The sequence below is a fragment of the Dipteris shenzhenensis genome, chromosome 20 (genome assembly GCF_047967505.1).
Source record: "Dipteris shenzhenensis isolate YYH24624 ecotype China chromosome 20, Dip_SZ_1.0, whole genome shotgun sequence".
NCBI lineage: Eukaryota > Viridiplantae > Streptophyta > Polypodiopsida > Gleicheniales > Dipteridaceae > Dipteris > Dipteris shenzhenensis.
The window spans coordinates 49,137,401-49,281,579 of NC_141615.1; the positions used below are offsets into that span (position 1 = coordinate 49,137,401).

At 43.0% G+C, this 144,179-nt stretch overlaps 2 protein-coding genes across 2 annotated transcripts in view; both read right to left on the reverse strand.

The window, feature by feature from the left end:
* Positions 1-6,615, reverse strand: part of LOC147889782 (DNA topoisomerase, type IA, core) — a 139,670-nt gene extending 133,055 nt beyond the window's left edge. Inside the window, exons 1-3 of the mRNA XM_087391462.1 lie at positions 6,418-6,615; positions 6,274-6,330; positions 1,976-2,079 (exon numbers count right to left, since the gene is read on the reverse strand). Coding sequence (XP_087247588.1) covers positions 1,976-2,079; positions 6,274-6,330; positions 6,418-6,438 — 182 coding nt within the window. The 5' untranslated portion in view covers positions 6,439-6,615. The remainder of the gene's footprint in view (positions 1-1,975; positions 2,080-6,273; positions 6,331-6,417) is intronic.
* A 35,534-nt stretch (positions 6,616-42,149) lies between these two features.
* LOC147889785 (uncharacterized) lies at positions 42,150-104,174 on the reverse strand. The gene is made up of 22 exons (XM_087392101.1): positions 103,868-104,174; positions 102,631-103,296; positions 84,073-84,320; positions 77,315-77,386; positions 65,112-65,246; positions 64,829-64,947; positions 64,277-64,558; positions 60,192-60,279; positions 59,961-60,066; positions 59,699-59,812; positions 59,288-59,451; positions 59,049-59,166; positions 58,674-58,898; positions 56,991-57,181; positions 55,997-56,164; positions 54,629-54,734; positions 44,346-44,483; positions 44,096-44,260; positions 43,743-43,949; positions 43,374-43,568; positions 42,631-42,702; positions 42,150-42,511 (listed from the first exon to the last, which is right to left on the reverse strand). Exons 1-22 carry the CDS (start codon positions 103,913-103,915, stop codon positions 42,353-42,355), a joined length of 3,786 nt encoding a protein of 1,261 aa, XP_087248227.1. The 5' UTR covers positions 103,916-104,174; the 3' UTR covers positions 42,150-42,352.
* Between the last annotated feature and the right edge of the window lie 40,005 nt (positions 104,175-144,179).

The window sequence follows — 144,179 nt, forward strand, 5'->3', positions numbered from 1 at the left end:
ACAGTGCGCCTCCATGTCCTAGATCCTTCGCAATCTGTCCCAAACTGTCTTGCTTCTGCTCCGGGCTTGTTCCAGCTCTAAGGCTCCTGCCTGAGCTCCGTATGCCAGCCGTACAGCAGGCATCTGTATTCTGCCATCCATCCGTACTTTCCTGGCCCTCTATCCTGCACATAACAGTCCTAGATGTGCTGCCCACATGACAGCCATGATGCTGTCTATGTGGCAGCCCCTTTCTCTCTTTTCCTGTTGGGTACTGCCCTAGGTCTCCCTCCCCCATGCTCTCCTCATATGGGGGCTTACAGATGGGGAGGTGACCTTTCCAACAGAGTGCAGGTGAGGGGGCTGTTGATGGCGAGGATGAGAGTGTATGAAGGCGGGTGAGGGGGTGTCTCAAGCGGATGAGGGACGAATGAGGCGCAGAAGGGGGGCAAGTGGACGCGCAATGGGGGCGAAGGAGGCGTAGAAGGCTGTGGAGGCACAGCCAACGGGCTGCAAGTGCTGGAGGTGAACAGCGAGCAGGGGGCGGAGCAGCCCGGTCGGGGTACGCGCAGGAAGGCGAAGCGCTGAGGGCGGAGCAGCGGCTGAGTGTGGAGCAACGGCCAAGGGCAAATATCCACCATAAAACACCCACAAGAAGAGGAAAAACACACACGCTCACTCACTATAATGCTGACACAAGGGAACAAAGATAAACTAATGTACGTACAAGAAAATACATGAAACACCAATGCAAACACAAGGATATAGTTATTATATATATATATATATATACCTTTGTAAGACTAGAATAAGTCCAATCATACAAATTTAGAATTTTTTGTTGTTCTAAAGATCAAAAATCTACAAAGAAAATAAAAGAGAAAACGAAAGAGAAGAAAAATAATGATAATACAAATTTATTATCATTATTTTTGAACTAGTTATTTATTTATTTATTTTGAATTTAAAAATAATATATACCTTTATAAGACTAGAATATATCCATTCACACAAATTTAGATTTTTTGTTGTTCTAAAGGCCAAAAATCTACACAGAAAATAAAAGAGAAAACGAAAGAGAAGAAAAAAGGAAATAAATAATAAAATAAGGGAGCAAGGAAATTTTTTCAAAACTAAATAGGTATGAGTAGATGACCTCCTAAAATAGAAATCTAAGACAGAAAATGGGCTTTGAAGCTCCCAACTTGGGATTTCGATTCTATGTTCAAGGATCCTAAACATGCCTAAATCTGAAATTCCAAAGATATAGCGACTACAACGTAGGACAGAGCAGAGTTTCTTCGTTCCTTTTCTTTTATTATAGCCCTTTATGAGAAATAAGAGGATTATTACTAAATTCAGATATGAATGCACTCTTACTTGTGCAAAGATGAGAGAACCTATAGAAATGGAAAGCAGTCACTCCATACTTAGCCATATCAGAGATGTATAAGTCGATATGGGGCATTTGTATGATATCCAGCACACCACACTCAGGTTTTTTTGTCATTTATCAACTTCCAAACTAAAAGAAGATTGAGTTATGCTAAGATTGGAAATCATATTAAAGATTATGTTTTGCACCCAACAAGCCATCCATTGTTTAATAATTTGTAGTTCAGATGCGCCCACTGGTTTGCCATTCATAGATGACTTCAATCTCTTGTCTTTGCAAAAATTGCAAGAATTTTGCTGTATAAAAGACTTGAATCATGCATCAAGTCCATCATGATGGCCTATAGAGCATCTGACACTCCAAGATATTAATACCCTTAAGTGCACTTTTATAACATGCTGCTAATTAACATGCCAATTCGTTAGTTATTATGGCATGCATCTTGAAGTTACAAAGAAAATTTGTCAATGGTCTCATTTATGTGAAATGGTTACTGAGTATAATTAGCTAATGTAAGCAATTTAGCTCTTATTTTTACTCTTTATGGTAGCATTTGCTTGGATTTGAAATATGAATTATGGTTGGCAATTGTGGACCTACCTAAGAACATGTCCAATAACTGAAGTAACCTTGTAATGTACTTGCATGCCCTTGAAATTTCCATTAAACTCATGGACATCTAAGAAAGATCGCCTTTGTGTGCTCTGCCACAAAAAAAATGTAGTAAGAGATTGGTTATAATATTCCTAAGAAACAAAATACAAAAACACGTATATCTTGTAATCAATAAGAGTAATTGCAAACAAAGCTAGTAAATACTCACACAACCACGCAGATATACTAGATCATTATAGACACAAAACCAAAACCTGATGCATGACCTTGTAGCTATTGTAGATATGCATGCCACTTCTTGCTTTTCAACTGAAATCTTGCATGTAATTAAAGTAAAAGTCTAAAGGAATTCTATTTGAGTGCCATACGATTTTATCCACATGCAAAAGTAAAGAGGACAAATAAAAAATTTTCATTTTAAGCGTTTTCAAGACAATCAGAATAAAACTAGAAGATAAGAAGCAATTGGTAAGATGAGACAATTTTATAGAGTTTTTCATTTATTACAATATCCTAATGACTTCCACATAAGAAAATGGCAATGCCAATTGTAGTTTTCGACCTACTTGGCCTTGCCTATGATTCAATTTATGCCAATACCAAAAACATCGTTGAAACATTACAAGCAAAACTCTCATGAAGCAGGGGATCCCATAAGCCCATAAACTACACGACCGTTTGGGCGTGTCACGTCCAAAATTTATGCCTCAACACTCGCCATGAGGTTAGTCAGTTTGTGGAGCCCAAAGATTTAGAGCTATTGGGCTGGCAAGGTTTTTTTTTTGCAAAGAAAGGAACCTTCTATTAATGCTTGAAAGACTTCATACAAAACAACAGTCCCGAAGGTGCTGAGTATGGAAAAAACAAGGAAAAGGCTGAAAGAAAAAACCGGCCTGTTCCAGAGAAACCCAGCTCACTGCCTAGGGGATCTCAAGTACAGGTACAGGAACTAACAGCCAGGTGGGGGGACTATACAACCAGCGAATCCCTCATGGAATGAAGATGTAGAAAACTCCTGCAGGCCAAGCCTTGCAGAATCAAGCACACCTCTCGATAGTCGCTCTAGAGCCTAGAGTCCCATGCTCCCAGGTGGAGCGTAGAGTGTAGATGATATCTTGCCAGATCACGATCACAGTAGCTGAAGATGGAACCGGATGCTCACCCATCACGAGACTGCAGCGAGCCACCCAAATGTTCCACGCAATGATACTGGCTACCACCTCCCAAATGCTGTCCTCCAGAGGAGAAGGGAGAGCTAGGCTATCAGGAGGGACTGCCTAATGGAGTGCTATCCTCTGAATGCTCTAACCTTGTATCCGGTATGCTAGGGAGATCTCATCAATCTGGAACGCGTGTCCTCCCTCAGTCAACCAGGCCACCATCCCCCAGGTGTAGTCCCTCTGAAGACTCTGCATATAGGTCATGATCCTAAGGGCTCCCATCCAGATCCTCGCTGCTCTACAACAGCTCCAAAGGCAGTGCGGGATCGTCTCTAGGAAACTAGCAGAGCAACAATGGCACTACCCCTCCACTCGCATCTGCTCCAACCACGGTCCGATGGGCAAGCCTCCATGGGCAGCTAGACAAAAGAACTAGGATATCTTCCTCGGCCGCAAACTGGACCATCAAGTGTGGTAGACACAACCTGTGAGTGCAGTACAATCTCATCAACATTGATGAGCTGCTCTCTGAAGTCTTTGACCTGTGTCAAATAGGCATCCATGCTGCACCCTTCATTCATCTTAACATTGTCAAGTTGCCTGCACAAATAAGCAACTTTGGCCTCGTTGCGTATTTGATATAGACTATCCCATGCAACCTTGGTTGTTTTGCAAGAACGAATGTGAGGTATAACAACTCTCTTGCAATTCATGGCAATCACTGCATGTGCCTGTGCATCTCGTTGATCCCAACAAATATGTTCTTGTGTTGAAGAGTCAACAGTAGACACTGAGGGAGTAGTGGTAGATGAACCAGAAGTGGCAAAAGTTGCTGCGATGCAGCAGGTGCCTATGGTGAAGAGGCAAGTCTAGTCTACGATCCAGATACAATTCCCCAAAAGTTCCTGGACACCAACAGATGGCACACCAAGTACAATGAGGGAGAAAATCCCAACCAAATGGTGCTAGAGCAGGTTAGAGCAGTTGGAGGAAGGCTCGAATGACTTAAAAGAATCCAGATCTGAGCAAAAGACCTCAAAAAACAGCCCAAAATTGCCCGAAATCAACTTTTGACAAATCTATACCTTTGTAAGACTAGAATAAGTCCAATCATACAATTGTTGTTCTAAAGATCAAAAATCTACATAGAAAATAAAAGAGAATATGAAAGAGAAGAAAAAAGAGGTAAACGAAAACTTTTATGAAAAACAAAAGGAAGACATACTTAGCAAGCAAAGCAACACTTATGTCGTCATCTTTTGACAAATCGTACGGATTCCTAGCAGGGTCGCGCAAGCGCCCTACAGGTCTGTATGGCCATATGGACAAAAGCAAAATTTACAAAGGGGTAGCCTATATGGCCCCAAAGTCAACCATAGGTTGACCAGTGAAATCAACATAAGGGTTGATTGAGTTCTAAGACTAGCCTACAAGGCCATACCACGGCTAAGTGCTAATAGTGCCTAGGGCTTGCCTATGTGCAGAAACTCAAGATATCCCTGCCTCAGCCAAATCAACCTCTAGCAATCAAATCGAGTCATCGTGAAAATCCGAAAGTGATACCTGACGTGTGTTCGTCCTCATGTTGAAGTCCCCAACAAGGAGAATTTCCCTGCAACTCGAGAAATCCATTATGTCTGGATATAGAGCTGTGTATGGTGAAGTCTCAACATCCTCTCAAGCAAAGTGTGAGGTCTCAGGGGAGAGTAAAATACAACGATGAAGAGGACTTGTCGAATGGGCATCGAGTTCGAATCCACAAAAACCTAGCATGTGTCACGCCTCTCGACAAACATCGTCCCAAAGAGAGATGATCTATACAGTATTGCCACTCCTTATCCACACACTCCACTTGTCTCCAAAGTCTCATCCTGGTATGTGGCCTCCCACGTCCTCTTGGTACAACTCTTGGTCTTCCTCATTGAACAGGGCTTGTAGAGGGCTTGTCTCAATCCCCACTAGAGGACTATCCGAGGCCATGAGGCTATCCATGACTGAGGCCATGCTGTAGAGGCTATGGGAGAATTGCTTCCATAAGAGGAGGGGTACTATAAAGGCAAGGCAATATACTGTTGAAGGGGCTGCTGCGTCTATTTCGAGTGGAGCTGCGTAGACTTTTGGAAACTGTTATTCAAATTATCACTACACAGATGAAGTCAATAAAAGGAGAGATGTACACCGAAGTCGATATATGAAGCGATGGCGGACCACAAGGCAAGATCTAACAAAGCTCTAATGCTTGGAATCGGTGAGCTATCAGCAATGGAGAGGCCGACCCATAGCAAAATTTCAGAAAGGAAAGAGTGCCAAACATCAATGGGATTTTGTTGACGTGAGCAGAATTTTCCCAATACTAGCAAAGCAGCAAGGACAAAGATTCGAATACAAACTTAAGGGCACAAAGACTTAGATGGCAAAGGAACATACCTTGACCCCACTAAAGCCATGCCGCAGACTCACTAAAGTTAAGGAGGCTAGGAAGGAGGGAAAATGGGCAGTATACAAAAGGGAGAGCAATCATCGAGAACTTCAAGTCTTAGCCTAAGGCCCTTTAGTCTTGAACTGATGAAGCAAAGATTTATTTCATGTGGTTTTGACTACAATCTGTCAGCAGCACAAACTAGATATGCTTGTAATAACTTCATGCACTCATCATGGGGATATGAGGTATTGACTATCTTACTTGTCCCAAAGATCCATCTTTCTCTTCTTGAGGTCGTTAGTAGAACTCTCTCTCTCTCTCTCTCTCTCTTGCCCGCTGTGTGTGTGGGAACGCGTGAGAGAGAGAGAATGACAGCTTCTAAAGTTGTAGCTGGTCGTCCTTGTAATTTAATGACAAATGGATTTCACCAAAAAAAGTGTGTGAGTAGTAGCTGTCTCACTTTGGGACAGCTGTGAATGTACACCACCTTAATGAAAGGTTCTTTTACACACACAAAAGTGTGTGTACCAAAAATATTTCAGCACTTCCAAAAGTTTACCCGGTCACACAAAGTGATCGTTGAGCGAAAAAGGGCGTCGCACACCGTTCATTGAAAAAGAAAAAAAAAAGGCTTAGACCTAGACCTGGCCAAACAAAAGAGATTTAAGTAAAGCATAATCAGGTTTGGATAGACCACAAACCCGGCCTAAGGACAGAAAGGACGCAATGGAAGCAGCAATGCTGGGCTTCTCTGCCACCTGCTCAAGAACCGGGAGTAAATTTTTAATATCTTGGAAAGCTGAGGTTGCTGACTTCAGAGAACGCTAAGGTCGAAAGGCGCGTACCATAAGGACGGTCGGAGCCATTGCACCTTCTGATTGTGATAATGCATCGACATGAAAGCTAAAACTTCATTAGAAGGAGTGGACACAGATTAGCATGTCGCAACATGGAAGACCGCCAGCCATGGCTGTTATTCTGAATATATGCCATATGGGCGTGCTCAAATGGTTTGGGATTCGAAATTTCAAGGGACATAATGTAGGTGGTTCACACCAGGTCCCGCCGCCATTGAGAAGGAAATAGAATTGAAGGATGGCCTTGGCTGTACATCAGGGTGCTTTAATTTGTGTAGCAGTTGGAGGAGATGGAATGAGCCAATCATGTAGCAGTTGGAGGAGTTGGCCATGGAGTGGGCGGCCGTCATGGATCGAACACAACGGGCCCATCCCACCTATTAGACCAACTAGGAGAGCTTTTCGAGAATGGCGGGTGAACCTGACCTTATTTGCACTCCCTCCTCAAATGAGATTATCAATACCTCCTTAGCACTAGTTTGGTAGCAAAAGAGGACATAAAAGTGTCCTTTTATGTTTTGGCAAACAATTCAAGACTTTATATGGATACATTTTTTGAGGTTACCCTCTCTTGAGCTGACAGAGATGACATGCCGATCACAGAGTCCGCTTGGTGGGGAGCTTTCTCAAGGACGGGCATTCCGTTATAGATTATTGCCCTGCAGGATGCACATGAGGATACCCTAGTCTTTGATGTTCAATCGGGAGGCAGACTTACCAGATCTTGTGATGATATTCTTTTGGAGGTTGCCTTTCAGCCTATCGGGATTGCAGGTTTCATGGAGTGGGGCAAGGACTCACAGTGGTATCTTGACCCCGATCCTCTTCTCCTTGTGCTTGGGTCTTGGAGACGCAAAACTGATTGCAGAAGTGAGGCCCTCTTCTTTTGATGTGTTTTTGTCTCTGCTTTTGGAAAATAATCGTGCTACTTCTCATATTTCTAGAAGGTGATCACTTGGCTTGGGTGCCACTGAATTTTAGGTAAACGTTAAGCTACAATCTTGTTGCAAACTTTCTATCTTTTTTTGGTTTTAGAAGTTGAATTCTATGATAAAGAGAGTAGCCTACATTGAATAGCATAAGAATGCCTTGCATTACATATTCCTGATATGGTGAAATATGGATTAATTACCTCCCAGTTTTATAGGTTCCGCCGCCTTTGTACAATTCTTATATCAATGGTTACACCCATAAGGTGTACAATATAGTTGTGGTATGATATGAGTCTCGGACAGCTTTCATGTTTGAGGCGTAGCATTTGTATTTCGTATGTTTTTTAATAGAAGCAAGGGAAAGGATCATGGAATTGTAGAAAACATTAACATGATAAAATATGACCCCTTAAAAACAATTAAAACACAGTGTGGAGAATATCATGGCATCAAACATCAAACAATGAACATTATAGCATTCAAATCACAAAGCTAATGGTTTTTTGTACAATGTATCCAACATTCTCATCGAGTCCTTTGTTCTCTTCTAATCAAGGATGTTGAAAGCCACTGATGCTACTAAACATAGTCATATCGTTCCTATTGCCTTTGTGTTAAGAATCTCTTAGTTTTCAGCTGGCATACTTGCATGCTTCTTTACGATCTTGCCTAATGGTAAGAAAAGGTCCCTCTAGTATGGATACTCCTCAATCTGCATCTTCCAATGCTACTAGTTCTTGCCATTGAACTTCTCGATTTTGAACTAGCCTTCTTCCTTCATTGCTCCCACTCAAACCAAGAACCTCATTCCAAATGAGTCAAATGGGCATTGCTCAAACAAACACTCTGATACCAATTGTTAGGGGCACTGCGACAACAGAGCAACAATGTGAGAAGTGGCACAATACAGAAAGTGCACAGAATGGAAGAGAAAGAGAGACACCAAAATACGTAGTTCACCTAGTGTGGGCTATGTCCATAGAGAAATAGCCATAGCCCTGTGTTTTTATTATCCAGTGTTATAAGGAAAAAATTACCAAGAAAATGTTTTATGTAAGGATTGTAAATGTGGATGTGGAATTAGGAGTATAGTATATTATGTGCTTAGGGCCTAAGATTGAGGTGACAAGGCATGTCCATGTGCCATCCTTCCAAGTAAGAGGACCTTGTGTGCATAGTCCATGGAAATAACAGTATCGTATGCAAAATGTGGTTGAGGTGACAAGGCATCTTTGTGTGCCACCCTCCACCTAGGCGGTCCCATGCAAGCATTAAGTAAGATATGGCCAAGGTCAATGGGATATATAGTATAAAAGAGGTGTGAGAGGTGGAGGTAGAGAAGAATCTCCTCCACAAGGGCTAGTCCCATGTACAATGGTTGTGTATAGTCTAAGAGAGAATATTTCAATAAGGGGAAGAGTAGGATGAGGTGGCAAGAATCTTTGTGCCAACCCTCCACTTGTCCTCCTACATATTATAAAACTGAGAGCCATGGGGCATCTTAGACTTAGGATAGGGAGGTTTGACTTTTGTGAGGGCAAGTATTGTCACATGCTATTGAGAGTGTGCATCCTCCTTGCACACATGGAAGATGCCTTCACACTCACGCTATGCATGCAGGAGGATGAATTTATTGGGACACACCCTCCTCTTCCCTCTCCTTCCCATTTCTCCTATACCCATATCGCTACCTTTACCCCATTTTCACTCACTCCTATGGTTGTGCATAATGAAGATGGGTTTCATTTGTCGCCTTGTGGTGGTTTCAAAATCCCACTACAGTTTTAGTGTGACTGCTGGGATTTGAATCTCCATAGCACCCACAATGGATTTGGAGCAATTAATCTTCCTACTCGTTTACTTTCGAGTCACTTTTGTACAATTTTCCATCCCTTATTTCCTTCCATGTGTAAATTGAAACCATCAAAGGAGTCTCTTCGTTTTATGAAAGGGACTAAGCCCTTTGTACATTTTCATTTAGTGTACTTCCTAGCCTTGTATAACTCCGTCCCCTCATTCTCATTATTTCCCCCCTTTGATTTTCTCTTTTCTTCACACCCACCGATCGTGAGTTATAGTTTCCAACTTTGGAGTTGTGGGATCGGTGGGTTTTACATCATCATATTTGTGGACAATTTAATGCATTGATGGGCCCCTAATCCTATCACTCTCTTTCTTGTTCCTTTCACTCTCACCTCTTCCTTATTCATGGCAGACATTTTGATATTTATTAGATGCATGGATGAAAAGCTGCGAGAATACTTAGTTTCTTTCAAACGCCAATGTGTGTCTCTAATTTTCCTCACCGAGGATCAATGGTTATTGGTGCTTCCTATATTCTTAGATGGTTTCGCTAAGATTTGGTATGAGAGGCAAACTCTTGTAGTTTGACAAAGCTGGCCACATTTGACTATAGCACTGGTCGTGTATTTTGGCAAGGGTAAGGAGCCCCAAAATGTCCATCTATTGATAGCACGGTTGAGGCAAGAAGAAGGGGAGACAATGCATCGATATGTGGATCGAGCAGCTGAGCTCCTAGATTGAATTGTTGAAAAGAAGTGTTGCAACAAATTTAAAACACCTCCACCCCCACCTAAAATTGCTTGTGCATTTTGTGGGAAGGACAATCATGAGAAAGAGAGATGCTGGTATATCCAAGTTATAGGGGAAGAGTTCCTCCTCATGTTCAAATTCAAACAATCAAGCCCCACATGTGGCAGCGAATCAGGTTACAGTAGGCAGGCAAGGACAACAAAGATTCCACAATGTAGCACCAAGAAGACCCAATTAGAAAAATTGGGGAATTCAACAAGGGCAAAACCAAGATCAAGCATGTACATACTGTGCCATGGAAGGCCACAGGCAAGGACCTCAATGTGAGCTTTGGTGCAAACACAGAGGAGAAAGAGGAATACCTATAATCAATTATAATGCAAGAGGTAACCAAAATCAGCAGCAACCACCACCACAAGGTGTTCATATGGTGTACTTGGCTCCTATCAATGAGGATTACAATTAACAAAATCAAAGAAATCAGAGGAACATACAAGCACTAGCAGTCACAAGATCCATAGGTACAAAGCCAATGCCCAGCCTTGGAGATGCACCAAGAGAGATGACAAAGCCAATGAACTGGCCCAATCAAGCACAAGTTTGAAATAAATCTCTACAGCTCCAGTACTTGAGAGTAATGCACTGATTGCAATAACATCACAACTACAAAACAAGGGTAAGGCTAAGATTGACCTCAGACAACTCGGGACACAATCCAACAGTCTTCTGACTGAAATCATCCGACATCAAAATACAGATCACACACTTAAGCATTACTGATGGTTTGATCCCTAAAACATTAACTAGGGATCAGAGAAAGAAACTTATTTTACAGAGCAGACCTTTCCTAGTAATTACTGGTGTTTTGTATAGAATAGGAATTGACCAGGTGATCAGAAGATGTGTACAAGATCATGAGCAAAAGGCTATCCTAGCTGAAGCCCATGGAGGACTGGCAGGAGGACACTTCTCTAGAGATATTACAAGTAAAAATATTTTGCAAGCTAGTTTGTGGTGGCCTACTGTGTTAAAAGATGCTCACAATTATGCAAAGGCATGTTTGCCATGCCAAAGGGATGATAGACCACTTGATACTGATAGAATGCCTCATCAACCCATTCTCCCTTTGGGACCATTTCAGAAATGGGGACTAGATTTTATTGGACCCATCAAACCTCCAACAAAGTTTTCAGGTAATCAATATATTTTGGGTGCCACTGACTATTGTACGAAATGGGTTGAAGCTGTAGCACTCAAAACATGCAAGTCTAGGACTATGGGCACATTTCCTTATCACAACATTGTCACTAGATTTGGTGTTCCTATTGAAATAGTGTCTAACAAAGGGACCCATTTCATCAACAAAACAATTAGGAAGATGACTAAAATGGACATGATGTTGCATAAAAAGTCTACAGCCTATTACCCAGAAGCCAATGGGTAGGCTGAGAGCTCCAACAAATTGATGAAAAAAGTGTATAGAAGAACAGTAGTAGCTGATCACCCAGAGGATTGGGATCAGCACTTGGATTTAGTGCTATGGGCACTTAGAACAACACACAAGGTTGCAACTGGATTAACACCTTTCAGATTAGTGTATGGCTATGACGCAGTTAATGCTTATGGAATTTCTTGCCCAGGTAGCTTGAGAGTGACAATAGATAATAGACTATCCCCAGAAGACTATATCAATGCCAAATTAGAACAACTTCTATAATTGGATGAGGATAGGTTCACAAGCTCACATACTGCTGATATAATTTAGAAAAGGAGGGCAGCATGGATTAATAGAAACACAAAGTTCAAGTTGTTCAAGAAGGTTGATTTAGTGTTGATGTTCAACACAAAGTTGGGAAAAATGCTAAGGAAGTTTAAGCTGAGATATGATGGCCCATTGAAGGTACTTGAGGCTTTTGATCAAGGCACCTTCCAATTGGCTGACCTTCATGGCAATGCATTTGACAAACCAGTGAAGGTTTCAAGCTAAAACTGGCTTGACCCCACTCAAGAAAAGATAAATACAATCTCTCTGCAGCTCACTACTGACATGAATCAAGATGATGTTTGTGTTTCAGCTATTCAGGTTGAAGGATTTGTGTATAATAGACTTCGATAGAAGTTTGACTCTACTACAGAAAACCTTACTCTAGCCATTGAAATATCAGGGCTCAGGCAACATACAATTCTACTTCAACAAAAACAGCAAAGAATGACTCCAAAGAATACAACCACCAACCACTTCTGCGGGTTGCATCTTATTTCCACAAATTACAATGATACTATATCAGGTCACCAGGTTTTACACAAGGTGGCAGTGCATACACAATCTCCACTACAATTCTTAAAGGCAAGCTTAATGCCAATCCTTGAATGAAGAGTTGATTATTGTAGTTCTTAATAATATATCACGACTATAAGGAAAAGCAAGCATATACATTTATCTATTAAAAATGCCATATCAATATCCAATTTTAGCTAAGCAGAAATAAAGTTTACCACTAGAAATTGCAAATAATTATTCAAAATGATAGTAAATGGTAGCAAATGTTTGACTAGTCATAAAATGAATGAGTAGTGGGATTATTAGAATAATCATCCTCCCAACCTCTTGGTCATCCCTACAAGGTCTCTTGACAAAAGATGCCTACACCAATGGTAACACATCTATCAACCACAAGTATATCCACATCAAATGAATAACAACATCAACATTATGAGAGGGTTTGTGCCTCAACCAATCTCCAACATTAGTCCTCTGGGTATGCACAACAAATTCAAAAGCATCAAAACAACTATTGTAGAGCGCTCTAGACCACCCCTAACACCTTGAGTTGGTGCACTTGTAGATGAAAGTGCATGCATCTATTGAGCCTGTGGCATGTAGTGGGTCCACATGTCATCACTCACTTGCAGAGCTGATGAATATCAAAGAAAAGATTGCTCTCGACTATGAACATATGTGGCATGGGGCTCCATTGCAACATGCAAATGCTAACATAGAAGTACGAAGCTGCAAAATAGTAGATACTTCATGTAACACTTATACCTATTTTGATAGCATTTATTATCAATAATAGACATGAAATACCAGCATATCCTCCCCATAATGTTTAATGAAGCCATACTCATTCTTATCCAGCCCCACCACTCTTTTTACCACGTCTTGGAATCTAACATATCTCTCCATCTGGTAAGGGCCTGGCAAAGTATTATATAAGTTTAAACAATCATTTGAATCAAGGTTGAAAGGCATACATTTATCAAGTAACATATTGATACCTTACATTACTTGGAATGGGACATAACATGGCATACACTTATCAAGCTCACTCAAGCGGCCTTCGGATTGTTGCAATGTGTTTCCACAAGAGAAAGAGGGAAGGGGGAGAGGGGAGAGGAGAGGGGGGAAGGGAGGGAGATGGAGAAGGAGAAGGAGAAGGGAAGAGGAGAGTGAAGGGGGATGGAGTGGCAAACACAAGGGCACTACAATGGAAACAAGGGAACACCCAAAGCACTCTCTTGGAAGAGAAGAGGCGGCTTATATTCAAACTTGTGCAAACAACAATGAAGACCAAAGTCAACACTTTGGCCTTTTATACATGTCACCTTTTGAAGGCAGGGCCAACCCTTTTCCTTTTAGCACTCTCCTTCTCTTTACAATTAAAGGCTCTTGGGCCCATAGGGTGCCAAAGCATATTGCTTTTCTTTCCATCTCTCCCTACTAGCAGAAATAGCACTTGTGTTAACCATATTAGAGTGCTTGGGACAACATGGCATTAGGGGGTGGTCCTAACCGATTCCCAAATAGTGCTTGTGTTAGCCTCATGCCTCCAAGACTTAAGGGATTTGGGGCTCAAACTTCTTGAGTGCCCTCATGCCTTAAGTCATTTGGGATTCAAACCTTGATGTGCACATTGCCTATAATCTTTGGCCTTGGGGTGTTAGTTGGAACCTACAATCTGTGCACATTGCTTGGAATCTTTGGCCTTGGGATATTTGGGGATCAAACTCCCTGAGCTTGTCATGTACTTCTTCCATGTGCACGTTGCCTGCAATCATTGGCCTTGGGGTATTTGGGTATCAACATCTAATCATCACTGACCACCTTGCATTCGACGATTGTACTCTATGGGTGTTAACATGCCCCCCTTCCTGTTGTGTGGATTGGTCCTCGAGTCAACCGTGCTGGAGGAGGTTTTGGTGAGGGCTATCTGTAGGAATGCATAGCGGTCCAACTATCATGGAGTGAGGCGATTGAGGTACGAGCGATACTTCCAAAAATGGTTGGCGTGCATATCCTCATACGTGCGGATGTGATGTCCATGGAGATTGTGGACACGGAGGTAGAAGTGGAAGTTCTAGAATTGCATAGGACTGACATCGGGATTGAAGACAATCTGGTTGTTTAGATTGTGGAGGCAGTCATTGATGGGGTGACTGTGGGCGGGGAGATTGTGGAGGAGTAAGAGGAGGAGGCGGTTGAAGTGGACCGTTGCTCCTATGATGATGAGATCTGGAACTGAGTTGTACATGTTGTTGAATGACTGGAGGCAAAAGGAAAATCCCTCTTGAGTCATTTCTTTGGGGAAGTTGTATTTTGGAAAGTTGTACAACATATTGGGGTCCTTTGTCTGGAGTTCTCTGAATTGGGGGCCCAAGTTCATTGTCATTCCATTGGCATCTACAGGGTATGGAGCTGGCGATCGATGTGGGAACTATAGTAGTAGTGCCAAAATTTCTCCAAATTCAAGAAGGGGAGTCGCCATCATGGCTGTAGACTGGCATCTACATTAGTCATTGGGACTAGAGCATTGGGGGTGAGGCTATGTCCTCTCGTGTGCTTTGGGTGCATGCATCGCCAATCATTGAAGGACTGTGTGATGAATTGTGTGAGGAGGCACACCTCTAGGATTTCGTATACCCTCAAGTTGGTGCTTCCAATGATGCATAAGCGCACTGTCGGGCAGCTCTTGAAATGACTGCAAGTCAGGGCGCCATTTCACATCTTCAGGGGGGAAGCATGAGGAGCTGGCAGAGCTTCATCATCTACAATGGGCATGGGTTCCAACTTTGCTATGCCTGTTGGTGTTGTTGCTTTGGCTGCCTGTACAAAATGGGCTGCCTTGACCAGTGTGTTAAAGGCTACATGAGGAAGGTTGACCGGCGCGGTAGAGGAGATGGACGGGGAGGTCCTGTGCTATGCTGTGGTGGTGTTAGAGACGTTAGATGAATACTTGAGCAGTGTTGTTCGAGGGAGTGGAGGTTGTGTGGCTTGTTGTGGATCCAGAGGAGGTGGTGGTGGAATTTCGGGAGGAGGGGCAGTAGCATTAAAGAGGGTGATGGGTTCTTGGCCATCTTCCTTGGGGTATGCTACACGAATTGTTTCAAAATTGCTCACCAAGGACTCAAGTGAGTCTTGGAGAGCTTGTAGCATCCGATTGAAGAGGATTATTATGCTGAGGGGGTTGTAGGTTGTGGACTAGAATGCCACAAGGTGCCCTTGAGATTGGATTGCAGAGGCTCGGCCGTAGGTCGCATCCAATTAATGTCTGCTTGCAAACTTTCAAGTGTGCAGACCCATGGCATGAGTTCCTCGGGCTTTGTAATTTGCATCACATCATCGTCCATAGGATAATTAAGGAACTTTGTGATGATGCAACACGAGGCTTGAAAATTGAGGAGGATGGGATGGGTGGCTAGAGTCTGGACATCGGAGGGGAAGAGGAGAGAGAGAGAAGTGGGTTGGAGATCTAAGGAGAAGTATGACATGGCTAGGATGGGGCGACAATGGTTGGGGTTACGATTAGAGGATGGATTAGAGGGCGTTAGGTGGAAGTGGAGCTGTGGGGTCTAAGTGAAAGATAAGGTTTTGTGCATGGAGTGCGTGGAAGTGCATTTGGAGGGTTTGGGGGATTGTGCATGGTGCAAAAGTGTGTGTGGCAAATTGTGCGGAGACCTCCTTGTACATTCAAAACTCCTGTTGCTCCCGATCTTCCAATCCTGAATCCTCTGACTGGTCAGGGGCATGTTGTTGTTTGTTCTTTGCTTAGAGGGACATCGTGAGTTCCCTTTCTTGTGCCAGGATATCTTGTAGAGTTTGGATCTGTCGTTCTTGGTGCTCTTATGTTTTGATATATTGCGCCTCTGCTTGCACCTTTTGCTCCAGCGTTGTTCGCATGCCAAATTTTGCCTTGTCAGCCTGGTCCATGAGAGTTTGGACCAGGGATTCGCTTGTGGTGGCGAGGTTATCTTTGAGCTTTGTAAGTGCTAGCTTGAGCTCTTCAGCTTTCTCATGGTACTCCTCTGCTCTTTGTATTGCTGCTTGACCTGTGGCTTAGGTTGCAACCAATACGGATTGGCTATCGTGCGCAGAGAGCTGTGCCTGAAGGAGACTAGCTGAGAGTTGTGAGGCTTCTTCCTATTTCCTCTACAAAATTGTGTGTGTGACCTGTGGAAGCTATGCCATGGCCTCAAATAGGTGTTGTTCCATCAGGTCTGCACTCGATAATTGCTTGGTCGACATGTGGCTATAGCCACATGGTGTCCTATATTGGGGCATGCTGCAAAACTGTAAGGCCTCTGTTAGGCCTACCCATGGAGAGGAAGAGGTGCCAGTGGCGAAGGATGTGGTCTCCTAGGGGGTTGTGGAGACCGAGACAGAGGGCACAGCAAGAGTGGTTGCTATGGCTCCTGGGTGGAGGCCAATGGAGACTATTTCATCACCTTGGAGGTCTTTCATGAGGATTGAACCTGTTTGCCTTTGCTTTGGAGTCGTGCATGAATTCTTGCATCTGGCGGTCCTCATATTGTGCAAGCAGCTGACTTGGGGCCGGTTGCACATGCCTGACTGGAGTGGCATTGGGCGTTGTCCTCGCTTACTTAGGCTTGACCTCTGTCTCTTCGAGTTCTGTTGTTGCTAGCCCTATAGCAGATTTTTCGACTCGATTGGTGGATGTTGCTACTGTAGCAAGTAGTAGAGAACCAGCATGTACAACATGGGGTTGTCGATTACTTCCTCATGTCTTGAGGTTGTCCCTCATCTGGGTGCAGAAGTACTCTGTCCAATTTGTGTGAAGAGAGTGGGAGAGAAAGAAGGAGTCTCACTTGTGACTTTCTCACATACACAATGGGGGAATACACACAAAGGTGGAGGCTGAAAACACTTTTCCTCTTCTTAGTTGTGAAAGCCAAAAGAACTCTCTTAGCACAAAAGAATAGGTGAACCCGATGTGGGTCTCAAACCAAACTCAGTTAACTAAGGTGGCATACTAACTGAGCCACTAACTAGAGTACATAAAGATAGTTGTCATCCAGCTATTATTCATGGGCGGTGTACCAACCGCATCTATAGCTAATAAGTCGATGACATAAATGCACAACGGTCACCTTGGCATATCACGAGGGGAGCTCGATATCTCAACACTCCCCCTCGAGTTCAATCCCAATTCCTGTATACCAAGCAGGTCTCTGAACTTGTGTAGCTTCTCTGCACCCAATGCCTTTGTGAATATGTCAGCTACTTGATCCTCTGTGCTGACATAAACTAGATCAATAAAAACTACTAGAACCTTCTCCTGCACATAGTGATAATGAACCTCAATGTGCTTTGTTCTAGCATGATAGACTGGGTTATTTGCTAAGTATATACTGCTCATGTTGTCACAATAAATGACAACTGGCCCATCTGTAGCTTGATGCATATCATAAAGTAGCTTATGCAACCAAGCTACCTCACATGCAGCCATTGCTGCACCCCTATACTCAGCCTCTGTGCTTGATAAGTCAACTGTAGGCATTTCTTGCTACTCCAAGTGACTGCAGCACTCCCAAAAGAGAACATATATCCACTTGTAGATCGCCTATTAGAAATACTACGAGCCCAATCAGCATCAGTGTATCCATGCAATTGTATATGAACCCCAGTCTCTTAAAATAGTCCATACTACAATGTGGACTTCACATACCTCAGTATGCGTCTAGCCGCATCCAAATGCGGTTTCCTTGGAGCCTGCATAAACTGACTTACCAACCCAACAACATAGCTCAAATCTGGCCTGGTAATAGTCATATAAATCAAACTTCCTACTATGCGTTTGTACATAGTAGGGTCTTTTAGAAGCTCACCTGCATCTGCGTTCAGCTTCACATTCTGCTCCAAAGGAACTGAAATAGGCTTACAGCCTGTCATCCCAAATTTGGACAACATGTCCAATCCATACTGCCTCTGCAAGAGCCATATCCCACTTGTGGATCTAATCACCTCAATGCCCAAGAAGTAACGCAGCTCTCCCAAATCCTTCATCTCAAACTTCTGCTTCAATAACATTTTTATATGAAGGATATCTTCATCACTATCACCTATGATGATCAAATCATCAACATAAATGACAAGCAGCATAATGCCGCCTTTCTCTATTTTTCTCACATAAAGTGAGAAATCTGCCTTGGAAATCTAAAAGCCAATAGTGACAAGATACTGTCCTATCTTCTCAGACCATGCTCTGGGTGCTTGCTTCAAGCCATACAAGGCTTTCTTCAACCTCAAACTGAACAGCATGAACATAACCTGGTGGCTGCTCCATATAGACCTCTTCTTGCAAATCACCATCCAAGAAGGCATTCTTTACATCGATCTAATGTAAAGACCATCCCTTTGATGCAACCATAGCAATGACTGCTCTTACGAGACTGCCATCCTTGTAATCGGACTGAATGTTTCTTCATAATCAATGCCATATGTCTGTGCATACCCCTTAACAACTAATCTTGCCTTGTATCTGTTCGCAGAACCATCTGCATTGTGCTTCACCTTATAAACCCACTTGTAGCCAATTGCATTCTTGTCTTTAGGCAAAGGCACCAGTTCCCATGTAGCATTTGCTTCCAAGGCATCCATTTCTTCATCCATGGCTTTCTCCCATATTTCTTTTCCCATGGCTTGCTCAAAAGAAGTGGGTTCTGGTTTATGTATCACTTTGACCATATAGGCATAGTGAATGGCTGTAAATCCATTATATTTTAGCCTATCCACAGGATACCTAGCTCTAGTAGACCTGCACAAAATAGGCTCACTACCAGGTGCTCCAAAACATCCCTTGTCTTCCTTACTCCAGGTGTAACAACAGAAGGAATACCCAACTCATCATCAAGGCTATGTTCTGAGCCACTGGATTCACCATCCACATAAGAGTGACCTGCATTCACATCAACCATGGGCTGATCTACTTTCTCTTTTCCTTTTTGTGATACTTGCATACCACTATCTGCATTGCTTTGAGGAGATTCTCCTGATCTCAATCTGCCTGTCCATGGCGAAGTATGTGAACCATTGCTAACACTACAGGTCCACTAATATTTTGTGATTGCTGCTGTGAATTCTGTGTAGCATTACCATTTTGTGCATCTACATCATCAATCACATTTACTGGTTTATACCAGCTGCTCATCTCATCAAAAACAACATCTCTGCTCACTGTAAACTTACGATAGAAGGGTTATAGCATCTCTACCCTTTCTGCTGTAGAGAATAACCAATTAAGATGCACTTCTTAGATTTTGGATCCAACTTGGATCTCAACTCATCTGGCACATGAACATAGGCAATGCAACAAAAAACTTTCAAATGAGAAATATTTGGTTTCCTACCAGTATACCTCTCCTATGGCATCATGCCATGTATTGTTGTAGACTGCTGTAGCAACTGCTTCAACCTAATAATAATCTGGCAGGTCTTTTTCGTTGAGCATGGCATGAGATACCTCTCTAATATGCATGTTTTTCCTTTCTGCAAGTCCATTTTGCTGTGGGGTATGACTGCATGAATATTGCTTCTTTATGCCATGCTCCTGTAGGAAACTTGTAAACTCATTTGAGAGGTACTCTCCCCCTCCATCTGACTCTAGGCATTTTAGTTGCAGGCCTGTTTCTTTTTCAACCATAGCTTGAAAAGCTTTGAAATGCCAAACACTTCACTTTTCTTTTTCATAAAATACACCCAAACTTTTCTGCTGTAGTCATCAATAAAAGTGACAAAATAATGACAGCCTCCAATAGATGTAGCTTTAGTAGTCCACACATCAGAGTGGATTAATTCCAATGGCCTCTTACTCTCTTGAACATGTCTAGGAAATGGTTTCCTTGCCTGTTTTCCAAATTGGTAGGCTTCACATACCTTATGCATTTCTGCAACCTTGAACTTAGGCAATCCTGCAATAATATTTTGGGCCTGCATTAATTTAATTGCTGTACATTAACATGACCAATGCGTTTATGCCAAATATCAATATCTGCAACTACACTGGTCCGATGTGCAAACATTGCTGCACTCAATTCAGGCATGTCCGCATCCAACATAAACATCCTGCCCTTCTTCTTCCCTTTTGCTATCAAGTGACCTTTATTTTTCATATTCTCAACAAAGCATCCATGAGGATTAAATCTGACCTGCAAGCCCTGCTCAACCATTTGACCAATAGAAACCAGGTTCTTGGTGATATTTGGGACATGAAATACATCCAAAAAAAGGTATTTCTTTTTTCCATCCTGCATAGACAAAGGAATTTTACCAATCTGCACAATAGGATGTGCAGTATCATCACCAGTCTCCACAAATCCTAGTCTTTCCATTCTTCTTGCATCTTGCATCCATTCTGCATGACCTATCATGTGGTTTGACGCACCTGAGTAACATACCATACATCATTGCTTTCTTCTGCACTTGTTACAGAATTGGTCATGTGCTGCACCATAAACAAATGCTCATTTCTGTCATCACCCTGTCTACTAGAGGATGCACAATTACCTTGATGCAATTTTCTAGTCATGATGTCATTCTACTTTTTATAGTAGTCTTTAACCATATGACCCATTTTACCACAGTAGTAGCATTCAACATTGCTATTTGCATTTTGACCTCTCTGCCATCCACCACGACCTCTTTGGCTACCCCTGCCTCTAAGGTTACCACGTCCTCCTCCATAGGACTGGTTTTCTTGAATTTGCTGCATAATCTGATTTCTGCCATGGCCTCCAAATCGGCCTGCTCTACCTCTGCCTCTACCTCTTCCAGCATTTGAGTAGAAGATATCTTCTTTTGAAGTTCCTCCTGAAGAAGATGCACCGCCATTTCTCTGCTCTTTAGAAATTAGAAGAGCAATCAACTCCTCAAAATCAGGAAATTTTTCACGGATGGCAATGGATGTCTGAAATTGTGCATAATCCTTTCCTAGACCGTTCAAGGTCACAGAAACTAAATCATCATCTTCCATTGGCAACCCAATGGAAGCAAGTGCATCTGCAATCTTGTTCACCTTCATGTGGTAGTCATTGATGCTCATATTTTCTCTCTGCACATTATGCAACTCCTGCTTGAGCTGCATTTTCCTGGCTTGTGTATTTTAGCTATACATTTTTGTCAAAGTATCCCACGCCTCCTTCAGCATGCTTGCATCCTGAATATGCACAATCATAGAATCTGAAATACTGATAGACAGCCAGTACATAACTTTTCTAGCTCTCTCATGCTAGCCTTTAAATGCCAGCAACTCCTGTTGATTGGGAACATTAGGAATAACTGGTTCTTGTTCAGCTCCAGTAATGAACTCCCAATAGCCTTTTCCCTTAAGGAAATTCGTCATTCTAAACTTCCATGCTTGGAAGTCGTTCTTGTCAAGCTTTTCAATGACAATCTATGAAAGAGCATCATATGCCATTACAGAACAGTACAAAATATTCTATCACTATAAAAATACACAACTTCTGCCTCACAAGGGCAAATCTGCAAAACTGACGAGAGTGGTATTTGACCACACAGTCACTTCCTAGTGACGATTATGCATCAACAGGCAATAAGAATGATTTTGTCACTCCCAATATCTATGCGCATAGGCATATGATGTAATTTCTATGATAACTTTTCTCAGACCTGCAGAATAGTGGTCGCACAACAAAAACGCGGCACTTTCCTGAGTGCATGCAAAAAACTTCCGCCACTAAATCGAGCCCCGAAATGGCCTCGATTCAAAAAAATAATTTCACCCATGGCTTCGCCCTTTCCCGTAGCATATACTACCCTCTCGCCACACTGCGAAAGGCATCCCAATCTGAGACAGTGTACTTTTGCACTTTCCAGCTGTGCTACCTGCAGAGATTTGCTCCCAAACTCGAAAAAAAGGAAAGCAACACTGATCCTCTTACTAGGACACCGTGAAATTGGTTTGCTTTCTTGAGCTCCTTACCACGAACTGAGCTATGATACCATGTGAAGAGAGTGGGAGAGAAGGAAGGAGTCTCACTTGTAGCTTTCTCACATACACAATGGGGGAATATACACAAAGGTGGAGGCTAAAAACAGTTTTCCTCTTCTTAGTTGTGAAAGCCAAAAGAACTCTCTTAGTACAAAAGAATAGGTGAACCCTATATGTGGGTCTCAAACCAAACTCAGCTAACTAAGGTGGCATACTAACTGAGCCACTGACTAGAGTACATAAAGATAGCTGTCACCAACCGCATTTGCAGCTAACAAGTCGATGATATAAATGCACAATGGTCACCCTGGCATATCACGAGTGGAGCTCGATATCTCAATAGTATTTTGATGGGGCTTTTAGTCCTTCACGTCAACAAGGAGCCAGGGGGATAGTCTTGATGAATTCTGAAGGTCAAGAGGTGTGGGCAAGAGGACAAGAGCTTCCAGGTATCACAACTAACAATGCAGTTGAGTATACTGCTTTGATTCTTGGTTTGGAGGGTTGTATTCAAAGTCAAGTTAAAGAATTGGAAGTAAGAGGAGATTCTCAGCTTATTATAAAGCAAATGCAAGGGCATTACAAGACAAGAAGTGCTCATTTGAAGGAGCTTAATCAAAAGGCTATGGCACTATGTACTCAATTTGATTTTTGCAAGTTTATTCATATAAATAGAGAAGAAAATCAAAGGGCAGATGAGTTAGCTACTCAAGCCATTGTATTACAAGACTGGGGGGTGGTTTCTTTGGTAGACACTAGATGGCCAGAACTGCAAGATGTTCAATATGTGGAAGAAGACATGTTTCCTCGAGGGTTAACTCCACAACAGAAGCAGAGATTGGTAAGAAAGGCTTGTCCCTATACTATTGTTGATGACATTCTTTCTAAATTGGGAAAAGACAAGGTGCTCCGTTAGGTGGTCCATCCCATGGAGACTAGGAGAATCCTAGAAATGTGTCATGAATGCTCTGGTCATTTTGCTTCAGTGAGCACAGCTAGGAGAATTCTTAATGCAGGTTACTTTTGGCCACGCCTCCATAAGGATGTATATGAATGGTGTCGAAGTTGTAAAGTATGCCAAAAGTTTGGAAGGCGATAGTTGATTCCTGGGCCCTTGAAGCCTATTCCAGCATATGGACCATTTGAGAGGTGGGGGTTGGAATTTGTGGGACCACTCCCTCGCTCATCTCAAGGTAAGCATTTTTTATTAGTGGCCACAGATTATGTGACTCGGTGGGTAGAGGCCAAGGCCACAGTCAATAGCAAGGCAAGCACAGTTGCAAAATTTCTCTTTAATGAAATTTATTCACACTTTGGTTGTCCTTTGGAAATTCTCACTGATGGAGGAACCTCTTTTAGAAATGAACTAATTGAAGATGTGGTGCATAAGCTAAAGATAAATCATAGCATGTCCACGCCATACTGTCCCCAATGTAATGGCTTGGATGAGAAAACAAATGGATTGTTGTGCAATTCAATGGGAAATCTTGTAGACACCAAGAAAAGGCATTGGGATAGGCACTTGGCAGAAGTTTTATGGGATTATAGAACCACAAACAAGCTAGCTATTGGGTTTACACCATTCCAACTAGTGTATGGAATAGAAGCCATTTTGCCCATTGAATTGGAGATACATAGTCTTTGCACTGCTGTTGCAAGAAAAGAAGGACAGGAGGATGCCTATGCTCAATGCTTGGTACAGCTAGAAGCCTTGGATGAATGCAGATTACAAGCCTTACAAAACTTGGAAGGTTCTCAAAAAAGGCGCAAGGCCTGTTTTGACGCCAAATTACGCAAGAAGAAAGATATTGCAGGAGATTTGCTAATGAGATTTGATAGCCATCTAGACAAGCGGCTAGACAAAAAGTTTATCGGTTTATGGGAGGAACCATATCAAGTCAAAAAGAAGTTCATGAATGGAACCTATCAGCTTGAGGATGTTGATGGCATGGTGATACCTGGACACACCAATGAGTATCGCCTTAAATTCTTCCATGCTCGACCACCTTAAGGGCCAATAGACCCTCTCTGTCATTAGAGAGGATCTGCTGGAGGGGGAAAGATGTGACGCCAAAAATTGATATTTTTTAATTTGGCATTGGTATTGTTTTCTTCTATGTTTGATAAGAGTTTGAGTATCAAGTGATAGCCTAGCGGCTCTCACTTATTTCTATTTTCGAAGATATTGTATGGGATTGAGAGGATGAGTGGAATGGGTCATTGTAAATACCGTAGGTATGAATTATAAATACCTTGATGTGGGGTGAGAGTTATTTGTGTATGGGATATGATGGAGCTCTTAGAAAATAGGAAGAGTGAGTCATATAAAGAGGTGGGCTCATGTCCATGTGTTCCAATAATATAAGAGAGGCCACATGCCAAGCATGTGGAAGGCATGTGGAGGAGTGTGGAGTAAAGAGGAATCCTTCTAGAATTCCCATGTGGAATAAGGAGGATGTGGACATATGGAAAAGAGAGGGTCCCTATGGGCTCCATGTGGGGAGACTCGACTTTCTCAATATTTTAAGAGTCTTGAGCATCTTTTGACGGGACACATGGCAAGAGTGGCCAAAAAGGACATGGATGGTGACATATGAGCTTATGTGATTGATGGGGAAAGGAATCTATAGGCAGCAATTGTAAATGGGTGAAGGAGGGTGATAAAATCTTTATAAAAGGAGCCCTCCTCTCCCTTGTTCATCATCTCTTCCACCATTAGGCCTCATGTTGCTGTAGCTCTAGTCTCCTCAAGCCTCTTCCATGAGCCTTCTCTCCCTCTTGTAGATATTCTCTTATGTAGATTCTTGAGTCCATCTCTCTCTAGTTTATTCTCTCTCTATGGGTAGTCTTGCCCGTCTTGGCCTCGAATCAAAAAAATAATTTCACCCAGGGCTTCACCCTATCCTGTAGCATATAATGCCCTCTTGCCAGACCGCGAAGGGCATCCCAATCTAAGACAGTGCACTCTTGCAATTTTCGGCTGTGCTACCTGCAGAGATTTGCTCCCAAACTCGAAAAAAAGGAAAGCAACACTGATCCTCTTACTAGGACACTGCGAACTTGGTTTGCCTTCTTGAGCTCCTTACCACGAACCGAGCTCTAATACCATGTGAAGAGAGTGGGAGAGAAGGAAGGAGTCTCACTTGCGGCTTTCTCACATACACAATGGGGGAATACACACAAAGGTGGAGGTTGAAAACAGTTTTCCTCTTCTTAGTGGTGAAAGCCAAAAGAACTCTAGGTACAAAAGAATAGGTGAACCCTATATGTGGGTCTCAAACCAAACTCAGCTAACTAAGGTGGCATACTAACTGAGCCACTAACTAGAGTACACAAAGATAGCTGTCATCCCGCTATTATTCATGGGCGGTCTACCAATCGCATCTGCAGCTAACAAGTCGGTGACATAAATGCACAATGATCACCCTAGCATATCACGAGTGGAGCTTGATATCTCAACAATTTGTATCCTGGGGCTCCACCAAGCGCAACAGGATATTGGGCATGACAAACTGATCGTGGTCCGTGTGCTTGACTTGTGTGAGCCATTGCAAGGCTCTTGCTAGCCTTTCAACCTCTGGCTTGTGAATGGTAGTGAATTGTAGTCGGCCCTTGCTCTTCTGGTGGTCATAATGGCAAAACTTGCTTAGGGCATCTAGCTTCTTCTTTGTGGAGTACTTCTCGCTGACGATCGATAGGCCGAAGGCTGCACGTACCACATCTTGATTTATCTGGTAGTGGTGGCATTGCCTCCTGCATCTCATAGGATGCCAACGTTGGTGTTGCTGTTGTACGCCTAGAGGAATTCTACCACCAGTAGCTTCATGTCCAAGTGTCATGGGAGACGGTCTGCCACTTTGATCAGGCCAGTGACTCTGAGTGCATCCTCCACTGCTGGTTCCTTTAGTGCCACATATGCTGCTACTGTATGGTAGTGGAGGGTGTAGTCATGGCCCTCGTAAGTGAAGCGTGAGTGCACAACGCATGTGTCCAATTCTTGGAGCCATGCTTCTCCTAGCGGTGAGTACAACTGGGATCGCACAACCTTATACTCACCTACTGTTGGAGTCAAGGTGCACTTTCTTGATCTCAAGGGGGGTGTACCAGCTGTGCTCTTGTACCCTCCTGGGTGGCCTCTCTAATGGACACTTCTTCGTCCCCTTGCAAATCTTCTATGGGGATCTCAAAAGGCATGCAGATCGTTGCAGAATGAGTGCTTTGGGAATCTAAGGGGCCAGTGGCCAGTTGGATAGGGTGGAGGTGGAGGCCCAAGTCCATTTCAAAATCGAAGAACTCATGTTCAGGATCCATCAAAAAGAGTGATGGGAGTTGAGAGTGATGAGGGAGTCGGTGGAAGAAGAAGAGCGGGAGGACATAAACAGGCTCTCTAGATGGCAGTGGAAGAGGGCAGGAGGTTGTGAGAATTCTGGGCAAATTTTGCAAGAGTTTGGGGGAAACTGCTATGCCGACGAGATAGGGCTTGTTTATATAGATTTTGTATTTCCACGGCCGATGAGATCTTTCTATGGCAACGATCGGCAGGGTAAGTCGTCGGTGGGATACTCAATTGGTGACGATGGATGGGATCTGGGATATGAAAAAGACCACGATCTACGTGATATGGGATGGCGACGATCGGTGTGATCTGAGGATGGCAACAGTTGGTGGGATCCTAAATCGTTGACGGTCAGTGTGATCCTTCTTTGGTGATGACCGGCATCATCTGGCATTGGTGATGGTCGGTGGGATCATTCTTTGGCAAACGATCGGTGTGATCTGGTGTTGGTGACTATCGGCGTGATCTGGGATCATGACGGTGGGTGTGATCATTCTTTGGCAATGAACAATAGGATACTTGATGGCACTGCTCGACGGGATACGGGATGGAGATGGTTGGCGGGATACATCTATAGCGATGATCGACGGGATCCTGACTATGTAGAGAAGTAAAAGAAAGAGAGGGGGGGATGGGTGGGTGGGAGAGGGAGTGACTGAATGCATTTGTGCGGTGCAGGACTGATTGTGAGGCCAGCATGCAGGATGGTGACCAAATACAAAAATAAACATACTGACCTTAATCACCTAGTGGTGACCATGGATGTGTGTGTGTGCATGCGTGTTTGGCAGTGGCTACAGGTGCATCAGGTGAGATGCCTACCGTACAGACTCACCTAGACCTAGACTTGATGATTATGAGGAATGCGATGTGGGCGGACGTCGTGTGGCCGCATAGCATGTTAGCAGCCATGTAGAGTAAGAGTCCAGCTTGTGCTTTACCTTGGATGCTAGAGGCACATTGGCATTGGGCTTCGTTGTTGCAACATGGTCCATTTTCTTGGGGGGTGCAGGTTCTTGTGAGACCGCCCTGTTGAGATATCGAGCTCCACTCGTGATATGCTAGGGTGACCGTTGTGCATTTATGTCATCGACTTGTTAGCTGCAAATGTGGTTGGTACACTGCCCATGAATAATAACTGGATGACAGCTATCTTTATGTACTCTAGTTTGGCTCAGTTAGTATGCCACCTTAGTTAGCTGAGTTTGGTTTGAGACCAACATATAGGGTTCACCTATTCTTTTGTACTTAGAGACTTCTTTTGGCTTTCACAACTAAGAAGAGGAAAACTGTTTTCAGCCTCCACGTTTGTGTGTATTCCCCCATTGTGTATGTGAGAAAGCCACAAGTGAGACTCCTTCCTTCTTTCCCACTCTCTTCACATGGTATCAGAGCTCGGTTCATGGTAAGGAGCTCAAGAAAGCAAACTAAGTTCGTGGTGTCCTAGTAAGAGGATCAATGTTGCTTTCCTTTTTTGAGTTTGGGAGCAAATCTCTGCAAGTAGCACAGCCAAAAAGTGCAAGAGTGCACTATCTCAGATTGGGACACCCTTCGCGGTGTGGCGAGAGGGCCCGTTTTGGTGGCAGAAGTTTTCCGCAGGCACTCAAAAAAGTGCCTTGTTTTTGCTGTGCGACCACTGTTCTGCAAGTTGGTGAAAAGTGGCTGTAGAATTTGCATCATATCCTGTGCACAGAGATATTGGGAGTGACAGAATCATCCTTATTGCATGTTGATGCAAAATCATCACTAGGAAGTGATTGTGTGGTCAAATACCACTTTCGTCAGTTTTGGAAATTTGCCCTTGTGAGGCAGAAGTTGTGTTTTTTGCAGTGTTCTGTAATGGCGTCTGATGCTCTTTCATAGATTGTCACTGAAAATCTTGACAAGAACAACTTCCAAGCATGGAAGTTTAGAATGACGAATTTCCTTACGAGAAAAGGTTATTGGGAGTTCATTACTGGAGTTGAACAAGAACCAGTTATCCCCAATGTTCCCAATCAACAGGAGTTGTAGGCATTTAAAGGCTGGCATGAGAGAGCCATAAAAGTTATGTATTGGCTGTCTATCAGTATTTTAGATTCTATGATTGTGCATATTCAGGATGCAGGCGTGGGATACTTTGACAAAGATGTATAGCACAAATACGCAAGCCAGGAAAATGCAACTCAAGCAAGAGTTGCATAATGTGCAGAGAGAAAATATGAGCATCAATGACTACCACATGAAGGTGAACAAGATTGCAGATGCACTTGCTTCCATTGGGTTTCCAATGGAAGATGATGATTTAGTTTCTGTGACCTTGAATGGTCTAGGAAAGGATTATGCACAATTCCGGACATCCATTTTTGTCCGTGAAAAATTTCCTGATTTTGAGGAGTTGATTGCTCTTCTAATTTCTGAAGAGCACATAAATGGTGGTGCATCTTCTTCAGGAGGAACTTCAAAAGAAGATGTCTTCTACTCAAATGTTGGAAGAGGTAGAGGCAGAGGTAGAACATGCCAATCTGGAGGCCGTGGAAAAAATCAGAATATGCAATAAATTTAAGAAAACCAATCCTATGGAGGAGGATGTGGTAACCTTCGAGGTAGGGGTAGCCAAAGAGGTCATGGTGGATGGCAGAGAGGTCAAAATGCAAACAGCAATGTTGAATGCTACTACTGTGGTAAAATGGGTCATATGGTTAAAGACTACTATAAAAAGCAGAATGACATCATGACTGGAAAGCAATGATGTATGGTATGTTGACTCAGGTGCATCAAACCACATGACAGGTCATGCAGAATGGATGCAGGACTTTATGTGAGAAAAATAGAGAAAGGCATTATGCTGCTTGTCATTTATGTTGATGATTTGATCATCACAGGTGATAGTGATGAAGATATCCTTCATGTGAAAATGCTATTGAAGCAGAAGTTTGAGATGAAGGATTTGGGAGAGCTGCATTACTTCTTGGGCATTGAGGTGATTAGATCCACAAGTGGGATATGGCTCTTGCAGAGGCAATATGGATTGGACATGCTGTCCAAATATGGGATGACAAGCTGTAAGCCTATTTCAGTTGGAGCAGAATGTGAAGTTGAGCGCAGATGCAGGTGAGCTTTTGGAAGACCCTACTATGTACAAACGCATAGTAGAAAGTTTGATTTATATGACTATTACCAGGCCAGATTTGGGCTATGCTGTTGGGTGGGTAAGTTAGTTTATGCAGGCTCCAAGGAAACCGCATTTGGATGCGGCTAGACGCATACTCAGGTATATGAAGTCCACATTGCAGTATGGACTATTTTATGAGAATGGGGTTCAGATACAGTTGCATGGATACACTGATGCTGATTGGGTTGGTAGTATTTCTGATAGACGATCTACCAGTGGATATGTGTTCTCTTTTGGGAGTGCTGCAGTCACTTGGAGCAGCAAGAAACAACCTACAGTTGACTAGTCGAGCACAGAGGTTGAGTACAGGGGTGCAGCAATGGTTGCATATGAGGTAGCTTGGTTGCGTCAGCTACTTTATGATATGCATCAGTCTACAGATGGGCTAGTTATCATTTATTGTGACAATATGAGCAATATACACTTGGCAAATAACCCAGTCTGTCATGCTAGAACAAAGCACATTGAGGTGCATTATCACTATGTGCGGGAGAAGGTTCTAGTAGGTTTTATTGAACTAGTTTATGTTAGCATAGAGGATTAGGTAGCTGACATATTCACGTAGGAATTAGGATTGAGCTCGAGGGGGAGTGTTGAGATATCGAGCTCCACTGGTGATGTCCCAGGGTGACTGTTGTGCATTTCTGTCACTGACATGTTAGCTGCAGATGCGGTTGGTACATCGCCCATGAATAATAGCTGGATGACAGCTATCTTTATGTACTCTAGTTAGTGGCTCAGTTAGTATGCCACCTAGGTTAGTTGAGGTTGGTTTGAGACCCACATATAGGATTCACCTATTTCTTTTGTACTTAGAGAGTTCTTTTGGCTTTCACAACTAAGAAGAAGAGGAAAACTGTTTTCAGCCTCCACCTTTGTGTGTATTCCCCGATTGCATATATGAGAAAGCTGCAAGTGAGACTCCTTACTTCTCTCCCACTCTCGTTAGAGTTTATGTCAGCATAGAGGATCAGGTAGCTGACATATTCACTTGTACCCTCGACTTTGGGACCCACACAACCTTCCTGCATTGGCCACCCAAGTATTGGGATCTAAAAGAGCTATTGGGGGGATGTAGCGGTGGATGAGGTGGATTGGAGCTTGAGGTTTGAAGCACGAGTTGGCAGTGTGGTCTTCTTCTTATAGTGGATGGTTTCGAAAGAGATGTCCCTGAGGTGATTGGGGTCTTCTTTGCTTCTTGGACTTCCTCTGGGTGTCAGGTCCGATTGAAATAACGTTGGGCATAGAGGATAGCCTCTTGTACTTGTTGTTCACGAATTGCCTAAGTGGACGACGATAGTGATGGCGGAGCAGGCAATGGCATCGGTTTACCACTATGGCTGGCTTTCTCCCCCCTTTGGGGTGGGACTTTTGTTGGGGTGTTGGAGGTGGCTGGGGCTTCCAGTCCGCCCTCTTGTGTAGCTTCGTTGTCATGAACTAGCAAGGGTGGAACTGAAGGAGCAGGACTCGGTCCACACAGCGGGACTACCATCATTTTGCTAGCATTTTTGAGTGAAGCAGTCTGGGCACGCCAGTCGATTTGATAGTTCACGGTGTAGCACCAAGTTCTTCCCAATATAATTTGTTCATTAGTTGCTTCTTGTAGAAGAGTGTGGGATAGAATAGATGCATCATGGCACAAAGGGAGAGAGCTCAAGTGAGGCAAAATCCATTGTATTAGAATGAAGGAGCATCCTCCATTATATAGAGTGAGAGGATGGTGTAGGCACCTCCCCTATATCAGTGGCAATCAGCCCCTGCATCAGTGGGACTAGCCTAAATCAAAGGAACCTCCCATGTGGGGGCCTTTGTGCTTACATCATCACTTAGGTCACACAGTAGACACCTCATAGCACTAGGTGTGCTTCTACAACACACACACACACACATGTGACTCCCCTAAATGCACACATGCACCTTAGAGCAAACCCTTGATCACACTTATCCCAACATACCCCCCCTCAAGGGTTTGCCTCTTGCTATGTCAAGAATACATCTAGTCTCATAGTTTCTCATGCCATCTCATGGTGGTCACACATGCCATCTCATGGTGGTCAAGGATAAATCTATGGCTAGGATCTCATGCTAGCAAAGGTGCCCAAGGATCAAGGTTTACAAAAATGGGATAGACCAAATGCACATATCACATGGCCTACATCATATGGTGACCAGAGGTGATTTACAAAAGACAAAACACATAGCATTCTTTTTGGAGTACTACTCCAGGCAGAGAACCTCAAAATTTGACCAAGTGATGATAAACAAAAAATTCAAAGACAAATTTCTCAAAAGGCAGTCCTTGTCTTCTACCACAAACTTTGATGCTTCATTTGTTGATGGAGTTCTCTCTTTAAACAAATTTGTCATACTTCTCTTTTTCTCATTGCAAAACTTCTCAGAGTGATTATTCTTGCCACAATAAGAGCAAGGGTTGATTTTATAACAATCCTTCTCAAGATAATTGTTTTTCCCACAATGTTTGCATGCCTTGTACCTGCTCTTTGAAAACTTCACTGCAAGTTCTTCCGTGTGCATTTTGCCCATTCTTAAAGTGTTCTTTCTTTCCTCTTCTTGTAAGGAACTGATGATGCCCTTTAATGTGGGTTGAGGAAGATCTTCAAAGCAGTAACCACATAGTCAAAGTCTTGAGGCATACTCTTTAAGAGCACTGCCATAGCATCATCCTTAGTGAGATGAGAGTTAATTGAGGCTAGTTGTGTCATAAGACTCCTCATAGTGTTGACATGAGCAGCATCAACATTGTCTCCCTCCATTTTAAGTTCAAAGAACTTAGTTTTTAAATTTAATTTGGTAGTATGAGAGCTAGCACCAAATAATATGTCTAACTTATGCCATGCTTCAAAAGGGGATTCCAAATGTGAAATGTGGTGTACATAATAATCTCCCTAACCTAATGCGATTATTGCATAGGCTTTCTCTATCCTTTTTGCATCTGCAGGTGTAGAAGTAGAGTTAGTGGCCTTTCCTTTACCTTTGGTTGTAGTTGATTCACCTTCCTAAGAGGATTGAGTTCCTGCCTTAACTAAGTCAAATAAATTTTCTTTCATAATCATAAACTTTATCTTCATTTGCCAACTATGAAAGCCTTGGCCATTGAACTTGTCAATTTAAGTAGCCATGAGAGGGTCTTACCTTTTTCAGGTAGTGTCTACTCTCTTACAAAATGACTAATCTTGTTGACTAAAAAAATCTCCTTCACCATACAAAAGTAGATTGCTAGGGATAAATTCAAAAAAGCCTAATTGTTTAGCATATTCATACCCAATTGGCTTCTCCCAAAGTTTCTTGGCCGGGGTTTTCTTTACTTTGAACTTTGTCCTTCTTGTAGTCTTTTTCAAGTGCTTAGCATTGGAAGAACCTTCAAACTTGGCATCTTGACAAGAGATTAGTACCAATTGAACTTCAATCCAAAATTTCATTCTACTATGTGTACCTTAGCATCCCTTCATTCCTCAAACATTTACTCTAGCATCAAATTTCCAAAAATTGCCAAAAAATGCTTGCAAGGAAACAGTGTATCTTGGAGACTTGAATTCTCACTCCACATATCTTTAGATTTGGGGCTTTGTAGGATGAAATGAAACCTTTATGCCAGAGAGTAAGCACAGTAGAGGAGAGGCAAAATGGTGCACCTCATTGTTTGGGAGAGCTTCACCAAAGTCAACTATCTTTTTGTTGATTTCTTTGCAACCAGTGGACCATCTGAGCTCAAATTTCACCAACAGCAAGCTCAAGGCATAGCCTAACTTGGGCTTGATGGATTTTAGCAATGAGTGAGCACAGATGTGGAATTGCACGATTAGTTATCATCAGCCTTTGTTTCATCGCGGGTGATATAAACCATCTCTAGAGGAATGCTCTGAGCCAAAGGTGCACCACATAGGGTAGAGTCTTCAGCTAGGAGGGCGTGGAAAAAGACGCAAGGGATGGGGAGAACAGAGCTAAGCCATTTTTGAAGAGGAAGGAAGAAGAAAGCTTCAAAAAGAGGTGATGGAGTAGATAATGAGGTGGCACTACCAAAATGAGTTCTCCAAAGCCTACCAGCTCTGATACCAAATGTAGAAAAGTGTGGGATGTTAAATTACATGGCGCAGTGGAACAAAAATTGAACAAAGAATGGAGAGTACACAGAAAACTGGAGAGGAACAAAATTTTCCTTCAATACTGATGTAGTACAGATGATGGCTCCATCCACCCGTGCGCTCCCACAGTGGAGCTTAGATGGCGATCTAGACAAATACTAGGTGAAGAGCTACTAGTTGGAAGATCTGATCTGATCTGATACAATGGACTGAAGAGCTCGCCTCTTTATAGCTATGAGGACAGTAGTCAGATCAGCGTAGTCGGTGGAACCGACCAGTCAACCTAGTCGGTGGAGCCGACTAGTCGTCCATGGAATATTTAAGGAATATTCCCTATACCATCGCCTTGGGGGCTCATGCCCCTGAACCCCCACCAGGGGGGCCACTGGCCCCCAGGCCCCAACAAGAATAAGGGGCTCCCACACAATCACCTTTCTACCATCAACGGTCTCATTTTGATAGACCTCATCTGACATGCAAGTCAGGATCCCATCTAGTGTCCCGGGTTCACACATGACTTCTCCTCATATGGGGGCCTTACAACTTAAGCACCTTGGACCACTGCTGGTTACCAAGAGGGTGGGGCATTGAGCATATCTAACATGGGATAGAATAGATGCATCATGGCACAAAGGGAGAGAGCTCAAGTGAGGCAAAATCCATTGTATTAGAATGAAGGAACATCCTCCATTATATAGAGTGAGAGGATGGTATAGGCACCTCCCCTATATCAATGGCAATCAACACCTACACCAGTGGGACTGGCCTAAATCAAAGGAGCGCACACACACACACACACACACACACACACACACACACACACACATGTGACTCCCCTAGATGCACACATGCACCTTAGAGCAAGCCTTTGATCACACTTATCCCAACACTTCAGTAGGGAGAACATAAAAGCATATATCCACTACCTGGTCAACAACCATTAGACTTAAATTCACAGAACCCAAGGTTTGTGAGAGTTGGCAGTTTATAGCTCTTACTAAAGCGACGGTGAGGGTTAGGGGTACTTGTAGCTTTTCCCATACCTTGTGGGATATGAAGTTGTGGATCGGCTCCTGGATCTACGAGTGCTTTGATGCGTATGCACAAAACCTATAGTTGAACAAGCAACTTAGTTGGCTCTACTATTGGCTCATCCGTTAGTTCCACCTGTTCAGTCGTTGCCTTCAGTAGTGCCATTTGCTTATGCTATTGGAGCTTAGCGTTATAGATTCTGGCTTCCTCGATGGCTTGGCATTTCATTCTGGCCACGTCGGCCTTGTGTCTTTTTCTCTATGCACGGCTTGAAGGGTGGAGAGAGTGAGTGGTCCATAGTATCTTTTTAATTTGCTCCCATTAAGGTAGCCATCCATTTCTGTCCCATCAAGTGTGGCTATTTGGCACGACCCTTGGGGAGTGATCTCAACCATGTGGTAGGGACCCATACCTCGGTACTTTATCTTGCGTTTGGTATTACAGACATTGTATAGGAGTGCCAAATCTCCCTCTGCTAGGTCCTTGTTCATGAGATTGTGGTCGAACCACTTTTTATGCCGGACCTTTTCTACCCAGAGAGAGTAGGCTGCATGCAACCTTGTCTCTTCTAACCTTTTGAGGTCAGCTAGCCATTTTGCTAACGCATTCTCTGTTAGCCTTTCCTTAATGGTAAGACAAAGGCTAGGCACTACATACTCCATTAGCATCACCGCCTCTACACCAAAGGCTAGGCTGAAGGGGGTAGAGTGCGTGGCCACTTTGTAGGAGGTTCTATAGGCCCATAATGCTGCTATGAGCTTATGCTCCCAATCGATACGACTAGCTTCTATTGTATAGGTGATGATCTTACAAAACGTTTTATTGGAGCTCTCAGCCAAGCCATTTTTCCTAGGGTAGTATGGCATTGACTTCCTGTGTATGATCATAGACTCACTAGTCAAGATTGCTATCATTTCGTTGATGAAGTGGGTTCCTCGATCGTCGCTCATTGAGACTAGCTCCAATGGACATTCGAACCACGTGATGACTTATTCATATAAGAATTTGGAGGTGGATCTCGCATCGGCCTTCATCGTGGCTCTCCCTTCTACCCACTTGGTGAAGCAATCGGTAACCAGAATGATGTATCTAACTCCGGTTCCCTTAGCTGCTGGGCTTATGGGTTGAATAAAATCGATGCCCTATTTTTCAAAGGGTTTTGATCTCGATCAGGATTCCAATCAAGGGCATGGTGTCCACTTTGTGTGGGATTTGGATACACTGGGAGGGGTCACAATGTTAGATAAATTAGACCGAAACTCCGAGGAGTCTTGGCCACCAAAGACTAGCTTGCAACACTTTACGTGTTGTAACATCAGTAGTGGCAAAATGACCTCCTGTGATGCTCGAGTGGGCTTCTTCCAGCACATCAATGTATTCATGTTCACACACACATCTTCACAGGATGCCATCCTTGCCCTTATGGTATAGCTGGCCTGCTATCAGTTGGTATGGCACTACATGCTTAATGAGTTTACGGGCTTGATTCTTCTTAAGGGCCTAGCCTAGGGGTAATCCGTTGGCTAAGTAGTGACCGATTTTTACAGCCCATTCAAGGATGATGTCGAGGAAGAAGAGAGAAGCGTATGGGAGATCATGTTCTACTCCTGTTGGGGCTTCACCATTTGGGATTCTCAACAGGTGGTCGGCTAGGACGTGGGTTTTCCCTTTGCATATAGCGAGACTATGAAGTCAAACTCTAAAAGGATTAACATCTACCTGGTAATGCATCCAATCATGCAAGGCTTGTTGACCAGGTATAGCAATGCTTGGTGGTCCATGAAGAATACAAACTTGTTAGCTAACAAGTAATGTTTGAACTTCTTGACTACATAGACCATGGCCAGCAGGCCTTGCCTGTCAGTTGTGGTGTAGTTAACCTTGGCCTCGTTTAGTTGGAAACTCTCAAAATGAAGCGATCAACATTTTTACCTCTGTTGATAGGAAGGCAACCAATCTGGTGCTATAATAGGGTTCTTGTGAAACATCTTCTTCCATGTACAACAGGTCCTCGAAGCCATACAGATCTCCTTCCCCCTCAAGATTTTACAGTACTAGGTCTTCCTAGAATCCTCTTGTATGTATGAAACCTCTTCTTCTCCCTTGTGTTTGTAATATTTTGAGTGTATTTGAGTGGAGTCTTACTCTCATGGCAATGAAAGTCACTTCTTATCATTTTCCTTGAGTCTCCATTCCTTTTCTCCATTCCTCTGTTCTTTTCTCTCTCTATTCAAGTCTCTAAAGTAGTTCTTGTTCGGCCGCTCACTGTGCACACATGGTCCATCCATTTCCCGAGCCACCATGCAACCTTCTTCCTCTATTTTAGGTGAATTCTAGGGGTATTGGATCGTTGATAATTGTGGAGCATTGAGGGAGTAGTTTGCTTAGGCGAAATTTGCATGGGTAGATGGCAGTTAATATAGTAGTTAGACCCTCTGTCAGTATTTGGCCTATAACTTTCTCCTCAATGGTCCGATTTCAATGAAACTTATATCAAAGCTAAGCTCTCTTTAAGAATATCCCTCCCATGTAATTAGATTCTTGCATTGTGTCCAAGACAAGAAGTTATGAGACTCTATGTATGACTATTTATTTCTATGGCAGTTTTTACCCCCTTTTAGTAAACTGTGCATATCTCTTCAATCGGTTATCTGTTTTCAATGAATCTTATATCATGCAAAGATATCTTTAAGCTCTCCCTCCCATGTAATTAGTTCCTTGCATTGGGTCTAGGACAAGAAGTTACGAGTCTCTGTGTATGACTGTTTATTTCTATGGCAGTTTTTACCCCCTTTTAGTAAACTGTCCATATCTCTTCAACCGATTATCTGTTTTCAACGAAACTTATATCAATACGAAGCTCACTTCAAGGTCCATACTTGTGTGTAATTGCATTTTTAATATCAAATTTTTATGGAAGTTATAGACCTCTATGTTTTCTAGCAGTTTGTAGAATGATTTTGAGCCATTTCTAGAGGCTTCTGTGAAGGAGGTGCCATGCTTCCCTGGAATTTACCCATCCAGCCAAATCAGCCCCTTCAAGCCCCTAGATATATATCAGTTTATGTCATGTTGAGCCGAAAGATCTTCTTCCAACAATGCATCACTCTTCTCTTTGGCGTCGATCGACTTGGTGAGATAATGGCCTCTGCGGATCCTTTTCTTCTCCCGATGCTGGACTACAACGTCACTTGGGATGTTACCATATTCATTATCCTCTAAGGGAAGCAAGGAGAAAGATTTGTTGTGGTTTTCTTTGCATGAAAATATTTTCTTCATCTCTCTTTGCAAGTGATAAGGGTCTCTATTATTAAGATTGGGAAGAGAGGAAGCTAAGAGGTGCGTGAAGTTTCATTACCCCCAACTTCATGTCACATCTTTTTGGTGGAGACGCCGAGTACGTTATGTATTGGATTCATCCCACATTACTAAAGGGTCTCGGGTGTACTTGATTGCATGTTATGCCTATAGTATAGGCATGTGTTTTCTGATGTGATAAAGAAGATGCCTCGAAGAACTCCGTTAGAAGAGATTGCAACCCGTTTAAGAGAACTAGAAGATTGTGAAGGTGATGCTCAAGCTATTCGCATGGTCATTATGATCATATCCTTTATGTTTGCACTCTTGAATATGTTGGTGAATCGACAACGCTGGTAGCAGACACAATGATAGATTGGGGATTGTTTCATGCATTAGCAGCTTGGTGTGAAGAAGAGTTAAGTCTTTGTGTAGTTTTTGACTATAACAATGGAGTGGTGATTCTCAATGCTTTCAACTTCTTTTGATATGAAAATGATGAAGAGTACAATATCTTGAAGCTGTTATGTGCACATCCAATTGTGAGAAGGGTAATTCTTGAATGCATGTATACACAATGTTTTCATGGTGCTAGTTGGTCACTTATTTTTGAAGATTTTGTTGAGGATCACATTGTGGAGGGTTTTCAACAAGTGGTTATGCATAATAAGTTGGTCTTGGTATACTAAGGCTCTGTGGGATCTTGTTTGGTGGGATATTATTTGGATCTTGGTGTTTCCTTTTTGTGTTTCATCATGGTGAAGATTCCAATGGACCCAAGGGGAAGACCCAGAGTCGTATCTTCAGGATTTTGTTCGAGGATGCCGGCTTTCTGGATGGTCCATGAAGGATCAGGCGGAGATTTTGCCTGATTTTCTTGAAGGTTTAGCCTTGAGTTGGCATGAGGCCTTGCCAGACTCTACCAAGGAGGACTGGGACGAAGTGGTGGCTACAATGAAGTAGAGATTTGGAGGAGTGGAGTCACCAAATGCTTTGATGTTGCAGTTGGACCGGTTCTATCAAGGAGAGGGTGAGATGGTCTCTCCGTTGGCAATCGGATATGAAACTTTATGGACAAAGTATGAAAGGTCAGCTTTGCGAGTTGTGGCATCTGCATCATTGGCCCCTCAAAGTCTCGTAGGGATGGAGCACTTAAAGATGAGCAAATTTGTTATGGCTTTGGAGCCTCGTCTTTGCTCAAAAGTAATGAGTAAAGATCCAACAACATATGTGGAGGCACTTTGCATTGCAACCAAGAAAGAAGCTTCTCTAAAGATTGAATCCTCTTTTTGTCTTCAACAGCTTCAACTTCTAAGGTGGAGGTAATGGGCACTCCTCAAGTACCAAAGTCCTCTGAGTTAGATCATAATATCTCCCAATTGATGGCAGAGTTTGCTGATTTAAAATTGCATTTGGTTAATGCACGACAACCTAGAGCACCAAAGAGTGAAGATAGGCCTCGAGATAAGAGTGGGGTCACTTGCTATGAATGTAATGAAAAAGGTCACTATCGCCTGAAGTGTCCTAGATTGAGGAAGAAAGGAGAAAAACAAGTATCCTTGTTAGAAGCTTCTTCAGGGGATGAGGAAAGAGAGGTAATGATGGCTACACGGAGGTGTGGTAAAGTAGATGAGGAACATCAGGAAGAGGAATGCCGTCGAGGACCCACTTACTATTACATGGCTTGGTGCAGAACATCTAATCGTAGAACCAACACAAGAACTCAACTTGGGAAGTGAGGAAGACCCTTGGGTGTTAGCATGCATTTACATGGCAACCAGCTCCACTTGTGCTTAAGGATTTATTATTTGTAATACAAAGATGTGTTTGAATGGAGTAATATAGATATGCTCTATCATCATAGAATACCATTGATTCTAGATGCCAAACCCATTCAACAACAAGGGTATCGTATGAATCCAAATTATGCCAAGCAAGTCAAAGCTAAACTGGATAAATTGATTCAAGCAGGATTCATCTATGCCATTGGTCAAAGTGATTGGTTATTTTCAAAAGTTGTACTACCAAATTATTGGAAGCTCTAAGTCTATGTGGAGTACCAAAGGCTTAATTCTCAAGTAGTGTCAGATCCATTTCGAATTCCTTTCATAGATGGAATTCTTGACCAAGCTAAAGAACGTGAGATGTACTCATTCATGGATGGTTACAATGGATACAACTAGATCTCAATCACACCTAAAGACCAGTATAAGACAACATTAATTACAGAGTGGGGTGCTTATGCCACAAAAGTGATGCCTTTTGGATTATCAAATGCTCCTTCTACTTTCCAAAGGTTCATGGTGGACACATTCTAGGACTATGTCAACAACTTCATTGCTGTATACTTGGATGATTTTTGTTTCTATTAAAAATCTAGGCAAGGTTTTTGCTAGGTGTAGACAAGAAGGTATAATGCTTAGCCCAACTAAAAGTGACTTCTATGAATTTGTTGACATATGCTCACCCCCTAAGACAGGAGCAACAGGAGTCTCAAACCCCCTAGGTGACCCCCTCACAAGGGGACTGGACCCAAGTTAAAAAGAAAAACAAACCAAGCAAATAGGCTTGGAAGCACCGTAGGGAGAGGGCCAGACGTAGAGAGAGACAGGGTTATTTGTGAGGCATTTGAGGAGGAGCAGGAGTAGCAGGAGCCCTTACGTGGAGATCCACCTCCCCTAGAGGGAGGGGCCACCGCGGATCCTCCTGTGATGGAGGTTCAGCGACCGCATCCACCCTTGCATCAGCAGCAGTAGCGAGCCCCAAGAGTTCCTGATGAGGTGATGGGGGATGCTAGCCAGGCAGCAACAGAGGAGGAGTAGATGTAGAGCCCCAACAAGCTAGATGGGGGACGTTAGCCAGGTAGTGGTAGAGGAGGAGAAGATCTAGAGCCCTGGCAAGCTAGATGAACAATGGGGGCCTTTGGTCACCCCTATTCCCCTTCCTAACCCTCCTCTTCCCCTGATTAATCCAGTGTGCCATGGAGGGTAATGATACCATATTTAACAACTAGATGGAGAATAGAAGATGAAATAGAAATGAAAGTCCCTCATCTAATGCTTGTTGCACTAGACCAAAATAAGTTTTGTGGTTTCTTGCAAAGAGGAGCATTAGTTTGTGTTCATGGAAAAAAAGAATTTCAATAGGGATTCATGGAACTCTTGGATGAGGAACTCTACCAAGACCCTCAATCAGATGCCTTCAATAGCTACAATGATAGCAACACTGCCAATCTTTCAGCTAATAATTCTATGAAGCCAATGGTACACAAAAATTAAAAGGGAAAATGAAAGAGAAGAAAAAAGAGGTAAACAAAAACTTTCATGAAAAACAAAAGGAAGACATACTTAGCAAGCAAAGCAACACTTATGTCGTCATCAATGCCCAAGCATAAGCAACTATACTGGGTTTCTAATGACCTGCAAATATGCTTTATTAGTCTCGACCTTAATTCATATTTCCCTTGTTATAGTTTATGAAAGAATCCCCTTCTATGAAGCTAGCCATTTTTATAAGCTTGTTGCAATGGACACATAGCAACTCCTTGCTCTAGCCACTCTCAATGTTCCCCATCCACCCTGATTCACACTCAACTCCCAACCCTAGTGGCTCTTTCCTTCCACTTTGCTTCCTTACTGGCTCAATTTACAACTTGTTTCATATATGGTTTTAAGCCTCTTCCTTGTCATTCATTTAAATTACACATTCGATTTGGTTTTATGTGCACTTTTGCAACTCTATTCATAAGTCTTTTGATGTTACATTGTCGAAGCTACCAAGACCTTCGAATTTGCCTATATTTGGTGCTTTGTTGGTGCCCAGATGCTTTCAATGCACCATAGGCGGCCTTAATATCTTCACAGAAAGGTTTACTATTTATAGCTTCTTATGGCCAAGAAAAATAATGGCTCTTTGCATTACCAATTGGATTATTTGAAGTCTCAGATAAATGTGAACTGACGCAACATGCTACTTCGCCATTGCAACATCAATCATCTGCCTTTAAAGGTACAAGGAAAGTTAATGTACAGAATAAGCATAATTTGGCAAAGAAATTTGTTGCTTGTATTATATGATGTACAGTTGTCTCCCCCTCCACATTTCAAATGAAAGGGGTGTTTCTCTCTCCAACTTACAGCTGGCATGATCAGAATAGCCACTTTGATGAGGCTGTATACAGATCACTTTATTCACCATCATAAAAGAATGATAAATGCTAAAACTATGAATTTACAAAATAATATGGTATGACGTAATATGGTATGACCGCCTTAGAAATAGAGATAGTTTGAGTCATTTAGACCAATCTGAGCATCCTTGGAAAGCATAGATCGTGCTTCCATGACAGAACGAGGTGGCTCCAAGTCTTTCTCTTGCAAAGCATGCCCTTGCAATTTTTGCATTTGAGAAGCAAACAAATCGTCGAGAATCTGTCCATACAGAAGTACATGACCCCAATATTTCAGTTTTACCAATACCAGAGAAAAGGGAAAAAAGCTGGTAGTAAACATTGAACAAGCTATTGAGCTGGGCAGTTCCAATGACTTACTGCCAATGCATAGCATGACCCTTTGTACCACGCTCTGTTTTCTTTCCTGGTTTCCAAGAAGTGCAATATATCCTGTAGTCATCATAGATGAAAACCGTTATTTGCCCAACTTGGAAACTGGTGAACTGGACAATTTTATGCGAAATATACGTGCTAACGATGCAACTTATCTACAAAATGCTAAGAGCAGGTCCCCATGCCACCGAAATGTCCACTGCTGGCAGGGGAAATTTCCAGCCCGCGCTAGAGGGAAAATTCGAGCGCATCCAGGGTGGATGGTTCCCATGGCCACCCTGAAATTACCTGCAGGCCCTTCAACTGGCGACAATGAAAAAGGTGGCAAAAATAGGAAACGGGAGCTGAACGGGAGCAGCTGGTAATGACAGAGGCAGCCAGAAAAAGGAAAAGGGAGCCTGAGTGGACATTTCCGCATGCCAGGGTTGCCCCCAGGCACCCCCCAGAACCCCTCGTCGCAGTGCAAAACTCCGGTCATTCAAGTTCCGGATTTGGTGGAGCGGGTTGAGGTCTGGTGCATGGGGACAACCAAAAATGTTCTGGATCTTCAAAATGATCAAAAAAACCACAGCATGGGGACCTGCTCTAAGTGCACTTAAATAATTGTCTCGGCTGAGAAAACACTGATCTTGCTACATTATAAGAAAACCAAAAGTTAGGCAAGAAAGGCTGGGACAACTGTATTCTAAACAAACTAGCGGAGCCTTTGAAGTAGTTCTCAAGCACACCTGGCCCATCCTATCCCAATATCCACGGCAGATAGCCACAAAAACTCGAGGTGAAAACACATCATGAAGATGACTTATTGTATCCACCAATTGTGAGTTCAAAAGCTGCATTCGATCACGGATTTCTGATTCTCCACCTGCTTCCCTAGTATCCTGAAGTATCGTCTTGAGTTTTGTGGTCCGCTGTATACGTGCCTGTGAATGGGAGACGAAAAATGGCATTTGAGGACTAACACAAGTTTCAAAGACATTCAGGCAGCAAACACTATAGGCCATCATCTATCATCATAAGCAAAACCATAAAGTCACAGAAGACATGATGTCTTTTCCGTCATTATAGAATCAAACGTTCAAGTACTACATACTTACATTGTCCACCAACTTCTCCACAATGGCCTGCAAAAAGTTCTTATACTTCGCTCGTAACATCACTGTAACCTCATTGAGTCTCTCCCCAAAGCCTCCTTTCTCACTCCCTTCAGCGGGCAAACAAGCTACCCAGGATTTCATCTGAAGCTCGATCTTTGGCCGCAAAGCATCCAGCAACCTCTTGATTGTGTTCAAGAAGATTCCAAGCTAAAGGCCATCATACATAAGCTTCATAAGTGCTTCTTCGAGACTCAATTCTAAATACCAACACATCCTGTTCTGTGGCAAAGAAGAGCCCTTTCTAATATTGCCACAAGTTAAGGACTTCGAAACACTTGTACTATTTCTCTTACTTGATTAGGAACACTGTAAATAGCCAGAGCACGCCTTCTTGTTAGCTTCTGCATGTATTGGAGGCTGAATTTTTTGGGTACCATAACATCTTTGAGGGGTGTCAAGACATCAGCGTATTGCTTTTCTAAAGCAGATATTATAGCTTTCTCTACATCAGCAACAGCCTGCAAATTCATGGGATTGAATATACTTCAGATGAATGTAGCTAAAATTAGAAAACGGCACTTAAATGCTCAACAAGCGACTTACATTTTCCAATGCAAAAGTGTACTCTGGCCAGCGATTCAGAAGGACCTCATACTCATTCAGGGTTTCCTTGATACGATCGTACATCTCCTCTACAAAAGGGGATGTTCCATGCTGTGTGGTAACCCCTGTCCATCGTACCTGCAAAGGCCATACAGTAGATGTATCATATGATCCATACCCTTTTAGAGGCTTTCGCTCTGTTCTGATTCTAACAGTGAATCTTGATTGTAAATTCGCTCAATGAAGGAAGGCTTAGCATGTAATAGCCTTTCCAAAGACATATAAAGTATATCCTGAAAAGGTGTTTCATCAAATTTTGGTTCTGTTACTGAGGTCTACAAACATAATGTTTTATAAACCATGCCAAAGGACTGATGTCACCCAGTAGCAGCTCAAGGTTTTCTCCATGTCGAGAACGTTTTGAAGTTCCTTCTTTAATCTTACAAGCTGAAAAAGGAGGCCACAACAGATGACTCTAGAAGTTCCCCTACATTGCTTTAAGTTCAAGAAATAAAAACCAGAGCACAAAACATACATCCAAGTTGATTACAGTGGAATATCAATGAGCACTATAAGAAAGTATTCCATCTCAAATCAGAGCAAGACACTGCAGACAGATCACCAAGAGCTCTGTTCCCTAATGAGAAAAGTGTAGCATGCCACAAGACTAGATCAACTCTAAGGGTGATACTAAAGAGAACATACAGCTAGAACAGTTCATACACGGCAACACTAGATCAACTCTAAGGGTGATACTAAAGAGAACATACAGCTAGAACAGTTCATACACGGCAACACACTACTAACCCTCCTCCGCACCCTTTCTGAGGTTCTATGTAGCCAGGACAAGTCCCTAGTTAAAGCCCCAAAGGTGGCCCCTAGAGTCTGATCATGTCAGCCACCTCACTCAACCTTAGATGTTTGACAGACTTGGGTCCAGCTGGTCAAACCAGTTGGTTGATCGACTACCTCATCAGTTTGATCTGCTAGTATTGATCAACTACCTCGCGAGTTTGATCTGCTAATATTGATCAGCTACCTCGTGAGTATGATCTGCTAGTATTGGCCTACAGGTGTATCCTATGTGATTCATATATGGACACCAAAAGTGGTCTTAAATGGTAACCCCAGTGAGAGCAAAACCAAATGTCTCCTATCCTACCTATGCCCTTGCTCTCCTCATATTGGACCGGGGGGGGGGGGGGGGAGGGGAGGGCTGCTACACGTGGACATCTACAGTTTGACCTCAAGACTGCCTTGTATTTTACTAAATCCTCGAATCAGTGGACCAATGCCATGCAAATGTAGAGAAACCGAAGTAAGCCTGTCCTCAGTGTTTCCATGAGCAGTAGATACTGACCCAATTGTGGTGGCATGACATTAGGTTTTCCAACAGAATGTGAAAACCACAAAGGAACCCTATGATAAGGGGCCCTCCTAATCATGCAAACCGAAGGCTATAATAGCCTTACAAATTGTCTCCCGCTCTTCAAGGCCACAAAAACCCCCATGGGCTTTTTGTAATTTCCTTGGCATATGTTCAATGAGTTGAGGGTCCAGTTAACCCAGCAACAGCCTATGCACATTGAGCCCAAAAAACTTTTGGAAAGGGGCCTTCAACACAGGAAAAAAGACACAGAGACACATGGCAAGAGCCAGGTAGGCTTTGAATGGTCAAAATGATGCCTCATCACTAGACTATCAAGAGCGTGTCAGAAGACATGTGGCTAGAGGCTGCATAGCCAAAACCCAGGCCCATAGCAGGAAGAACCAGTTCAACAGTGGACTGAGGCTCACTAGAGGAGCCAACCAGAACTTCCAAGTGACCACATACCCCCAGGAGCAGGAAAACGCCGGCGATGTTCAACAAGAATGTAAGGTTCAAATTCAAAAGCTTTGGAACTTTTTACTTGCAAAAATTGAGAATTTCAAGGCTATAAATTTTAGCCATTTTATCCTATTTTGGATACGTTTAGTCCTGATCGAGTAGCAGCTTGCTCTACATAGTGCATTGGTCAGATTTGGGCAATGCAGTTAAGTGCTAAAATTCTCATATCAATTGTCAGTGCATCAAGCATTATTTTTTGGTACAGTTTTGCCCAAGTGCATCACAAATCATAAGAACAACATCAATTGCAGAGTTTAAAGTACCAGACACCCCATCTTTGATTCCAAATCTAGAAATGTCTGCCATTGCTTCCCTTCCTCAATCTTGAGAAAAAAGGCCTCTAACGTTGTATTGTGTGGCTGTTCCATCGCTCTCAGCATCGTGGATACTGCTTGGTTATTCAATTTTATTGATTCGGACTTAGTTCACCATCTTGGCATGATTACACAAGTACTCCGACTCTTTAAAAACATCGTGCGTTGAAGAATTGTCACTCGTAACACACCTATGTCTTACCTCTCTGCAAGATGCCTGGTACCATCAATTGCATCCTCTCACAAATGCTATGTCATAGCTCTTCCCTAAGGCTTTCATAGGGACAGTTCAATGTCTCATCACACCGATTTTGGCATTGAGAGTGGGCGGGCTGGGCCACAAGGCAGGCACAGCCACCACACAGGCAATCACAAAAAGCAAGTTTCCAGATGAGACAGTAGGCATGCCCATCATCCACCACAGCAATGGAATCAGTCAGCCAAGATCGTCCAGGTGGCAGCAGAAGTAGGGGCCAGTCAGCCCTCATTAGGCCTTCTAGCTGGCAATCTGATAACTCCTACCGCCAAACCACACATCGGCTTTTCTCGCGTGAAGCATAGTTGAAAGTTCACCTCAGCACCATGGGCGTGCAAAAGGTTCAATCCATGTGGCCCCATCCACTCCTCCATTTTGCGGAAATCTGATGTCCCAATAGCATCAAACACCACTGAGGACCTCTTCTCCAACCCTATGGAGGCAAACTGGAATCTCCAAACTGGGTGTGTTTGGGAGCCCACTACGCTGATCGAACCCTCTTCCTGGGGGTGCAATATCACAAGCGTTATCTACAGGGGTAGAGGGTAAGAGCCCAGGATCTCTAGATAATTCCAAGGTCCCAATCTCCAGAAATCCTGATGCGGTAAGGGACGTCCAGGCTAGAAATTGGGAGCTGCTGACCACGAGGCTCCCCCCCGAATGGGCCAACTCAGAAGGCCCTATTGCCTTAGTAAGGGGGACTAAGCCCTCATTCTCCATCAAACAGACAAGCAACTAATCCTCTTCATGGAGCCCGTTGTGATTGCATGTTGGATTGGTATAAGGAAGTTTAAATCTAGGCATGCACAATCCAGTAATTCATCCTCTTCATGGAGCACCAGCCCTCAGCTCCCAGCCCCTTGTGACTGCCAAGGCCAAGAGCAATAAAGAATGAAGCCAAATCTTCAGCTGGTAGGGACAAAATAGCTTTGATTGGTATATGCGAGTTTAGGTCTAGGCGCCCGCAAACTCCCCCCCCCCCCCCCAAAGCATGCGAGCTCATTCTATTAAAAAGACACTCCAAGGCATTGCTTGAAAAGCCAAGTTTACTCTTTAGGCAGCTATCCATATAGTGCAGTGGAGACTGAGCCAATTCTCTACAAGGACAAACCAGGACCAAAGTCTAAGAGTATGTTCCACTAGACCATGACTTACTTTTAAGATTCACTATTTTGTGGAATATATGTTAGATAGATCCATATGAAAAGCGAATTGCTAGCTCAAAGAGTAGGGTTCCCCTACTTCATTTCATATGGACGTAAATACCTCGAGGGACAAAAGTATGTTACATCCCTGGCTAACCATGGTTGCTAGTAGACAACCATAGGGTTAGGAGGGACCCAAGAAAGTGAGGTTGTTAGCCAAGGGTGAAGGCCCTAGGACTCAAGTTTAGAAACATCATCTGGAATAGAGGTCCAAGGGGTAAAAAGCACTCAAGTTATATTTAGCCATGGCCTAGGATCTATATTGGCATGAGGAACTTTTTTTTTTCAAAGAAATGAAACCTTCTATTAATGCTTGAAAGAATTCATACATAACAGCAGCCCTGAAGGTGCTGAGTATAGAAAAACCGGAAAAGGCTGAAAGAAAAACCGGCCTGTTCCAGAGAAACCCAGCTCACTACCTAGGGGATCTCTGGTACTCGGGCTAATAGCCAGGTGGGGGGACTATACAACCAGTGAATCCCTCGCAAAGTGAATATGTAAAAACTCTTGAAGGCCAAGCCTTGCAGAATCAAGCGCGCCTCACGATAGTCGCCCTAGAGCCTAGCATCACACGCTCCCAAGTGAAGCGGAGGGTGTAGATGATGACCTGCCTGATGGCGACCAATTCAACCGAGGCTAGAACCAGATGCTCACCCATCACCAGACTGCAGCGTGCAACCCAAATGTTCCACGCGGTAATACTAGCTACTACCTCCCATACCTTGTCCTCCGGAGGAGGAACAAGGCTATCCGGATGAGCTCCCTCATGGATCTTTATCCTCTGAATGCTCTAACCCTGTATCCGATAAGCTGGGGACATCTCATCAATCTGGAACGTGTGTCCTCCCTCAGTCAACCAGGCCACCATCCCCCATGTGTAGTCCCTCTAAAGCTCCCAGGTGAAGCAGATGGTGTAGATGATAACCTGCCAGATGGCGACCAAGGTAGCCGAGGCTGAGACTGGATGCTCACCCATCACCAGACTGCAACGAGCAACCCAAATGTTCCACGCAGTAATACTGGCTACTACCTCCCATACCCTGTCCTCTGGGGGAGGAGGAACGAGGCTATCAGGAGAGACCACCTCATGAATCTCTATCCTCTAAATGCTCTGACCCTGTATCCAATAAGTTGGGGACATCTCATCAATCTGGAACGTGTGTCCTCCCTCAGTCAACCAGGCCACCATCCCCCATGTGTAGTCCCTCTAAAGCTCCCAGGTGAAGCAGATGGTGTAGATGATAACCTGCCAGATGGCGACCAAGGTAGCCGAGGCTGAGACTGGATGCTCACCCATCACCAGACTGCAACGAGCAACCCAAATGTTCCACGCGGTAATACTGGCTACTACCTCCCATACCCTGTCCTCTCGAGAAGGAGGAACAAGGCTATCAGGAGAGACCGCCTCATGAATCTCTATCCTCTGAATGCTCTGACCCTGTATCCAATAAGTTGGGGACATCTCATCATCCTGGAACGCGTGTCCTCCCTCAGTCAACCAGGCCCTGACAACTCCAGAGGCAGTGAGGGATTGTCTCCAAAAAACCAACAGAGCAACAATGACACTGTCCCTCCACCCGCATATGCTTCAACCATAGGCCGATGGGCAAGCATCCGTGGGCGGCCAGCCAGAAGAAGTAGGAGATCTTCCTCGGCCGCAAACTGAACCATAACCACGTCCAAAACCTGGAACGGACCTCGCGGGGCACTCTCTGGGTCACCCAATGCCTCTTCCTCCAAGAGGTTCACATTGAAGAGTCCATCTGAAGCCTCCTACCAATCCGTGTGGTGTAAGAAAAGAAGGGCACCTCGTCCACCTACTCGGCAAGGATGCCCCTGGAGGGCGAGAACCACTCTCCCGAATCCCATTAGACCTCCCTCAAGGGCCTACCCTCCCAAAGCCAGAGGCTCCATTTGGGGGAATTCCTGCACTGAGATACTCGGAGGATCAATGTGCCACTCCTTCCTCAAACGTCCCACCACTCTTATCATCTGCCACTTAATTCCATCCAGACTCACATCCATCTCTGGGTCTCTCTCAGTGAGTGCCTGAAGTAGGCCTCAAGGTCCTACACGGAAAAAAATCGGGTTGTGTGATGCCTCACTGCATAATCATCCTCAACGGGACACCAATCTGAGAAAACTGACCCAACCATCTGCTGTCCATCCACATGCTAAGTCCCTCCCACCAGGACTCAAGGATGGTAGGTCAATCTCTCTCATCCACTGCCCTGCCCCTCGCAAATCCGCTAAGGTGCCAAGCCTCGCCTCTACCTCCATGGGTAATTTGCTCTATCTGCCAAAGGAGCCAACCAATCCACTATCCCACTGTGCCCAACCAATGTGAGTTCGCTGCCCGAGCATACGCCCTCTTGATCTCTTATCTCTTGGTGCCAAACAAGGTACTCACGCTCGAACTCCTCTCTGCATCTGGGCTGAGTGAGAATGAGGCCCCTGCTAATCTCTGCTAGAGCCTACGAAGGCTCCTCATCAAGGGGGAACCCTTCCTCGTAAAGAGGGCCTCTTCTGAGAAGAGCCATTAGTGTGAATGCTGCCACTGCCCTCACTGCGTGGGGTGTGCCTGAGAAGCCCTTGACGTAAGAGGAGCTTCCAAGGCTCTACACTTGGACTGAGGCCTCCAACAACCAACTTGCCTATGAGGGCTCCGGTCTGCATCTAAGGATCAATGATACCCAAGCCTCCCAATGCCTGCAACATGATCACCGCCTGCCAAGCGACCCGGGCTCTAGTATTCCTCGTGCCGTCTGATCCGGCCCAAAGGAAGTTCTGAACCAACTGTCAGAGCTGCCCAATGCACCCTCTGTTAAAACACCACCACGATGCAATATACTTGGCCATAGCAAGAAGGATCTGGTTTGCCTTTAAGGCACGGCTTGCTAGGCAAAGTTTGGCCAAGCTTCAACAGAGAAGCTTGCGCCGAACACTCTCGAGGACCGTAGCAATCTGTTGCTCTGCTGTAATATCAATACCAACTTGGCATCCAGGTATCTCGCTATATGGCCCCACGGTATCCATCAGAAGACAAAGTCGCTCCGCCAGTCTCGAATCTCCAATGTCCCCTCAAAGCCTGTGAAGAAACCTCTGGAATCTGTCTAGTTGATCCGCGCACCCGAGGCCTAACAGTAGATAGCTAGGGCTCCCCTAACTCTCTCCAAACTCGCTTGGATGCCCTCTACATACAAGGCCGTGTCATCTGCAAACTCACAGTCCAACAGTCCCTCCTTCTCCTGTCCAGCTGGGAGCCTCAACCCTGTGAGGCCCGCCACCTGTGATCTCAAGTAGTAGGGCAAAGCCTCTCTCCACCACAAACAAGAAGATGAAGGGAGTGAGGTGGCAGCCCTGGCACACCAAGCGAGAGAGAGGAAAGGCCTCGCTTGTGTGTCCTCCGATAAGCATATGACTAGAGCTCCCCGCATAAAGTGCAGAAACTCCTCTCATCCATCTGTTTGAGAAACCCAATCTCCGCATAGTACCCTTCAGAAAAGACCACTCCACCCTATCATAAGCTTTCTCAAATCCAAAAGGATGGCCATCTATGTGTCGTGAATGATGTCAGTGGATGGGGCCGTAACTGCAAACTCAAGACCTTGGCGAGGATCTTGTAGGCAGTATCAAGCAAAGTGATCGGTCTCCACTGCCGGATGTCTGACCTATCTCCCCCTTTCAAGATCCAACAAATCCACCCCCTACTCAGAGACTAAGAAAGGGAGACTGTGGAAGAACTCCTGGCAAGCTAGGTCGAAAAGGGTGGAGATGATCTCCCAAAAGTTTCTGAACAAGGCCGGAGTCCAAGCCATCCTCGCCAGGACACTTTTGGGTCGGGAGAGCCTTGAGGGCTTCCCAAAACTCCTCATCCGTGAAAGGTTCCTCCAAACTCTTGCACAAATCTTGCGAGACTACAGTCGGAGCGTGCTCCCAAACGACCTCACGGGCCATTAGACAAGCTAGAGTCATCCTCTCTGTCTGAAAGAGCTACCTGTAAAAACCTGTGGCTAGGTCTAAAATATCTTGCAGATCAGTATGCATGCTGCGGATCCCGAAGATGTTGCAACTGCGTGCCTGCCTATTGGTCTAAAAAACTACTTCGTCATCTTGTCGCCCTGCTGTACCCACGGGGCTGGCCGAGAGGAGTGATAGGAGAACGGAAAGACCTCGGTGGGGCTGCTCTAAGTGGAGTACTGCTAGAGAGTTGCCTGACATCATGGTGCATGTAAGAATCCCGGTAGAGACGCCTCTGTGCAGTGGCCAGTCCCAAACGTAGAAGCGGTCTAACCTCTCAAGCAATCCATTATGTCTCCTCCGCCCGAAAGAGAAGAGGGATTGCCAGGTATCCTGCTGAATTCTCACTCTCGCCACGAGACTCTGCCACTGACCATGAAAATGAACTGCTCCCAGGTGCTCCGCTCTACCACTGGCATCTCAGACAAGAGGCACCGTCCTGCTTGTCCTCCCCATGCTCCAGGTTGTTGAAATCTCCTCCAACAATCCAGCAGTCTACATCCGGAAGACACTCTGTCAACCTCCTCCAAAAGACTGGACGGTGCACCTGTTCAGGATCCCAATCCTGGACTCTCCCATCCTAACTCCCATCCAAACAACCTGTCTTGGGATAAGCTCGCCTTGATCATAAACCTTTGGAGCCACTGTCTCTGAGACCGAGATGGAGACCCCTCCACTCCGTCCTACTGCAGGGGACCACACCTTCCTTTCCTCGGGAGGAGGTGGTGTCGCCGCCTAATGTCTGATGCTGAGAACATATGCTCCTGAATCAAAAGGATGTCCACTGCCCGCCCTACCACTACCCTCTATAGCTCTTGCCGAAGGATCAATTACTGCAGTTGACTACAAGAATCATCATGGAGCCTGTGTATGTTCCAACTCACTAAGGTCTAGCTCATGAGGATAGGGAAGCAGAAAAAAGGGCTCTCCTATGCGTGGGTGCCTGTTCCAAAAAAACTGCCTTATGTGACTTTGTCGGGGGTTAAGAGGGCGAGTAGTCCGTGTCTGTACGTTGGCGTACTAGGGTGGATACCGGCTCAATGCCAATCTTCCATGCCCACTTCATCATCAAGGGGACTTCCACCCCGAACAAGTCCGCACACTTCTGAAGTGGCCGGTACAATGCCTGATCAAAATTACTGCCACACATCGTCTTCTCTCGCCTGAAGCATAGTTGAAAGTTCACCTCAGCACCATGGGCGTGCCAATCTTCCGTGCCCACTTCAGCATCAAGGAGTCTTCCACCCCAAACAACTCCGTGAAAATGGGATGCTGCGATGAGGAAGCGGAAGGGGGCGCTATCTTACCCTTGCCCGCTGGCAAGGGTGTCGAGGAAGGGGAGGGAAGGACGGCTGAAGAACCTGCTAAGGAGGTGGAGAGGGGGGCGGAGGCGGAGGGGGGTGAGGATGGCCATAGCAAGAGGGGCGAGGGGGTGGGGGGAACCCAAGAGGGAGGGGGGGGGGGGTGGAGAGGGACAGGGATCTGAAGGGGGAGGGGGGCGAAGGGGAGTAGGGGCGATCACAGGCCCCCCTGCTGATGAGGCTCGTCAAGCTCTGAATCCACTCCTCCTTAGCCGCTGCCGGGCTAATGTTTGTAGCTTCCACCATCGCAGCATCAGGAGCTGCAAGGCTTGCGGATGATACAAGGGTGAATGTAGACGCTGGGCCTCCAACACGAGAGGATCACATGGCTGAGCAATGGCCCTTGCCGCTGGGGGGTGGGTTTCCACGTATGGACTTCTACTCTTGCTCCTCCCCAAGTGCCTCTCAAAAAACTCTCTTTCTCTATGCGTCTAGCCCTCTGCCTGCGGTGCTTTCGGGCCTTTTTGCTTGGTTTCTTTTTCTTTCTAATTTGGGTATAGTCTAGGGGGTTTTCAAGGCTCTGCCTGCTCTTTAGGGGTTGGGGGGGAGTTCAGCCTTGGCCGCGGCGCGGGCAATCTCTGGCTAGGTGACCCATTTGTCTGTAACGAAGACACTGGCCTGGTAACCCAGAAATCTCCACTCGCTGCTGGCGAAGTGTACCCTCTTCAAGGGTCTCTGGGAGGGACTTTGGCTCTTAACCACCAGTCTAATCCTGGGAACCCCGTCATCTGCTACCACTGATGCGGCCAAATCCGACGTAGACTCCAACACAGTGCTAAATGCTCGACCAATGGAGGAGTATATTCCTTTGGGAGACCCAAGAAGCGGAGCGTAACCGAAAAACAGGAAACATAGTGTGTCGTGTCCATGTCCTCCACTGTAAATCCATGGTACCAAGGGAAGAGGTACACCCATGGTCACCCTCTACTGCCAAGCTTGCCTGGATCCACTCTCGCACTTGTCGCCTTGTGGGTGTGAGTGAGGCCCACAATTCTGCCCACGATCACCATTGTCCTAGAGGGATTGAACTGCTTGTTGTACCTGTTGCTTGTCAGCTGGAGAAAGGAGGACCTTAACAAGACATATGTATTTAATCGAGATTTGGAGTAACCATCTTTTTGGCCCAAATATGAATATGCTAGAGAGTTTCCACATCGATAAACCCAAGCATTACTACCCGTGTCAAAAGAAGAACAAGAAACTAAAAATTTCGCATGGATTTCTCTTGTACTTTCTCACCTTGTCCAGCTTACAGAAATCCAGAAGATTGAGGCGCCTGTCCTGAATCCAGAGAACTATATACAGATGGAACAAATCTTTTGCATCCACACCCCCTTTCAATGAGCTGCCACATCCAAATACCTGAATCAAAACTTTCATCCTTTTTCTTTAGCAACATATTGCACACAACCCAAGAGAAGCCATCTTTAGTGACATCATTACCATTCATTATGTAGGTTCAAATCAGCTCATCTCCGTAATCATTTCACTTTCATAAACAGACCAAAATGCAATCTCCAATCACTTTACCAAGACAAAACACTCACCACAGTCAATGGACGCACAACATAAGCTTGGAGAAACAGTTCTTGCTTAAATAAGACTCAAAGAGCAAACCCTCAAAGGCTAGAATGCACCATTAATTTTCTTAAAATATCAACCTATAATTGCATGCCTGCTGATATTAAAAAAGGACATCATCAAACACCTCTATTTCTTAGAAACATTGAGCTGCAGACATGAACTGCAAAATTTCCCTTACGGACATTCAAACCATAAACTCTTCAAAAACATAAAGAATCTAAAAATGCGGACGTTTAATCCAGATTGTGTAGCACATAAACCAAATTAGGTGCCAGGTTTGACAAATAGACCCAGACTGTCAACAACGACGAACAGCACATAGACAATTCTCCACTGTGTAGGAAGTTAAAAATTTTACAATTTAGGTGACCGGATAGCACAAAAAATTGGCACCTGATTGATCAATATGGCACATACATTTTTTTGCCCACAGAAATTCGGCTTCATGTGCAAACAGCAAGCAATTTCATTTACAGCTTGTGATACAAGCTTTTCCATATGTATTGGAGTCATAAGGTTATCATGGTGTTTTCTTAATGGCATTACCGATTCTATTTAATATCACCTCGGTGAACATCAGGTGTCATGTTTGGTGAAAGAGTGGTACTTGTTTGATGAAATTTGCTCAAGGTTTGTTTGATGAAGACAAGGTGTATGTAGGCGATCAGTTGTCACTTTGCAGAAATGTTTGATAAAAATGTTCAGTAAAGAGAAACATTAGAAACGTTCCACACTAACCAGGGTTAAAGCCAATCAAGGCTATCATTCACTTTAACCAACTCGTATTAGGGTTGCACACAATTGATGAGTAATGTTTGAGGAAAGGAGTTTGACGAGTAACCAAGGCCATGAAATACAATAGAAGCCTGACCAGAAATCCAACAAGGTTAACAACACTCAGCACAATTCTACTTTGACCAACATCATGCATATCCTACAATAAGATCTGCATATAAGCAAGACCAAACTCTTCAAAAGGTCTATTGTACAGATCACAAATCAATCACAGAAGAAAAAGTTAACCTGATGTTCCAAGATGCAAGATTGCTTTGGAAGTCTGCAGTGGCAAGCAGAAGTTCTATAACCGGCGGGGAGGGGCTAGATGGAGGGCATGCAACCAAGAATGCTCGGAGCCGGTTGCAATACTCCACACTATAGATTCCAGTCACTATGCTCGGCAAATCTATTGAGCTGCCAAAAACACCATCTTCAGTAATACCAAACTTTATATCCACAACAAACAAGCAATGAATTTTTTAAACTTAATACCAAACTTCAGATCCACAACAAACCAGCAATGTATTTTTTGATCTTGCACTGGCGACATTTTTAGCTTTTATTATGAATTTCCATCACTAGAGCTCAAATTTGAAGTTTTGTGTGTATTGTAGGATTTGATATTTCTCATGCCATTCAAGAAGTTAATTACTACGACGACCCAAATTATGTATTTGCATCATTGTACACAAAAAAGGATTGCATGTTTTAAACAAATGCTGCAATAGATCTGATACTTCTGTCATTTGTTCTCATAAAAGAGCTTGATTGAGTTCTATAATGTTCTGTGTGATGTGATGAATTTTTATTATTATAATTTTGCCAATATCAAAGAGGTCAATGGAGTGTCTCTAATAATTTGTGTAGAGACTTTTCATTATTTCCAAGATGTAAAAATGAACATAGCCATCCCTCAACTCTGATAGATTTCCTTTGTTGGTCAAACTGATGCTTTCAATAGATCCCTCGGTAACAAGAACCTCGACATGTATTGGCATCCTTTCGCAACATTCTTAAAGCATGCTGTTGTATGGTAATAACTGCACTTATTTAAGAAAGCTGCAAACCTTAGAACTTTTATATATTAGTGTATATGATAGCTTTGGATGATTAAAAACCAATTTGATGCTCTCTTTTATACAAAACCAAGATAAAAGACCTAACTTAGAGAAATATGGAGACGTACAATTTCCTATTTGTAGATGTATAAATCGTGTTTGAGGGGTTTTCCATTAAATACCTTGGTAAGATATGCTGATTGTGAATTTCAATGTCAGTCTGTACTTCATTGCTTAAGTTGATGCATAAAGTCTTCATCTTGAAATAAGCACTCGATGTGGTCAATGGATCAATCAAGAATCCCTCACTATTGCTTGATACAAACTCATCTGTTTCTGCCATGTGTCGCCTACACCTTTTCATCGCAGCAGTCTGCAAAAAGAAGAAACAGAAAAGAGAAAGTTGCAATACATCCTCCTTGTTGTAATCAACAGAACAATCCGATTGGAGAGGTAGCTTTCAAGCATTCCCTTTGAATGAATATACCAAGAACATTCAACCAATGGTGCCATTTTCTCACGTCGTACATAATTATGAAAATCACGCATGCATACATGTGCATAACAACAAGATAATCAGCACATGTAGTGTATACATGTACCTCATTGATTTCTCCAAACTTTGAGTATGAAGGTTCAAGGTAAACAACCCCTATGATAGTAGTATATATCCTACTCTTGAAGAAACTAATACTTCCACATGCTATTGAATGTTTCCAAAAAGAAATTGCAACCAAAACTCGTAGTTGAAGACAAGGTACAGGATCTACGCCAGCAAGAGACAGACCAAAGACACAAAAGAAAGCCACATCTCAAGCATCAAAAAGTTACAGAATCCACACAAAAATTTTGATTATGGACCTCTCACTTTTGGGTTAATGGACTGGGTCAATATAGATTTTACATCCATGCTCCTTCCCAAACTAAACATATTGTGTATTACCTCCTATCTCAAAGTCTCAATCCACAAACTACACAGCCAAGGATGACAATTGCCATCTTGGAAGACCCCCTAACTCATAAGGGAAATACTTGACCAAATCCTTGCCAAGCTTTTCAAGAAATCCTTTTGCAAACGATTTCCTCGCCTTGGACTGGTCGTATGCATTGTTGACGTTAGCTGGTCTCTTCTCAATTTCACAAACGAGACACCACAATTCTAAGTTATAGAAATCCTCTTCATCTGAAACTCCCAAGTTGCTGAACATGTGCTATTCAACTTTACACTAGTCAGAAAGACTAAGACGACGAAGACAGACTGCATGTTGTCCTCTAGCTCTAATAAAAGTCAAAATATATGCCAGGAAACAGCTTCAAATATAGCCACACCAATAACAAGCAAACTGAATGAAATCCTCATTTTAAAAAGAAAGTAAATCATCATTTTTAGGGGGGAGGATTTTTCAAGTAAACTAGGATGATGGATATCTCATCAATGCAGAGCAAAGAAGAAAGGGCATTCCAAAGCACTGTAAGTACTTGAAGAGCTGTCTGGTTTGGATCTTATGCACCTTTGTATTTAAATACAGGCCTTTGAATTCAACCCATCTTAGCAATAAGCATGCTGGCACACACATGGTTTTAACTTTTGGATCCAAAATATAATCTTTAAAGATGACAGATAATATTAGACATGCCTGAAACTAATTGCGAAGCACCATTTGAGCCTCCAAAGAAAGAATGTCTTGTAGTAGTCTATTTCCATGCAGCCTAACACCCCCTCTATGCTTTTTCATCTTATGAAGCTTTGTATTTAGGTAGAGGCCTCTGAATTGCACCCATCTTAGCAATAAAGCATCCTAGCATACACATAGTTTTGATTCCAAAATATAATCTTTAAGGCTGACAGATAATATTAGACGTGCCTGAAAGTAATTGCGAAGCACTGTTTGAGCCTCCAAAGAAAGAATATCATGTAGTAGTGTATATAGTTGTACTGCAGGCATCAGGGCTGGTGCAGCTTTGCCAGCAACAGGTGTGAGAACTTCAGTGATCCCAGACGGTGATGTGTCATCCAGAGACTTGTAATTTTCAAAGACCAACGCAAGCAGCTGTTCTACTTGATCTTGTACATCAATTAGCATCCTTTTCTGCATACATAGAATTTCCCAAGTGAGTAGGCATATTCTATATACAAAGAACAAGCAGAAGGGAATATGCATCGATAAACTGTTGCAAAGGATCCAATCCAATAGCTAAACCGACTTGGCAAATTAAGCAGGGCAGGGGAGTTAGGAAACCTCTTGGCGATTCAGTGATACTTCGTGTCGAGCACTGACTATAGGAAAAAGGAGATCATGGATCAGTAGAAGGCAATCTTCTGTCGCAGTAGCAACTTCCATTACACATGAAAGATACCTATACAACATGTACTGATCAGATATGTCCTAAAATAGGCAGACATGGGCATTACAAGTATAAAAACTACTGCAATTTGATCCCTAATTGAAAACCTTCAAACCCTGCACAGAAATTTCACCTTAAATTTGTATAAGCATCTGACAATCCATAATAAACAGCAAACTCGGACAACAACCACTTCCAAGATCCATGTAACCTCAAGTTTCTCTGGTAAAATTGTTGTGTTCGCATGGCAGCTTCCAACACAATGTCATAAGCTAAGGTTTCACTCACGATACCCAGCTGTTGAATTAACAAGATTTTTTGTCTCAGAGATACATGTAGCCAATATATGACGAAACACAGCATGATGAAATCCAATAATTCTACCCCAGCTTGTGAATTCGTCATCAATTTTGAAAGAATGTGTTAATAAGGCACTCAAACTTCTTCAATACTGACACTGAAACTTCGTGCTGAATTTTGAAGAATGTGTGAATAAGGCATAAGAACCTCTGAAGGCTACAGCATCCACGGAATCACAGTTCACCTTGTTAACATTGGAAATGCTTGAATCAAGCGTATAACTGATGAAGAGTTGAACCTTTCCAATGCAGTCATGATCTCGTTCATTATAGACAGACCACCACCGCACTCGATCATTCTACAGGGAAGACAAAGTGCCAAAACTCAGAAATTATACAGCACTTACAGTGCATAATCTCTTCAAATGACTTTGATAGTGAGCAATATAACGTGGGAAATCCCTCCCAGGAAAAGAACACAAAATACATTAAAAATCAATCTCCTACCTGATCATCACTAATTGAAGCCAGCGACACAATAACTCTGCCCAAGGAATTCCCCTTGGAATCCTGTACCTCTACAATGAGATCATCCCCTGAATTTTCTGGATGGCTACAAAAAAATTTTAACAAAAGATCTCAGGTCTCAGATATTTGTCAGAGTACTGCTAGAATATTACACACTGTGATCACGTTTACAAAGATTGAAACTAAGAGTCACAAGGAAAGATGCCTTACAAAATATGTGATTCACCAGATCCTGGGTCCGTTCGCACAGCCTCGTCCTCAGCTGTACTTTTCAGTCTCAATACGCAACCATAAATCTCTATAACAAGATTGTCCCAAAAGTCACACTATATATCAATATCTTCAGACTTATATAATGAGAATTTGTGAGAATCACTGAAACAGAAGTATTCAAATGCAAATCCAATAAGATAAAGAGAGTTCAATGATCAAGCAAGTCCTGCTCATTGTTTGCTGCTCTACTTTATAAGTTATCTTCGCCTTGATTTTCCCCTTCAATCATGCTCTTCCTTCCTCCTACAGAAGAACTGCTCCCTTTTCACAGGCCATTGACCACAGGGATCCACAGAGATTGCATCCACAGGATTTGTAGCAACTGGACACCCACCAGCTTGTCACAGCCACGAGCCTACTGGGGCTACTAGGGCCGCCAGTCAGCTTAGACAGACGATCACCGGAGCTTCTATAGCTTCCGGAAGCACCGATAGGCCACATCTCCCCCACTTAATCCCACAGCTCTACTTTCTATACTCCACATATGACCCATAGGCAGGTTGGTTAGAAACATGTATCTCAACACAAAATGGCACCACTAAGCCTGATTGAGTGACATCATTATGCCCATGTTCATTCTTATTATCCAGACCTTCCCCACTCAATCTCACAAACCTACATTCTATGATCCTCCACATACTTAGTAAATACATCCAGGTGCAGATCAGTTAGATATATCTATCTCAAGACAGGATGATACTTTCACGACCAAATCTATGATGGTCTCTATATGATTGATAGACCGCGACATAGAGAGACTCTATTGTGGAAAACAGATAGCAAGAGGTGACAGCGCCACTAGAGACTGAGACAAATCGAGCACAGCAACATGTCACAAATTCCCTATTGATTGAGATGCGGCGACATAGAGAGACTCTATTGCGGAAAATAGATAGCAAAAGGTGACAGTGCCACAGAAGACTGAGAGAAATGGACTGTGGCACTGAGAGAAATGGAGGACAGCAACATGTCACAAATTCTATGTATTCGACATAATAGGAGAGACCAAGACCATGAGGGAGTACGACGAAGCAATTCGCACACGGGCTTCTTAAGAAGTCTTGGCCCCGATCCTAGCACAGATGTTCAATGATGCCATATGCCATGGCTTCCCACGCATGGAACACCACTACCATAGTGTTGATACACAAACCAACACACTCCACGGATATGAGGACCTACTCTACTCACGTGTTTGGCCACACGTCAGCCAAGCCTATGGGTATGTACTAGAGAGAGAGGTTAGAACTTCCACAGAGGCACAAAGGCAATAGGAATTGGGACAAGGCAGATTTTGAAGACACCACTCTACCCTAGATCACATCATATCTCCACTTTGTGGGCCATCATTAAGGATGCAAAAGCAAGGTCCTAGAAATTATACAGTAGTTTTGTAGACTTTCAGAAGATGTTTGACACATTTCCACCATCTCGCATGATTAGGAGACTTCAAGAGATGGAGATCCAAGGAGTCACGATCTGATTGTTAGAAATGACCCAATAGAGGGTACGCACAGCGGAAGATTGATAGTAATTCCCAGTAGCTCACACAGTGTGATGCGGGGTGTGGAATCACAAACTTCTTAACTTATGTGCATAGATGTGCAAGCCTCAGAGACAAATATAGAAGCAACACTTTATATTTCCGTCCGTCCAAAAACTAGGACAGGATACAATACCAAAAGGTCCTTCTACTACAAGCCTGGCACTTCTAGATCTCTGAGCCCGCGTGCTCCACCTCGAGCATATGTAGACTCTCTGTCTAGATCCCTTCCACCTTGCTGTCCGGAAGCCAGCCTAGGTGGGCAGCACCTTGAGCTCAGTCTGCAGCCCTATGTCAGCCTACTTCTCCTCCTGTGTGTAGGTCCAAGGGCGGGCCTGTGGCTGCTGCTGTCTGCTCCCCAACTGCTGCTTCAAGTGATGATCAATGAGGGCTGAAGGCCCTCCTTTTTTAGGCCCCCAAGGGGCTGAGAACTCCACCGACCCAGGCCCCTAGATCTGGCCGACCTGGTCGGTTCTTCCTGCCCTATATAAGGGCTTTTGCTGGACTCTTTTGGGCTGCTGCCTGGGCCCAAGGGCAGCCCACATTGGGCCCTACCCTTGGGCACATCTATGGCCAGGTGGCTGGACCACCATAGCCTCCACCTCTGCCCCTTCTGTCCTGCTGGTTCTGCCCTGTGCCAGGCTCTCTCCAGCCACGTGTGCAGCGTCGTACTGATCCGTACTGCTGCTGAGGTCAGCCGCCATGTGACGCCATCATGCAGCCACTCTTCGCCTCAGTGTGGAGCTCCAAATCGCCACTGATCTCTTCCTGGACCTTCTCTAGATGTGCTTCCCACATGACAGCCATGATGCTGTCCATGTGGCAGCCCCTTTCTCTCTTTTTCTGTGGGGTACTCCTTAGGTCTCCATCCCCCATGCTCTCCTCATATGGGGGCTTACAGATGGGGAAGTGACCTTTCCAACACTGATTCTATGAGTTAGTTCAAGGGAGGGTGCAAGAACCCTAGGCGGCCTATCTAACTGGTTCACTTGATTATCAAAAGGAAAAATAAATGTATACCAAGGGCAAGAAAATGATTAACCGTTTGCCTGACCATAACCACCTACAAGGCTGAAAGCAATAAACCCAATCACAAACAGCATGGACTAGCTACTATCACATCACCTCTCAACAGTGAGTGGAGACCAATGTATGAACATATGCCCTAACTTGTGCACATATCCACACAACATCTCACACACCAGCACCCATTTAATACAAAGGTCTTCAAGTCAATACTGTGACGTAAACTATGACCAAATTAAAGGAAATGATGCCATGGAAATATTATCTTTTGTGCTTTCTGCAAGTCAACTATTTCAGCACCACCTCTTAAATTCTGAAATTATTAAATTCCATGTATGTTTATCTTTCATTTATCAGCTCATCTTTAATTCAAGATCTCCTTTGTTTTTCCTCATCATTGTAAGTTTAACCATGGGCAACTTGTGAGCCCATTCCTTTGGTTCTGTAATATTCCTAAATGTATCATCTGCACCGACTAATCGACATGACATTTGTAACTTGCAAGTTGATTGCATCTTATGCAGTAAAACTGATCAAATTTCCCAAAGAAAGATGATCTTCACAGCTAGAAGGAAAGACCATGCAGATTATCTTCACAGCTTTTTGTAGTCTACTTTTGGACTACAACCAGGCATGGTCACAGATTTCGGACTACTTTTTGATAATATAGTCTACAACCAAGCTTCTCCTTTAGTGCTAGCCTTCGTCATGGCTGAGTCTGGCCTTCACCTCCGGAGTGCCGTCAGAAACTCAATACGAAGACTTTATATAAATGGATGCTCAAGTATGTGTGGGTGTGTGGATTTGTATGTGTGAGAGCATATTTTTATACTATGGTCTACACCCACTGTTGGGCGCTGATGATGTCAGTGGGGATGTCCCTGCTATGCGTGATGGAGTTTATGGTTGTCAACCTTATGAGTGACTATCGTGAGATTGAAACTGCACTATGTTTTGTTTTTCGAGGATGAGTTTGGGAATGCTCCTAGATTCATCTAGGTATATGCTTCTGCCGTATTAGCAGACATGCAAATTTCACCTTGTGAAGTTTTCGTCCAAGTTGCGACCTGCTAGTATTGCAATAATTCTTAAATGGTGTGTTGCCCTATCAGCTAGATTTAGATGCTCGTTTGGGAGAGACTAAAATGAAATCGTTTAGACTTCACAAGCAGTTGTAGCTTGAATGAAGAGAGTTTGGACTACTTTTTGACCATGCCTGGCTGCTCTATCATGGCATGGGCAAGTTTGCTACCTTCCAGCTGCAACAATCAGATTTTTTCATGTTGAACATCAAAGTAAAATGGGGCAGGGACAAAAGGCAAAATGATTGCTTGCGGCTTACTAGCATGCCTGAGATTAACGTGCTGGAAGAGAATGTGACTAGCTGTTTTCTCAAACTTAAGAAAGCACATACAGTTGAAAAATGTCCAAGATGATGTGGATAAAATCAAACCTTCTGATGCATCCATCAGCGCCGTACTCCGTAATGTGTTCACTCCTGCTTTCAGTAACCCTGACACCTGGCGCATATAATGAGCTCCAGCCTGCATGTAACTAGTTCCACGTGAGGAAGTGCTACGTGGAATTCGTTGCGGGAGAGAACACAGTTTCTTCATACTGTCCCATCCTGCCAGAAGAGCAGATTTCACACGCGAGTCCAGGCCTGCGCTTGTGGTATCAAGAGATGGAAAGCTGCATCCGGATGGCATCCTCATTGTCATCCTCACTTTTCGCACTGTCTCAGCCCACATATCGATGTTCAAAACAGGTTAGGGCCTGCCTAGAGAAGTCTAGAGCTCTTTATATCTGCATGTCAGATTTTTCCTTGAACTTTATTTTTTGTTTATTGCACACGTACATGTACACACACACATATATTAGAAACCATCATTTCAGCAGCATGTACGCCTTCAAAAAATCCAAATGAAGACGTGCAAAGCAAAAAACCTTTTAAGGAGACCCAGCAGAAGACTTCAAAACCCAACTATTCCAAAACTCAAGTCACCTTGCACTCTTATTTTTCCTGCATCTTTGCTCCGTTTGGATGCAGCAATAGCTCCTAAATCCTCTGAAGCAGGTTTCTGTGAGATGTCCTCCTGTGGTTGCAAGAGTACATGCTTCAAACTGAAAACCATCCAAATATGATTAAATATAAAAGAGGAAGTGATTTCTGAATGGAAGTCTTCTTCCAGCTAATATATTATTTGCTAAGCACTGGAACTTCCCTTTTGGGAGAAAAAAGCATCACACGTCTCTCTTTGAGGAGAAGCCAGGGGACGTGGTCTTACCCAAAGGAATTTCGGAGTACTGCACACTCATCAAGTAGGAATTCAGGAGCCTCCATACATCCCCTTGCCCAAGCACGGAGACATAGGCGCACACAAGCATCGTAAGCTATGACCGACGGCCATGCAGCATGGGCACTGCAAGTTTAAACCAATCCCCCCCCCCCAACAAACCCCCCCCCCCCAAAAAAAAAGAAATGCTCAGTCTATTTCTTTAATTATATAAGCCTGTAAAAGTTCGAGATGGAGTATGCAATGCAAATCAATAGGTACAAGTTGCACATTATTTGTATTCATAGAAAGCACGGTCCTATTTAAGATATCAAACAAAGATGCAGAAATGAGACCTTAAAAGCATTTGTCTCTATTTCACAAGATCTTAATCACCATTTGCAATACTTGGAGATCCTCTGCTTTGGAGATCCTCCATTAGCACATCTCCACACAACACACTTCCATTGAGATTTGGCTTTGAATTTCAGATTTCCTATTGAAATTGGTTTCCAATTTAACCTAAGGTTCCCCAATAGGGGGATTCGGCTATGTAGGTTTTTTGCATACCTCTCTCTCTCTCTCTCTTTCATTAGGAGGCACCTGGGCATCAAGGCTACTACACCATACTCTTTGTTACTCCTAGAGACAGGATGTATACCCATAGAGCTACATGCTCTGAAGAGAGTACTCAGATACATCACAAAGGTCAAGTGCATGGATAATGAAAGGCTACCAAAGAGAGCATGGAATGAAAGTCAGAAGCTCCAAAAGACAAACAAGGGCAAGATTTTGACATCCGGATGGGCACAGGACCTAAAAAAATGGTTCAAGAAGTGGGAAGTAGAAGAGTATTTAAACTACTCTTCAGAGGAGATTGATGAAGAGGCTTTTCATTATGACCTGCTGAATGCACTACACAGGAAATGGCAAACAGCAGAAAACAAAGATAAATTTGAGTACTATCGCACATATATCAACCCCGAATATTGGTCAATTTATACAGGAAGGGAGACAACAACGCAGAAGTACATATGTACACCTATAGCAGTGCATAAACGGAGGGCTTTAGCCTCACTTCGCACCCGATCACACCAGCTGCAAATAGAAACAGGGGGATGGAAAAAGATGCCAAGGGAGAGTAGAATATGCCAACTATGTGATCAAGGTATGGTTGAAACAGAAGAACACATGGTAATGATATGCCCTCACTATGCACACATTAGGGAAGAGTTCAATCACCTCCTTGAGGGACATAACAAACTGGCTGATTTGCTGCATAAAGGGTCACCTTCAGCTTTAGGAACATTTGTGTATAAGCTCTTCAAGCATAGGAATCCACCTGAATCCTAGAAGGTGGTTTCTCTTTCCACCCTCCCATCTTCGGGAGGAGCTTTCATGTACTTGTGATATTGTATTGCTCAGGTCCCATAGGCCGGTTTTGGTCTTTAGAGGACGATAATATATTCTTCTTCTTCTTCTTCTTCTTCTCTCTCTCTCTCTCTCTCTCTCTCTGTGCCAGGGAAATCGCTCAAAATGGGAAGCATCCTCGGTGGATGCTTTGGTTCACCAATTGGCAATCGCACTTCATATGTCAAAGAAACGAAAGGATACACTTGCAAAACTCCTCAAGGGTCAAATGTATTTGACTATGTGATCATAAGCCCACATGTAGGGCATATACTCAAGTATTACAAGATTGAAGGACAGTTCAATCATAGGGCAATGTCCCTAGGCATCATAGGGACAAGAATGATGTCAAAAAACAGACAATTACTGCACAAACAAGGCCGAGAATGGATTACAAAAAGGCCCATATTTATGAGAGGGAAATAGAGACAGCACTATCACAAGGTCAAATGCCATCTATTTGCCATGAAATGAACAAATACATAACAGATTTATTACTTGTGACAGCCCAAAAATGCTTTGATCAAAGCAAGGGAAGGAGCATTAGAATCCCATGGAATCAATGGTATCACCAGGATTGTAAAAATGCAAATAAGAAAGCAGCAGATACATCAGAGAAGAAAGGCAAAGCCCAAGCGTACAAACAAATGGTGAGAACTAAAAGAGATTATTTCTTAAAAGCAAGCAACTTGAAAGTTTTGAGGATCTAAAACAAAACCCAAGGAAGTTTTTCCAAAAAGAGCATGGCAATAGACCTCGAGAGAAAACCAACATGGGAAGACATGATACAATTTGTCAAAGGCCAATACAAAAAGGAGGGAGAAGAGAAAGTAAGTCATGACTTTTCCATCCAAGCAAGCGGAGAAAGACGTAGGGAAAGAGATGAAAAAGCTAGCAAACGGAAAAGCTCCAAATACTCAAGGGCTAGTAGCAAAGATGCTCACAGTGGCTGCGAAGAAGACGGAGAAAATGCTCACCATACTTGTGAACATGGCAACTTAGCAGAATTGTACCGATTCACAAGGGAGGAGTTTGCAAGGTGGGAAAAAACTATCACACCATCATGCTGAGCAGAAAAACGCAATTTACCATGTGGTTGCCATAAGGGCTGCATCTGACAGAGCCAAACATATTTGAAAAACTGGTCCATTGTTGCTTTGTAGATTTCAAGACAGCCTTTGACGCAATTCCACACAAAAAACTATGGGAAAGACCTCGAAAAGCTTGAAATCCCTCACAAACTTCAAGAAGCTACACACTGTTTATAGGGGAAAGTTTTAGCCAAGCTAGTACAACCACTTGTAGATGGGTTATGCTCCAACAGGAAAGTTGTCATAAGTAACGACATAGGGGTCAAACAAGGCACCCTCTTGCCAAACCTTTTTGGTCATTTTATTAATGAGCTGGAAGATTGGGTGAAAATACACAGCAAAGATGGTGTCCAAATTGCAGAATACACTTTACTATTGCTTATTTACACAGATGATGTACCATTCTTTGCAAGGAGAAAGCAAAAAATGAAGCACATCTGAATGCATTGGGAGACTTCTGCAGACATTCAGAGATGCAGGTCAACATATCCAAGACAAAAGTCATGGTGATGGAACTCGCAATAAACATATTGATGTCACATTCCAAGGACGGATACAGATATCTATGGCTGGAATTTACCGACAACTACAAGTGGAATATATGTGTACTCGAAGAATTTTGGGAGGATTGAAAGCTTTGTACAAATTTCAAAGCAAGTGCAAGAAGGCAAACCTGTGGAATTGCGAAATGAGAAAGTTTCTACACCACGCTTTGTATAATAAGTGATTATTTATGGGTGTTCATGGGCTCCCCGGCTCTCTAGGACCTACTAGAAAATTATAGAAACGTTACATAAAAGTTTTCTCGTAGGGAAATCGAAGTTAAGGTAGAAACACCCTACCCCATCCTACAAGCCGAGACGGGCATGATACCTCTCAAGGGGAGGCATTATGCCAATTCATGGCCTACCTCAACAAAGTTTAGAAGATGGATGCCAGCAAGATACCTCACAAGGCAACCGAGATGGCATGAAATGAATGGAATAATGAGGTATTACAGCTGCCAATATACCACAGGATGCATGTGAGATCGGGGAATTAGTGACTAAGAAGATGCTAAAAATTTTATGGCAAGACAGAGGGTCCAGAATGAGTTCTACAAACAGAAAATTAATCCAATTGACAGCTATGAGATGCAAATACCTAGGGGGGACATTTCAATGTTTAAAAGGCTAGATATCTAATATGCAAAATGAGAACCAACTAGCATTATCTAGAAGTTGAGAAAGGAAGATGGGCAAGACCTAGAGTCCTAGGAGAAGAAACAATATGTAAACGAGGTGGAAAATGAGCAGCACGTACTCATAATATGCCGGGCCTATGCTCACATCAGAGAAAGATATGATGACAATAGAGGCAACCTGAAAATTATGTTAGAGCAGCCACCTACAAAGCTAGGGAGTTACCTAAAAGAAGTTTTGGAACACTCCAACAAGATACTTGGATGGCACACAAGCTAGCGCATCAAGTACTAACTACCTAGTAAGTCTATAGTATTTTACTTCATTGGATGTAAAGGTTCACTATTTCTTGATAGTAATCACTAGTCCCATAGCTGAAGGGTCTCAAAGTCTATGATGTATTACACGAGTCTTCTTAGACACTAGGATGGACTCTCAATACTTAACTGACTTTTTGGTTAGAAGGACTCTCAGTCCTTAACTGATTTTGGTTTCTTTGGTCTCATAGACTTTTCGGTCTTCCGTACAGGCTCTACTCAATTCCCGTACAACCCCAGTACAAGTCTCATACAACCTCCGTAAGCTTCCGCTCAGTTCCCTTACAACTACCGTTCACTAGCAGCAACAAGATCATTGGTATGTAAGGGAGCAGCAAAGGTAGCTTCTTGAGGCCACTCCGAGCTGGGCTGAGCCCTTGGCCCAGTTTGGGGTTAGCTTAGGGCTTCCAGGTTTAGGAAGTCCAAATATGGAGTTCCCCAAAACAAAGTTATTTGCTTCTACCCCTTTGCGCTGACGTACAAGAGAAGGATCGAATAAGACCTTGAGGAATGCATTTATTATCTCGAGCATGAAGTTAGAGACTCACGCTCCTAGTTCCATCTCTTAGCAGAAAGATGAATGACATGGAGAGCAAAGGTAAGCAGGAAATCATTCCATAAGTTATGGAGAAGTGAAGCACATCTCCACCAGTACCATAACTTGTTTCCAAGGTCGAGGAAATGATCAACACTCAGGTCAGTTCAGCCAAGGAAGAGATGGCCATTGTTGCCAACAACAAACTTAACAAAGTAGATATTTACACAGAAGTAAAAGAGCAGCATGCCATAGTACATAATAAGAAGATACTATGCATTCGAGGACTGCCTTGGCTGCTTTAGTATAGAAGAGGCATACACAGAAGATGAGAAGATTGCATGTTTCAAGAAGGAAATACCACAAGTAGAATGGGATGAAAACGATATCAATTGTGTCTCCCAAGCAGGAATGCAAGTACAAGTGTTTTTCAGAGAGAGGGTAGGAAGAACTAAGATATTTCAACAAACAAACAAGTTGAAGGGCAATCTCCGAGCAGCTCACCCCAACTCAACTGAAACAGGAATCTTGAGCTCACCAAAGTGAAGGATGCACCTAAAGCTAGAAAATGGGCAGTGTATTGAGATGGCGAGATGGAATAGCATTAATTAGAGACTTCAAATCTAAACCCAAAGACTCTCGGTCTTAAACTGATGTTATACTATTATAGATTTAGTATGTAGAGGTGTGTTGTAATAAACGATATGAGATACCATGTGCACTCCTCCACTCTCTGGTTTAGCCAAATGATGTAAGTCATTTTGACATTTTGTCTTTTATCTCATAGGACGGTTAGGCCTCCCGCAGACGTTATGACTCTCTCTCTCTCTCTCTCTCTCTCCCCCCCGTCCGTACGAACGGACCATACGTAACTCTCACTCCCGTCCGTACGTAACTCGTCGTACCTCTCCCTCCCGTCCGTACCTCTCCCTCCCGTCGGTACAATCTGTCGCCCGTCTGCAAATAGCAACGCATCCGTACCTCTCTGTCAGCAGCCTGTACCTCTCCGTCAGCAACCCATACCTCTCCATCAACAGCCCGTACCTCTCCGTCAGCAACCCGTACCTCTCCGTACCTTTCCCTACAACCCGTCAATAGCAGCCCGTAACTATTCCGTACCCTGTTCGTACCTCTCTGTACAGCCCATCAGCAGCCCTCCACCCATCAGCCCTTTGCCTCAACCAATAGTTACCTCAGCTAGCAGCCCAAACACACTAACCCTAACCCCGAGTTGGGCTAAACCCCCAACCCAACCCAAGGGGTTCAATAGATAGCCAATTATGGATTGGCCTACCCTCTCCTCCAAGTCCCCCTCAACTCCTTCAACCTCCATCAGGACTCAGTACTCTGCAGTTGCAACCATGACACCCTCTCCATATGCACGGAATTACCAACAAGAAGGCTCAAAACGACCCATCCTTGGGCAACAAGATCAGATTTTTAATCTGCAGTAGGCAGTGAGAGAGCTACGATTGGAACTGGCAGAAGTAAAGGCTCGACCTAGTAAGCAAGCAGTATTTGATGAGGCTGTACAATCTTGTAAGGCTTCCCCCCCTACCCCGCAGCTAGTCTCTATAGTCAAAGATCTTGTTCACATTGAAGTACAACTAAGAAGGAAGTGACTGTGGAAGTGGACACCAAAGCAAGTAAGTCTAATATTCAAGCAGAGATTAAAGAACACGAAGTTAGATGTGATAATGCATTGAAGATTGGAATAGGGGGACTCCCAGAAGATTCGTACAAAGAGGACACATATAGTGAAATATTGACAAAGATCAAAGCAAGCTTGCCCAACATTGAATGGGTAGATGATGATAAGAAGGATGATGATGACTCCAGGCCAGCTATTATGCACTATAAAGGTCATGCAATTTTTACACTGAAGTCAAAAGATATGCAGATCAAGCTTCTTCGAAAATCTTACAAGTTGAAGGGTACCAAAGTATGGATAGCAGAGGAGCTTACACAAGCTCAACTCATGAATAAGGCAACTGAATTAGCTAAAGTCAGGGCTGCCAGAAAGAACGGAAAACGGGCAGTTTCCTGTGAAGGCGTAGCCCTAATGAGAGAGTTTAAATCAAAACCAAAAGACTCTCAGTCTTAAACTGATGTATCACTGTTCACTCTTTCACACTATTATGTAGGTACTCTAAATAATGGGGGTTGCGTTTGCACTCCTTGGGAGCTGCCATGTGCCCTCCCTAAAGCAGATGTTCTCTCTCTCTCTCTCTCTCTCTCTCTCTCTCTCTCTCTCTCTCTCTCTCTCTCTCAGCCCGTACTACAGCAGCCCGTACATCAGCGCCACCCGTACAACAGGTCATTCAGCAGTGCCGTACAGCAAGTCGCCGTACACAGCTCGTCACCGTCGTCCGTACCACCTAGCCTGTATACAGGTCGTCGGCCTCCGTACAGCTTGTTACCCCCGGCTGAGCTAATGAAGTCAGAGAGCTCAGGCTGCTAGTTGCAGCTCTTAGCAAAAAGGTGAACGAGATGAAGTACAAAGGCAAGCAAGAAATTATTGCAGAAGCTATGGAGAAATTCAGCACATTTCCACCAGCTCCAACTCTTGTCTCCAAGGTCAAGGAAATGATCAACACCCAGGTGAGTTCAGCCAAGGAAGAGATGGCTACTGTTGCAGACAGCAAACTCAACAAAGCGGATTTGTACACAGAAGTAAAAGAGCAGCAGGCTATAGCACATAATAAAAAGATACTACGCATTGGAGGACTGCCTAAGGATCGCCTTGGCCCTTTTAATGAAGAAGAAGATTACACAGCAGATGAGAGGATTGCATGTCTCAAGAAGGAAATACCACAAGTAGAGTGGGATCATAACGATATCAGCTGTGTCTCCCAAAAAGGAATGCAAGTACAAGAGTTTTTCAAGGAAAGAGTGGGAAGAATTAAGATTCTTCGACAGACAAACAAGTTGAAGGGCACAACGATTTGGATCTCTGAGGAGCTCACCTTAACTCAGCTCAAGCAGAGGAGTGTCTAGCTCACCAAAATGAAGGATGCACGTAAAGCTGGAAAATGGGCTGTGTATCGAGATGGAACAACACTAATTATAGATTTCAAATCTAAACCTAAAGACTCTCAATTGTAAACTGATGTTATGAAGGCCACTTCTATTAGTTTTATAGTCCTAGTATCTATTGGTGTGATATAATAATCGAGCTGAGATGCCATGTGCACTCCTCGACCCTCTAGCTTATCCAGATGTTGCAAGTCTTTTTGACATTTTGTACTTTGTCCCATAGACCTATGAGGTCTCCTGTGGACGTTAATATGACTCTCTCTCTCTCTCTCTCTCTCTCTCTCTCTCTCTCTCTCTCTCTACCCTCAGCCTGCTACGCCCCTTCCGATTCAAGACTTGTACTCCTGTCTTCCATGCAACCCTTACTAGAAGACCGTGCCGCCCTAGTCACTCGCTCACTACACGAGGCCGCTCTTCACGCCTTTCCCCACACCACCCGCTCCACCTGCCCACCACCTCTTGGGACGTACCTGTAATAGCTGGTACGATGATGAGTGTAAGGCTTTACGCCGTCAGCTCACATTCGAAACAAAAAAAAGCCTTCCGAGCGAACTAGAGACGCTACGAGAGTACCGTCGTCTGGTACGCAGGAAGAAACTTGACTTCATGCGTCGAAACGAGGAGGAGCTACTGAACATTCTGTTCAGTAACAACTCTAAGGACTTCTGGCAGAGATTTCTAGAGGGACGGTCCCCCCCACCACTCACTGACACTCAAGTGTGGTCTGATTATGCATGCACGCTCTATGATATCCCAAATCAGCCAGCCCCTAACCTATCACATATGCCACGCCCCACATCCTGCACCCTCTTCACTAGGGGGGGGGTAAAGGATGCCGTAATGAAACTTCATAATGGCCGAGCGAAGGATCATGAGGGACTATGCACTGAGTTCATTACATATGGGATTAACCTCCTAGCTTTGATCTTAGCCAAGCTATTTAATGAAGCCATTTGCTTGGGGTTTCCACGCACCTGGACCATCAACACTATCTCACCCATCCACAAGGCAGGGGGGATCCCATGAACCCGGAGAACCACAGGACCATTATTATTGGACATGTCATGTCGAAGATTTATGCATCAGTACTTGATTCTGAGGTCAGCAGATTTGCGGAGTGTCGAGGACTCAAAGCAGCAGGATAGGTCGGTTTCAGGCGGGATCATGGGACCATGCACCACATTCTCGCGCTCAGATGTATCATCGAGGAGGCGAGGGCACGAAAGGAGAGGGTTTACTATTGCTTTGTGGACTTCCACAAGGCATTTGACACCGTTCCAAGAGCCCGCCTCATACGATGCCTACAAGATCTGGGTTACGACCAAGAGATCATTTGGGCTGTCATGGCACTTTATGAGCGAGTTTCAGGCAGAGTCCGGATAGGATTTGGATGGATAGACGAGATCATGAGCACTATCGAGGTCAAACAAGGGTGCCCATTATCACCTACCTTGTTTGGCCTCTACATCGGCGAGCTCGAGACAGTGATGCAGGCACAGGGTGGGGTAGGCTGCTCTCTCGCGGACACGCTAATCCGGATATTACTTTATGCAGATGACGTGGCTCTCTAGTCTTCCTCAACAGAGGGACTCCAAAGTCACCTTGACGCACTACAGTCCTTTTGTGAGTCTCATGATTTGAAGGTCAACTTGGGTAAAACCAAGGTTATGATCTTCAATACATCTCGAGTCGTCATGCGGATGAGCATTTCACATTTGATGGGTCCCCTATTGAGGTAGTTTCATCATACACTTATCTGGGGGTCGTCTTTTCCGGACCCACCTTCACCATGAGACCTGCGATGCAGCCGCGCTTGAGCAGAGGATATGCTTCATTGGCTAGACTAGAGAGACAATGCTTCCGCTCTCATTTTCAGAATCCACAGACCAAAGGGTTGCTTTTGACTCCTTGGTCTGCCCTGCAGGGGTGTATGGCAGCCCATGTTGGGGGCCAGATTTTTCGGATATAGAGTGGACCAAGGTGGAGCAGCTACAGGTTCTCATGTTATCATAGATGATCCGTGGTAAGCCATATGTCCCCCACCAGATCATTCGGGCGGAGTTTGGGTCACCCCCATTACAGCTAGATGTTGCATTTCAAGTCATTACATATCTATACCGAGTCAGGGAGTATGGGGATTACACATCCGAGCGTAGCAGGATACCATGGCTAGCACTGTCCTCTTCTATGGCTTGCAGCAGGAGGAGATCAGAGGTGTTGGTATGCACGCACAGAGAGATGGTTTGCAGGACTAGGGCTCCATATGGACAGACTACCTCCTTTCCAGTATAGTATGGATGCTCCTTTCTCTCCCCTCCTATCACACGAGGTCAACCAGGTTATCCGTGAGGATCTACTACAGCTACACACATTCCGGACTTGGTTGGGCCCGATTGATCTTCCAGTGAAGCTGGGCTTCTACAGAGATCACTTCCTACATATCACAACGGAGGGTTTCATTGATCCACCAAGATACACGCAGATTCACCTACCCCACTCGCTGAGGATCGCCCTTGGATAGTTCCAGGTCTCTTTACACAGACTTCGTATCGAGAGCGGCCGAGCAAAGCGGTTACCCAAGGAGAGGCGCATATGCACATTGTGTGACATGCAGGAGGTTGAGACAGAGGAGCATTTCATCTTCAGATGTCATGTTTACTATGAGATCCGAGGGCGTTTCTACTGCCTCTTCAGAGATAGTTATGGGATGTTGGCCCGTGTCCTCTCCTACCCAGACCAGCGACGCTTGGCTGGTTTCATTCATGAGATGCTCAGACACCGCGATAGGATACCCCGAGCACGGAGACAGGAGCAGACTTCTCCCTCGACTAATACCTCTCAAAGCTCTATCACGGAGTTCTTTCAGCCAAATCACATAGACCCCACGAGGCAAGACCTCAACATGACCGTGACCCGGAGCCTGTGACCCGACAACTCAAACAGAGGGTTGACTCATAGCTCACACTTGGGGACATCCCCTCCTTGTTTAGGGTCGGAGCCTGACCGACGGGGGTCGCAGTGGCCTTGGTTAGACGCAGAGCTACGACCAAGAGACGTACCAGTACTGCACCCTCGAGGGGGCGACAGCGTTCTATTACTGACCTCATGCCTTCACTTCCACAGCCTCATCCGTCCTAATGTCCTATAGCTGTTGATGATGATGATGATGATGATGATGATGGTTATGATGATGCCGACGATGATGCTGAGATTGATATATATAGTCAAGATATGACTATGTTGTACTTAGGACTTAGTACTGCCATTTTGCATTTTTTGCATTCTGCATTGGTGTGGATGCTCGTTTAGTAGCTCCACTACCACAGCTCATTGTATCAAGATTGTCACAGTCTCATAGACCCATCGGTCTTCCGAAGACTTTAATAAACTTTCTTTCTCTTTCTCGATGCTCGTTTAGTAGCTCCACTACCACATCTCATTTATACAAAGGTCTTCATATTGAGTTTCGATCAGCACTCCGGAGGTGAAGGGCACTCAGCGTGACTAACGTTAGCACTAAAGGAGAAGGCTAATCAAAAAGTAGTCTACATTCATTTCATTCAAGCCACAACTGCTTGTGAAGACTATACAATTTCATTTTAGTCTCTCCCAAACGAGCATCAAAGCAAAAAATGCTTAGATCATCTAGCTGATAGGGCAACACACCACTTAAGATCGAAAGAATTAAATGCAATACAAGGGGTTTTACATATTTCTGCGAGATCGCTTTGCAACGTCTTGATGCAAACACCACCAGACATGTCCTCTATGCCCATGCCCAGGACATGCCATTTGCTCACTGCACAAAATGTACGCGAGGCACTTGGTCGGCTCCATAACTGCAGAGCTCAAGACCATGAGGGACTACGGACAAAGTATTTCGCACATGGACACTGGAAACAACCGTACTCTGATCTTCGCACAAATCGTCATGGCTTCCCATTATCTTGGAGGACTACTACCATTGCGCCGAATCCCAAAAGAATTGGTCTTGTAGAATATTTGGCATCCCTGCCATATCTCACAATAAGGGAATTGGGCATGGGCATTTCTACTTCGTAAGTATGAAGGTGGTTGAAACCGTTTGGATTGAAAAGCAAGATGACTAATAAACACAAGGTACATTAGCAAAGGAATGGCTTATAGCCTTGTTTTTAATCATGTTTTATAGACAGAAGAGGTAATCAAAAAGAGGTAACTTATAGACAAATTAATGTTACTTCAAACAGAATCTATGATTCGAACAGTTCAAATTGAAACTGCTTCAAAATCAAACTCGCCACTAAGAAAGGAAAATCGGAAGACTGGTCCATAAGTTAATGTTGCTTCAAATTGTTTAAATTGAAATTGCTTCAAAAACCAAGCTGACCACTAAGACAAGGTAAATAAGAAGAGTATGTGGCCATGTATTCATGGGCTTATTTTTTATTGCAAATCATTTTTTAAACAATCTAGAAAAATCTCCTTCCTTTTTTATCGCAAGACAATAAATATCCATTGCATCAGTACACATAGTGGCTTTTGAGGCCTAAACAAGTCGATGATCATGCACACCATCCTTGTAAGCTGAAACTTTATATTTCCCTTTGAATGCATTTAATGTCTACAAAAAAACCACACAATTGCATTAGAAGTTGGCAACAACCTAAGATGAATGGCAGGTGCCTGGTTTGCTGGAGTCGCCGTTTGCCTGATTGAGGACCCGTTTTCCTGCCCTCTGGAACCAAAACCATACTACTTAATCAGACAAAGCATTTATCATATAGATTGTCTCTACTTTTTATACGAAAGCATGGGTACTATTGCAGGAAACAAGTGAAAGCACATATTTCTTATCGGGTAGTAGCCTAGATCATCCAAAACAGTAAATATTATTAGGCCAGATTCTCAAGAAGGAACATTTTGCTATAAATGACCAAAACATAGATCGTGCAATGCTTCCAACAATCCGCATCTGACAATTTGCATTTCCAATAAGTGAGAAGCTATTCAGTTGGATGTCAACTAAACGCTCTAGTGTCATCCTCTACTTGATGCAAAATATCCTTGATAGTCCCCTCAGCTAAATCTCAGCAAGAAGATAAATATCAAATATCATTGACGACTGACAAGAAGATAAATCTAAAAAATCACTGATTACGGACAAGAGGATGAAAAGATGACCGCTATCCTAACATGTCACGACCATGTGAGACAAGTCAAATAGACTCCTAGACTAGCTGCCTTATGGCACCAAGAGGAGAACCACCTAGTGATCTAAAATGATGACAGTCTAATTGAGGAGGTAAAAAGATGGTAAATCTGAGGTCAGGAATGTGCATTTCAATGATGACATGCTGACAACATCCCCAGTGAGACACATGAAGTCATTTCTTGGTTGACCTATGGAGCTCATAATAATTCACAACTGCCTAATTCCAAGTTTCAAAATAGTCACACATTCTCTTGGATCATTTCATGAGGAGTTACTAACATTAAGTAAATTATGTTCTTTCACAACTTCATCGAATTAAAGGCCTTAAATGGATATTCATTTGGTGATAAGGGATTCATCTCCCAAACAAAAGGATCATCCTATTAAAATCTATAACTTTGAGACCTTGAATTGCTCATGACACAATTGTGGGTTAACTGAGCGAAATCCACAAGAACAGCCACCCTAGATAACAATTAGTGCCTGTCTAAGAGGTATGAAGATAATAAATCGGAGGTCAATATATATTCACGTAACTCATGACTGCAATGGTAAGGTCAATTTTGCAATGCCTGTCATGTCACATCATAGTAAGCAACGAATTTAAATCAGGGTTTGGTGAACTATATAAGCTGCCATTTCCTTTAAAAAGCTCAATTGGAGCTGCTCTTTGACAATTAGTTTTTGTGTGCTTCTATGCTGTTCTCTCGCAATACATCTTCTGCTTTGTGTTTCCTAACGAATATTGAGTTCTTTCAGTATTAGATCCTCACTGTCCTCTCTCAAGTGCACCCAAAACCTCCTGGGCGGATTCAATTCTTGCAGACAGGTGGCACAACAGAAACAAACGGCTCATTTGCTACAAAATTTATCAAGTTTCAGCAATGGAATGCTTCCCAGGAGAAAATCCGACATGCGAGAGAGGAGAAGCATAGTCTTGTTTTCAAATGCCATATTAAACAAACCCTCATCTCTTGCACAAATTTTGATTATTCTACAAGCAAAGCAGCACAAATAAAGTTTTACCACCAAGATCATGCTTTGAACTCACAGCAAGTACAAAAACCACTTCATTTGTGATGGTTTCTACAATTTTTCTGAAATTTAAGTGCTAGCATACATCCCAATATGAAAACCAACATGTAAGAAGGAGGAGAGAAAAAAATATACCTTTGTAAGACTAGAATATATCCAATCATACAAATTTAGATTTTTTGCTGTTCTAAAGTCCAAAAATCTACTCTAAAAATAAAAGAGGAAACGAAAGAGAAGAAAAAAGACGTAACAAAATCTTTTTTAAAAACAAACGGAAGACATACTTAGCAAGCAAAGAAACACATATGTCGTCGTCAGTGCCCAAGCATAAGCAGCTATACTGGGTTTCTAAAGACCCGCAGAGTCTCTTGGGCAAACCCAGTTCTTACTAAAACACGTCAAATAAACAAAAGAGAAAGAAAACAAGAAAGGAAGAAGGTAAATTTATATTTTCGAAGGCTGTATGTGAGAAAACTTCATTTTTTGTACAAATTTTGGAGAGAAAAAAATGCAAATTTATATTTTCAAAGGCTCTATGTGACAAAACTTCATTTTTTGTACAAATTTTGGCTATGCAGCAAGTCTACTTCTCTTGCCAAAGCCCAAGGCCTACTCAGTTATTGATAGCCATATGTAAACATTCAATAGTTGTAAACAACAGCATATTAGGAGCCTTTCAAGGCATGATGGTGTTACTCTCTGTTCCAACTTACTTCGGACATCACTTGTGTTGATGTTTCTTTTACATTCCTAGCAAGCTCAACTCGCTAGATCCAGCCCTAGGGTTGGAAAACTAAAGGGTTAGAATATGGCTGCAATCGGACTCCAATAGCTTACATGATTACTAGAGTATGCATGTAATGAGACTCGCAAAATAGTTAGGTGAGCTAACTCATCATCGGGGAGTAGAAAGGGCATAGCAATCACATTCAAGATCTCGATCTCCATTGATGATTGAGAAGCCTAAACCAATTGTCAAGCCCCAACAGTTTTGGAACTACTTTATACTACTCTCTCTAGGCAATATCTCTCATTTCATATCTTAGAGTCATCATTAAGGAAACAGACCATAATCGCAAAGAGCTATGCAAAAGCTTCACCTCTTGTTAGGATCTAACCCAAAACCATATATATTGAAGCTAAGTAACTACTCCTACAAGTAGCTGGCCCAAGATCACCTTATCACATAGAATCCAAGGAAGAAAAGGAGCTCATTGGCTTGTATAGCCTTCATCATGGGTATAAATTGAAGATTTACACAAAGAAGTGCCATGTAGCTGGCCAAAGGGCACCTTGTGACACAAAATTCAAGAAAGAGAAGGATTGCAAGGTAAACAAATCCAAGATTACAGCATACTTGGTATAAGTATATCAAATGGACATCAAATTGAATTTTGTGAATTGTGACCGTTTGGGCCCCATATAGGTTTACAAATCTAGAACATCTTTTTGTGTGGGCCCCATATAGGTTTACAAATCTAGTACATCTTTCAAAAGGCTCTATCCAGGCTTTAACAAAGCATGAAGATACCATCATGGGGGCGATATCGTTTTTTCTAAAGGGAAATATTTTGTGTTTGTCATCCCTTTGCAATCAATGCCGTTTGTTTGGCAACAACAACAACAAAAGAGGAGTACTTGGATTCAGTTTTTGACATGACATTGGGGCTTTACTTCGCTTCTGTTTGGCAGCTGAAGGTAGAGACTATAATGGTAGTGGAATGTTCATATTCCCAACATAAACTCGAAACAACACCTTGCAAGTCAGCCATCACCCGCAATGATCTAGGTCTGTTACTACTTGGGAAGGATGAAAACCAAGGATAATCCAATGCCACATTCAATGGAAAGCGGATGGGGGTAGCCTCATTTATTTATGCAAGACATACGGAGAGATATATCAATACATTTGTTTTTCTACATCGTATGCACAACTCAAGGATAAGAGAGAAATCATATAAGAGACAATTGTATTCATATATCTCGAAAGGCACTTCACAACTTGCATTACAAAGATAAGGATAAAAAATTAAATGGATGCAGCATCGCATAGAAAGCCAATAAGCAGTCTTACTTATTTACGCATGACACAACTATATGTGCCGTATATATGTGAGAAGGAGGACTTATTAAAGAAGACTGCATTCAGCCCTTCAAAACTTGGCTTGCATTTCACCAAAGGATATAGACCTTTTCTACATGGGTTCTCAATTTTTGATTCGGCTAATGATGTGGATCAGCAGCCTTCAAAATCTAGGTTTTGCGCTTCTTAACCTCAAAACCAAGATGGGCATCCAACATGGAATGCTGTAGAAACTACAAGTCACCACCACACAAGACTGCTTATGGTTGACATGTTTGATGAGTGAACTAGGAAAGCATAGCTCATGAAAGCAATGGCAAGGTCAGCTCCACGTCACATTCGGTTAGGTTAGGATTAGCTTTTTGAAATTTCTTCATGTTGGAATGCAAAAGCTATCATTCTCTAAGAGCAAATTGAGCGACAACCATTTCAAGCTCTGTGTGCTAAAATCCAAGATCTTATGCATGCATAGTCTTATTAAATAGTTTCCTATGTACATTGCTACAATAGCAAGGACACCCTATGGTGTGGGTTGTAGTTAGTTGTCACACATAATACAACGTGACAACAGGCCTTTGATACAAATGCCATCCAAGAAGTCAACAAAGGTGATGATGTGGAGATGAAAGGGATGAGGGGCAATCTAGTCCCCAAAAGGATCCAAAGATGTCGACGTTCTCTACCTAAGACTTTGAGGGGTAGTTCTTCCTACTTGAGATAGCATGGTGGATGCAAACGCTATCGTTATTGTCTTCTATGGCGATGGCATTATGGGATAATATGCAAGCCTAAGCATGCGCAAGCACTTGCCAAAAGATTAGGAACTCTATAAACTAACACTATTCAACTACAAAAGCACAAATATAGGAGTACAACGGTACCATTGCCATCCAAGTGTGAGATTTTCTAGAATTGTGCTAAAAACCACAAAGTGAAAGAGGCCAAGGTACAGAGTGGCTACACTTAAGAAGTGTAACGTTCCTCATTTCCAAGAATTATGTAGTAAACAAGAAAAATGATCCCTCAAGGTATCAACAAAGCCAACGTGTTATGAATAAGAATGGTCGATTCTAAGAAACCATGGTGGTGGTATTTGAGAAGAGACAAGAAGATCACAACAAAAACACACAAATTTTGTGAAAACAATTCATTTCAACGTGTCAATAAAACAATAGTATCTGGATGGGAATGGGTCTAAATATAATATAAGGGGACCTAGGGAAACAAAGATCCATGGACCCAAGGAAGGGTACAAATTTGAGTCGTCTTTATCAAAGCTAAAACTAAAGTATGACTTATGACCTATGCTACATAAACATAAGCAAACCCAATTCAACATGTTGGGTAGGTTCCAATGAAGCCATTGCATCTAAAGCTCCAAGAAATCAAGGTAGCGTGTTGGCCTACCACAAGAGGAGAAGGGACAAGAGGAAGAGAAGTTTAAATACAACCAATCAAAGGGAAGGCAATTAAGTAGGTGAGAACGAGCCTATGAAAGGTGAAGTACAAAGACGAAAAGAGGACAATGAAAGGGCCGCAAATGGGGAGAGGAAGAGGAGGGAGCTTGTGAACATGAGCGGCTCAGCCCGAATAGCAGCAGCAGCAGGGTCTGCATCAGAGCAGCCCTCTTCTCCATCAGATCACAGTTCTACAGTGAGAGTTTATTTTCCTCCCTACAGTACTTTCCCATTCTTTTGTAGTGAAGGTTCTCCTTCCATACAATACTTATTCTTTCAGTTATTTACAGTTGTACTCAGCCCTTTGGGCAGATACTTATTCAGTTATTATTTTTCCTCTTCGAAGGCCCCTTATATTCCCACACTTGTAGGAAAACCTGTAAGGATCGTGGACTGAAGAGCAGATCTGCTGCTGTCCTGCCCCGCCTGATCCGCTGCTGATCCAATGCTGTTGGCTGAGGGAACTGCCCTGGATTAGCCCTGAAAGGTGGATGCAAAACGAAGCCAAGGCGGCTAGCTTTTATAGGCTCCCAAGGGCCTGAAACTGACGGACCAGGCCAGGGAAATATCCCGACCAGGTCCCTGCTCCTGTTCAACCACCAACCAGCTATTCTGGCAGTTGGACTGCCACATGGTGGCTGCTTGCATGGGCACCTGTGTGCCCCTATGTGGCCACAGAATGCTGATGCGGGCCTGTGTAGATGCCCGTCACGAGCAAAGTAGAATGAGAATGCTAAAACACTCTTGTCCAATGATGGAGATTCTAAGTATACCTACGCCATATTTTCTTTAACTTGAAAACTTTTAACAAGATGGCAAGGGTGTTAAATAGACCTCCAATAAAAAAAGGAGCCATGTATTGCTTTTTATTTTATTTTTCCAAGCAATTAAAGATTGACCATAAACATCCATTTTTGAGAGATTGAAACAATAACATCCAATGTAAACTCTAATTTTAAAAAACCCCTACCACAAGAACCAGTAAAGCAAAAGCACATTTGATGAATGCTTCACACGTCTATGTAAAAAGGAATGTCTCTTGCTGCATGAGACAAATTCATCGTGCACTCTTTCCTATTGTAGGGCCATGATCCAGCTCTTTTCTCTCACCCTCACTTATCATCGAATAGATTTTGGATACATTTCCAGTTCAGTTCCATATTCATCAGATTCTGGAATGAAGTATATGTTAAGACTGTCGGCTATCCTTTGATCGAAACCAAATCTTAACGGTTCTGCATCTAGCCCCTTGTTTAGTCTTACTAACTAAAAACCTAACACACTAAACACATATCCAATACTATTGATCCAAACAAATTACTGCTGAAGCGATTTTCAAACATACACAGATACTCTATCTCACATATCATGACTTGATATGACATAAACCCCACTTCTGATGAAAATAGATCAGCAATATTCAATTTATGCAGCTTTTTATGAACAGCTTTGCAGGGTTCACCTTGCCAATGGGGGGTCCAAGGCAGACTAATTAATGGGCAGTTTTTATTAAAAAAACGTGTGCATGTCCTAGGAGGCTTGAAAGCTGAATACGTTCTTGCCCTTTTCACAGAGGACCATACTTTACCTGGCCACTGCAGGTTTTAAATACCAAAACACGATGTCAAAGATACCTTGTGCATGTCTCAGGTGGCTGATCATGAACATAATGTCCTTGCTTATTTTGAGATGTGGAGGATGTGCTTGGTTCTGATGCCTTGGAGAAGCCACTGTACTTTTGCTCAGATTTTTGACGAAATGATTTATTCTGTGCTTCAACTTTGTCTGATTCAATCCCTGGACCCATCATAGGTGGCGCACTTGGTGGAGCCCCCATTTCCTCTGAGAGGTCCCTTAGTCGAGTTCCATCAGTAGAAGCACCCTACCAATAAACAAACAATTAGCCCGAAGTCAAACATGATTGCTCCACTATACTACACAAATAACTATGTGATTCATTATATTGCAAACATTTTCCGCTATCTTGCTATCATAGACAATGCTAAATGCTCAAAATGCAAAAATTGTCAAGCCATCTTTATAAAATATCAATAATTGTAAGTCATCAGCACAGGTGACACCCAAGTGGTCCAATACCTTTAGGGTCAGCAAAGCTTCACATGCTAAGATACTCTCATTACCAGTGTTATAACAAAACTTCTGAAATTTTCCTTACAATCATGTCATCTATGCCTTATTACTGCACAAACAAAACACCTTGTAATAATCTCTAATTCCTGTAAGATGAAGACCAGAGATGTAGGATGCCACAACACCTCGTCCATACTGTCCCACCTGCTCAGTATCCCATACAATAGTGGTCACATTGATTATGAGTGACTATAGGCTCGCACACAAAATTGAAGGCAGACATAAAAAGATGGCCAGACTGGTACACAACAAGCTTATATTGACATCCTCGAAGAGTAAGTACACAGTCATAGATATGAAAATTTGCAACCTTGGCAGAGCTTCCGCCAGTTTTCCTCCCAATCTTCCAAGAAACATGTCTCTGATCTATGTGAGAACCTTATTTGATCATTTCAACAAAAATAAACATGCATGATCCAAGAGAGAACCTCCTTTCTTTGTACCTGTTTGTGACACATAATTCTTGTACATCTTTGTACAATTTGCCAGCTTCCTTCTCCTAGTTATATGTCAAGCACAATGATATGAGATAGCAGTAGGGGGCAGTAATATGAATTGTCAGCCAGGTTCTATTTCCAGCCACTGACCTAGGCACGCATCCTACTTCTGGCCGGTTGCACACAAGGCCCAGCGGATATTGAGACATGCACTCAGGTTGCCAACACAACTTTCTTTAGTGTAGTGAGTTGAGATCTGTTTTGCTTGGCTTTGTGAGAGAGAGAAATGTATAATCCCCCGAGAAAGGCTCTAAGGAAAAGGTTATCCATCACCTCAAACAAGACTTAAGAGGAAAGGAAACCTCACAAACAGGAGGACGGGTGGAGAGGGCCCGAAATGGACAATCAAGAAGAGGCAACTACCTAAAATCCAACCATGGTATAGAGGGTAGAAGAACCAAACAAACAAGGAGGGCAAAATCCCAAACTTGTGAGCTAATGCTCAAGTGCTAAGCAAAAGAGGGCGCGAGTGAAGGAGCAAAGCTAGAAAGGCAAGCAAAGAGGAGAAGGGGAGCAAGTGACGATGGGAAGTGAGGGCGCCAACAGGGAGCTCAAGTAAGGAGCAGCACAAGATGACCAAAAGAGATCTTGATGACCAAATGACTATTTATACAAGTCATGTGATGTGATAACTATCCTAACAAGGAAAATGATTATTTTGTCAATCAATAGACATTAGAACATTATTACATTATTCACCAATTTCGTGGTGTGACATAGTAATGGATCATCTGAGTAGATAGGGCCAATGCAGCTAGAGCCATTGCTTCAGACAGCACCATCTTTTGACATGTAGCACTTTTTTTATAATGAAATAAAAAGAGTCATGCATCAAGCACCTTAGGTGGGATAGACATATGAGAGTGCGGGTAGACCCAACTCCTCACACAATCTTTCTTCCCAAGCCTAAGCCTTCTTCTGCAAAGGGCCGCTTTGCTCATAGCCCTGCTATGACCCAACACCTCAACCTCGGTCTGTTTCACCATTCTGCACTTGAATCAACAAACGTTATAGCTCATTTGGTTCGTATCCACGGGGACGCATCATGATTATGATGCTCATGGTTTTCTTTCCTCCACAATCACTTTCACTTTTCATCATGCCTTTCGAGAGATGTCCAGAAGTGACTTTTATAGTCGGCTTGGAAGTTTTTTGGATATCCTTTGAGATTATATCTACTCAACATTTGAGTTGTACACTTACACCTGCCATTTTCTTTTGTACTTCACAAAATAAGATAGAGCCCTTTGTGGAAAGGAGTTAGAAGAGTTGCAAAATCTTAACCTCATCACTCGCTCGAAGTCAGAATGAGCAGCTGCTGCATTTTATGTCAACAAACATTCAGAGCAAAAAAGTGGTAAGAAGAAGATAGTAATCGACTACAAATCCCTCTACCAATGCCTAATTTCTGGCAACTATCCAATTTCCAACAACGAACATCTCGTACAAAAATATTAGGATCTTCTATAGTATCTAAATTCAACTTAAACTCTAGATTTCGACAAATTGGTTTCATAGAAGTAGACCAGTGCAAAAGAGGTTTTGTGGTACCCCAAGGCTTATGTATTGCCCATGGGCCTCAAAATAGACCCAACACAGTTCCAGAGGATAATGGATGAGAGTTTTGGTAAGTATCAGTAGTTTTGTGCAGCTTACATTACCGATATACTAGTCTTAAGTAAAACAATGGATGAGCACTACAAGCACTTGTTAACATTATATGAAGTCATCCATTCCAAAGAACTTGTTCTTCCATAAAATAAAATACAATCTAGCTAAAACGGCAAAGGAGTTTTTGGATTTACGTGTCTACAAAGGCCAATTGCAAATGCATTATGCAAGACCATGTTGTCTCTCCACATTTTATCATGGCCTTGCTAACAATAGAGCTCCTCTCCAAGAGGTTTTAAAACAAGATGAACCAACATGGTCAAAAGAACAGACCCAGGCAATCCAAAGTATCAAGGACAAGGTAAAATCCTTGCCCAAACTAATCATGTCTTGAGAGAACAGCATTGTCCTCATCATCATCGAAACGGATGCTTTTGACAAGTTTTGGGGAGCAATCCTACTAGAAAAAACACATGATAATGTGTGTCAATATCAAAGTGGTACATTCGCCCCTACAGAACTTAAATACCATTCCAATAAAAAAGAGATATCGGCAATCAAACATACCAACCAAAGGTTCAAAATATTTCTCCTTAACAAAGAATTCATCATCCGCTCAAATAATGAAAACCTTTGCACCTTTCTCTAGGTGGCAAGAATTCTTTTCAAAATATGACTTCAAAATAGAAAGAAAATAAGAAAATCGACAATAGCGTGGTGATTGACATGCTAACATGCGAAGGAGCACCAAAAGACCCACCACTTGCAAATAATAATAATGTTCCTTTTCTTTTTATAAAATGGCATTATCTTTATAAGGAGTCTCGATAAGTCCCCCATTATCTTAAGGTTAGTTAGATCTCCATCAATACTATCGAGAGTCGTACTAAGACTCCTATTATTTTAAGGTTGTTAGACATTGCTAGCTGTCCCTAGTAAGACCTCCACCTCCACTACTATCACCTCCATTACTATCAAATCCCACCAAAAAAGTGTTACATCTTTGTACAGTGAACAGACACTGCCAGCCGTCTCTGGCAAGACCTCCACGACCGTCAAATCCCACCAAAAATCGTACTTAGAAATCACTCATTTTTGCAAACGCAGCACTGCTCTAGCCATCTTCGCCTCGTTCCTCCCACAAGTAAATGCCTCCTCACTCAGTCTGTCTTCCCGAGCCTAAGCTTCTTCCATCGAGAGCATTTTTGCTCACAGTCTCGCTATGATTCAACGCCTCAATCGCAGTCAATTTTGCCATATCTATGAGAGGGAGGTCAATGCTCACTTGAGTCTCACTCGTTTTTGCAAACGCAGCACTACTCTAGTCATCTTCGCCTTGTTCCTCCCACATGTAAATGCCTCCTTGCTCAGTTTGTCTTCCCAAGCCTAAGCTTCTTCCATAAAGAGCATTTTTGCTCATAGTATCGCTATGATTCAACGCCTCAATCGCAATCAATTTTACAATATCTATGAGAGGGAGGTCAATGCTCACTTGAGTCTCTGTAGCAAGATTGTTATTAGTAGGCAAAGAACCACATGTTCTTGGATGTACCTTCTACTACCATCTCCCACTTATCCTAAGTGCCTTGCACACGATGACCTCAACTGTAAGGATTATGTTGTGAATCATTCTAAATTAGCAATTGAGGAGTACTTCAATGCCTCTTTCTATGTTTCTTCCACTCTGTCTCATCTACTTCTACATTTATACCACTCCTATATTTAAATACCTCCTCGCTAAGTCTATCTTCCTGATCCTAAGGTTTCTTTCGTAAAGAGCCTTTTTCTTCATATTCCTCTTATGACATAATGCCTCAATTTGAGTTTGTTTCACCATATCTGTGAGAGGGAGGTCAATACTCACTGGAGTCTCTGCAACAAGATTGTTTATTAGCACCCAAAGAAGAGGGTGGATCTAGCATCATCTCTCTTCGCCCACTTATCCTAACTGTCTTGCACGCTGTGGCCTCAATTGTAAGGAGCATGTTGTGAATCGTTCCAAATGAGCAATCGAGCAACACTTCCGCACCTCTTTCTATGTTTCTTCCACTCTGTCCCACCTACTTGTACATTTCTTCCTCTCCTACATTTTATCCACTCCTGAAGAACAAAAAATTGAATTGGGGGGAGAAAGAAATATAGAAGGAGAGGAAGAAATGTAGAAGTAGATAAGACGAAGTGGAGAAACATAGAAAGAAAAGCAAAGATAGAAAAATGAACAGAGGACTCGAATGTAGAAGGAGAGAAAGAAATGTAGAAGTAGGTGAGATAAATTGGAAAAAGCATAGAAAGAGACGCTGAAGTGCTGCTTGATTACCCATTTGAAATGAGTCACACCATCCTCCTTACAATCGAGATAACAGCATGGGTGAAGGGAGACGATGGTAGATGCAAGAACATCCTCTTCTTTACCTGATAACAACAATCTTGCGGCAAAGACTCCAATAAGCATTGACCTCCCTCTCATAGATATGGCGAAACAGTATTGAAGCGTTTGGTCAAAGCAAGGGTTTGAGCAAAAGCACCCTTTGTGAAAGAAGGTTCAAGCTCAAAAAGACAAACTGATATGAGGAGGCATTTACCCGTGGGAAGTGTTAGAAATTACCCAACAGAGGGTAGACATAGCGGAAGACTTATAGTAATGCCCAGGAGCTCACACAGTGTGGGTGTGGGTGTGTGGAATCACAAACTTCTTTACTTAATGTGCGTCACATAGATTAGCAGACTCATCAATAGACAATGAACCAGCCAGATAGAGAAACCACCAAAATAATATTTCCGTCCAAAACTATGGACACAATACAAAAGATATAGATCCAAAGTCCCACCAATGGTGTGGTCCTCTGATCTTACCACAAGGTCCTTCTCCTATCAGCCAGTTATCTCTAGACTCGAGCCCGCGTGCTCCACCTCGAGCGTCTGTAGACTTTCCGTCCAGTGTGTTCTTCTCCACCTTACTGCCTGTGAATCAGCCTAGGTGGGCAGCCCCTGCCAAGCTTTGTCTGCAGCACACAGGTCCCTGTTCCACTGCTCCAACCTGGATGTGAATGGCTGCTCCAGAAGGTATGATGATATCAGCACCTTGCTGCCCTAGAAGACAGCCAAGGTCCAGCCTCTCCCTAGACCTAAGTCTGCAGCACCTCTTGCACTCTCTCACTCCTGTAGATAGGCCCAAAGAGTAGGCTTCCTGCTGCTCCTTTCTGCCCTGGAACTGCTGACTGCTGGATATTGAATGAGGCCAAGAGCCTCTCCTTATATAGGCCCTAAGGCCTGCTGAGAAAACCGACAAGTCTGTCCCAATCTGGGCCGACTGGACAGACCAGGTTGGCTGGCCCAACCGACCTGGTTGGCTCATCCTAACAGGGCCCTTTACTAGCCCCACAAAATCGCCCTCCTGGGCTCTCTTTTCCAGGGCTTGCTGGGCCCACGATTCTATGCAGGGGCTGAGCCCTTGGCCAGCCCTAGATAGGGCCTGGTTTGCTGGCTTTGCCCAGCCCAACCAGCCCTCCATATGGGCTGCCATGTGCTGCCCCATCCCCCGCCATGTCAGCGCCTGTTCTCCCTGCTGGTTCTGCCCTCTGCCAGGCTCTCTCCAGCCACGTATGCAGCATCATACTGTTCCGTACATTGCTGATGTCATCGCGCCTTTTACCTGAGACACCCCGCCAACCATGAATGTTCCAGATCTATCCCAGATCCACACATCCAGGTAATCTCTCTTTGGGCACATCCTGCCATAGGTCTCCCTCCCCCACGCTCTCCTCATTTGGGGGCTTACAGATGGGGAGGTGACCTTTCCAACACCCCCTCCCACCGACACATCTCGGCCCAATGCCAACACGTCGATGAAGATACTCTAGTAACTCCCTGGTCGTAGTCCTCTGGAACCTTTCGGTGTCGAAATCTTTTCCTGGCTTTTCATCCAGTGGCTCCTGCTCCACCAGGTCCGCTTCCGCTTCCGCACACCATCCTGGTACACAGGTCCATCTTTGGTAGCACCTCCTGGCACCACCCCCTTCAGTCACATTCCCGCCTTCAAACTCGAGCAACCTAGCCTCTACGATCTTCTAGTTGTCCCCCTCATAATGAGTGAACAACCTGGAGTCTTCCAAGCACCATGCTCTAGGGGTCTGTTTCAACCCGTCCTTCCTTTGGCAAGGTTTGCAACAAAAGTACATCTCCAGATAACCTAGACCGCAAATTAAACACACCTGACTGAACCTGAGTCACCCTCCTCTTCGCAAGGGTACAATCCTCCAATCGCGGAAGTCGATTCCCAAGAGCTTCTGAATCAGGGTCGTCCTTCAACAAGGTCCCTGCCTTCAGGCTCCCACACCTGTGAGCCTCCTACTTGGGCTCTGATACCATGTTAGAAATTACCCAACAGAGGGTACACATAGCGGAAAACTTATAGTAATGCCCAGGAGCTCACACAGTGTGGGTGTGGGTGTGTGGGATCACAAACTTCTTTACTTAATGTGCGTCACATAGATTAGCAGACTCATCAATAGACAATGAACCAGCCAGATAGAGAAACCACCAAAATAATATTTCCGTCCAAAACTATGGACACAATACAAAAGATATAGATCCAGAGTCCCACCAATGGTGTGGTCCTCTGATCTTACCACAAGGTCCTTCTCCTATCAGCCAGTTATCTCTAGACTCGAGCCCGCGTGCTCCACCTCGAGCGTCTGTAGACTTTCCGTCCAGTGTGTTCTTCTCCACCTTACTGCCTGTGAATCAGCCTAGGTGGGCAGCCCCTACCAAGCTTTGTCTGCAGCACACAGGTCCCTATTCCACTGCTCCAACCTGCTTGTGAATGGCTGCTCCAGAAGGTATGATGATCTCAGCACCTTGCTGCCCTAGAAGACAGCCAAGGTCCAGCCTCTCCCTAGACCTAAGTCTGCAGCACCTCTTGCACTCTCTCACTCCTGTAGATAGGCCCAGAGAGTAGGCTTCCTGCTGCTCCTTTCTGCCCTGGAACTGCTGGCTGCTGGATATTGAATGAGGCCAAGAGCCTCTCCTTATATAGGCCCTAAGGCCTGCTGAGAAAACCGACAAGTCTGTCCCAATCTGGGCCGACTGGACAGACCAGGTTGGCTGGCCCAACCGACCTGGTTGGCTCAGCCCAATAGGGCCCTTTACTAGCCCCACAAAATCGCCCTCCTGGGCTCTCTTTTCCAGGGCTTGCTGGCCCACGATTCTATGCAGGGGCTGAGCCCTTGGCCAGCCCTAGATAGGGCCTGGTTTGCTGGCTTTGCCCAGCCCAACCAGCCCTCCATATGGGCTGCCATGTGCTGCCCCATCCCCCGCCATGTCAGCGCCTGTTCTCCCTGCTGGTTCTGCCCTCTGCCAGGCTCTCTCCAGCCACGTATGCAGCACCGTACTGTTCCGTACATTGCTGATGTCATCGCGCCTTTTACCTGGGACACCCCACCAACCATGAATGTTCCAGATCTATCCCAGATCCACACATCCAAGTAATCTCTCGTTGGCACATCCTGCCGTAGGTCTCCCTCCCCCACGCTCTCCTCATTTGGGCTCTTACAGATGGGGACGTGACCTTTCCAACAGGAAGTCTGCAAGGAACAGAGAGAAGATCGCTAGAGCATAAGACTTGGAACAGCGAAGGCCTTACAAAGGGAGAGCTCTAGGTGACTGAAGAAGCAAGAGTGCTAAAGTGTCTCTTCCTTCAAGCGAAGAAGGATTTTATAGTATGGAGGAGAGGCCTGGGATGCGCAATGCCGCATCTACAAAAATGTGTGATTTCTAAGTGCGACTTTCGGTGGGATTTGACGATAGTGGAGGTTTTACAGCAGACCCATCCACCATACAAAGATGCATCACCTTTCGGTGGGATTTCACCATAGTAGAGGTAAATAGGGGAGGTGGAGGTCTTACCAAGGACAGAGCGAAGGTGGCTAGAGTAAAAGGCTTGGAAGAGCGGAGCCTTTAAAAAGAGGGACCTCAAGGCGATTGAAGAAGCGAGAGTGCTGAAGTGCCTCTTCCTTCAAGCGAAGAAGGATTTTATAGATGGAGGAAAGACCTGGGGTGCGCAATGCCGCATCTGCAAAAACGTGTGATTTCTGAGTACGCCTTTCTATGGGATTTGACGGTATTGGAGGTCTTATAGGAGACAACTTGCACTGCCCATCCACCATACAAAGATGTAGCACCTTTCGGTGGGATTCGACAATAGTAGAGGTCTTACTAAGAACAGCTGAGAGTGTCTAACCACCTTTAAATAATAGGGGTCTTACCGAGAATCTCGATAGTATTAGTAGAGGTGTTACCACGGCAGCTGGCAGTGTATAACCACCATAAGATACGATGGGTGTGGTGTCTTATCAAGACTCTCAATAGTGTCCGCCCATTTTAAAAAGAAAAGGGACATTATTATTTATTCGCAAGTGGTGGGCCACCTGGTGCTCCTTCACAAGCTAGCATGTCAACCATGCTATTGTCGATTTCTTTTTTCCATTCTATTTAAAAGTCATATCTTGAAAAGAATTCTTGCCACCTTGGAAGTCTTCCTCTTCCCACTTGACCATCAATTATGCGTGTGAGGAAGGTGCGAATATTTTGATTATCTAAGCAAACGATGAATTCTTTCTTAAGGAGAAGTCACTATTTCTTTTCATTAGAACGGTAGTTAAGTTTTGTAAGGGCGAATGTGTCACTTTCATATCCACGTACTCTTTGCCTACAATAGGACGTCTTAAAGAGGCGCTCTATCTTTAGCAAGGCCATGATAAAATGTGGAAAGATAACTTAGGCAACCTAAAAGTCTCTCAACTGCTTTTTATCTTTTACAATGTCTGGAAAGTTGAGCCGTTTTAGGCCAACGTGGTCTTACATTTGTACTTGGCCTTTGTAGATACGTGAAGTTAAAAAAATCCTTTGCCGGTTTACTAGATTTATTTACCGTTTTGAGGCCCATGGGCAATACATTCCATTGATAGAAGCCTTGGGGAACCCTTGCTTTGAATGTTATAACCCACAAATATGCACTTCTCAGCTTTCTCATCAAGCTTTCCTCTCAATTCCTGAGGTACATGTGCATATGCTACACATCAACATGTATGGAAGTAACTAACATTGGGTCTTCCTTCATACCAAACCTGATATGGTGTCATAACCTTAAGTATTTTGGTGGGACACCTATTCACAACATGATAAGAGAGCACTATCTCTTCCATCCAAAACTTGTGAGGCAGTCCTTTGGCCTTAATCATGCACCTTGCCATTTCTAGTAGTGAGTTGTTCTTCCGCTCAGCCACTCCACTATGCTAATGCCGACGCATTCGATGCATAAATGGCACTTTCTTTCTTGAGCTCTCGGGCCAACTGCCCTGCTGAAATAATCTGGATTTTTGGGCTATTTGCAAAGCGGAGAGTCATGGCATTCAAGTCAATATACCTAGATGAATCCAGGAACATTCCCAAACTCATCCTCTAAAAACACAACATAGTGCAGTTTCAATCTCATGATAGTCACTCACAAGGTTGAAAACCATAAACTCCATCATGCATAGCAGGGACTAGCTACTATGACATCCCCACTGACGTCATCAGCGCCCAACAGTGGGTGTAGACCATAGTATAAAAATATGCTCTCACACATACAAATCCACACACCCACACATACTTGAGCATCAAGTTATACAAAGTCTTCGTACTGAGTTTCTGTCGGCACTCCGGAGGTGAAGGGCAGACTCAGCCATGATGAAGGCTAGCACTAATCTGGATTTTTGGGCTATTTGCAAAGCGGAGAGTCATGCCATTCAAGTCAATACTAAACTCCCCATGGATTTCCGTCCAACCACATCCCAAGACAATGTAAATTGGACCAATGTCTAAGCCAAAGAGATCTCCTACAAACTCATAATCATGAGAGAAGATCCTCGCATGCTGGCAACATAGCCTCCTACTAATATGCTGTCCATTAGTGATCTCAAGTCTCAGCCCATGGTCTATCTCTGCAGCGCAAGTCCCACCTTCTACAAGGTCTTGATGTTGATCCCACTAGTCACAAGCATATAAACAATCCTGCCCTTAATGCTACATTGAGAGAATCAAGGAGGTCAAGGTTCCATAGCAAGCACAGCAGGGAGGTTAAGCTTCCATAGTAAGCACTACCTTATGAGAAGCTGTCCAGGAGTATCAATTGGAAGGCGTGATTATGGGGCATGCTAATGAGCCCAACTCAAGCTCCAAGAGAGCACATAGGCCTAGTGTTTTGGAAGTGCCAAGGAGGTAGGAGGAGAGATTTGTCTATGTACAGGGGTCCACATCCAATCAACACTCCGCTGATAGAGGGTGAGACATTGTACAGTATTGTGTCCACATTGGATGGAATTATGTTTTGATGGTTCTACATCTATTGATGGTACACGTTAAGGAAAGAAGTTTTGGATTTGAATATGTGTCGCTCTATAACTCTACTCTAGGGTTAACTTCCATTGCGCATATCCTCTATTGTGTTCTCTAACATGGTATCAGACCCTTGACACAAGTGTACAAGTGGTGGGAGCTCGAAGGCAAGGACCTTGGGAAAGAATGACCTTGATTCCAGCTTGGGGAATCAGCTTCTACGTTTGAAGGACTAATGCCCTTGCGAGAAGGAGGGTGACTGAAATTCAGGTAAGTGTACAAAACTTCTATCTCTTTCTCTTCAATAAATGGCCACAAGAGTCCGATTCCAAACTTTGGGGAAACGGATAGTTGGATGGGTCAAATTACCCTCTATGGAAGATGAGGTCTCGAGCCACCTAGTAGGGAGATCAACTTGGGAGATTACAATGGGAGTGGAGCTAATACCACAAGGAACCACGACTCTGACCATTGCAACTACGGTGGCCCTGATGGCACCGACAGATCCTGTATCAATGAAAGACTGGGTGACGCATGATATGGAAGTCCTGGCATTATTATTGGCACCACACATTCAGTTGGCGGACACTTCCTTCCCCGCATGGGCCATATTGAAGAATATGTATGAGATGAAACAAAATGTTTCTTTTGAGACTCTGAAGGAAAAGCTCACTTCAGATTCAGTGCTGATTTTACCCGATTTATGAACGGCTTTTCATGTTCATGCAGATGCATGTGGCAAAAATGGTATCGGGCCGGTCCTGATGCAAGAAGGACAGGTTTTGGCATATGAAAGTCGCATTTTACGGCCTCCTGAAAAGCATTTACAGATTTATGAAAAAGGAAATGTTGGCTATAATTCATGCCCTTTCTACTTGGAAGCATTATCTACTGGGAGCTGATTTTATAGTGCAGACTGATCATCAATCTTTGCGATATTTACTCACGCAAGCCAAGCTATCAGAAAAGCATATGCAAAGGGAAAACTTCTTGTCCATGTTCCATTTTCAGATTATCCATGTGGAGGGCAAGAAGAATGTGGTTGTAGATGCTTTGTCCACGAAGCCTCAGGTATGTGCAGTTTCTATTTCTTATCGTGATGCACTGGAGCCCATGAAGGGCCAGTAAGTATGCTGAGGATGAAGATTTTGCTCAATTTTTTTATCAGTTATCAAATGGGCAGCGGCAAGAACATTATGATCTTAAGGAAGGTTTTTAATGATGCATGGCCGCTTGTGTGTAACCAAGCAATTTAGGGCCAAAGTGATGACAGAGTCATGCACCACCATATACAGGGCACAGGGGCAATTGATGCCATAGTCGGAGTGGTGGAGCATTACTTTTACTGGCCTAGTTTGTGCCGAGATGTGGAAGAGTATGTCAAGACATGCTGGAAATGCCAGAAGGTTAAGTATGATCGACAAAAGACATAGGGCTTGTTACAGCCGTTGCCGATCCCTTTCAGCCTGCCTTTAGCAAAACGCAGCAACTCAAAATTACCCTTTGTGAATTGCAAATTCCGGCGGAGTTTATCTGCAGCCTTTTTTCGCTTCTCTTGAGTCTTCTGCAAGCTTGACTTTCTTGTAAGCTACATCCTAGTTCTCCACAAACTTATCTGCCTCAAAGATTTAATCTTTGGTATGCAATATAGATGGAACTTTCTGCCCTCCTTCAGCAATCTGAAACGGAGTCTTTCCTGTGGTAGTATGCACCGTATTATTATATGCAAATTCAACCAAAGGTAAATACTGCTCCCATTGAGCCTTATGGTCAGAGGCATAGCATTTTAAAAGATCCAACACCGGTGATTTTGCTTGCTCTGACTGTCCATCAGTTTGTGGATGAAACGTGGATGAGAACCAATGGTACCTAAATTGTCAAACAGTCCCCTCCAAAAAAGACTCTTCATGTGTGGATCCTTATCACTGACAATAGATGTCGGCATCCCAGGGTACTCAAAGATATGCTGCATAAATAATTATGCCATGTGATCTGCTATAATTTTCTTTCTAACGGGTATAAAGTGAGCTTTCTTTCTGAAGCAATCAATAATCGTCTGGATTCCATCATTTGTACCCTAAGCTGAGCCTACGATACTATGGGCCTTTCAAAGTCATTGAAAAGATAAATGAAGTGGCTTACAAGTTAGAATTGCCGGATGGTTGGAGAATTCACAATGCCTTTCATGTGAGTCTCTTGAAACCATTCCATGGTCCTCTTCTAGAGGATATGCTTGCTAAGGAGCTGCCAGACGTTGAGGGAATCGATAAGTTGCTGCGTTTTGCTAAAGGCAGGCTGAAAAATAGCAGAGGGAAAGATACGTCGTACCCTAAGCTGAGCCTACAATACTATGGGCCTTTCAAAGTCATTGAAAAGATAAATGAAGTGGCTTACAAGTTAGAATTGCCGGATGGTTGGAGAATTCACAATGCCTTTCACGTGAGTCTCTTGAAACCATTGCATGGTCCTCTTCCAGAGGATATGCTTGCTGAGGAGCTGCCAAACGTTGAGGAAATCGATGAGCTCTTGTTTCCTGAGTAGATCCTGCAACTAAGGAAAGAAAAGTTCAAGGTAAAGTATCACGTCGCTACTTGGTGAAATTCAAGAACTATTCTTCACTGCATGCGAAGTGGTTGGAGGACAGGGAGCTCGCAGATGTACCCTAGGTTTTGTAGCTTTGTCTCGAAGCTTTTCAGCTTGAGCCGACCTGGGTCGAGGCTCCTTCACGTTCAGCAGGGCGCAGGTCTAGAGTATTACCTAGTACTCAAGAGGGGGGAGGTACCTCTACCCCCTTGTCGCGAACAGGCCCAAATGTCTAGAAGTCGCTTGGTGAAACTATATGTTTCACCCGAGGTACTGAGCTAACAGTATAGAGTCCTCGCCTTGCTTGCCAAAGGATTGATGCCGTAACAACTTGGCAGGGCTGAGATTGTTGGGCGATTTCTACTGTGAAAGCTTGGGCAACTTGCCAGATGGGTTCTACCTTGGGATTGGATGCCTGTGATGACGTCAGTGGGGATTGTTGGGCGCTGATGACATCAATGGGGATGTCATAGTAGCTAGTCCCTGCTATGCATGATGGAGTTTATGGTTTTCAACCTTGTGAGTGACTATCATGAGATTGAAACTGCACTATGTTGTGTTTTTAGAGGATGAGTTTGGGAATGTTCCTAGATTCATCTAGGTATATCTGCCTTGGGATTGGATGCCTGAGAGGCCAATGAAAGTAGAGGTTATGCTGTGATCTGGATGCCTACAGGAATGATTCAGTACTTGTTGTAATTTGTTTTACGTGGAATAAATAATAAAGAAATATTGCAAGGGGCACAACTGATTTGGGGCCAATCATGTACTGTGTTTTGAGCTGGAGCATTCTAGCTCCCTTGTGTTATTGTTTTGCTGTACTTGCTAAGTTGTGATTTTACCACCCTTATTTTATTATAGGTCGGTTGCAAGCATATCATCGCTTCCATCCAAAACTTGTGAGGCAATCCTTTGGCCTTAATCATGCACCTTGCCATTTCCACTAGTGACTTGTTCTTCCGCTCAGCCACTCCACTATGCTGAGGAGTATAGGGGATGGTGCATTGATGTATGATGCCTTTCTCCCCCAAGAAGTTTGCTAGCTCCTTGGTCATGTACTCCCCCCCTCTATCCAAACATGGAATCTGTATCCTGCAACCATATTGATCCTCCCTTGTGTTATTTTTTTGTTGTTGATGTAAACCAGTGGGGTAATACTTTCTAAGTTGTGATTTTACTGCCCTTATTTTATTATAGGCCGGTTGCAAGCATATTATCGCTTCCATCCAAAACTTGTGAGGCAGTCCTTTGCCCTAACCATGCACCTTGCCATTTCCAGTAGTGACTTGTTCTTCCGCTCAGAGCTGAAGAGTGTAGCGGACTGTGCATTGATGTATGATGCCTTTCTCCGCTAAGAAGTTTGCTATCTCATTGGACATATACTCCCCCCCTCTATCCAAACATGGAATCTGTATCCTGCAACCATATTGATTCTCCATCAAAGCATTTCAAGCAATGAAATGCCTAAGCACAATCAACACTTTTGATTTTTGGTAGAGTGTGAAGACTCATTTGAAACTTGAGAACTCATCCATAAAAGTAACAAAATAGAAGCGACCTCCAAGAACATGAGTCCTCATAGGACCGCAAACATCATTGTGAACTAGCTGCAATTTCTTTGCAGCAGAAATTGCACCTTGGACTGCACCATCCTTAGGGAACGAGAACCTATCCATTATAATTCTTATTTATCCACGGGATACCCATTCCAATTTAGAGAGACAGGATGGAGCCTTGTTTATAGGCTTACTTCCAAGCTCCAAAACTATGGCATGATCAGCATCCCTCTTTGGAGGTAGCTGCTATTGGCATATCCGCAAATATATATGAACAAAATCTAAGAGCGGCTACTGCATTTCTACCTCCTTCACCTAGGGCGTATTCGATGCATAAACGCTGATGCAATCGATGCATAGATGGCACTTTCTTTCTTCACCTCTCGGGCAACTCCCTTGCTGAAATAATCTGCATTTTTGGGCTATCAAACGCATTCAAGTCAGTTCTAAACTCCCCAAGGAATTTCTGTCCAATCACATCCTAAGATGATGTCAATTGGACCAATGTCTAAGCAAAGAGATCTCATACAAAATCACAATCATGAGAGAGGCAGATCCTCGCAACATAGCCTGCTAATCATATGCTGTCCATTAGCGACCTCAACTCTCAGCCCATGGTCTATCTCTGCAAGGTCATGATGTTGATGAAATTGTGTGTGCTCCTGTTGGTCACAAGCATATGAACAATCATGCCCTTAATGTCACTTTTCAATCTCAGTGTCTTGGCACTCCTAGCACCCATTATTGCATCAAAAGTGAGTAGAGTACCGGCTGAAAATCTCAATATTGCTCCTCCTTGTCTATAAGGTCATTTCCATCGGTATCATTCCATGCATGGAACAGCACAGCCGCATGATGCTCAACAAAAGCAATTCTAGGAATAGCCATGTTGGGCTGGACCCTGTGTATGTGATAGGTGTGATGGTAGTACCGCATGGATCGAAGGGCAACTCAGAATGACTCCCAACTCCTACATTGAGAGCAACAAGGAGGTCAAGGTTCCATAGCAAGCATAGAAAGGAGGTCAAGCTTCCTTGGCAAGCATTGCCTTAGGAGAGGCTGTCCAAGAGGATCAATGGGAAGGTGTGATTGTGGCGCACGCTAATGAGCCCAACTCAAGCTCCAGGACAGTATTGTGTCCACATAGGACGGAAATATATTTTGTCGGTTCTACGTCAATGGATTAGTACACATTAAAAAAAGAAGTTTTGGATTTGAATAAACCAATGTGCCAATTCCAAGGGTCTATAACTCTACTCTAGGGTTAGCTTCCATTACATCAAAAGAAGTTCTTCTACTGCAAAGGACTGAGAAGAAGAAGGTGGATCAAAAGAAGAACTCCAATTAGGATTCAAAGTCTGCATCAGCACATGTGGCAATCTTAGAAGAGATTTTCTTGGTGACATCTCCACGTGTTACTGAGGTAAGGCATGCAGAGCCCAGTGTTATGTCTGACATTGAGAGATGGCTTAGAGAGGATTCAAAAACGTTTGTGAAGGTAAAGGACAGCAATAAGTGCTTAGATTGCTCTGGGTGCTTGACCCGTGCATCACTGACAAGGACCTGTGTTTTCAAGGTCAGATGAGAGCTGTGATATTGGAGGGTGCATTACAATGAAGTGGGTGTGCCTCCATGAAGTGCATGGTTTGCTTTCGAAGCAAGCAGACAAACAATTGGATCTGGTATTTACATTCCTTGTTTAGTTATTTGAATCTTAATAACTTTCTTTGCGCAAATTTCTCAAAAGTTGCTTCCTAGAAGAAAGTTTTGGTGCTTCTCCGATGCTCAGAAGCAAGGTATTGGAAGGTGAACTTGTTGAAGCCTCATTGGTGACGACAGGGAGGCCTAGAGGAGGACAAATTGTGCTTGTTGAAGCCAAGGAAATATTTGCTAAGAGGTCATTGGGAGCTCGGGCCCAAGTATTGTGGAGTTCTATTTGTGATGGACCTGTGTATTACAATGGTTCTATTGTGGGGGACTCGACCTGGATGAGTAGGAGCCACTAGTTGAAAGACCAAAGCGTAGGTTTGTTGACATGTTGGCACTGTTTGAGCCTGCCACATGGACAAGACCAACGGTAAAAGCTAGGCTGGCACATCGATAGCACATGGACTGCCATGTGGGCAGCAAGCATACAAAGCATAAACGTTAAACAGGGCTGCCACATGGGCTGCCATGTGGCAGCAAATACGGAAGGTACAGCAAGGATTTGCTCAGACAAAAGGAGATGATCGGAGCTCAACATGGAGTCAAACAGTACCTGACAAACATGCAGCAATCAGATGCTCTGGGGAAGCTCCAAGAGGAGGTCGGAGCAACCAGGTGGAGGGCATTGAAATTGACTGTGTGAACTAATGTAATATGGAGGCTGACATGCCTCATGGACGCACTGCTTCGACACCTGGATTCAGGGGACTGTCGTCCTATATGCCAATTATGTGATCAGGTGGTACTTGGATATAATGGCATACTGTTGCCCCTGTTCAATATCTTGCCGGGACATTGGGGAGGCTTAGTTGGCACAGAGATTGGGGCCTCGCACTCAGCGCAACCTGATCTCGACATGTGGCAAGGCTCCAATACATCAGCTAACTATATATTGGGGAAAGTTTCTCCCAATGACATATACTTCCATAACTATGTTCCTGAAAGATCCGCCCAATGATCTACAATTCCAGAACTATGTTTCCCTCGTATTTTTATTCATGTTCCTAACACAAGCTTTTGTGCAAATCTGTCTATCTAGAGAAACATCCCCTTCCATCTTTATAATGCCACCTACTCCCTTAATTTTCACCTAGCTCTTCTCTTTGTTATCTTTCCATAAAAAGTTTTGACCTCATTCCAAAAATCCTTTTTGTGCAATTTTGACAATTCATGTTCCATGATCACACCATCTTCTAATGCAAGACAACAAAACTTCATGGCTAGGCCTGATATGTTTTTACCATCAATATCAATTGAAAGCACATGCTCTTTAGAGCACCTAGTTAGTCATTATTCTCGTGATGTGATGGTAAACCACACTTTCCAATCATTGACCTGTCTTTTCGTTAACATTAGTTTCCTGTTTGATTCTATAACACAAAAAAAGAGAACGTATCCTAGGATTAAGGAGGGAAAAAAGAAAATACTGACTTTTGCACTTTCTATAATGCTTAAGCAGCACTATTGAGCTCAATTTAAGCTCTTTCAGGGAGAAAAATAGTTCAAAGCATGGATCCACCCCTGGTTTGGCTCTCAGTCGTCTACCATAGGATGCATGTGGGGGGAGAAGAGTGGAATTTACTAAGTTCGACAACTTTGTGATAGTGCTACAATGTTATATGTAACGTGCAGTTTATATGATGGCGGTTGTGGTGTGCCTTGCATCCTGTAGGTGACCAAGAGCTTGTTGGGCAGGTAAGTAGATGCGAACCTCATGGATATGTTGGCCATGAACCTGTGTTGAAGCACGGCCATGCGTGTAACCAGGAAGTTGCTTGGAGCCTATGCCAATGCCCACATCACAACCCCAAGTCTCTCCATCAGAGTAATCCCCCTCCTGATCATAGGCCGTCGAAGTTGTCTCTTGAGGTAGCTTCACCTTCTGCCAGGCCTGCGCCTGCCGACCTTCCAAGCGCCCAAAACTTTCCCTCCTGGAATTGCTTCTTGAATTGGACTTGGAATTCGATCGGGAACTGAGAAGCCGCCTGTCGTACTCGTAATAGTACTCATCGGCCGCTCCACAGGCTGCATCTTTCTCGTACACTGCATCATTGAAGTCGTGTCCGAGTGGAATGTTCTGCGGGGATGAATCCAGAGAATAAGGACCGGACTCCTGCTCCTCCGAGTACGATGAGTCTTCATAACCCTGGTTATCAGCGGAGGCAGAACCGACGCTCTCGCTCAAATCGTCCGCAGCAGCTGAGACCTGCGGGCGAATCAAACTAGAGTGAAAGTGAGCATTCTGAAGCTGGGTGGGAGGAAGACCCCAGCCCGCCTTGCCTTTTTTCCGACCAACCAGAACGTTTTCTGTCACGAGCCTTGGAGTTTCAGTATCTGCAAAGATGGAAGGGACAGCCTTCTGCTTCTCCTCCACACCCTGCGTGCCAAACAATGTACAATGTAGGAGGATTGAGAATGGTGATTGTTGTTTCTTGACAAAGCCCAGCGCGTGAGCTGAAAATGTTCACATGAACAAGCCTGAAAAATCCCAAAGTGCATCTTTCATGCTCATACAAATGCAGCAATGTCGGCAAATACAATGCATCTCTCTCTCTCTCTCTCAAACAACTCAGGCCGCAAACAATTGCTCCTCTCAGAGTTTCAACTTTGCCGTAAACAAATGCACATTTTCTCTCAACTTCGCCGTAAACAAATGCACATTTTCTCTCCCCTCAGAGTTTCAACTTTGCCGTAAACAAATGCACATTTTCTCTCCTCTCAGACTTTCAACTTTGCCGTAAACAAATGCACATTTTATGATAAGTCTTCTATCGTCTTGGTTGATACTAGTGGAATTCCGTAAAGCGAAGTGCCAGTGTTCAGGCGCAAATTATCACGCTTCACTCTCATAACACTTGCATCTGCTGGAGGAAAGACACGAAATGCAAGATCTTCTTCGTAAACCTCTGGTCTGTCGCAAAGGCAGCACGGAGAGGAAGGCAACGGACCTGTCGGACCCATTGCAGGGCAGAGGGGTCGAGGCCGTCCGTGAACATCGCCGTCAAGGAGCAGGTGCGATCATACCAAGTCGCAGAGGGAAGTTCTGCGCCTCCGGAAGCCTGCGCTAACCGCAGCGTCGCACCGATCTCCTGTGGCCGAGTCCCTAGCTGGGGGGCTGGAATTTGACTCGAAGGCAAGGCAAAGGCGAGGCAAGAAGGAGGAGGAGGAGGAGGAGGAGCTGGAGATGGAGGTGGATGGCTATGGCGGACAGAAAGCAAGGCAAGAACAGAAGAAGAAGATGAAGAAGAAGAAGAAGGTTGGCTATGGCGGACAGAAAAGCTTGAAAAGGCTTTTTCTTTCAGCTCAAACTCCGACACACACACACTCTCACAGAGAACTTCAACCGGCTACCCCCGGTCACCCCCCCTTCCACCGCCTACTGCCCGTCCCCTCGCACGCTTTGGATGCCCCCGTGGCATTCGTACACCTTCCGCATCCCATTCCGCCGCACGTGGTCTCCCCTCTTTCAATCTCCACCGTCCATCTCCCCCATCGGACGGCCCTCCGCCTCCCTGTAACGGCCACTTTGCCTCTCCCTCCCAAATTTAAGCACCCCAAAAGAAACGCGGTTTTGCTATTTTATAATTAACAAATATTTTATATTTAATATTTTTGTCTTAACAATAATAATAATGCTCCCCACCATTTCTTTGGTAGTCACTATTAGTAGTGCCTTTGAGTAACGTTGCTTCCTTTCTTTTCCACACACAGAACAAAACTCCGACAGGCAACACCTATCCTAACAGGTTAGGAAAACCGATGCATTTTTCCAACCACAAGGTCTGCACAATGTCGCATCTACAAGGGAGGATCATTGGAAGCGCTTGCTCCAAAGTCTTCCCAAGGGACTCAAACACCTGCAACCTACCCAAATGGGCAAACACGCAAACCACCTCAACTCGTGTGCTCCACAATGTTACTTCTCCCCTTGAGTCCTCATCATGCCCCTCACCCCAGGTTCCTCCTCACCTTCATTTGCCTCTCCCTCTCCATCTTTCAAATCCACACCCCCTACTCCCCTAAACACTCACCCCTTACAACCCACATACATCAACCAAGGCACGTGTCAAATGCATCCTCTTCACACATGAAGTTGTCTCCATGCTCCATCTCGATTATCCTTGCATCACTTCAATGTTGCATATGCTCCTTTTCTTCTAATAGTGAAGCAAATGGTCTCAACATCTGATGTGCTACTTACATGGGCTACGAATCCCTGCTTAGGCCAATTTCTGTAAGGAGCCTGACCACCCCTTTTTTAAATTAAGGCACCTGTTTTTTTTTTCAATAATGAGGCAAATGGTCAAGCCTCTGAGCATTTCAATAATGAAGCAGATGGTCAAGCCTCTGAGAAGCCATATCCCTAAAGCATACTATCAATACATTTGTTCTTAATTCTCACTTACTTTCTTCATTCGACAACTTGCTCCATGGAGGTAACGTCATTCCTTAATAACATGATCTACCATGCCAAAAAATTTGCACAATCCATAGGGAACAAGCTCTCCTTTCCCATGTGCTTTGTTACAAAGCCTCTGGCTACTTTCTTTAATTAATAAACATTTGACATGAATGCAAATCAACACGATTAGAAAGTTAAAACATTAGAATGAAGAAGGAAACAAGCTACACCTCCCACAATATATCTTAAAGCGTGGTGAGACCTATTCATGCCCAAGATAGCCAAGTTGAGGTTCAATGTACGTTGATGAAAAATATACCACTCATGTGCAATAGGCTTTATTTACAAGCATGCTAGGCTACATGTATATGAAACTCAATGTTTTGACGATGTGCCCTAGCCGTTGTATGTTATAGGAAAATGCATGCACCAAGCCCATTTTGATCCACAAAGTCAAACATTTCATATCGAGTCTACGAAGTGACTAGATCAGCCAGCAAACATCATCCATTTTATAGTCTTGGATTCCCATCTATGATAAAAAGTGCCTAGCCATACTTTACGTTTATACCTTCCTGATTTACTTTTAAAAGATCAGCCATGTTTCCTTTTCACAAGTCTTTCCATTACAAACGACTTAAAGACCCCCCCCTAAATGGACTTATCTTTAGCAATATGCTAACTAGTAAGCTTAAGGACATTTTTAATAAAGGAATGATGAATCAAAAAAGGGATGCTCTCTCTCTCTCTCTCTCTCTCTCTCTCTCTCTCTCTCTCTCTCTCTCTCTCTCTCACACACACATACACACACAGAGTAAAGGAAAATAAAACCATACAAATATTGCAAATATTGCTTAAATCAACTAAACATGATAGCTTATCCAAAGCTTTTGGATGCTAGGACATACAAGATTTTTGTCCATCTTAATGTGTTGCTTGTAAATAGAATCACATGCATTAGTGACATCATGCTTCCTTACCGTAATATGGGCCTAACTCTCCTCACCTTGTAATTAAGGCAAATGAGTTTGTGAACCCTTTTCAATCGCTAGCTTAGAGCTTTTCTTGACATGTATATAGTCAAGGCCTCATCATTTAACTCTATAATTTCGACTACAACCTCTAAATTTGAATATAGGACCATGGAAACAAGGTGATATGAAATAGCCCTTGCTAGGGGACGATGAAGGTGGAAGGAGGGTGTGTATGTTGACAATCATGAAAGAGGGAGTGGGGTTTAGGTTGACAGGTGTGGCTTTAGGTTGTTAATGAACGAGATGACGAAGGAACTTATTGCAACATGCAAGAGAGGGTGAGGGGAAGGATGGTAAGACTAAAAGAGGTAAGGTGAAAAGGAGGATGAAAGGGGAAATAAGGGCACACTAACTTGGGTTGATGGAGAGATATCTAGTCCTTAAATCAGGCCCAAAAATATGGTCAGGACAAATTCTATTGATTTTAAAAGAGAATAGACAAAAAGCATTCAACATCACCATGTAATTGGTTGATTTCTTGAAGTACTTGAGAGCTTTATGAGAGCTAGGTGAGCCTTAGAGCATGCCTGGTTCACCAATTTCCTTGAACAATGAGCAAACCTGGGGGGTAAGGGCCAAGGGTGTGAAATGTGAGTGGGATCCCAAGGAGATGAGTGAGGAGAGTGGCCTGGAAAGGACTGCTAAAGAGGTAGGTGAAGCTGTGTTGAAGGACACCAAGAGCCCCTTTCGTATACAGACACAGTTTCCAAGAAAGTACTTAGTGGGTTTGATTAGCTCGAGGATTCGGAAGCATGGGGGCTTCTACAAGCTGATGTTCATTGCCGCGTTCATGATGTTGAGAGGAGATGAATGGCAGAGTAAGGTGAGAAACATGGAGTCGCATGCGAGATTAGCTTGGACATGGTTAATCCTAAGCTGGAGCATTTGGTGTGTGGTGGTGTCTACATGTTCTTCACGAGGAGAGTCCCGTTGATGAAAGAACTTGATCAATTGTTAGTGCTCGAGTGCGATTTTCATACAACGGCATGTGTGGCTAAGTATATGGGAAAGGGCTTCTTTATAACGCGATGTGCCTCATAAGCTTTTTGGGATGATTTGGTGGGTTGATCTTTTGTTTTGTGGGTTTAGCTGTCATGGTTCTTCCGTGGTCTCCTTATTTCAGCATTGACGAGTTTTTGTCCATGTTTGTCTTGTGTTGGTCGTAGTTCCATGGTCTCCTTATTTCAGCATTGATGAGTTTTTGTCCATGTTTGTCTTGTGTCGATTGTCGTTCCTGGGTTACCTCAGTGGATGGGAGGGGCGGCCGGTTTCTTTGCGAATACATTGAAAAATTGTTTCTCATCCCCTGTCCCCCCCTCCAAATCCATATTTGGTGCAAAGCAACCTTGGATTCTTTGGGATCGAGTCCAAGAAGTCCTCGCATTTGTGGATGTCAAGTTTGTGGAGGGTGTGGTCTACACATAGGAAGTTTGCTTCAAACCCTTCCCAGATTCTTGCCTTTTTATCTCAAAAGAGTGGACACTTCGGTCGAAGAAAGCAAAGAATACTCACCTAGCGAAAGGATCAACAATTTCAGTGGTACATGCAGCTTCAGGGAATGAAGAAGAAAAGATCTCAGGTGACCAAAGTATCCCGCAATGTGCATAGGACGAACGTGCTATAGAGCATATTGTCTTGTCCAACAAGATAAATTCGGACAAGACCTCCTTAATTCTAAAGGACTTTGGTGCTTGGGGGGTAAGAACGGAAAGTCTTCTATCAAACATCGTGAGTTGGATGCCTTGAATATGGCTGCTAATTGTTCTGAAGTTCAAAAGGTGGGTCCTAGCACTCCCGTTCGTGCAAGTGAGGCTCCTAAAGATGGTGGCACTCAAGCCGTTGCCATGTAGACAAAAGAACCAAGAGAAACATCAGTCAACGAGGCCGAAGAGAAGATTTGTGAAGCTAATCATTGTAAGCAAGTCCTTGAGGTTGTACAGAGGCTCTCATTCGTTGATGAAAATCAATCAACCAGCACAATCCCTAGTCGTGGTATGTCCAAAAGGCTTAAAGACACACCAAGAATGTCAGATTTGATAAAGAGAAACATTTCCATTTCCTTCAGGATGCATACAAAGCTCTCTAGAGCTAGCAAGGGAGGCGGTAGAGGCAATGCGGGTTAGTTGATGTCATTATTAACATGTTCCTAGAACCTGCAAGGAGTTTGCAGTAGACTCAAGCAGTTGGGGAGTGTGGCCATTGTGCAAAAGATCAATCCAAATGTTCTATTGCTTCAGGAAGTTACATGTGGTATTGATGGTGCTTTATGGCTTACATGTCACCGTTTGGTATATCAATCCTTTGTAAATCATCCTGAGAGAGGTAAAAGGGGTGTGGTAGTTTTGGCCAAGGAAGCTTTGAAAGCCTGTCAGGTTTGTAAGGATGTGGAAGATTTCTTTATGGGGGCTTGGGTCTTTGTAATAGGATTTGAGTATCATGTAGCTGGTAGCTACGCTCCCCACTCTCCTCGAAAGCAGGAGAGTGCTAGAATAGGTTGAAATCCATCCTCTCGAGGGAGAGGTAGGTTTCAAGGGAGATTGGAATATGGCCCACCAGTTTGTGATGATAGGTCTTATGCATGGAGGAGTTTGGCCAGGGCCGACGAGCTTGATCAATGGGAGGAGATGTGAATGGATCGGGTCTTCATCAACTGTGCTAATGTCAATACTTAAGGTTTGGAAGTATTCTCTTCGACAATAGATGGAAACATGAGGAGCTTTAGACTAACCATATTGACAAATATTACATCTCTAGGAAAGGTCAGGTGTTGTTGGCATCACCCTTTGGGCAGCTCGTATTTTGCTGCTTCTGATTTATTCGATCATGTTTCAAATTTGTGGCATTTTTCCATCCCAAGTATCTATAACCAGCCAAAGGACATCCCCTTCGAGTTTAATAGTAGATTTTTCAAGCATGCTAAGTTTTGTGAAGAAGTGGTAAAGACTGATAATCAATGCACATGTGGTTTATTTGGCCTGACTGCAAGATGGGATATCGGCATAAGAGGTGCTCAAAAGATGGCCAAGCATTGGGATCTTAATTGGAAACATGCCCACATAAAAGTAGAGGGATACCTTCCTATGATCTGTGAGGCCTTAAAGACCATAATTGATGATCAGTTATGAGGATCCGATCATGGCAACTTTGCTGGTGGAAGCTTACAAAGTGATGGTCACATTGGAACTAGACATAATACAGCGTAACCATTTGAAGAGCAGATAGTTGTGGTTGTAGGTAGGCGACTGCCCCTCAAATATATTTTTTCATTCAATTAAGTGGAAACAAGAGTGAGAAGCCATTTTTCAGGTATAGGCAATATGGTGGAGGAATTTTTGGCATGTGGCAGATGTTTTCTAGGAGATACTCAATGATATTGTGGGGCAACCAATGGTCCAGAATGACAATTGGTTTAATGCAGAGGATGCATGCCTTAAGGAAGTCGATTGCATGAGCTCTAATGCTCATTGAGTTGGTCTCTCTCATCATTTTTTGGCAAATGAACTTGCTAATGCCCTTTGTGCTTTTAAAAAGATAAAATCTGTAGGGCCATCTAACTTCACGGTAGAGTTATTCCTCATTTATTGGATATTTTGAAGGTTGACTTTGAGATGACTATGTGGATGGAAAGGGGTGTGGTAGTGAGATAACAGTGCTCCCCTCTACAGTTGGGATTATGTGTAGTCCAATTGGTGACTCACGTGTTGTGGGGATCTTGGAAGAATGTTGTCAAAGACTTTATTTCTGAACAACTCCTTGTGAGAGCTTTGTATGCGCAAGCCTCATGCTTCTGTGACCCAAGCGTCTACCGAATTGTGTGCGAATGATTCCACAATGGGAAAAGACAGAGGGGGAAGGGAAGAGGGAAAGGAAGAAAGGGATGAGATCAAGGGGGAGGGGAGAATGGGGAAGGGGGAGAGTGGCAATCACAAGAGAACTTAGCAAGACTAAGCAAGAAGACTCAATGCAAGAGAATGAAAAGAGAGAGAGCTTCTATTCCAAAACTTGCAAGTACACAATGAAAACCAAAATCAAACTTTTGGCCTTATATACATTCCACCTTTCGAACGGAGGGCTAACCCTTGTACTCTCATGTACCTTTCTCATTCTTATTTTACAACCACTTGGGCCCATTTGGCTCCAAGGCAAATGTCATATAGTAATCTAATCCTCAAGCTCTCTCCTACATCTCTGATTGCTTAACATAGTACATGAATTTTTAACTGTGGCGGCGGTTAACATGCCCCCCTTCCTACTCACAATCCATCCCTGAACTGTGTCCTGTGCATAATGTCGACCTTGAGGGCATTGTTGATGATGCAGTCCTAATCGAAGGTTCTGTGGGAGATGCGGCGAAATGGATGGAACAGCTTCCAAAAGTGTCTCTCAAACATATCTTTGAAGGTCTGAATGTGGTGACCATGAAGATTGTAGACACGTACATAAAGGTGCATTACTTAAAGTCATTGTAGCTATGACTGCAAGATCAAGGGGCTGAGGCGAAGCTGCTATTAAACTCCTCCATCTGGCTCATAGAGCATAACCATTTGAAGAGCAGATAGTTGTGGTTGTAGGTAGGTGACTGCCCCTCAAATATTTTTTTTACATTTAATTAAGTGGAAACAAGATCGGGAAGCCATTTCTCAGGTATAGGCAATATGGTGGAGGAATTTTTGCCATGTGGCAGATGTTTTCTAGGAGGAACTCAATGATATTGTGGGGCAGACAGTGGTACAAAATGACAATTGGTTTAATGCAGAGGATGCATGCCTTAAGGAAGTCAATTGCATGGTCTTTAATGCTCGTAGAGTTGTTCTCTCTCATCATTTTGTGGCAAACGAACTTGCTAATGCCCTTTGTGCTATAGAAAAGATAAAATCTCTAGGGCTACATGGCTTCACGGTAGAGTTATTCCTCATTTATAGGTGGATATTTTGAAGGTTGACTTTGAGATGGCTGCGTGGATGGAAACGAGTGTGGTAGTGAGATAACAGTGCTCCCCTCTGTAGTTGGGATTATGTGTAGTTCAAGTGGTGACTCATGTGTTGTGGGGATCTTGGAAGAATGTTGTCAAAGACTTACTTCCGAACAACTCCTTGTGAGAGCTTTTCATTCGCACTTGAATTGGTAGGATGCGGCGTTGGGTACTACAGCCTGTAATCTTTTGCATTGCACTTGAATTGGGAATGAAACATCACACCCTGGAGTTGCTCGAGCCCAAGTCCTATATTCAAGGGATGAGAATATGGTTACTTGGATTGCATGCTCTGATAAGTTTTGGACATCTATGGTATCTAGGATGCATCGTTTTCGTAGCATGCAGGTGGTCGATTGTTGAGCCAAAGACTCTAGCTCGCGTGGGTGGCCTACTATGCAGACTGTTCTTGCTCCATCTGGTCAGGTAATGGTGCATGAAGAAGATGCCGTGGTAGAGTAGGGAAAGAAGGATGAGGTGTCAATTGTGAGTTCTTCGATGGAAAATAGATCGTGGAGCTAAGGGAGTGCGAGGAGGTGGTGGACCTGTAGAGTAATCGAGAGCTTTTGAAATTCGGTAGAAATTTCGGCAGAGTTTCAGTATGATGACAAGTGAGGTCCTCCAAAATGAGGTTGGCTTTTTATATAGGGCACTTGGTAAAGCAGCAGGTCGACTTTAGCATTAGTGCAACGACGATGGGAATTAATAATGCAGTGACTAGTGTTAGTGGTGGAATAAAAGGAGTGACTATTGTGACGCCAAAAATTGATATTTTTTATTTGGCATTGGTATTGTTTTTCTCTATGTTTGATAAGAGTTTGAGTATCAAGTGGTGATAGCCTAACAGCTCTCACTTATTTCTATTTTCTAAGATATTGTATGGGATTGAGAGGATGAGTGGAATGGATCATTGAAAATACCATTTGTATTATGACTGATAAATACCTTGGTATGGGGTGAGAGTTATTTGTGTATGGGATATTATGGGGTTTTTAGAAAATAGGAAGAGTGAGTCATATAAAGAGGTGGGCTCATGTCCATGTGTTTCAACAATATAAGAGAGGCCACATGCCAACCATGTGGAAGGCATGTGGAGGAGTGTGGAGTCAAGAGGAATCCTTCTAGAATTCCTATGTGGAATAAGGAGGATGTGGACATATGGAAAAGAGAGGGTCCCCATGGGCTTCATGTGGGGAGACTCTTGACTTTCTCAATATTTTAAAAGTCTTGAGCATCTTTTGATGGGACACATGGCAAGAGTAGCCAAAAAGGACATGGATGGTGACATACGGGCTTATGTGATTGATGGGAAAAGAAATCTACAAGTAGCAATTGTAAATGGGTGAAGGAGGGTGATAAAATCTCTATAAAAGGAGCCCTCCTCTCCCTTGTTCATCATCTCTTCCACCATTAGGCCTCATGTTGCTGTAGCTCTAGTCTCCTCAAGCCTCTTCCATGAGCCTTCTCTCCCTCTTGTAGATATTCTCTTATGTAGACTCTTGAGTCCATCTCTCTCTAGTTCATTCTCTCTCTATGAGTAGACTTGGAGCTTCCGCTCCCTCTTGTACGTATGAAACCTCTTCTTCTCCCTTGTGTTAGTAGTATTTTGAGTTGCATTGGAGTGGAGTCTCACTCTATTGGTAATGAAGGTCACTTCAAGTTCTCTTTCTTGAGTGTCTCTTTCCTTTTTCCATTGTTTTCTCTTCCAAAGTGCTCAAAAGTGTTGTCTATTTGGCCGCTCATTGCGCATACATGGTTTATCTATTTCCCAAGCCATAAAGGGAGCTCTTCCTTCCCTCCTAGGCAACCTCTATGGGACTTGGATCGTTGTTGAAGTCTAAGCATGGAGGTAGTATTCTCCCAAGTCCGCACCAGTAGAAGGAGTAGGTGTTTTTCATGACAGTTTGACCCCCTGTCAGTATTTTGCTCATAACTTTTCACTTGATGTCCGATTTGGATGAAACTTATATTAGTGCAAAGCTCTCTTCGAGGAGCATCATGTGTCTTCAGTTATTGTATTAGATGTTAAACCAAAAATGTATGACTCTCTGTGTGTGACTATTTCTTTTTCAGATAGTTTTTACCCCTGTCCAGTAAACTACCCATATCTTTCCGACCGCTTCTTTGTTTCTTACAAAACTTATATTAAAGTGAAGCCCATTTCAAGGCGCATCTCAATCTTGTTTGAATATTTGATATCATGTCTCTATTGAAAGTTATGGGTCTCTATGTCTAATGACAATTTGCAAAGTATTTTGAGCTAATTGTAAAGGTATCTATGAAGGAGGTGCAATGTTTCCTCGGAACCTACCCATCCGACCCAATCAGCCCCTTTAGACTCCTCAATATATATCAATTCATGTCATGTTGAGATGCAAGATCTTCTTTCAATAACGTATCGCTCTTCTCTTTGGTGCAAACCGGCTTGCTGAGATTATGGCCTCCACTGATTCTTTCCTTCTCCCTATGCTTGAGTACAACATCACTTGGGATGTTATCATCTTCATTCTCATCTAAGGGAGGATAGTATGGTGCGGTCTCTTGGTATAAAAGCTTCTTTTAATGTCCCTTTCCCAGTGATGAATATTTCTATCACTCAGTTCGTCGAAAGTAGTAGGAAGTGAAGAGGTGCATGAAGTTTATTACCCCCAACTTCATGTCACATCTTTTGGTGGAGACACCGGGTATGTTTGGTATTGGATTCATCCCTTCTTACTAAACGATCTTGGGTGTACTTGATTGCATGTTATGGCTAGTATAGGCATGTGTTTTCTGATGTGATAAAGAAGATGCCTAGAAGAATTCCGTTAGAAGAGATTGTAGCGCGTTTAAGAGAACTAGAAGATTGTGAAGGTGATGCTCAAGCTATTGGCACGGTCATCATGATCATATGCTTTATGTTTGCACTCTTGAATATGTTGGTGAATTGACAATGCTGGCAGCAAGCACAATGATAGATTGGGGATTGTTTCATGCACTGGCAGCTTGGTGTGAAGAAGAGTTAAGTCTTTGGGTAGTTTTTGACTATAACAGTGGAGTGGTGATTCTCAATCTCTTGAAGCTGTTATGTGCACTTCCAATTGTGAGAAGGGTGATTCTTGAATGCATGTATACACAATGTCTTCATGGTGTTGGTTGGTCACTTATTTTTGAAGATTTTGTTGAGGATCACATTGTGGAGGGTTTTCAACAAGTGGTTATGCATAATAAGTTGGTCTTGGTATACTAAGGCTCTGTGGGATCTTGTTTGGGATATTATTTGGATCTTGGTGTTTCCTTTTTGTATTTCCTCATGGTGAAGATTCCAATGTTTTGAGGGACCCAAGGGGAAGACCTGGAGTCTAATCTTTGGGATTTTGTTCGAGGATGCCAACTTTCTGGATGGTCCATGAAGGATCGGGTGAAGATTTTGCCTGATTTTCTTGAAGGTGTAACCTTGAGTTGGCATGAGGCCTTGCCAGACTCTACCAAGGAGGACTGGGACCAAACCAAGTGGTTGCTATAATAATGAAGCAAAGATTTGGGGTAGTGGAGTCACCAAATGCTTTGATGTTGCAGTTGGACGGGTTCTATCAAGGAGAGGGTGAGATGGTCTCTGCATTGGCTATCCAATATGAAACTTTATGGACAAAGTATGGAAGGGCAGCTTTGCGAGCTCTGGCATCTGCATCATCGGTCCCTCAAAGTCTCATAGGGATGGAGCACTTAAAGATGAGCAAATTTGTTATGGCTTTGGAGCCTCATCTTTACTCAAAAGTAATGAGTAAAGATCCAACAATATACATGGAGGCACTTCGCATTGCGACCAAGAAAGAAGCTTCTCTAAAGATCGAATCCTCTTTTGTGTCTTTAACAACTTCAACTTCTAAGGTGGAGGCAATGGGCACTCCTTAGGTACCAAAGTCCTTTGAGTTAGATCATAATATCTCCCAATTAATGGTGGCAGAGTTTTCTAATTTAAAATTGCATTTGGTTAATGCATGATAACCTAGAGCACCAAAGAGTGAGGATAGGCTTGAGATAAGAGTGGGGTGACTTGCTGTGAATGTAATGAAAAAGGTCACTATCGCCTTGAGTTTCCTAGATTGAGAAAGAAAAAAGAAAAACAAGTATCCTTGTTAGAAGCTTCTTCAGGGGATGAGGAAAGAGAGGTAATGATGGCTGAACGGGAGTGTGGTAAAGCAAAAGAAGAAGAAGAATGCAAGGAAGAAGTAGATGAGGAATATAAGGAAGAGGAACACTATCATAAGAAAAAGGTGGCTGCTCGCACGGTATAAGTCTACTCCTACTTGTAATCTCACTTTTTAAATTGTTTTATTCTTTAAGTTCCAATCTAATTTCCAATTAATATGGTTTCACTCTTAGAATCAAAGCTCGAGCGTCCCATCAGTGGAGGTGAGCGATGATGATGAGGGATCAAGCGTAGCTCACGAGGGCTAGGGATTAGGCACAGCTCACGAGGGCCAAGGATCAGCCCAGCAAGACGAGGACGAGGAGGAGGACGACGATTTGGATGAGCAGTGGTAGTAGTAGTTGGCATATACTTCCAGCACGATGTTGCATATGCTAGATGGAGACATCCATTTTATATGAAGTCTAATCAGATCGTTTGTTTCTCTTGCTAGAGTAGGCATAAAAATTAATGTGCATTGGGAAAATTGAAACATATGTATGTTGTGTGACACTCATCTCTCTAGAAAAAAATTAAATAAAACCATAGGTTTTTGTAATTTCCATAAGTAGTCCTTTGCAACGTGAGGCTTGATAATTATACCTTTGTATCCTAACTGTCTAGCAAGTAGCATAGCTTCTATAACTTGCATAAACTCTACACATAGAAGAAATTACATAATCCAAATTGTGAATATACATGAATCATATGAATTATGAATCTAGAAGAAGAATTAGCCAATTAGACTTTCCTTTAGGACAAGGCATTGGAAGCTATGACTTGTTGTCCGACCTTAAAGAAAAGGAAGCTCATATCACCTTTGGTCAATTACTTGCTTTGTCTCCAAAACTATGGAAAGAATGGGGAAAGCTAGCAAGCACAAGAGTGTCAAAGAAGAAAAAGAAGAAAAGTGCCATTCCTATTGTTCAAAAGGTAGATATAGATGTTTGTGATGATGTACCTATGGTTGATGTGATCATTGATGGTCAAGTGATTTCTAATGTGTACATTAATAAAGGTGCATCGATTAATGTCATGAGTGAGAAGACCATGATAGATGCTGATTTAAAATACTCTAGTACTACCTCTCCTTATCGCATCAAATTGGTTGACAACACTAGGGAAAGACCTTGGGAGTTATGAAGAATCTAGAAGTGAATGTATGTGGAATTTCTGTGCCGACTACTTTTCAAGTGATCCCTACTAAGCTAGATGCACATGCCTATCCATTGACTTTGGAAAGGCCTTGGCTACGCAAGGTGAAGGCTGTTCAAAAGTGGGATACTGGGGAGAATTGATTTTGCAAGGAAATGATAAGAAGGTACACTACAACATCAGAAGTCGCAAAAATGAAGTTGTCAAGGAGGAGTCTTCAACATTAGAGAGTTCGAGCTCTGACTTAACCAATGAAGAAGAAGAGATAGGGTGTAGCTCCGAGGAGTCCAGCTCAGAGGGTGAGGTGGAAGGAGTGGCCTTTGGTCTTTGTCTTAGTGCTGATCGGCATGAGTCAAGAGGGAACAAGGTGGTGGTACAAGAAGATCTTGTGGAGACACTTCATGTGGAGGATGTGGAGCACACTAAACGATGCCAATGCAATGAAGAGCTTCTTGGTGATTCTCTATCAGGTAGTGAGAAGCTCTAGTACTTGGATATTTAGATTTCTTTGCAACAAGCTATTCACAGGTTCGTCCAGTCTCTCTTGTGGAGCAGAAGATTGAGTTGAAACCAGAAAGCAAGCCAGTTGTGCAACGCTTAAGGCGATTGGGGGTGATCCAAGCTGAGGCACTAAAGAAAGAGGTAACACAACTACTTGAGGTGGGATTCATCTTTCCTGTTGAATGATTCAGAATGGATATCTCCTGTAGTTGTCATAACAAAGAAAGGAAATAAGTGGCGGGTTTGTGTGGACTTTTGGCCTTTGAATGCATGCACTAAGAGGGATCATTTTCCTTTGCCATTCCAAGATGAAATACTAGACCAAGTAGTAGGGCATGAGATGTATTTCTTATGTGATGGGTATTCTGGGTACTTTCAAATTCATATTCGAGAGGAAGATCAAAAGAAAACATCATTTGTCACACCTTGGGGAGTTTTTGCTTATTACAGAGTGATGCCTTTTGGGTTGACCAATGCACCAGCTACATTTCAAAGGTTCATGAGTCAAGTGCTTGAGCCTTACTTGGGGAAGTTCATAAGGGTGTTTTTGGATGATTTTTGCATTTATTCTCGGCACATAGATCACATGGAGAAGTTAAAGATGGCCTTATCTAGGATTGATGAAGCAAAAGGGTGTCTAAATCCTAGCAAGTGTCATTTGGCTCAAGGGGCATATTGTGTCTGAAGAAGGCCTGCAAATGGATCTTGACAAGGTTCAAGCAATCATGGCATTGCCAATTCCTGAGAGTGTCATTGGTGCTCGTAGAATTCTAGGAAAAAGCAAGTATTATCAATGCTTTTGTGATGATTTCATAGAGATAGTGCATCCCATGAACTTGTTGACAAGGAAAGGAGTTTCTTTCCAATGGGGTGTGGAGCAACAAGAGTCTTTTCAGCAACTTAAGGAGGCCATGAGTAACAGCCCAATATTGAAGCCCCCTGATTGGTCTCAAGACTTTTATGTAAATCCAAGTGTATCTTTGCATTCAGTTGGTGCTGTATTGCTACAAAAGGAGAGGCAGGTAGAATGCAACCCATCTATTATGCCAGCCGACAACTTACAGAGGTGGAAACAAGGTATGAAGAAATGGAGCAGCAAGCCCTCTCTTTGGTGTTTTCAGTCAGAAAGTTTCGCTCCTATTTATTACCTCGGCCATTTTTCTTCCTTACCTCTCAGTCTGTATTAGCATATCTAGTTCGCAAGCCTAATCTTGGGGGGAGATTTGCAAAATGGTTGTCAGAGCTTTAAGAGTTCTCTTTCTCTTTTGTCATCACTGAAAATACCACTAGGTCCACTATGGCAGATTTGTTCACAGGATGGCAAGATCTAAGAGAAGAAAAGAAATATAAGGAGGACATTAATGATGAAAGGGAGACACCACCAACAGCTTTTGTCTTGTATTTCGATGGGGCTTTTAGTCCTTCACGCCAACAAGGAGCCGGGGGGATAGTCTTGATGAATTCTAAAGGTCAAGAGGTGTGGGCAAGAGGACAAGAGCTTCCAGGTATCACAACTAATAATGTAGCTGAGTATAATGCTTTGATTCTTGGTTTGGAGGGTTGTCTTCAAAGTCAAGTTAAAGAATTAAAAGTAAGAGGAGATTCTCAGCTTATCATAAGGATGTATATAAATGTCACTAATGGAACCTATTAGCTTGAGGATGTTGACGGCATGGTGATACTCAGACACACCAATGAGTATTGCCTTAAATTCTTTTATGCTCGACCACCTTGAGGGCCAACATACCCTCTCTATCACTAGAGAGGATTTGCTCGGGGGGGAAGATGTGATGCCAAAAATTGATATTTTTTATTTGGCATTGGTATTATTTTTCTCTATGTTTAATAAGAGTTTGAGTATCAAGTGATAGCCTAGCGGCTCTCACTTATTGCTATTTTCTAAGATATTGTATGGGATTGAGAGGATGAGTGAATGGATCATTGTAAATACCATGTGTATGAATGATAAATACCTTGGTATGGGGTGAGAGTTATTTGTGTATGGGATATTATGGGGTTTTTAGAAAATAGGAATGATAAATACCTTGGTATGGGGTGAGAGTTATTTGTGTATGGGATATTATGGGGTTTTTAGAAAATAGGAATGATAAATACCTTGGTATGGGGTGAGAGTTATTTGTGTATGGGATATTATGGGGTTTTTAGAAAATAGGAAGAGTGAGTCATATAAAGAGGTGGGCTCATGTCCATGTGTTCCAATACTATAAGAGAGGCCACATGCCAAGCGTGTGGAAGGCATGTGGAGTCAAGAGGAATCCTTCTAGAATTCCTATGTGGAATAAGGAAGATGTGGACATATGGAAAAGAGAGGGTCCCTATGGGCTCCATGTGGGGAGACTCTTGACTTTCTCAATATTTTAAGTCTTGAGCATATTTTGATGGGACACATGGCAAGAGTAGCCAAAAAGGACATGGATGGTGACATATGGGCTTATTGATTGATGGGGAAAGGAATCTACAGGCAGCAATTGTAAATGGGTCAAGGAGGGTGACAAAATCTCTATAAAAGAAGCCCTCCTCTCCCTTGTTCATTATCTCTTCCACCATTAGGCCTCATGTTGCTGTAGCTCTAGTCTCCTCAAGCCTCTTCCATGAGCCTTCTCTCCCTCTTGTAGATATTCTCTTATGTAGACTCTTGAGTCCATCTCTCTCTAGTTCATTCTCTCTATGAGTAGTCTTAGAGATTCTGTTCCCTCTCGTACATATGAAATCTCTTCTTCTCCCTTGTGTTTGTAGTATTTTGAGTTTCATTGGAGTGGAGTCTCACTCTATTGGTAATGAAGGTCACTTCAGGTTCTCTCTCTTGAGTGTCTCTTTCCTTTTTCCATTGTTTTCTCTTCCAAAGTGCTCAAAAGTGTTGTCTATTTGGCTACTCATTGCGCATACATGGTTTATCTATTTCCCAAGCCACAAAGGGATCTCTTCCTTCCCTTCTAGGTGACCTCTATGGGACTTGGATCGTTGATGAAGTCTAAGCATGGAGGTAGTACTCTCCCAAGTCCACACCGGTAGAAGGAGTAGGTGTTTTTCATGACAGTTTGACCCCCTGCCAATATTTTGCATAACTTTTTGCTCGGTGGTCCTATTTGGACAAAGCTTATATTAGTGCAAAGCTCTCTTCAAGAAGCATCATGTTATGTCTTCAGTTATTGTATTAGATATCAAACCAAAAATCTATGACTCTCTATGTATGACTATTTCTTTTTCAGACAGTTTTTACTTCCGTCCAGTAAACTGCCCATATCTTTTTGACCACTTCTCCGTTTCTTATGAAACTTATATTAGAGTGAAGCCCATTTCAAGATGCATCTCAATATGTGTTTGAATATTTGATATCATGTCTCTATTGAAAGTTATGGGTCTCTGTGTCTAATGACAATTTGTAGAGTATTTTGAGCTAATTGTAAAGGTATCTATGAAGGAGGTGCAATGTTTCCCTGGAACCCGCCCATCCGACCCAATCAGTCCCTTCAGACTCCTCGATATATATTAGTTCATGTTATGTTGAGACGAAAGATCTTCTTTCAACAACGTATCGCTCTTCTCTTTGGCACAAACCGGCTTGCTGAGATTATGGCCTCCATTGATCCTTTCCTTCTCCCTATGCTTGAGTATAACATCACTTGGGATGTTACCATCTTCATTCTCATCTAAGGGAGGATAGTATGGTGTGGTCTCTTGGTATAAAAGCTTCTTTTTAATGTCCCTTTCCCAATGATGAATATCTCTATCACTCAGTTCGAACACTCAGTTCGAAAGCAGTAGAAGTGAAGAGGTGCGTGAAGTTTATTACCCCCAACTTCATGTCACACTATTGTTAATAAAGCAGCAAGTAAGCATTATTATAGTAGAAATTGGTGTTGTTAAAGCAAGAGTTGACGTTAAAAGAATGGCATGTCATTGCATTAGAGATGGGGGCATTAGTACTAAAGCACCATGGGTGGCATTAATTGTCATCTTTGTGCCAACATGGACTTAGGTAGTATAGAATATGTGTGTAGAGTAGTGACAAAGCTCCGCTTGTACTTGCATAAGGCTAGGAATAATCTCTCTTAGGAATCCTCAAGATGGAAGTTCTACTTGCAACTCCTACATGCAAGCCCTACATGTGATTCATACATGCATGTTCTACATGCGAGTCCTACATGCAACTCCTACATGCAACATGCAACATGCGAGTTCAACATGCAACTTCTATATGCAAGTTCTACATGTAGAGAGAGAATGCCTTACAATTCCTACATGCAGAGAGAGAAGCTCTCCAACCTGTATAAATACCCCATAATGGAATGAAGCCCACACTCTTTGGGGCATTGTGTTGAGTTCTACTTTGGTATTGCCTCCTCCTCCCTTCTTCTCTCTCATGGTACCTAGACCTCCTAGTGGAAGAGAGAGCTACATGGGACCTGCTTCAAATAGAATTCAAGAGGTGCTTTCAAACGGAGAGACTACAAGATAATCCTACTCTCCAACTAAGTAAGCTCGAAAAGTGACCCACGCCCTGATGCAAAGTACCTCATGGCTCTGAGTTATTGCAGGAATTAGGAAGAAAATCCTCAAAGACATGGAAAAGATTAGCAGTTACAAAACATTAAGTGCTACTCATGCGACAATCATTGACATCGAGGATGGCATGATTGACTCTAAACCAGCAGTGATGATGGAAGATTCAGTGCACAAGATCAGCACTCTAAAAAGGGCAAATCCAAATCCACTACCAAAACATCTAATGAAGATCGTCTAGAGGCCATGACCATGAAGCTAAAAGAAGAAATGATGCAGGCCATGGAACAAAAGCTTCACTTGTCTCAGCTACCACCTCACACTTATCCATGGTGAGAAAATGTACGGTGCCCATACTACATGGCCAATCATATAAGTGAATGAAGTGCAAAGGAGAAGTAGACATGATTGTGAGGCCATTAAAGGAACTCATAGTTTGCATAGCATATGGGGCTTTTCAAACAACCACCTACTCAAAACAAGAAAACTTTCTTATTTTTGTAGTGTGAGAGATCTCAACAACAGAAGTGGAATGGAAGAAGGTGTGAGAAAGAGAGAGGGAGAGCCAGAAGAGAGAGCCACACAAATTTTAGTGGGTGCAGAACACCCTAATCTTCTATGTCATCCATATATATATATGTGTGTTTGAGTATTGTACATAACCGGGGTTAAGGTACAATGGCCTTTAACCCCCACAACCTCCCACTTAAAGGCCAATGTGCCTTTAAGGGAGAACAACCAATGAGCATACTATCCAAGGCCCATCAATACATGACAATACTCAAACTGCTGACTAGGTAGATTCTTTGTCAGCATATTTGCAGGGTTATCATCTATATGAACTTTGACAAACTCTATGCACTTGTCCTCAAGTACCTTATGGATAAAAAGGTACCTGACCTCAATGTGTTTGGTCTTTGCATGAAAGACCGGATTTTGTACTAGCTAAATAGCCCTCACGAAATCACTATGCAATGTCGGTACACCTGTATGAATCCCCAGATCTCTCACTAGCCGATCAAGCCATATAGCCTGTATGAATCCCCAGATCTCTCACTAGCCGATCAAGCCATATAGCCTCCTTGCAACCCTTTGTGGCTGCAACATACTAGGCCTCTATGGTAGATAAGGCAATGCACTTCTATGCATGAGACATCCATGACAATGCACCACCTGCAAAGGTGAACACATAACTAAAAGTGGATCTCCTACTATCCACATGCCCTGCATAGTCTGAATCTATGTACCCAAATACATGCATCTCTCCTCTCCCAAAGCAGGTAACTCCTTGGTACCCTTCATGTACCTCATGATGCACTTAACTGCCTCCCAATGCCTCTTTCTTGGATTAGTCATATATCGGCTAACAACTCTCAGTGCAAATGCAATGTCCAGTCTAGTAGCTATCATAGCATACATAAGACTCCCAACCGCTGATGCATAAGGAACCTTGGCCATCATGGCCCTCTCCTCATTTGATTTGGGACTCTATCTTCTTGACTCAGTTTCACATATGGAGGCAATGGAGTACTTATTGCCTTTCCCCCCTCCATATTGAAACGTTGCAACACTTTTATAACGTACTCCTACTATGAAAGCCAAAGGAGTTTCCTACTCCGGTCATGTGTGATGTGCATACCAACAAGAATATGACCTACAGATCCCAAATCCTTCATGTCAAAGGCCTCATGCAACTTGTCCTTCAATGCATCAAGATCATAAGTGTTCTTGCTAGCCAATAACATATCATCTACATAAAGTGCCAGGAGCATCAGGCTATTATTCTTAGCCCTTTTAGTGTAGAGGCAGTGATCAATCTCACTTCTTCTAAAACCCTGGGACCAAATGAAAGCATCAAACTTGTGATACCATTCTCTAGGTGCTTGCTTAAGGCCATAGAGACTCTTTTTCAGCTTGCAAACCAAATGCTCTTTGCCTTTTTCTTCAAAGCCTTCCGGCTATACCATGTAAATTTCCTCATGCAAATCCCCATGCAAGAAAGCTGTCTTGACATCCATCTGCATAAGCTTCATATCCTCTGTTGCCACAAGTCCAAGTACACATTTAAGTGTGGTCATCTTCACAACTGGAGAGAATATCTCATCAAAGTCCACACCCTTCTCTTGCTTGAACCCTTTAGCAACCAAATGGGCCTTGTACTTACGCACATCATCACCTGTGACCTTCATCTTGTAGACCCATTTACATGGCAATGCTTTCTTTCCATGTGGCAAAGAAACCAAGTCCCAAGTCTTATTCTTTATGAGTGAACTCATCTTTGATTGCATAGCATACTCCCACTTTCCTTGATCCTCGTGTATCATAGCCTCTCTGTAGTAAGAAGGCTCCTCGCAATCAATAAGCATCACATAGTCTACCCCTGGAACAAATCTCTTTGGTGGTCTAGACACTCTAGATGTTCTTTTCAAGGGCATTTTAGCTTGCTGTCCCGCCTGCATATCAGCCACATTTGGCTCATCATTGCCACCAATAGATGATCCAACATCTGCCCTTGATTGTGTACTTGTGGGAGTAGTTGGTGGCACCATTTCCTGCACATTTGATGCATGGACAGCTTGCTATCTATCAACATATGCAGGTGGATTCACATCCTAGAAAGTGATTCTCCTCATTTCCACATCCCTCATGGGTGTCTTATGCATCTTCTTCTCATTGAAGACCACATCATGCTTTGTATGATCTTCTTTACTTCTGGATTACAGAGACAATAGCCCATCTCTCCACTTTCACCATAGCCTAGAAAGATGCATTTTCTAGACTTAGGATCTAGCTTCTTTCGAAGCTTTTTTGGCACATGTGCATATGCCTCACACCCAAATATATGTAAATGAGAGTAAGAGGGCTTCTTGCCACTCCATACCTCTACAGGAATACCATTATCCAAACTCTTTCTAGGTGATGTATTGATCACATGCACTACAGTCTATATTGCCTCAGCCCAAAAACCACAAAAAAGACTTGCATTGGAAAGCATACATTACAACCTTTCCTGAATGGTGCGGTTCATTTGTTCTACAACTGGTTCTGCTCTGGAGGATGAGGGGATGTGAGCTCCCTCTTGATCCCATGTGTATCACAAAAATGCTAAAGTTCATGATAGATATACTCTCCACCATTATCAGTCCATAGGCATTTAAGCATTCCATGTGACTGATTTTCAGCCAAAGCCAACCATTTTTGAAATACTTGGAACACATCGCTTTTCCAAGCTATAGCATAAGCCCACACTTTCCTAGTTACATCATCAACGAATGAAAAAACTCAAATGCGGTACATAACCCAAACGGCATAAGAGTTTCATTCTATTCTGGCTCATGTGCCCCAACCAACAATGCCACAAAGAAGTACTTGGCTGCTCAATTATTGCAACAACATGATCAGACACCCCTAATACATGTAAGGGATACAATGTCCCACACTTGGCACCCTTTGCCAAAACCATATAGCCCTTTTGAATTTTCCAACTCTGAAAGCCAAATGTGGTTCAAAACCAGCATCATCTAGCTGACTCGTTGAAATAAGAATCTTGGTCAGCTTAGGCACATGTCTCACATTTTTCAAAACAAATGTAGACCCATTTGCAAAAGAAAACTTTATGTCACTTGCTCCCACTATGTCACATGCATAGTTATTTCCAAGATGCACACAACCTGTCTTTCCACTGCCATTAGTGGAGAACCGTTTTCTATGGGGAGTAACATGGAATGAAGCACTAGAATCCAAAATCCAATCTTGGGAATATGCATCATCTGAAGTGGTAAGCAAGTTTGCAGGTAGACTAGACATGAAGAGAATGTCATTGTCACTATCATCAGTGACTGCATTAACCTCCTCGATCTTCAATTTTCCTTTGTCCTCCCTTGGACTCTCTTCCTTCTTATTTGCACCCCAATTTGCATTCTTTTTCTTATCCTTTTGCTCTCTTTTCAGCTTGTAGCAATCCTTTTTCATGTGGTCCTTCTTGCCACAGTGGTAACATTCAATGTTCCGTGCCCTGGATTTGCTATGAGATTTTCCTCTTTCTTGGGACTTCCCCTTGAATTGTGATCTGCCCCTTTGCACATTTAAGGATGCATCCTGCTTGTTGCCATCCATAGACTTTCGTCTAATCTCCTCGGCCAACAAGCTACCCACAACATCATCAAACTTTAGTACTCCACCAGGTGCAGAGTTACAGCTATATGGAAGGTATCCCATGAGGATGGCAATGAACATAAGAGAAATATTGCCTAAGTCTCCACATCAAAATTCTCCTTCTGAGCTTGAAGCTGGCTGAAAATAATATTGAATTCATTCAAGTGAGAAGCAATGGAGACCCCTTCCTTCATCTGCAGCTCAAACAACCTCTTCATGAGGTAAACTTTATTAGTAGTAGGTTCCTTCTCATAAGTGGCACGTAATTTCTTCCATAAATCTTATGTAGTCTACTCATTTACTACTATGGAATAAACTGAATCTGCAAGATAAAGTCTTACAGTAGACTTTACTAATGCATCCAACTCATTCCAATCATCCTCAGACATATTTGTGCAGGCTTAGCTTCATCAATCACTGCCAAGGATTTAATATGCTTCTTTTGAATAAGCACATCCCTTATCTGTTCTTTCCACAAAGAAAAGTTTGTCCCATCAAACTTTTTAATGCTGAAAAACTCATTTTCAGACATGGAAGAGGATGCCATGATGCAAATGAAACAAAATCCCAAATGCTAGTACCTGCAAGAGAGAAATCACACCAAATACTAGGTGTAGCCAATATGTTTGCCTTAATGAAGGATAGTGTCACCAAAACTTAAGGCTCAAAGCATCAAAAATGCATCTAACTCATGTGCATATACGATGCATCCATATGAGCAAATCTGGCCCAAAAGAAAATGTCAACCCACAACGACAAAACAATGGCAGATATAATGCCAACAATAAGAGCCAAATGCCTCAAGCATAAACATTGTCCATGGGCATAAGCATTAATAATATCTCATCCAAGAGATCATAGCACAACCTGTGCATCCATTGCAATATGTCAAAGTTGTCCTCAGCATAAAATAGCATTTGTGTGCTAAATGTCCATCAATAAAGCATCCCACAAGGCAATCTGGGCCTATCAGTGCATCCAACAAGGATCGCAATGCATCCAAATGGCCTGTAAAGCATCCACTACAACCCAATGCAAACCACAAATGAGTGCACACAGCTTAGACTACAACCAGAGTGATTTACATAAGGTATATCCAAGAAATCATGGCCCCATGACAATGACTGCTAGTGAAAATAGAACCTAGGATGTCTCAAAACATGGGCGTCACTGCATAATCGAACTCAACAAGACAATCTGCAAATATTTCTCTTCAGCCACAACTCCAAAATCTCATCCAAGGATGGAGTAAGAGCTAGTCAACCCTTGTATTTACTTGCAAAAATGAACCTTAGGAAACTTAACCTTAGCCAAAATGCCACATGGTAATCAATGAGGTGGTCTTGGAAACTTTGAGAAATTTCCTTCAAAGAGATGACAAAAAAACATAGAGAATCACAACTCCCTCAATTCTTCACGGAATAGCAAGCAGCTTTATAGACATATGTTTCAGGTAGTCTCGGATTCAATGGTACAGACAGCTTTGCAAATGTAGGCTCGGATGTTGAGTTTCCATTCACACAGGAAATGGTGGAATGAAGACGTTGGAGTAGACAGAGCTTCACTACAGCTTCAGAACTTCATGGAATCGGAAGTAGCTTCATAGGTAGAAGTTTTGAACTGCTTTGAATCCACTAGGAGTGTCTGAACTGCAAATGGTGTCCTGGATATGGAGATCCAACACACAAAATGCATGCAAGAAATTGAATTTTGTCACTTTTTGCAAGAGCTGTAACTTTTCACTGAAAACTCAGATGATAGAGATGTAAGAACGAAAAAATAAAGTACTAAAACTATTCTACAACTTTGCTTTAGATCTAAGGGCGAGATTCAGCTTCTAGAGAAAGATATATTCATCACAAAATTCTCAGGGCTAAAATAGACTATCTTTTGGTCTTCAGAACCACCTGTTGGCTTGCAAAAAACCACTCAGAGAACTTTCCAAAGATTTCTATAAGGGCTCTGCACATTAGGATGTAGGTAAAGACACCCAACAAAGCTTCTCCTTCCTCCCATAGAGTTGTAAGTAGACTTCGGGCTCTAGGCTCACACACCCGGGCTCAGCAAGAACACCCGTGCTCTGATACCAGTTGAGAGATCTCAACAACAAAAGCAGAATGGAAGAAGGTGAGACAGAGAGAGGGAGAGCCAGAAGAGAGAGCCACACAAGTTTTGGTGGGTGCAGAACATGTGCAGAACATCCTAATCTTCTATGTCATCCATATATATATGTGTTTGAGTATTGTACATAACTGGGGTTAAGGTGCAGTGGCCTCTAACCCCCATAGTGTGTGCATCATAGGGGATCATGACAATTGTGAAGAGATGGGAGCGAGTTTAGTTTTCCTCTATGTAAAGATGGAGTGACAAATAATGATCGAACACATTTTGGGGATTGTTTTGATGAACTCATTGACTATCTAGAAGAGGACAATAAATTTGAAGCTGTCACCCCATTGACTCTAGGGAGAACAAGGAAGATGACAAATACTTTGTGTCGTAGTGTAACAAACCCAAGAAGAAGGTTGAGGAAGCAATTAAGAATGATTGGGGAATAACCTATGAGAAGTGGGATGTAAGAGTTGGAGCTATTTGGTACCAAAAAACATCTAAGAGAGGCTATAATTACATTCTATTACATAAGAATATGCAAACATTTGTGTACTCTCATCTAGTAAGAGCTATTAGGTTTCAGTTGCAAGCTATACCTAGATGAAAGAGGGGCAGGAGTGTCTTCAAAATGTATTTAGACATGCATGAGCACATCATGGGGTGTCTGGGAGTAGTGGATGATTAAGACAATACAAGAAAATGTATTCTCATTGCATGGGCGTAGTTAATCCTAAATCAAAGGAAATGTATTCCACTTATCTTAGAAAATGAAAAATGTATTTATAGTCAGCTTGTACAACCACTGCACTTGTTTTTAGTAAATCCCAAACAACCATCGTGCTTGTTTTAGTAAATCACAAACAACCCCATTCTTGTGAGGGAAAATGTATGCCACTTATCTTGTACAACCATCAGGTTGGTGACCACGAATCCTAAACGCGAATGAAATGTCAATATGGGCCTTGAAGGGTCCCCTTTAAGAGAGCAAGGGCCATTTCAACATGCCACTAGACATATATGGCATGTCGATATGGTCCTTGTCCATAAAGGGGACCCCTCAAGGGAAATATTGACATGAAAGGAGACCCCTCAAGGGAAAATGATGTGAATATGAATGGGGGCCATAACATTGGATGGGCTACCTGATTCTTATCAAGGCTTTGAACTTGAGGTTAGTGGCGGAGAGTAACCCAAACCACTACAGGTTCGATTAGTTGTTGTTACCTTGCTCTTGTAGAGGATTTGAGCCACTCAAATAGGGCTACCTCCATCAAAGTAGGCTAAGCGTTTGCCATGGATCACAAAGGCAGAGGAAAGAGGAGGCAAGATTTTTAGCAAGCCCAAACCTACTTTTGCTACCTCATCTCCATCCAGCCCTATTGATGGTGGGAAGAAGAAAAATGGTTGCAACTATTGCAAGAACCATGAACATGACATTTTTTAGTGTTTGAAGGTCATTGCTTTAGAGAAGAAGTAGCAACAACATGGTCTTGTGGTGACAAATGCTTCAGTTGCCCATGAGCATAGCCATGAGGTATCAAATATGGCTCATGATGACTAGGCATTTGTTGTCACTTGCCATTACAATCCGCTAAATTGGTATTTTGATAGTGGTGCTTTCGAGCACATTAGATTTTGCAAAAAGTTGATTTACTCCTTAGAAGATGCACCTAGGGGGGGGCATTGCCACATGTGCCAATAAGGCATCTTATCATGTGAGAGGGATTAGTCAAGTGCTAGTCATTTTAGTTTCAGGAGATATAGTTTGGAGTGTTATATGTTCTAAATATAAAAAAGAATTTGATTTCTATCTCAACCATTTCTACCAATGGTTTCAGAGTTATTTTTTATGGTTATGTATGACAATCAGCACAATAATTGTATAGTACTTATTGGAACACTTTTTGACGACTGAACCACCTTGATGACTCTGAAAAAAGGGATGTATTTATAGAAGCACATGCAGTAGCCAAATCTGTAATTTCAAACACACATCTATGGCATGAGAGATTGGGACATCTCAACTATGGTAGTTTGGAGAAAATGCATTCCAAGGACATGGTAGTGGACCTTCTACAAATGTGGCACTTACCCTGTGAGGGTTGCTTACTAGGCCAAATGCATTGGCTCTCATTTCCAAAAGATGAGACTATTGGTGCATCCAAGAAGTTGCACTTGCACCAGAGGCCACTACCTTCTTTGTGGTGTTAAAACTCTCTTGTTGATTTTGTCCCCACTGATAGCCATTAGAGCTCTATCACAAGTTACATGTCAGTATAGCCCTACCCCCACGACTGCTGCCCACAACTGGGCCCACCATGATATCCCACACCTTTTTGGCACCCCCACTCATGTATCCAATGTATATGACCAGACTTGATATTGGATCTTTTACTTGGAAAGAGGAAAGGAGATGGTTTCACATTCTTTGGTTTATGCCTTCACTTGATTAACTTGGAGGTCATGATGTTAACACCCAAATATTGGTTTAACAATTTTGTTGGGTACCTTATACCTTGTGCAAGGTCCAAAGTAGCTAATTCACATAATTTGCATTTATGTCGTACCTAGTACTTTACATACTTAGTGTAAACTTTGTAGGTGGCTCAAGTGTCATTCTCTTTTAAGTACATGGAAGACCTAAATTTCACCTTATTTATTGTTATCAGCCATTAAAGTTTCTCCTATTATGATTTCTAGGTGGGGTGAAAAGTTTTCTTGGACCTTTCTATTCGTCCCCATCTATCGACAAATTTTTATTTTCCTTTCTACCTCAACAGGGGCTTGTGATCTTGAAGTAGAGGTGTCCAAATTGTTATTCTGCCCAAGATCAACTGCCTTTGTCAAATTTTAACTATTTACAATCTTTTGGTAGTTAGTGAGACGATCATTTCCACCACCAAATTGTCATTTGGATGGCCTTGTAGATTTTTTATTACCTTCCCATGCCATTACATTTCACAACCTTTCTTAGGATACCAAAAATATCCTTTTTTCCCTTCACATGCTTCATCTTGTTTCAAAACCTTTCTTAGGATACCATAAATATTCCCATGCTTCGTCACACTTCACAACCTTTCTTAGGATACCATAAATATTCTTCTAGTATAAGTGTATAAAAATTAAAAGTACATCTACATGAATTCAGAGCATACTTCCATTTCATGTTGTTAGGCATCTCCTTAGGGAAGGTTGTAGGTGAAAGGCACTTGGTGCTCAATTGATCTCTTCATCATCTATCTCTACTACAAATAGTTTTGCATTTGGAAAGTATGACATATGTGATCGTTTCACACATAGCTTATTCAAAAAATTGGACCTAATAGTAATTTCCTTTCACAACTCATAGCATTCCATAGCTACGCACACATTTATATGACATTGGGTGATGTTGAATACTTGTGAAAAACAAAAATTGATCAATTTGAATGCCTATGCACATGGTCAGGAAATAATTGATTCAAACACATATGCACCCTAGTTCTTGTCTTGACTTGTTATAGTAGCTCTTGATCTTGTCAAGATTTGTCCAAGTCAAAAACCACTTTCTTAAGAGTTTCACTAGCTAGACCATGTTATTTGACCTATGTTGATAATTTTTATAGATTTCATCCGTAAGTGTTGGAACTTCCTTGGAAACAACCATGCTTGGAATAAAAAAGATAAATAATCACCTTTTATTAATTCAAAATTTAGGGCCCATTTGTCATGGAAACATTTTTGTTTTTTTCCCTCCACGAGAGAGCATTCAGATAGGCTCTTTTGCTATTCTTACCTAATGAAGAGCTTTAAAAAAGTACTTTTCAATCAAGCAATGGACCAGTATGTTGCAACCCGGATTGATACCCAATTGGAAAGAATTTGAGGATCAATCTAAAGCTAAATTTGAAATGATGACACATGTTCTAGTCCTATTCTCTCGATGGCATACTCTGGTGCTAGGGGCTAACTGACAATGTGGGAAGATCATTCCCTCAAAGTGGAGGAATTGGTCCATGAGAGTGCTAGTTGCATTATGCTTCAAGCAGCCATGAGAGTGCTAATCACATTGTGCTTCAAGAAGATTATTCCAAGAATTGGTATGCAATAGATCTAGTCAAAGTATGCTCTACAAAGCCAAAGTTATTGAAATCTTCATTCAAGGATTGAAGAAACTAAAATAGATTATGCAAATGGAGTATTTGTAAACATTAGTAGATGCCATTGCAAATGCAATGGTTGAATAGATAAATTATGATTTGATGGTGGCTCCTACTAGTAGCTCTTACATCAATGCCCTTGATGATGGCAATGGAAGATCAAACCTACCAGCAGCAGCTCTTCCATTGACGGCCTTGACTATGATGAATCTCGTTGATTCAGCACCTCATCAAGCATACCCAATTCCACCTTGTGATGACAATATAATGAATGAGGTGGACATGACTTCTAATATCCATGAGAGAATTGATGACAAATTCAAATCCTTGGCTTTGATGTCAAATTTTTGAAAAAGGCACACAACAGAGTAGACCAAAGATGGCTTGACATCCCAAATGCCGGTGATACATGCCGAGCCTACAAAGAGAATGGGCACCAGTCCTGTCAATGCCCAATGTTAGTTGTGTTAATTAATTCACAAAGAAGAGGCCTCTTAAAAAAAGCTATTTGAAGAAGCTATAAGCAAAACCAAGACCAAGTAATCATCATTAGAAACCACCCAAAATAAGATCTAAAGTAAATACGATATCTAAAGGAAAGGAGGCCAAAGGAGTGTCTACGTCGAATTCAATGCTAAATTTCTTTTTAGATGCAAACTCATCATACCAACCCACAATAAGTAGGAATATAACATGACACAATACAAATAAAAAAAGATAAATGATAAGAGATTTTTTTAAATGGAAAACATTAGAGATCTTGAGTAGAACAACTACTATTTTAAAGCAACTCCCCATGGAAGTACAAGGCAAGACACAATGAAGTGAGAATTCCCCCCTCAATGAAAAAGGATATGGGCCAATTATAGAGAGAGAAAAGTTCAAGAGGTCAATGCATGGAATGGAGGACAAATAAAAGGGTAGTCCCTTTGTATATGTAAGGAAAACACTACCTGACGTCAAGCCTTATGATGTCATCCAAGGCTTTGCAAGTCGCTTGTATCCATGCCAACGTTGTAGGCTATGATACAATTTGTTGTGGGCATTCATCAAATAGTACAAATATTTCTCTTGAGGAATGAAGCATGGCATTGATACATCCTTGTCTTAAAGGTCATTATGATTGCCTTAGTGACTACGGAGCAAAATTTCCCTCAGATTCACATCAAAAGTTTAGGGACAAACCATGGGACATGCGGTACTTGATGCTGGTTCAATCTTGAATGTGATGAACACTACAAGAATGATATAGCTACAGTGGCCAATTTCTTCATTGATCAATAGTGTCTAAATTTAGAGCACCCAAAGAAATAGTCACAAATCATGGGACACATTTTATGAATGAGTTGATTGAAGGAATTGTTGAACAACTCTCAATCGTGAATCATCCAGTTATGCCATACAATTTGAAGGCCAATGGCCAAGTCAAGAGTAGCAATAAGCTCCTGGGTGCCATTTGCTAGAAAGTGCACTATCATGAGTGCATGAGGTGTAGAAGGGAGAGGCCTAATATAAACTTGCCAATGAGTGACACATGGAAAAAATACAAAATTCACAATCCCATAAGCAAAATGCAATACTAAATATCAAGGCATATAAATCCTTGGATCCATCCTAAGGGGTGAGGTCCTTGGAGTGGCTAGGTGGCTGAGGGTGGGGTACCCTCACTACATGGCTCCACCATTCAAAAGTCCACATCTAGAATTATCAACATGGTATCAAATCTCTAGGAGCCTCTGATTTCCCATGAGCTTTGGTGCAAGAGGATGCATCTGCCATGTGGTAGCAAGGCAAAAGACTAGACACAATAAAAAGGCACCTTTGAATTGTTGGCATGGCATGTATACAAAAAGAAGTAATAAGCTCCCATTGTCCAGACTCTAGAGAAGCACATACATTGCCAGATGTGCCAATGAAGGCCCACAAACACAACATAGCACAACACCAAAACTAAAAATATGACATTAGTAGCAACAGGATAAACATGTGTCAATATCAAGGGGGCCAAGAAATCGACACAAAAGCTAGGGTAGTGTAGTGCAATGCAAAAGCCACACAATTGGCAAAAAAGCTTAGCAAAGAGAGTGGGAAGAAGCTACAACAAGGACCAAAGCTACAATCTAATGGCTTGTAAGATAAGGGCATCTTAAGAATTATAGGCTGAGTAAAGAGCTCGTAGCATACATGATGCCCTAAACAAACTCGCATGACATGTGCATAATAGATAAGAGAGAGCAATAAAAAATGGGACAAAACTTGTAAACACAAACATGTGACCAAGGGCATACTGACTGTTATCAGACTGCAAGAAGCCATACAACATGGTAGCTTGACAAAGTATACAAAGTTCAATGTGGAAAATTGATGCATGAATTGGATGGATAAGATCAAGAAAATTTGAGGACCTTGAAGGCCAGTCTATCCTAAGGTATCAATCAAAAACAAAGTGTGAAAAATACCACAAAATCTAATGGCATTTGAAAACCCAACTCATGGTTGAGGGGGGCTATTAGAAAATGTACAATCAAGAGTGCATGAGGTGTAGAAGGGATACAACTAATAGGACCTCACCCATCGACATGTGGCAAATTTGCAAAAGGCATAATCCCATAAGCAAAATGGGATACTAAATATCAAGGCATATAAAGCCTTAAGTGATAGGGACCTCATTACCTTGGATTCATTTTAAAGGGTGAGGTCCTTGGAGTGGCTTGGTGGCTAAGCGATGGGCTACGCTCAATACATGGCTCCACCATTCAAAAAGCCACATGTAAAATTATCCCCATTCTCAACAAGGCAATTAATGATGCAAGATGAATCTAAGACAAAAAATCCTATAGGTAGTTATTAATGACAAACATTCAAAGACGTTAAATTGACATTGAAGAGTACAGTCAATTGATAATGGGAACTGGTTAGGACCACCCCCTAATGCTAGCTTTGTCCCCAAGCACTCTAATATGGTTAACATAAGTGCTATTTCTACTAGTAGGGAGAGATGGAAAGAATAGCAATATGCTTTGGCACCCTATGAGCCCAAGAGCCTTTGGTTGTAAAGAGAAGGAGAGTGCTAAAAGGAAAAGAGTTGGCCCTCCCTTCAAAAGGTGACATGTATAAAAGGCCAAAGTGTTGACTTTGGTCTTCATTGTTGTTTGCACAAGTTTGAATACAAGCTCCCTCTTCTCTTCCAAGAGAGTGTTTTGGGTGTTCCCTTGTTTCATTGTAGTGCCCTTGTGTTTGCCACTCCATCCCCCTTCACTCTCCTCTTCCCTTCTCCTTCTCCGTCTCCCTCCCTTCTCCCCTCTCCTCTCCCCTCTCCCCCTTCCCTCTTTCTCTCATGGAAACACATTGCAACAATCCGGAGGCCGCTTGAGTGACACTTGCAGATGGCTCGTGCCTTGCATTGCTCTCACAAGGAGTAGCTTGGAGTGAAGACTCTATCAGCATCTCTTCAACATCCCCATGACACGTGAGTCACCGCCGAGACCCACACATTTTTGGCATCGTTGTTGGGGAGAAAATGTATGTTTTTTGCATTTGCACTTGTCTTCCTTCGCCATTGCACAAGGCTTCAAGCTTAACTTGGAGCTTTGTTAGTGGAGTTTTAGGAGAAGAGGGAGGGAGAGTTGTGGATGGAAAAGTAGGAAAGCTATCATTTCTTGTTGGAAAGTCATTTTGGAGCATTTGAGGCTTGTTTTTTATGCTTTTTACTATTTTGAGTTGATAGGAACTTAGTTTGTGAGATTGCTAAGGAGTATGTGAGGTCCAAACACATAAAAAAACAACAAAATGAGGATTCCTGATGAATTTCAAAGTTGTTTTTGTTCTAGAACTCACCCTTCATGAAATTTTGCAATTCAGCTTGCAAAAAGTATTTTTCTTCAAGTTTTTTTCATTGTGTAGGTGAACTAGGTAGTGTAGCACCCCCCTAGCATAACAAAACCAGAACACAAACTCAAAATTCCCCAAAAATACACAAAAACCAGATAGCAACATTGTGTTCCATTATCCCACTGAGTCGGTGCCATAGAGCTATCCCGTCGATGACTATTTATCCCGCTGACCGGTGCGTTAGCAGTTCCCGCCTGTCGAACCACGTTGACTCAGTGCAATAATTGTATCCCACTGACCTAACCTCTAACCATGGCCTAACCCATTGCCTTGATTAAATGCATGCCATAGTTACTATCCTGCTGACTTAATAGTTGTTGACCCGTGGCCTTCGAGCGGTCCCACCGACTATTGCTATTTTGTTATTCCATCGACTGCTGCTCTACTAGTATCCCAAAGTTCGGTGTGATACCTTACCCCCATGCCCGTGGTCATATCCGTATCTTGCTGCCCATTGCTATAATTATCACGCTGCTTGTTGCTATTGTTATTCCATCGATCATCACTATTTCTATCCCATGCCAATCGCTATAACTATACCATCGATTGGTGTATTGGTCAATTTTTTGCTGACTCCTTATCCCGTTGTTCGTCATCTTAACCTTATCCCTATGCCCATAGGGATACCAATTGCATCTTATCCAGCCGACATGTGGCAAGACTTATTCTACCGATTGGCACAATACATCTACTTTACTGCCCGTCATGTTTTGCTCACTCCATGATAGAGCTATCCCCATGACCGTTGGGATACCTTTGGGGTAGCTCATAAATTAAAAAAATTCCAGAACCTCAGTTCAACCTGAGTGTGCCTAGTTAGAGGGCTCCCACATGCACTTGAGGTCCAGGAAAGTTTTCCTCAAGGATCCCATGCGAGAAGATAGTGCTTCGAGCTACGCTTAGTCCACACTTCGCCCTAGCTGGGATCTGAAAGCTCAATTCCTAGCCTCCACTGGTTAGTAGGCCCTCGACAAGAAGATCTATCTAGCTCCGACGAGATGGAGAGCTTGGATGAAATAATGCAAGACTCCTCAGGTCTATGGGCTTCTAAAGCCCCATTCACTAGTGTGGCCTCTCCCAACTCCCCTGCACTTTTGGTTGCATCCAGGATGAGAGATACATTCTCCAATAGGTTTGGACGTTTTGGCCAAATAAAGTCGGCAGACATGGATAACCTCTTTGTCGGCATGTCTACAGGAAGGGAAGGTCAGCAACATCTAGCTCCCAAACCACATACTGGGATGGAAACCACCTTGGCAGACTCAGGACCCTCTGCCTATGTGAGACCTCCCCAATGGGAACACATGGATGATGAAGATCCATGGATGAGGGAGTTCAGAAGGCAAGACCCCAACCAAGGGGATGCTAGGAACTTCCAAGGATAGACGCCTTATGAATTGCCAATAGTCCAGGTGCCACCAACCTTCATCAACTATGGGGCACCATAGTTTCCACCTTACCACCCATTGCATGAATTAACGTTCCCATGTCCTAGGACCCACCTCCTTCGGGAGTATGTCCTTTCCCATCCATACCTATTGCATCGATGAATGCAGGCTTGGCACATCCGTTCCAATGCCAGTACCAGCAACTATGTAAATACCACCACCGTGCCAGGCTTAAGACCAGCCATGCATCTCGTCAGGCCCACTATAACATCATTGTGACATGAAGTTGGGGGTAATGAAACTTCACGCACCTCTTAGCTTCCTACTCTTCCCAATCTTAATAATAGAGACCCTTATCACTTGCAAAAAGAGATGAAGAAAATATTTTCATGCAAAGAAGACCACAACAGATCTTTCTCCTTGGTTCCCTTAGAGGAGAATGAATATGGTAACATCCCAAGTGACATTGTAGTCTAGCATCGGGAGAAGAAAAGGATCCACAGAGGCCATAATCTCACCAAGCCAGTTAGCACCAAAGAGAAGAGCGATGCGTTGTTGGAAGAAGATCTTTTGGATCAACATGACATAAACTGATATATATCTAGGGGTTTGAAGGGGCTGATTTGGCTGGATGGGTAAATTCCAGGGAAACATGGCACCTCCTTCATAGATGCCTCTAGAAATGGCTCAAAATCATTCTACAAACTGCTAGGAAACACAGAGGTCTATAACTTCCACTAGAAGATTGATATAAAAAATTAAAGTACAATACAAGGATGGGTCTTGAAGTGAGCTTCGTACTGATATAAGTTTCGTTGAAAACAGATAACCGGTTGAAGAGATATGAATAGTTTACTGAAAGGGGGTAAAAACTACCATAGAAATAAACAATCATACATAGAGACTGATAACTTCTTGTCCTAGATCCAATGCAAGAAATTAATTACATGAGGGAGACCCTTAAAGAGAGCTTCATGCTGATATAAGTTTCATAAAAAACAGATAACCGGTTGAAGTGATATGGACAGTTTACTAAAAGGGGGTAAAAACTACCATAGAAATAAATAGTCATACATAGAGTCTCATAACTTCTTGTCTTGGACCCAATGCAAGAAAATAATTACATGGGAGGGAGACCCTTAAAGAGAGATTTGTGTTGATATAAGCTTTATTGAAATCGGACCATCGAGGAGAAAGTTATAGGTCAAATACTGACAGGGGATCTAACTACTATATTAACTGCCATCTGCCCATACAGATTTCGCTTAAGCAAACTACTCCCTCAATGCTCCACAATTATCAACGATCCAATTTCCCCAGAATTTTCCTAAAAGAGAGGAAGAAGTTTGCATGGTGGCTCGGGAAATAGATGGACCATGTGTGCACAATGAGCGGCCGAATAAGAACTACTTTAGAGACTTGAATAGAGAGAGAAAAGAACAAAGGAATGGCGAAAAGGAATAGAGACTCAAGGAAAATGATAAGAAGTTACTTTCATTGCCATGAGAGTAACACTCCACTCAAATACACTCAAAATACTATAAACACAAGTGAGAAGAAGAGGTTTCATACATACAAGAGGGAGTGGAAGCTCAAAGACTACTCATAGAGAGAGAATAAACTAGAGAGAGATGGACTCAAGAGTCTACATAAGAGATATCTACAAGAGGGAGAGAAGGCTCATGGAAGAGGCTTGAGGAGACTAGAGCTACAATAAAATGAGGCCTAATGGTGGAAGCGATGATGAACAAGGGAGAGGAGGGCTCCTTTTATAGAGATTTTATCACCCTCCTTTACCCATTTACAATTGCTACCTATAGATTCCTTTCCCCATCAATCACATAAGCCCGTATGTCACCATCCATGTCCTTTTTGGCTACTCTTGCCATGTGTTCCATCAAAAGATACTCGAGACTCTTAAAATATTGAGAAAGTTAAGAGTCTCCCCACATGGAGCCCATAGGGACCCTCTCTTTTCCATATGTCCACATCCTCCTTATTCCACATGGGAATTCTAGAAGGATTCCTCTCGACTCCACAGTCCTCCACATGCCTTCCACACGCTTGGCATGTGGCCTCTCTTATATTAATGGAACACATGGACATGGTAGATAAAAAGTTTATCGGTCGATGGGAGGGACCATATCAAGTCAAAAAGAAGTTCACAAATGGAACCTATCAGCTTGAGGATGTTGATGGCATGGTGATACTCAGACACATCAATGAGTATCACCTTAAATTCTTCTATGCTCGACCACCTTGAGGGTCAGCAGACCCTCTCTATCATTAGAGAGGATTTGCTTAGGGGGGAAAGATGTCACGCCAAAAATTGATATTTTTTAATTTGGCATTGGTATTGTTTTCTTCTATGTTTAATAAGAGTTTGAGTATCAAGTAATAGCCTAGCTGCTCTCACTTATTTCTATTTTCTAAGATATTGTATGGGATTGAGAGGATGAGTGGAATGGGTCATTGTAAATACCATAGGTATGGATTATAAATACCTTGGTATGGGGTGAGAATTATTTGTGAATGGGATATTATGGGGTTTTTTAAAAATAGGAAGAGTGAGTCATATAAAGAGGTGGGCTCTCTTGTCAAGATGGCTATCAAATCTCATTAGCAAATCTCCTTCTGCAATATCTTTCTTCTTGCGTAATTCGGTGTCAAAACAGGCCTTGAACTTTCCAAGTTTTGTAAGGCCTGTAATCTGCATTCATCCAAGGCTTCTAGCTGTACCAAGCATTGAGCATAGGCATCCTCCTATCCTTCTTTTCTTGCAATAGTAGTGTGAAGACCATGTATCTCCAATTCAATTGGCAAAATGGCTTCTATTCCATACACTAGTTGGAATGGTGTAAACCCAATAGCTAGCTTGTTTGTGGTTCTATAATCCCAGAAAACTTCTACCAAGTGCCTATCCCAATACCTTTTCTTGGTGTCTACAAACTTTCCCATTGAAATGCACAACAATCCATTTGTGTTCTCAGCTAAGCCATTACATTAGGGATAGTATGGCATGGACATGCTATGATTTATCTTTAGCTTATGCACCACATCTAGTTCATTTCTAAAAGAGGTTCCTCCATCAGTGAGAATTTCCAAAGGACAACCAAAGTGTGAACAAATTTCATCAATGAGAAATTTTGCAACTGTGCTTGCCTTGCTATTGACTGTGGCCTTGGCCTCTGCCCACTGAGTCGCATAATCTGTGGTCACCAATAAATAATGCTTACCTTGAGATGAGCGAGGGAGTGGTCCCACAAAGTCCAACCCCCACCTCTCAAATGGTCCATATGCTCGAATAGGCTTCAAGGGCCTAGGAATCAACTATCGCCCTCCAAACTTTTGGCATACTTTACAACTTTGACACCATTCATATACTTCCTTATGGAGGCGTGACCAAAAGTAACCTACATTAAGAATTCTCCTAACTGTGCTCGCTGAAGCAAAATGACCGGAGCATTCATGACACATTTCTAGGATTCTCCTAGTCTCCATGGGATGGACCACTCGACGGAGCACCTTGTCTTTTCCCAATTTATAAAGAATGTCATCAACAATATATAGGGACAAGCCTTTCTTACCAATCTCTGCTTCTGTTGTGAAGTTAACCCTCGAGGAAACATGCCTTCTTCCACATATTGTTGAACATCTTGCAGTTTTGGCCATCCAGTGTCTACCAAAGAAACCACCCCCTAGTCTTGTACTACAATGGCTTGAGTAGCTAACTCATCTACCCTTTGATTTTCTTTCTGTTTATATGAATAAACTTGCAAAAATCAAATTGACTACATAGTGCCATAGCCTTTTGATTAAGCTCCTTCAAATGAGGACTTCTTGTCTTGTAATGTCCTTGCATTTTATTTATAATAAGCTGAGAATCTTCTCTTACTTCCAATTCTTTAACTTGACTTTGAAGACAACCCTCCAAACCAAGAATCAAAGCAGTATACTTAGCTGCATTGTTAGTTGTCTCTTGCCCACACCTCTTGACCTTCAGAATTCATCAAGACTATCCCCCCGACTCCTTGTTGGCATGAAGGACTAAAAGCCACATCAAAATACTGTTGAGATATTGAGCTCCACTCGTGATATGCCAGGGTGACCATTGTGCATTTATATCATCGACTTGTTAGCTGCAGATGCGGTTGGTACACCGCCCATGAATAATAGCTGGATGATAGCTATTTTTATGTACTCTAGTTAGTGGCTCAGTTAGTATGCCACCTTAGTTAGCTGAGTTTGGATTGAGACCCACATATAGGGTTCACCTATTCTTTTGTACTAAGAGAGTTCTTTTGGCTTTATATTCCCCCACTGTGTATGTGAGAAAGCTACAAGTGAGACTCCTTCCTTCTCTCCTACTCTCTTCACATGGTATCAGAGCTCGATTCTGTTAGATATGCTCAATGCCCCACCCTCTTGGTAACCACCAGTGATCCAAAGTTCTCAAGTTGTAAGGCCCCCATATGAGGAGAAGCCATGTGTGAGCCCGGGACACTGGATGGATCCTGACTTGCATGTCAGATGAGGTCTATCAATGAGACTGTTGATGGTAGAAAGGTAATTGTGTGGGAGCCCCTTATTCTTGTTGGGGCCTGGGGGCTAGCTGGGGGGCCTCAGGGGGGCCAACGGTCCCCCTGGTGGGGGTTCAGGGGCTAGAGTTCCTGAGGCAATGGTATAGGGAATATTCCCTAAATATTTCATGGACGACTAGTCAGTTCCACTGACTAGGTTGACTGGTCGGCTTCACCAACTAGGTCAACTAGTCAACTCCACTGACTACGTTGATCTGACTACTGCCCTCATAGCTATAAAGAGGCGACCTCCCCAGTCCATTGTATCATATCAGTTCAGATCAGATCAGATCTTCTAGCTAATAGCTCTTCACCTAGTATCTGCCTAGATCGCCATCTAAGCTCCACTGTGGGAGTGCACGGGTGGACAGAGCCATCATCTGTACTACATCAGTATTGAAGGAAAAGTTTGTTCCTCTCGAGTTTGCTATGTACTCTCTATGCTTTGTTCAGTTTTTGTTCCGCTACGCCGTGTAATTTAACATGGTATCAGAGCCCAGGCGGCTCTAAGGATTGAAGAATAGAAGAGAGATGAGGGCTTCAATAGCATACGAAGTGATGGCAATAGGAAGCGGCTCGAGTTCAGCAGCTGCTACTGTAACAACAATCTAGGCATTGAGGATTCGCCCACCAGCCTTCACTGAAGGCAAGCTAGATGGTATGGACTACACTTTGTGGAAGTTTAAAATTAATGCTATTCTGGATTCATATGAGCTTCTAGAGACAGTACTCGGGACTGACCAGAACCACAAGGAACCCTCGACCGAGCAAATCTGGGGAGTATGATACCTCCTAATGCTGACCTTCTACGAGCTTGGAAATGCAGGAATGCAGATGCTCTGTGTGCCCTAGTTACAAGTACTATTGATAGTGTTTTGACCTTGATTCAGCATACATCTAAGGCAATTGTGGCCTGGAACAAGGATCCAGAACCTCGAGAATCAGTTCGTAGCTGAGAAGTTTAATGAAGGAGAGATAGCAGAGGTGTTCATAACCTGAATCAAAAATCTGCGTGACCAGATGGCTGGTGCTAGGATACAAAAGACTAGCGAAGAGCTAGCTCGGCAGTGTCTCTAGATATGTCCACCAAGGTTAGATGGATTGGTAACAATGCTTAACACTCAGGTGAGACCCCAACCATTGTCATTTGAGGAGTTCTGTGCTTTACTTATGGAGGAGGAATTGAGGCTTAAAGCTCGAGATGGAGACAGCAATGGGGATGCTGCTTTCTTTGCCACTACGAAAGGCAAAGGTGGTTCCTCCACCAAAGGTGAGTCCTCTACTAGTGATGACAAAAAGAAGAAGGGTGGCAAGAAGAAGTTTCAAGGAGAATGCTTCTACTACAAAAAGAAGGGCCATATGATTGCAAATTGCCGGGTCAAAAGGTGAGTCCTCTACTAGTGGTGACAAAAAGAAGAAGGGCGGTAAGAAGAAGTTTCAGGGAGAATGTTTCTACTGCAAAAAGAAGGGCCATATGATTGCAAATTTCCGGGTCAAGAAAGCAGATGAAAAGAATGGTATCTTGAAGAAGACAGATAAGGGGAAAGAGATAGCTAACACAATGGAAGTAGAGTTAAATCTATTTCTGGCCATTGAGGAAGAGTGTTCCTCAGTTCAAGAAGCTTCAACCACTAATTCATGGGTGTTGGATAGTGGTGCCTCCCATCACATGACCTGCAAGAAGGGTCTATATTGTTCCATGTAGCCTCTATAGGAACCCATCACCGTGACGGTTGGTAATAACGCAAAATGCCCCGTTGAGGGTACAGGTATGGTTTCATTTGTTTCTGTAAATGGAGATGTTAAGAAACTATCTAATGTGCTGTATGTTCCACAAATCAAGAGAAATTTGCTATCACTTGCTTCCATAACTAACCTTGACCATGAGGTGAGGTTCAACAAGACAGGAGCCAAAATTCTAGATAGTGCAGGCAATCTTGTTGGCACAAGAGTAAGGAGGAACAACCTATATGAGCTAAGTGCTCTTATAGCCACCGCTGGAGTGGGCACAAGTAGACTTTGGCATGAAAGATTTGGCCACATCGGATTGCAGTGCTAAAGGAGATGCAGAAGCAAGGTATGGTTGCTCACTTACCTGCAGTCATAGAAATCAAAGAACCATTTGAAGCTTGCATGATGGGCAAGCAACAGAGAAAGGCATTCCCACAAGAAAGCAAGAATAGAGCAAACGCTCCTCTAGAGTTGGTGCATGTTGACTTGTGCGGTAAGATGCCTA

Coding starts and splice junctions, on each gene's coding strand:
- LOC147889785 (XM_087392101.1), bottom strand. CDS start 103,915: ATGTTCACGGACGGCCTCGACCCCTCTGCCCTGCAATGGGTCCGACAG. Junction 59,452..59,698: donor GCATTTCCAATGTTAACAAG/GTGAACTGTGAT, acceptor TTAATTCAACAG/CTGGGTATCGTGAGTGAAAC. Junction 54,735..55,996: donor CTTGCATCTTGGAACATCAG/GTTAACTTTTTC, acceptor TGGATGTGGCAG/CTCATTGAAAGGGGGTGTGG.